We start from the raw sequence: 129,157 nt of genomic DNA on the forward strand, positions 1-129,157 counted from the left end.
ACCACCACCTTTACAACACCATCTTCATCACCACTTTGAGACCAACCCATGACTATCACCGAACCCCACATAGCAACCCTTATGTTCGATAAAAACCCATTGCTGTAACTATTTTTTTTCGGTTAAGCAAAGTAACTAAACTAAACTAGTGACATATGTTATTGTTTAATAGATTGTCAACTTAAATTTTAAAGAGTGTTACTTTACAGCACATTATTAAATGTGCATGTGGAGCAAATTGGAACATAATGTCCGACATGTACCAAACATTCAACTCCATTTGTTTATTATAAAAGAAATCGAACTGCTTTGTGAGTGTTCTCCTTATCACCATGTTTTTATCTTTTCAAGTGGACCGATTAGTTTGGGCTTCATATATTGTTTCTAATTGAGCCGTAATTTTCTAGATGGACTAGAGTAAGGAATGGGCCATATTACTCTTGTGGTGTTGGGCCAGTAACCAAATGATGAATTCTGTGAAATGAATTAAGGTGATGTTAATATACGCTTCTGTTTCCAATTCTATTCTATTTCTATTGACAATGATAAATGGAAATTATTGGATGATGATAAATATATAGATGTTAGACGATGGATAGATGGTGATGTTAATTAATGGTAAGGATGATTATGGATGTAAGGTTGAGAAGATGGTAAATAAGGATGATAGTTTCGATATTAAGGTAAACACGATTAGAATGATAATGACGATGATGGGGAGATAATGTTGATCGTGGTCATGGAACATGATATTAATAATGATGATCGAGAAATAAAATATTGATGATAATTAGTAAAGATGATGAGCGTAGATGATGATAATGGATTAAGTATGATGATCATGTCAAGATTTAGGTAGAGAGGAAGAAGAAGTAGAAGAGACAGAAAAATCAGGTGAAATAAATATAATCTGTGAGTTTAATCAGAAAGAACCAGATGGAGGAACGGTTAGGAGGGTGTTATCGGGTTAGCGGGACATCACGGGTTCAAACCCGGACTTGGGCATTTTTTTTAGGATTACTTCCTTGAGGTAGTTTACTTATTACTCATTATTATTATTACTATTACTATTATTATTATTATTATTATTATTATTATTATTATTATTATTATTATTATTATTTATTTTTATTTTTTTTTATTATTATTATTATTATTATTATTATTATTATTATTATTATTATTATTATTAATGTTATTAAAATGTTAAGGTTAGGTTTAAAAATAAAATTTAGGATTAAGTTTATGAATTAAAATAGGTTAATGATATAATTATGATTATTAAGAAAAAGTATGATTTAGTTTATGACAAATACCTATTATTATTTTTGAAAATTATTAATATTATTATTATTAAAACTATTATTATTATTATTATTAAGTATCATTATTATTATTATTAGAATTATCATTATTTTTATCATTATTATTTTACTATCCCTATTATTATTATTTTAACATTTATATTATTTTTACATTAATATTATTATTATTATCATTTTTATTATTATTACTAGCATCATTATTATTTTTATAAAAATCATATTATTATTATTATTATTATCAATATTACTACTAATATTATTATGATTACTACAATAAAAATTAATCATATAGAAATATATTTAACTAAACTATATTTACATTTTTATTTATTTAAAGTATATAAAATAAATACATTTAATTAAGTTATTAATGAAACACATAATTTATTAAAATAACAAGTATATCACTAATAATATAAATATTGTTCGATTACAAATATATGTTTTAATATATATATATATATGAATGATATAGGTTCGTGAATCCGATGCCAACCCTGCATTGTTCAGTATCGTCGTATGCATATTTTTACTACAAAATATCGTATTGTGAGTTCATTTGATTTCCTTTTACTCTTTATATTTTTGGGACTGAGAATACATGCGCTGCTTTATAACTGATTTACAACTGTTTTATTCAATGCTTTTACAATCTATATTTTTGGAATACATGAGATGCTTTTATAAATGTTTGACGAGATAGACACAAGCAAAACATTTCTCGAATGAATTATTATGCAGACAGAAGTTTTGTGGATTATTAGTGAAATCGTTGGACGTTATAATTGCCACTAATTGTTGTGAATATTTCCCCTGATTATTATTGCTTGGTAACCTAAGAATTAGAAACGGGTATGGCCCTAATTCACGCGAATCCTAAAGGTAGCTACCGGGTTTAACACCCCCACCCAGAATGTTCACTAGACGGAAGGGCTAGTGGGCGTGGTGTTTAGTACTTCGAAGTTTATATATTTATACAGACGAGATGTTCTGTTTTGGGGATATTATTGATGCGCATTATATGTTAAGGTCGGTTACCATGTTGAGCAATGAAATCAAATTGAATGCTATGTATCGAGAGAATGATTTTTATACACAGTTTATGTGTATTATTTTTGTGCACGAGATATGTGTACGGTTATTTAAAAATCGCGAGGCAACCTACGGGGGAGAAAAGGATACGAACCTACTCTGCCAAGCATTATGAAAAATGGTTTCGTACACGAGATAAGTGTACTGTATTTAAAATCTTGTGGTCTATAAAAATGATGAATTTTATTGTTTATGATAAAACTATGAACTCACCAACCTTTTGGTTGACACTTTTAAGCATGTTTATTCTCAAGTATGAAAGAAATCTTTCACTGTGCATTTGCTCATTTAGAGATATTACTTGGTGTCATTCATGGCATATTTCAAAAGATGTTACATTCGAGTCATTGAGTTCATCAAGATTATTATTAAGTCAATTATAGTTGGATGTATTATGAAATGGTATGCATGCCGTCAACTTTTGATGTAAAGAAAGTTTGTCTTTTAAAAACAAATGCAATGTTTGTAAAATGTATCATATAGAGGTCAAATACCTCGCAATGAAATCAACTATTGTGAATCGTTTATAATCGGTATGAACGGGTCTTTTCATAACAGTTCGTAATTGATCGATCAAATCTGAAGTTATACTCAAACGCAGAAATTTTACATTCTCACCTGACTTTTTACGACTTAACGCATCTGCTATGACATTTGCTTTACCCGGATGGTACTTGATTTCACAATCGTAGTGTTTAATCAGCTCTTACCACCGTGTCTGACGCATATTCAATTCTTTCTGAGAGAAAATATATTGTAAGCTCTTGTGATCTGTATATATTACACAATGTGTCCCATACAAATAATGTCTCCATAGCTTCAGAACAAACACTACAGCAACCATTTCTAAATCATGTACAGGATAACTTCTTTCATGAACTTTCAACTGTCTGGAGGCATACGCGATCACCTTATCTCTCTGCATCAATACACAACCCAACCAGGCGAAAGACACATCACAATAGACCATGAAGTCATCTAAACCTTCTGGTAATGCTAACACTGGATCCTGACACAATAATTGTTTCAAAGTCTGAAAAGCCTTCTCTTGATCATCACCCCATCAGAAGGCTATGTCTTTTCGAGTCAACTTAGTCAACGGACCCGCTATTTTCGAGAAATCTTTTGTGAACCTTCGGTAGTAACCAGCTAATCCCAAAAAACTCTTAATTTCTGTCAGATTTCTTGGCGATTTCCAATTCATAACCGCATCAATCTTTGATGGATCAACTTTTATACCCTCCGCGCAAATTACATGACCCAAAAACTGTACTTCTATCAACCAGAATTCACACTTAGAAAATTTTGAAAATAACTGTTCCTGTTTCAACACATTCAACACCTGTCTTAAATGTTCAACGTGCTCAACCTCTGTCTTTGAATACACTAATATGTCATCTATAAACACAATCACGAATTTATCTAGAAACGGACAACACACCCTATTCATCAGATCCATGGAGACTGCTGGCACGTTGGTTAACCCAAACGGAATGACCAAGAACTCATAATGACCGTACCTAGTTCTAAACGATGTCTTCGGGATGTCAGATTCTGCAACTCTAACCTAATGATACCCAGATCGTAAATCTATCTTGGAGAAGTATGAAGCACCCTGCAACTGATTGAATAAATCATCTATTCTAGACAGCGGGTACTTATTCTTTACTGTTCTCTTATTCAACTCCCGATAATCTATACACATACGCATGGTACCGTCTTTCTTTTTAACAAATAATATCGGGACACCCCAAGGAGAAGAACTCGGTCTAATAAACCCACGATCCAATAGCTCCTGAATTTGTGACATCATCTCATGAATTTCTGATGGCGCTAAACGATATGGGGCTTTGGTAACTGGAGTGGCTCCCGGCACCAATTCAATCTTATACTCTACTTCTCTTACCGGCGGTAACCCTGGTAACTCGTCTGGAAACACTTCTGGAAACTCTGAAACTACCGGAATATCGGCTATCGCTTTCTTTTCTTTCTTACCATCTACTATATAAGCTAGGAACGATTCACACCCTTTAAATAAGGATTTCTTGGCTTTCATCATTGATATCAACGGAAAATTATACTTACCCCGTTCCCCTCGGGCTATAACACGGGTTCCATCGACTAAACGAACGGAAATCATTTTCCTATCGCACTTAATACTAGCTCTAAGTGGGCTCAGCCAATCCATTCCTAACACTACATCAAAACTAGGAATGAGTAACACTAAACAAGTCATAGGAAATGACTTTCCTTCAATATCAATACTAACCCCAGTCACAAATGTTGTGACTGGTGTAATCTTTCCATCACCTACCTCTACTCTAACCGATTCAGGCATCACAGTAGCAGGTAAATTCAACTTAGCACAAAAGTCTAATGACATAAAATACTTATTCGCACCACAATCAAACAATACACGAGCAGGTATTGAGTTGATTAAAAACATACCGGTGATCACATCGTCAGTTTCAGTAGCCTTCTTAACTGACATCTGAAAAGCTCTGGCCTCTGCTGTAGGAGGGTTCTTCCTCTTCTACCCACTCGAGGCAGTAGACCCTCCAACTGATGCTGAACACGCACCTGACCCTACCCCGGAACTCACACTCTTGGACGGACAACTTATAGCACGATGCCCTGGTTGATGACAACTCCAACACACATTTCCTAGAAACGAACACCTTTGGGACTCATGTCCTACTGCACCACATCTCAGACATCTTCTGGTAGCCTCTGAGCATTGACCACTGTGTGTAGACTTACAAGTGTGGCACCAATTCCCTCTACCTGATCCAGACCCTGAACCACTCTGTCGACTCTTACTTTTCTGTCTATACCCAAATGATTTCTTTGACTTACCACTGGATTGACCACCCGTTTGACCACTCGGAGTCATCACACTCCCTGTCATCATTCCTCTTGCCGCTTTCAAATCACTTTCCACCATTCTAGCTATAACAAAGGCCTGAGACAAACTAATCGCCATCCTTACTGACATTCTGTATTCTGGCAAGATCACATTAACAAAATGTTGAATTCTTGATGCTTCATCTGGTACCCACTGAGAGACAAATCTCAACTTATCCATAAACTGACCAATCACTTCATCAATTGACATCTGAGGCGTCATTCTTATTTCTAAAAACTTAGTCTTCAATCGGTTAAGATCGAACGAAGAATAATACTGTTCACCAACCTTCCAATGAAATTGTTCCCAAGTAATCTGCTTAACATTCTCCTTTGGAATACTTGATGTCAACGCATTCCACCAAACCATAGCTCTACCCTTTAGCAATCTACAAGCATACGTAACCCGCAACTCTGGTTCACATTGACAGGCTTCCAAAGCCCTTTCAACCTCCATCAACCAATTCATAGTTTCTGTCGGGTCAAAACTTCCCGAATATTCTGGGGGTTTACAATCTAAGAACTGTTTGTAAGTACATTTCTTATGGTGTTGAACAAAGGGTTGTTGGAACATCTGCATTTGGTACGGGTTCATTAACATTGGATTTTGAAAAGGGAAAGTATTTTGTGGTGGCATGAAGTACTGTTGAGGTGGTTGATTTTGCAATGGGTATTGGAATTGAGTCTGGTTCATGTTGGGTACGGTTTGAGATTGTGCTGTCGGAAATCCAGGTGGCGCATCATCATTTCCCGCAGGATTTACCAACTCAAGCTCAATAATTTTATCCTGAGCTTCTTTCAGTTTACTTTCTAACTCATGAATATAACTCTGTTGATCATCATCATCAGACTCAACACCCTCGTCTGGTGATCTGTATGTTTCGGGGTTTGTCGGGCCGGTAGCGTTTGCATCTCTGTTAGCCATACATGTGCTACAAAACAACTCACACAAAAGCTTAGTGGATAACGGGTTAGCTCAATCACAACTAACGTACATGTATCCCTGCATTCACTTAACTCCACCCACAGACATGTTTTATTCCACTCAAGGTTTGAGAACAAAATACACGCATGTACTTGCTGTCAAACCTACGCTCTGATACCAACTTGTAACACCGGCCATTTTTTTATAACACATCGGAAGTCATATTTAATAAAATCACAATGTAATTACATTAGTACAAAAATTACTTAATTAAGTTTACTTTATCAAACGGTGTTACGTTATTACAGACACGGTTACAAAAGTCCGCATCAGAGTTGCAAGTCAAACATGTCTTCTACATCAATGCCCGATCCCATCAGCAGTAGCTAAACCTGCAGGGGGAGGAATGTGGGGGATTAGCGCACCGCTAAGTGAATGGAATCTATCTACAGATTAAACTTAAGCAATCCATCAGACAACAGTCAACTAACATGCTTACAACCATCAAGCATACAAACAACGACAATATGAGGATCGGCGGCTTGTACGGGCACACGAACCTAGTTGATCGGGCTAGGATCTACCGATAGTCCTTCCTACCAGTCTCTGCATAACTATCCAAACGCAACACATGCGTTCTTCTATGCTATACTAAACAGACTGTAGGACTTGGACTCAACCTCCCTTGGAATGGTTGAGCTCACATGGACTTCAACTGCCCTAGGAATGGTTGAAAGTCCCCAACCGCCCTTGGAATGGCTGGTGTCAACCACAGTACACATATACAACATATATAAATCACATAGCATGCAACTATCCACCTAGCATGACAATCACTACGCTACATAAGGTAATCAGAGTAATCCACAGTAGCATGATTTGCTACTTAAACTCTATCCGAAGATAGACCCACTCACCAATTAGTCAACTCAATTTCTCCTTCTAAATCCTCTGTATTGGACTTCATAGGTAACAGTGGCATTCTTTTATCATGTTTCTGAACCCCAATTCGCCCGACCCAAAATTGACACCAAATCAGTCCACTTTTATTGGCATTCTTTTGTATGCATGTAAATTTTGTGTCGACCATTGAACCTACATGTCCTGATGAAGCAATCAAAGATCCAAGCTGGGCAGGAGCTATGCAAGAAGAGATCTCCCAGTTTGATAGGAATAAGGTTTGGACATTAGTACCTAAACCTGATGATGAAACTAAGAAGATCATTGGTACCAAGTGGGTTTTCAAGAACAAGATGGATGAAGATGGAATTGTGATCAGAAACAAAGCTAGGTTGGTAGCTCAAGGGTTCAAACAGGAAGAAGGATTGGATTATGGAGAGACATATGCTCCAGTGGCTAGGATGGAAGCTATCAGATTGTTCTTGGCATATGCTGCTAAGATGAACTTTAGGGTATTCCAGATGAATGTTAAATCTGTATTTCTAAATGGGAAGCTGCAAGAAGAAGTCTATGTCAAACAGCCTCCTGGTTTTGTAAGCAGTAAATATCCAGACCATGTCTACAGGCTAGACAAAGCTCTTTATGGCCTCAAACAGGCTCCAATAGCATGGTATGAGACACTTCATGTGTATCTCACTGGTATAGGTTTTAAAGTTTTAACAATTGATACCACTCTGTTCTCAAAAGAGACAGATGGTGATCTCTTGCTGGTACAGATATATGTGGATAATATTATTTATGGATCTAAAAATGAGAAACATTATCAAGATTTATCAAAACTTATGTCAAAGACATATGAAATGAGCTTACAAAGAGATCTGCAATACATTTTGGGATTGCAGATTAAACAACTTGATGATGGAATTTTTATAAGTCAAGATAAATATATCAAAGATACGTTAAAGAAATTTGGTCTGACCTGTTTAAAAGATATAGGGACCCCAATGGCAGCATCTATTAAAATAGATGCTGATCCCAATGGTGAACCAGTCAATATCACTGAATATAGAGGTATGATTGGATCCCTACTTTATCTTACAGCCAGCAGACCAGATATTATGTTTGCCACATGCCTCTGTGCCAGATATCAAGCTGATCCTAAAGAGTCACACTTGCTAGCAGTAAAACAGATATTTTAGTATCTGAAAGCTACTGCTAAACGTGGTCTTTGGTATCCCAAAGACCAGGATTTTGAGCTAATTGGGTATTCAGATGTTGGCTTTGCAGGGTGTAAAATAGACAGGAAAAGTACTACTAGTGGTTGCCAGTTACTGGGTGGTAGGCTAGTCAGCTGGACGAGCAAAAAGCAAAATACTGTGTCCACATCTACTGCTGAGGCAGAATACGTTTCTGCTGGTAGTTGTACTGCTCAAGTACTATAGATGCAAATCCAGATGAAAGACTATGGTGTTCATGTTACAAAGACTCCAATCTACTGTGACAACATAAGTGCATTTGCTATCACCAACAATCCTGTGATGCATTCAAGAACAAAGCACATTGATGTTCGATATCATTTCATAAGGGATCATGTTCAAAAAGGGGATGTGGAGCTACATTTTATTTCAACAGACCAGCAGTTAGCAGATCTATTCACAAAGCCCTTAGATGAGAAACGTTTTAACTATCTCATCTCTGAGCTGAGTATGCTTGAACTTTAAATAAAAGATAATTTTTGTTGGTGTGCTGGCTATACAATATGTAGGGCAAACCAGTAAGTCATATTTGTTAACTTACTGCCTACATGTAAAGCACTCAGTACAACAAGGTCTTTTATTCTTTGGTTACTCAAAATGTTTTAAATGAAATAATAAATAGCTCACAAAATTAAATGATTCCTTAAATCTGAAACTCATTTACTCCCAATGATTTAAATTAAATTCATGACATATTAAATGTAACAAAGTATTTTGTATTTAATACAAAACTTATTTTGTGGTTTTTAAATCAATTTTTGAATTAAAACCTGCTGCATTTAATGCTGAATGGGAGGTATGAGTGTTCAAGCCGTATATACGTCATGTCAACAGTCTGTATCCCCTCGAAAGTGTGCCAGTCTATCACATCTGCCCACGCGCCTGCAGATGACAGTTGCCATTTTCTCTCTCCTGCACTTTTTCATCCAATCACAACGGTTAAAAGAGTATTTTATCTTCCATAATAACCTTCGGTTATTCATTATTCAAAATCACATACTCTTTTCTCTCCAAATCTTCAAATCTTCTAACTTTCACAAACTTCATCTTTTCATCTCTACATTTCATCAATGGCAGACCAACCTCAATCACCACATGTTAAACACCAGCCAGAGGAACAACAGCAGCAACAACAATCGGCACAACAACCTGATCAACAACCACAACCGGTACTGGAGGAACAGGTTGTTCAAGGACCACTGTTCAATCTTCATCCAGCTCTGGTTAGGGCTAATAATGCACTTGATCACACGACTATTCGCCTATCAAGAGGCAATGCTGCTCATTCACTCTCCATTCCCAAATCAAAGGTCAATATGGGTTATGAAACACTCATTGACTACATCCGGCAATCCCCTCTGGCTAGGGCTATCACCGGTGTACCTTCACGCCTTTATGCTTCCTGCTTGGCAAGATTTTGGTATATTGCTACCACTGCCACCACTCCCCAGAATGTTCCATGTATTCGTGGCATGGTAACCAAAACCCTAACTTGCTCCGTCACCGCTGAAGCCATCCGCTGTGCCCTTCAATTACCAGATGGACCATTTGTCGATTCACCAACCAGCGATGTATTCAAAAGGGAGGTGCTAGACATCATTGGGTTTACTCAACCAATTGCTCATACACCTTTGAGGAAGCATATGCCACCTCTTTGGTACTACTTCTTTGGGCTGCTGACCCAGCGCATCAGCCAGAAATCTGGAAGTTTTGACCAGTGCTCAGATTTTGAGCTTAAAATTGGTCATGGTTTGTTGTTCAACAGGAACATTGATTATGCCGGGGAAATTTATTTGAGGCTAAGGGAGATGGTGCAAGCACCTAAATGAACGCATTTAATCCCCTTTCTAAGGTTCTTAAGCATGGTTTTTGAAAGTGAGCTAGGTGAAGCTTACCAGCAGATTGCTGATCAATCATATGACCTGCCTCTAAAACAAGGGGGTACGCCAAAAGATGCACCTGGTGCTCCATATACTGGTTTAACACCAGGCATGCTCGAGTATCTTGCTGCTCGGGGTGGAGATAACCTATCGACTGCCTCTGGTTCTGTACCAGCTGAGGGGGAGGGTCCTCAGTGTAAGCCAGCTACACGTAGGAAGCAGCCAGCTACCTCAACTAGAACAGCCACCGTCTCACATACTGGTAAAGCAGTAGTTGTATTAGAATCTAGTGCTCTCTGATAATACAGAACAACCCTAGTCTTATATACTGACTACCCAATTCTAGTATTGGAATCCGTTGCTTATCTATTTCTTAGTAACAGGCAAATCCAAACGTGTAAAGGCTTGCTCCAATCAAACTACAGGGGAGATTGCACCAGTCTCAACTGGTGCTCCTGCAAAAGATGTGGCTATGGAACCTGGTGCGTTTCTAGACCATACAGCAGAATATTCTAACTTAATTGAAAACATTTTCACTGCTGACTTGAAAAATGCAAGTGGAGTTAAAGGTATAACCTTGGCTCCCAAGCTGACTGGTTTTAAAACTAGTGTTAAGAAGAGTAGCAACCCATACTCTTCTAGCCACACACTTCCACATTTTTCTAAATTGAACTTAATGCTATATCCTCTGCTGACAGTACAACCAGCAGAGCACATAACTGACCCCCGAAGCAAACTTGAGCTGGGTCCTCATCGTGTTAAATCAGCTCAGGGTTTTGAACAGCCAGTATGTTACTTGGATCATGATAAGAGTCTCACTCCTACATCATTACCAGCCAGAACTCTAACTGGGTCAACATGTGTTGCCAATGAGTCAGCAGAGTCACAGCTGCATTTACAGACACCTAACTCTGTCTCAATCAAAGGGCTGACTAAACCACCAGTCTGTCCCCAGAGACCAACAACAGATACAATTATTGAGTCAAATTTATTTGGTTCTACAGTTGTTAACATAAAATGTTCTTTTGTTTCAGTTCTTAGCAGGGTAGATGAACAGGCAGATGGGGAGCAAGAAAAGGATGTTAATGTTTCTACTGATGAGCTCTCTTCTTCTGCTACTGGTGTTGGTGCTACTGATTTGCCTACTGGTGGTGTTGACACTAGTACTGTTGCCTCTACTGCTGCTGGCTCTACTAGAGACACTGTGGTTGCTGGTTCTACTGATCTTACTGTTAATGAGGAGGTAGCCACTGCTGATATATTTGCTACTCCTCCTACTGTCTCTGGTATAGCTTCCTCAACCACTGATTCTTAAGTGGTTGGTGAAGTGAAAATGGAACCTCCTCCGGTACTTAAAAAGGTTATTGATAACATTGTTAAGGAGGTTCTTGATATTGATGATACTGCCACTACCACTGTTACTACAACTACTGTTACTACTGAAGTAGTTACTAGTGGTGGCTTGCATGCTGTTGATGATTCTTGGCCTTCTTTTCTTCAGGATATTGGCTATGCTTCCAAAGAGCCAAAGGTGGATACTGCTGCTACTAGTGTTATTCCGGATGTTTTTGATCTTCAATCGAGACAATTTATTATTGTGGATTCCACTAGTAATCTACAGGTTTCTGATTCAACACCGGATACTTTCTTTTAAGGTGCTGCAGATGCTGCTTCTTCACCTAATGCACAGTCACCTACTGCTGCTACTGGTTCTACGGAACCCGTTATGGATGCTGGTACCTCTGCTACTGCCACTACTGATTCATCTCAGGCTACTGCTTCTGCTGAGCAGCAGCCATATGTGTGTCAGGTACCAGATCCTGATGAAGTTGTACCTAACTTCATCTATAGGGGAGCATCCATCACTCCCAGAGTTGCCTTGCTGGTGGATCAGCTGACTATTGATCCCCAAAGTGCTCTGGTGTCAGCCAGTAAACTACCTAGGGAAGAGCTGACTGAAATGTTGTCTCAGCTTGATCGACCAGCAAGAGAAGAGGTATATGAGAGGCTGGCTACTTTAGAACAGGTCAACGAGCAGCAATACTATCACTATTTTAGAATGGCTCCAGCTGCTTCTCCATGGCCTGGTACATGGAGGCCTCTCAAGTTCATCAGAGATCCCACTACTGGTAAGTTCATCATGCAACAACTTCCTGATTCGCCAGTACCTTCTGATTCATCAGCTTCTTCCTCATCATCTTCTTCATCTGATGGTGATGCTAATAAAGGTACTGGTAAGGAAGAGCCAGTCATTCATGATAATGTGACTGGCTTCAAAGATAAATCAGTGGATCTCACTGATGATGTAGTGACCTGAAATTTTCTATGTTTATATATATATTAAATGAAATTGTTATTTACATGAGTAAGTGTTTCCAACATGTTAAGCAATCAAACTTGTTAAGACTTGATTAATTGAAATAGGTTTCATATAGACAATTGACCACCTAAGTTGACTGGTGATTCACGAACGTTAAAACTTGTAAAAACTATATGATGACATATTTATGGTTATATATATAGTTAACATGATATTATGATAAGTAAACATATCATTAAGTATATTAATAATGAACTACATATGTAAAAACAAGACTACTAACTTAATGATTTTGAAACGAGACATATATGTAACGATTATCGTTGTAACGACATTTAATGTATATATATCATATTAAGAGATATTCGTACATCATAATATCATGATAATATAATAATTTAAAATCTCATTTGATATTATAAACATTGGGTTAACAACATTTAACAAGATCGTTAACCTAAAGGTTTCAAAACAACACTTACATGTAACGACTAACGATGACTTAACGACTCAGTTAAAATGTATATACATGTAGAGTTTTAATATGTATTTATACACTTTTGAAAGACTTCAAGACACTTATCAAAATACTTCTACTTAACAAAAATGCTTACAATTACATCCTCGTTCAGTTTCATCAACAATTCTACTCGTATGCACCCGTATTCGTACTCGTACAATATATAGCTTTTAGATGTATGTACTATTGGTATATACACTCCAATGATCTGCTCTTAGCAGCCCATGTGAGTCACCTAACACATGTGGGAACCATAATTTGGCAACTAGCATGAAATATATCATAAAATTACAAAAATATGAGTAATCATTCATGACTTATTTACATGAAAATAAAATTACATATCCTTTATATCTAATCCATACACCAACGACCAAAAACACCTACAAACACTTTCATTCTTCAATTTTCTTTATCTAATTGATCTCTCTTCAAGTTCTAAGTGTTCTTCATAAATTCTACAAGTTCTAGTTTCATAAAATCAAGAATACTTCCAAGTTTGCTAGCTTACTTCCAATCTTGTAGAGTGATCATCCAACCTCAAGAAATCTTTCTCATTTACAGTAAGATATCTTTCTAATACAAGGTAATACTCATATTCAAACTTTGATTCAATTTCTATAACTATAACAATCTTATTTCGAGTGAAAATCATGCTTGAACTGTTTTCGTGTCATGATTCTGCTTCAAGAACTTTCAAGCCATCCAAGGATCCTTTGAAGCTAGATCCATTTTTCTCATTTCCAGTAGCTTTATCCAGAAAACTTGAGGTAGTAATGATGTTCATAACATCATTCGATTCATACATATAAAGCTATCTTATTCGAAGGTTTAAACTTGTAATCACTAGAACATAGTTTAGTTAATTCTAAACTTGTTCGCAAACAAAAGTTAATCCTTCTAACTTGACTTTTAAAATAAACTAAACACATGTTCTATATCTATATGATATGCTAACTTAATGATTTAAAACCTAGAAATACGAAAAATACCGTAAAACCGAATTTACGCCGTCGTAGTAACACCGCGGGCTGTTTTGGGTTAGTTAGTTAAAAACTATGATAAACTTTGATTTAAAAGTTGTTATTCTAGGAAAATGATTTTTATTTTGAACATGAAACTATATCCAAAAATCATGGTTAAACTCAAAGTGGAAGTATGTTTTTCAAAATGGTCATCAAGACGTCGTTCTTTCGACTGAAATGACTACCTCTTACAAAAATGACTTGTAACTTATATTTCCGACTATAAACCTATACTTTTTCTATTTAGATTCATAAATAAGAGTTCAATATGAAACCATAGCAATTTGATTCACTCAAAACGGATTTAAAACGAAGAAGTTATGGGTAAAACAAGATTGGATAATTTTTCTTGTTGTAACTACGTGAAAATTGGTAACAAATCTATATTAATCATATCCTAGCTAACTTATATTGTATTATACATGTATTCTAATATATTATGTAATCTTGGGATACCATAGACACGTATGCAAATGTTTTGAAATATCATATAGACCCATGTGTATATATTATTTGGAACAACCATAGACACTCTATATGCAGTAATGTGGGAGTTAGCTATACAGGGTTGAGGTTGATTCCAAAAATATATATACTTTGAGTTGTGATCTAGCCTGAGACATGTATAGACTAGGTCGTGGATTGATTCAAGATAATATATATCAAATTTTTTTTCTGTACATCTAACTTTGGACAACTAGTTGTAGGTTACTAACGAGGACAGCTGACTTAATGAACTTAAAACATCAAAATGTATTAAAAGTGTTGTAAATATATTTTGAACATACTTTGATATATATGTACATATTTGTTATAGGTTCGTGAATCGACCAGTGGCCAAGTCTTACTTCCCGACGAAGTAAAAATCTGTGAAAGTGAGTTATAGTCCCACTTTTAAAATCTAATATTTTTGGGATGAGAATACATGCAGGTTTTATAAATGATTTACAAAATAGACACAAGTACATGAAACTACATTCTATGGTTGGATTATCGAAATTGAATATGCCCCTTTTTATTAAGTCTGGTAATCTAAGAATTAGGGAACAGACACCCTAATTGACACGAATCCTAAAGATAGATCTATTGGGCCTAACAAACCCCATCCAAAGTACCGGATGCTTTAGTACTTTGAAATTTATATCATATCCGAAGGGTGTCCCGGAATGATGGGGATATTCTTATATATGCATCTTGTTAATGTCGGTTACCAGGTGTTCACCATATGAATGATTTTTATCTCTATGTATGGGATGTATATTGAAATATGAAATCTTGTGGTCTATTGTTACGATTTGATATATATAGGTTAAACCTATAACTCACCAACATTTTTGTTGACGTTTAAAGCATGTTTATTCTCAGGTGAATATTAAGTGCTTCCGCTGTTGCATACTAAAATAAGGACAAGATTTGGAGTCCATGTTTATATGATATTATGTAAAAAATGCATTCAAGAAACATATGTCGATGTAATATAGTTCTATTGTAAACCATTATGTAATGGTCGTGTATAAACAGTATATTTTAGATTATCATTATTTGATAATCTACGTAATGCTTTTGAAACCTTTATTGATAAAATAAAGGTTATGGTTGTTTTAAAAATGAATGCAGTCTTTAAAAAACGTCTCATATATAGGTCAAAACCTCGCAACGAAATCAATTAATATGGAACGTTTATAATCAATATGAACGGGACATTTCAGTTGGTATCCGAGCGTTGGTCTTAGAGAACTAGAAAATTTGCATTAGTGTGTCTTATCGAGTTTGTTAGGATGCATTAGTGAGTCTGAACTTCTACCGTGTTTTCTTTAAAAATGATTGCTTAACATTTTTGTTGAAAACTATATATTTTTAACATGTGAATATTATGTGATATATTAATCTCTTAACGTGTTTGATATTATGTGATAGATGTCTACCTCTAGAACAAGTCCCATTGACTCACCTAATAATAATAAAGAGTCAAATGTAAATTGGAATGATTCGTGAACTGATTTGGGGCCTATGCTGCTCTAAAAAGACTTAAAATGGAGCGTAGGTGAAATGTCCTGTTCTTATTGATTAAAAACGTTCCATATTAATTGATTTCGTTGCGAGGTTTTGACCTCTATATGAGACGTTTTTCAAAGACTGCATTCATTTTTAAAACAAACCATAACCTTTATTTCATAGATAAAGGTTTTAAAAAGCTTTACGTAGATTATCAAATAATGATAATCTAAAATATCCTGTTTACACACGACCATTACATAATGGTTTACAATACAAATATGTTACAACAAAATAAGTTTCTTGAATGCAGTTTTTACACAATATCATACAAGCATGGACTCCAAATCTCGTCCTTATTTAAGTATGCGACAGCGGAAGCTCTTAATAATCACCTGAGAATAAACATGCTTAAAACGTCAACAAAAATGTTGGTGAGTTATAGGTTTAACCTATATATATCAAATCATAATAATAGACCACAAGATTTCATATTTCAATACACATCCCATATATAGAGATAAAAATCATTCATTTGGTGAACACCTGGTAACCGACATTAACAAGATGCATATTTAAGAATATCCCCATCATTCCAGGACACCCTTCGGATATGATATAAATTTCGAAGTACTAAAGCATCTGGTACTTTGGATGGGGTTTGTTAGGCCCAATAGATCTATCTTAAGAATTCGCGTCAATTAGGGTGTCTGTTCCCTAATTCTTAGATTACCAGACTTAATAAAAAGGGCATATTCGATTTTGATAATTCAACCATAGAATGTAGTTTCACGTACTTGTGTCTATTTTGTAAATCATTTATAAAACCTGCATGTATTCTCATCCCAAAAATATTAGATTTTAAAAGTGGGACTATAACTCACTTTCACAGATTTTTACTTAGTTGGGAAGTAAGACTTGGCCACTGGTTAATTCACGAACCTATAACAATATATACATATATATCAAAGTATGTTCAAAATATATTTACAACACTTTTAATATATTTTGATGTTTTAAGTTTATTAAGTCAGCTGTCCTCGTTAGTAACCTACAACTAGTTGTCCACAGTTAGATGTACAGAAATAAATTGATAAATATTATCTTGAATCAATCCACGACCCAGTGTATACGTATCTCAGTATTGATCACAACTCAAACTATATATATTTTGGAATCAACCTCAACCCTGTATAGCTAACTCCAACATTCACATATAGAGTGTCTATGGTTGTTCCGAAATATATATAGATGTGTCGACATGATAGGTCGAAACATTGTATACGTGTCTATGGTATCTCAAGATTTACATAATATAAAATACAAGTTGATTAAGTTATGGTTGGAATAGATTTGTTACCAATTTTCACGTAGCTAAAATGAGAAAAATTATCCAATCTTGTTTTACCCATAACTTCTTCATTTTAAATCCGTTTTGAGTGAATAAAATTGCTATGGTTTCATATTGAACTATATTTTATGAATCTAAACAGAACAAGTATAGGTTTATAGTCGGAAAAATAAGTTACAAGTCATTTTTGTAAAGGTAGTCATTTCAGTCGAAAGAACGACGTCTAGATGACTATTTTAGAAAACATACTTCCACTTTGAGTTTAACCATAATTTTTTGATATAGTTTCATGTTCATAATAAAAATCATTTTCCCAGAATAACAACTTTTAAATCAAAGTTTATCATAGTTTTTAATTAACTAACCCAAAACAGCCCGCGGTGTTACTACGACGGCGTAAATCCGGTTTTACGGTGTTTTTCGTGTTTCCAGGTTTTAAATCATTAAGTTAGCATATCATATAGATATAGAACATGTGTTTAGTTGATTTTAAAAGTCAAATTAGAAGGATTAGCTTTTATTTGGGAACAAGTTTAGAATTAACTAAACTATGTTCTAGTGATTACAAGTTTAAACCTTCGAATAAGATAGCTTTATATGTATGAATCGAATGATGTTATGAACATCATTACTACCTCAAGTTCCTTGGATAAACCTACTGGAAATGAGAAAAATAGATCTAGCTTCAAAGGATCCTTGGATGGCTCGAAGTTCTTGAAGCAGAATCATGACACGAAAACAAGTTCAAGTAAGATCATCACTTGAAATAAGATTGTTATAGTTATAGAAATTGAACCAAAGTTTGAATATGATTATTAACTTGTATTAGAATGATAACCTACTATAAGAAACAAAGATTTCTTGAGGTTGGATGATCACCTTACAAGATTGGAAGTGAGCTAGCAAACTTGAAAGTATTCTTGATTTTATGTAACTAGAACTTGTAGAATTTATGAAGAACACTTAGAACTTGAAGATAGAACTTGAGAGAGATCAATTAGATGAAGAAAATTGAAGAATGAAAGTGTTTGTAGGTGTTTTTGGTCGTTGGTGTATGGATTAGATATAAAGGATATGTAATTTTGTTTTCATGTAAATAAGTCATGAATGATTACTCATATTTTTGTAATTTTATGAGATATTTCATGCTAGTTGCCAAATGATGGTTCCCACATGTGTTAGATGACTCACATGGGCTACTAAGAGCTGATCATTGGAGTGTATATACCAATAGTACATACATCTAAAAGCTGTGTATTGTACGAGTACGAATACGGGTGCATACGAGTAGAATTGTTGATGAAACTGAACGAGGATGTAATTGTAAGCATTTTTGTTAAGTAGAAGTATTTTGATAAGTGTATTGAAGTCTTTCAAAAGTGTATGAATACATATTAAAACACTACATGTATATACATTTTAACTGAGTCGTTAAGTCATCGTTAGTCGTTACATGTAAATGTTGTTTTGAAACCTTTAGGTTAACGATCTTGTTGAATGTTGTTAACCCATTGTTTATTATAACAAATGAGATGTTAAATTGTTATATTATCATGATATTATGATATATAATATATCTTAGTATGATATATATACAGTTAAATTCCATTACAACGATAATCGTTACATATATGTCTCGTTTCGAAATCATTAAGTTAGTAGTCTTATTTTTACATATGTATTTCATTGTTAATACACTTAATAATATATTTACTTATCATTTAACATAATTAACCAAGTGTATCAATATCTTAATATGATTCATATGTACCTAGTAAGACGTTGTTATAACGATAATCGTTATATATATCGTTTTCGAGTTTCTTAAATTAATAGTCTCATTTTTATGTATATAACTCATTGTTAAAATACCTAATGAGATACATACTTATAATAAAATCATGTTACCTATATATATAACCATATATATGTCATCGTATAGTTTTTACAAGTTTTAACATTCGTGAATCACCGGTCAACTTGGGTGGTCAATTGTCTATATGAAACCTATTTCAATTAATCAAGTCTTAACAAGTTTGATTGCTTAACATGTTGGAAACACTTAATCATGTAAATAACAATTTCATTTAATATATATATAAACATGGAAAAGTTCGGGTCACTACAGTAGGCGAACCCTCACTCCTGATAAGCGTGAAATTGATGATGATCTGATCAGCATTGAAGAATATAAAAGGGCTACACTGAAAAGAAATGCTAATTTCATGATCAAATATGATAAAAAGAAAGCCAAGCTGTATGCTGAGCGAACAGATAGAATAAAGAAGATGACTCCTGAAGAGATGAAAGATTACTTAGATTCTACTGGGTCTGGAGGAGTTAGAGCTGATGTATTTATGAAATGGTTGGATGCAATGTTAGAAACCAGCTCATCTCCTCGACCAGTATCATCTACTCAGCCAGCTACACAACAACAGCCAGCAGATGTTGATACTCAGGGGGAGCATCTTGCCATTATTCCCTATCTGCCACCACAAGAACCAGTATCAACACAAGAACCATCAGCTGAACCCATGCCAATTGACAAACAAAGGGTGAAATCTGCTCCTAGGGACAACCGGCCCCTAAGGAAAGGACCCCTATTTGAGGCAGCAGATGAAGATACTGAGGCAGTTATGCCAGCTAACACTAATCAGTCAGCTGGTACTGAAGACACAGCAAGGAGTGCTGTGAATGAAGACCCATCCAGTAGTGTGCTGCTGGGTGAAACAAGTGTTAAAGACCCAACAAAGGTGGATGTGCTGGGTGATAATCAAGATGATGATATGGTTAATCCTGCTGACTTTACTGTCTGGGGTAGTGGAGATCACTTATTTGTTCAATCACCTATCTCTCCCCGGACTCTCACTTATTTTAACAGAACACAGGATAATCGTGTTAATCAGTTTCCAGTGAGTTCATCTGGCATGGGTGAATCAATCATATATCCTCCATCTTCCCTAAAATGTCATGGTAAACACAGAACTTGGGAAGATGATTCAGTTGTCCATGGTGATCCAGACTTATTTAAAATGAATCCAGATGAAAGAGATGCTTACAGGCTGGAGATCACTGTTCCAGAATTGCTTGAGCAAAGACAAGCTGCTATTAATGAAAGGATACGCCAAGTTAGATTGATGCATCATCCTCTTGATCAGCCACTCTACATCACTGCCTTGACCTATGGCATTGAAATTGGTGTATACTTAAACAACAGTGGTCAAAGGCTCTCTACTGATGAGGAGAAAGCTCAATTTCAAGAGGCTCGCCAGCTGGGTATGGATCTAAGGGAGTATCGAGCTGCCTTTAGAACTGAAGAGGGTAGAAAGATGATTGAAACAACAAAGTCCCTGAAAATTACTGCCGATGATTATTTGTAGGGCTTACAAGCTGAAATTCAAAGAAGGGAGGCTGCTGATACTGAACTCGCTGAGAGGGTAAGGCTTCAGGAGATAGAAGACAAATTGGCTGCTGATAGAAAGCTAGAGGCTGAGTCCCTCAAATTAGCTAAAGCCATTGTCAAGAAACAGGATAAGGCTCTTGATGAACTAGAAGCTGCTGAGAAAGCACCTGCTATTGCTCCTATGGAAACTGCCCGAACCATAGAACTTTCTGATCATTATTATAGGAGCAAGTATGGTGATGTGATGAACAGAAGATCAAATCCCAGCAAGATTATCAAGGTGCACAAAAGCTTAAAAAGAGCTTTCAATATCAGCAGAGAGAATAAAGTTCAAGAAAGGATAAATTATGATGAGTTGCGATCTTTAGGATTCAGTGAATAGATGGAGATATTGGAGTATTTCATTGGTAAAGCTGAAAGTGGTATTAAAAAGTCATTGAAGCCAGAACTCCAAGATCTCTTCAACAAAGCTACAAAATTTGGGAATGCACCAGTGGTAAACGTAGAAGAAGTACTTTCTCAAAAATCTAAAGGGAAGAAATCTACTGGTGAAGGCCCACAAAGAAGAGATCGCATCATTCTACCTCCTCATATTCCTGTATTTGATCCTGCTGATATACCTATCCTATTTCCTGAATCCTGGAGAATCAAACAAGAGGAGCTATCTGAAGAAGAATTAGATAAAGATAAAGATAGATAGCCCTCTAGTGCTTAAATTGTATATTTTGTTTATTTTATTTTTCATTATGATGTTCCTGTAATTACTGTATATACTCTGTTGTAATGAAAGTGAAATGAGTTTATCTTCAAAATCATATCAAATTATAAGATATGGATAACTCAGCAAAAGATCCTAAAAACAAACTTAAAAAGGGACAAATTTACTGCCTATTTTTCATTAGGTCCCTCGGTGCTGGCTTTAGTGTTTTCTCTATATGTCATAGGTTTTGTCATCATCAAATAGGGGGAGATTGTTGAGTCCCCAAAATAATTAAGGATTTAATTATGACAAAACTGTAATTTATTGGCACTAAAATGTTATGTGCAGACAACACAAGTTTGTTTATGTATAGACAGCAGATATTGCTGTGTCGAGTATTTAAGTTTGCTGCTCAGTCTACCAGCACAAGGTAGACAGTGTTCTTCAATCAGCACAGGATGTGTACTCAGCAATTCAAGAATATCAAGTGACTCAACAATGAAGAACCAGCACAGCTGGAATGCATCTTACTACACAAGACAGCTATGCTCCATTATAAGCATATTAGTTTCCCGAGTGGTCTACATCAATGGTACTATTCAACAGAAGTCAAAGACAATGTTGAACAGAAAAAGACACGCGTCGGCGGCTGACAAGTGACCTTACAAGACCGCGTGGGAATGCAGAAGTTTAACGGATGTGCAGACATGGGTTGTACTTTGTCAACACCTAGGGAATACAACATTCTATTTGTTTAATCAAATAGTGGTGCCAAACCGAATTGGGGTGTTCATGCAAATAGCTACCAAAGAGGAAAGAGGAGAGCAAGCTCTCTGATTCAGTTGTCCCCACAAGTACAGACATCCTATATACCAGTGGACAATAGAACCATTACACAGTTAATATGACTACTATAAATTATTGTATCCACTATTGTAACAACTAGTGGTGTGGGTTTATTTTTCTAGAGTCAAAAACGTGTAATAGCTTTTAGTTCACCTCTTAGCTATAATCTAGGTAATTTGTATTAACCAACTATCATTCCACCAAGGATAGTTGTGATTCTTTGTGATTCAATCAATAAAGAATAATCGTTGAAAATTAATAGTTGTGATTCTTTGTGATTCAATCAATAAAGAATAATCGAGTTTAACTGTTAAGTTAATTGAAAGAAATTGTATTCACCCCCCTCTACAATACTCCTGTTGTTATTAAGGGACCAACACGGAGTACGATATAGCATTTCGTAAAAATTGTCGGCACAATCATACAAATCACCGATGGCTTAACTATTTGAAATACTATTTCCTTTTAGACTTATGATTGATATTGTGATTATAATTTGATACTGTATGTGTTACCTGGCATCTTTACACTTAATATAAATATATACATATACATTACAAAAGATATAGATATATATTCCCTCATCTTGTTCTATTCTCTCCTACAAATCACCATATTAACCATCTGCCAATTTTAGTTTCTATTTGAGTTCAAGAACCATCAATTTCCGAACGTCACCACCTTATACCACCTCGATCACCATGTAAACCACCACAGACCCATTAACCAACGCTTTTCTTTTATTGATCGATCTTCACCCATCGTCTACTAAACCACGAACAAATAACCCATTTAAATTGCCTGCTACTCGCTGTTATGATTTGAACAAAGTTACCAACCAAACCCACTTACGTTTTAAATTCCATTTCTTTCTTAAACAAGCACCACCTCTCGACAACAACCATCACCATCTTCATTGAAACCCATGGTTCTACTTTGAAAACCCTACAAACTGAGAACCAAGACCCACAACCACCTTCTTGTCTTCTTTTTCTGTTTGAAATCATCCCAATCAAACATTTTGCTACTACTACTATCTTATTTTACCGTGTCGGTCGATGTAGAACACACCCAAAATAGCCCTACCTGCTGCTGTAGCGTTTCTATCTCTGTTACTATTATGATCGAGCTCCACAACCATGATCAATCTCAATACTTTCACCACCTTCTAACACCCACTTCCACCACCACCTTTACAACACCATCTTCATCACCACTTTGAGACCAACCCATGACTATCACCGAACCCCACATAGCAACCCTTATGTTCGATAAAAACCCATTGCTGTAACTATTTTTTTTTCGGTTAAGCAAAGTAACTAAACTAAACTAGTGACATATGTTATTGTTTAATAGATTGTCAACTTAAATTTTAAAGAGTGTTACTTTACAGCACATTATTAAATGTGCATGTGGAGCAAATTGGAACATAATGTCCGACATGTACCAAACATTCAACTCCATTTGTTTATTATAAAAGAAATCGAACTGCTTTGTGAGTGTTCTCCTTATCACCATGTTTTTATCTTTTCAAGTGGACCGATTAGTTTGGGCTTCATATATTGTTTCTAATTGAGCCGTAATTTTCTAGATGGACTAGAGTAAGGAATGGGCCATATTACTCTTGTGGTGTTGGGCCAGCAACCAAATGATGAATTCTGTGAAATGAATTAAGGTGATGTTAATATATGCTTCTGTTTCCAATTCTATTCTATTTCTATTGACAATGATAAATGGAAATTATTGGATGATGATAAATATATAGATGTTAGACGATGGATAGATGGTGATGTTAATTAATAGTAAGGATGATTATGGATGTAAGGTTGAGAAGATGGTAAATAAGGATGATAGTTTCGATATTAAGGTAAACACGATTAGAATGATAATGACGATGATGGGGAGATAATGTTGATCGTGGTCATGGAACATGATATTAATAATGATGATCGAGAAATAAAATATTGATGATAATTAGTAAAGATGATGAGCGTAGATGATGATAATGGATTAAGTATGATGATCATGTCAAGATTTAGGTAGAGAGGAAGAAGAAGTAGAAGAGACAGAAAAATCAGGTGAAATAAATATAATCTGTGAGTTTAATCAGAAAGAACCAGATGGAGGAACGGTTAGGAGGGTGTTATCGGGTTAGCGGGACATCACGGGTTCAAACCCGGACTTGGGCATTTTTTTTAGGATTACTTCCTTGAGGTAGTTTACTTATTACTCATTATTATTATTACTATTACTATTATTATTATTATTATTATTATTATTATTATTATTATTATTATTTTTTTTTTTTTTTTTTATTATTATTATTATTATTATTATTATTATTATTATTATTATTATTATTATTATTAATGTTATTAAAATGTTAAGGTTAGGTTTAAAAATAAAATTTAGGATTAAGTTTATGAATTAAAATAGGTTAATGATATAATTATGATTATTAAGAAAAAGTATGATTTAGTTTATGACAAATACCTATTATTATTTTTGAAAATTATTAATATTATTATTATTAAAACTATTATTATTATTATTATTAAGTATCATTATTATTATTATTAGAATTATCATTATTTTTATCATTATTATTTTACTATCCCTATTATTATTATTTTAACATTTATATTATTTTTACATTAATATTATTATTATTATCATTTTTATTATTATTACTAGCATCATTATTATTTTTATAAAAATCATATTATTATTATTATTATTATCAATATTACTACTAATATTATTATGATTACTACAATAAAAATTAATCATATAGAAATATATTTAACTAAACTATATTTACATTTTTATTTATTTAAAGTATATAAAATAAATACATTTAATTAAGTTATTAATGAAACACATAATTTATTAAAATAACAAGTATATCACTAATAATATAAATATTGTTCGATTACAAATATATGTTTTAATATATATATGAATGATATAGGTTCGTGAATCCGATGCCAACCCTGCATTGTTCAGTATCGTCGTATGCATATTTTTACTACAAAATATCGTATTGTGAGTTCATTTGATTTCCTTTTACTCTTTATATTTTTGGGACTGAGAATACATGCGCTGCTTTATAACTGATTTACAACTGTTTTATTCAATGCTTTTACAATCTATATTTTTGGAATACATGAGATGCTTTTATAAATGTTTGACGAGATAGACACAAGCAAAACATTTCTCGAATGAATTATTATGCAGACAGAAGTTTTGTGGATTATTAGTGAAATCGTTGGACGTTATAATTGCCACTAATTGTTGTGAATATTTCCCCTGATTATTATTGCTTGGTAACCTAAGAATTAGAAACGGGTATGGCCCTAATTCACGCGAATCCTAAAGGTAGCTACCGGGTTTAACACCCCCACCCAGAATGTTCACTAGACGGAAGGGCTAGTGGGCGTGGTGTTTAGTACTTCGAAGTTTATATATTTATACAGACGAGATGTTCTGTTTTGGGGATATTATTGATGCGCATTATATGTTAAGGTCGGTTACCATGTTGAGCAATGAAATCAAATTGAATGCTATGTATCGAGAGAATGATTTTTATACACAGTTTATGTGTATTATTTTTGTGCACGAGATATGTGTACGGTTATTTAAAAATCGCGAGGCAACCTACGGGGGAGAAAAGGATACGAACCTACTCTGCCAAGCATTATGAAAAATGGTTTCGTACACGAGATAAGTGTACTGTATTTAAAATCTTGTGGTCTATAAAAATGATGAATTTTATTGTTTATGATAAAACTATGAACTCACCAACCTTTTGGTTGACACTTTTAAGCATGTTTATTCTCAAGTATGAAAGAAATCTTTCACTGTGCATTTGCTCATTTAGAGATATTACTTGGTGTCATTCATGGCATATTTCAAAAGATGTTACATTCGAGTCATTGAGTTCATCAAGATTATTATTAAGTCAATTATAGTTGGATGTATTATGAAATGGTATGCATGCCGTCAACTTTCGATGTAAAGAAAGTTTGTCTTTTAAAAACAAATGCAATGTTTGTAAAATGTATCATATAGAGGTCAAATACCTCGCAATGAAATCAACTATTGTGAATCGTTTATAATCGGTATGAACGGGTCTTTTCATAACAGTTCGTAATTGATCGATCAAATCTGAAGTTATACTCAAACGCAGAAATTTTACATTCTCACCTGACTTTTTACGACTTAACGCATCTGCTATGACATTTGCTTTACCCGGATGGTACTTGATTTCACAATCGTAGTGTTTAATCAGCTCTTACCACCGTGTCTGACGCATATTCAATTCTTTCTGAGAGAAAATATATTGTAAGCTCTTGTGATCTGTATATATTACACAATGTGTCCCATACAAATAATGTCTCCATAGCTTCAGAGCAAACACTACAGCAACCATTTCTAAATCATGTACAGGATAATTTCTTTCATGAACTTTCAACTGTCTGGAGGCATACGCGATCACCTTATCTCTCTGCATCAATACACAACCCAACCAGGCGAAAGACACATCACAATAGACCATGAAGTCATCTAAACCTTCTGGTAATGCTAACACTGGATCCTGACACAATAATTGTTTCAAAGTCTAAAAAGCCTTCTCTTGATCATCACCCCATCAGAAGGCTATGTCTTTTCGAGTCAACTTAGTCAACGGACCCGCTATTTTCGAGAAATCTTTTGTGAACCTTCGGTAGTAACCAGCTAATCCCAAAAAACTCTTAATTTCTGTCAGATTTCTTGGCGATTTCCAATTCATAACCGCATCAATCTTTGATGGATCAACTTTTATACCCTCCGCGCAAATTACATGACCCAAAAACTGTACTTCTATCAACCAGAATTCACACTTAGAAAATTTTGAAAATAACTGTTCCTGTTTCAACACATTCAACACATGTCTTAAATGTTCAACGTGCTCAACCTCTGTCTTTGAATACACTAATATGTCATCTATAAACACAATCACGAATTTATCTAGAAACGGACAACACACCCTATTCATCAGATCCATGGAGACTGCTGGCGCGTTGGTTAACCCAAACGGAATGACCAAGAACTCATAATGACCGTACCTAGTTCTAAACGATGTCTTCGGGATGTCAGATTCTGCAACTCTAACCTAATGATACCCAGATCGTAAATCTATCTTGGAGAAGTATGAAGCACCCTGCAACTGATTGAATAAATCATCTATTCTAGACAGCGGGTACTTATTCTTTACTGTTCTCTTATTCAACTCCCGATAATCTATACACATACGCATGGTACCGTCTTTCTTTTTAACAAATAATATCGGGACACCCCAAGGAGAAGAACTCGGTCTAATAAACCCACGATCCAATAGCTCCTGAATTTGTGACATCATCTCATGAATTTCTGATGGCGCTAAACGATATGGGGCTTTGGCAACTGGAGTGGCTCCCGGCACCAATTCAATCTTATACTCTACTTCTCTTACCGGCGGTAACCCTGGTAACTCGTCTGGAAACACTTCTGGAAACTCTGAAACTACCGGAATATCGGCTATCGCTTTCTTTTCTTTCTTACCATCTACTATATAAGCTAGGAACGATTCACACCCTTTGAATAAGGATTTCTTGGCTTTCATCATTGATATCAACGGAAAATTATACTTACCCCGTTCCCCTCGGGCTATAACACGGGTTCCATCGGCTAAACGAACGGAAATCATTTTCCTATCGCACTTAATACTAGCTCTAAGTGGGCTCAGCCAATCCATTCCTAACACTACATCAAAACTAGGAATGAGTAACACTAAACAAGTCATAGGAAATGACTTTCCTTCAATATCAATACTAACCCCAGTCACAAACGTTGTGACTGGTGTAATCTTTCCATCACCTACCTCTACTCTAACCGATTCAGGCATCACAGTAGCAGGTAAATTCAACTTAGCACAAAAGTCTAATGACATAAAATACTTATTCGCACCACAATCAAACAATACACGAGCAGGTATTGAGTTGATTAAAAACATACCGGTGATCACATCGTCAGTTTCAGTAGCCTTCTTAACTGACATCTGAAAAGCTCTGGCCTCTGCTGTAGGAGGGTTCTTCCTCTTCTACCCACTCGAGGCAGTAGACCCTCCAACTGATGCTGAACACGCACCTGACCCTACCCCGGAACTCACACTCTTGGACGGACAACTTATAGCACGATGCCCTGGTTGATGACAACTCCAACACACATTTCCTAGAAACGAACACCTTTGAGACTCATGTCCTACTGCACCACATCTCAGACATCTTCTGGTAGCCTCTGAGCATTGACCACTGTGTGTAGACTTACAAGTGTGGCACCAATTCCCTCTACCTGATCCAGACCCTGAACCACTCTGTCGACTCTTACTTTTCTTTCTATACCTAAATGATTTCTTTGACTTACCACTGGATTGACCACCCGTTTGACCACTCGGAGTCATCACACTCCCTGTCATCATTCCTCTTGCCGCTTTCAAATCACTTTCCACCATTCTAGCTATAACAAAGGCCTGAGACAAACTAATCGCCATCCTTACTGACATTCTGTATTCTGGCAAGATCACATTAACAAAATGTTGAATTCTTGATGCTTCATCTGGTACCCACTGAGAGACAAATCTCAACTTATCCATAAACTTACCAATCACTTCATCAATTGACATCTGAGGCGTCATTCTTATTTCTAAAAACTCAGTCTTCAATCAGTTAAGATCGAACGAAGAATAATACTGTTCACCAACCTTCCAATGAAATTGTTCCCAAGTAATCTGCTTAACATTCTCCTTTGGAATACTTGATGTCAACGCATTCCACCAAACCATAGCTCTACCCTTTAGCAATCTACAAGCATACGTAACCCGCAACTCTGGTTCACATTGACAGGCTTCCAAAGCCCTTTCAACCTCCATCAACCAATTCATAGTTTCTGTCGGGTCAAAACTTCCCGAATATTCTGGGGGTTTACAATCTAAGAACTGTTTGTAAGTACATTTCTTATGGTGTTGAACAAAGGGTTGTTGGAACATCTGCATTTGGTACGGGTTCATTAACATTGGATTTTGAAAAGGGAAAGTATTTTGTGGTGGCATGAAGTACTGTTGAGGTGGTTGATTTTGCAATGGGTATTGGAATTGAGTCTGGTTCATGTTGGGTACGGTTTGAGATTGTGCTGTCGGAAATCCAGGTGGCACATCATCATTTCCCGCAGGATTTACCAACTCAAGCTCAATAATTTTATCCTGAGCTTCTTTCAGTTTACTTTCTAACTCATGAATATAACTCTGTTGATCATCATCATCGGACTCAACACCCTCGTCTGGTGATCTGTATGTTTCGGGGTTTGTCGGGCCGGTAGCGTTTGCATCTCTGTTAGCCATACATGTGCTACAAAACAACTCACACAAAAGCTTAGTGGATAACGGGTTAGCTCAATCACAACTAACGTACATGTATCCCTGCATTCACTTAACTCCACCCACGGACATGTTTTATTCCACTCAAGGTTTGAGAACAAAATACACGCATGTACTTGCTGTCAAACCTACGCTCTGATACCAACTTGTAACACCGGCCATTTTTTTTATAACACATCGGAAGTCATATTTAATAAAATCACAATGTAATTACATTAGTACAAAAATTACTTAATTAAGTTTACTTTATCAAACGGTGTTACGTTATTACAGACACGGTTACAAAAGTCCGCATCAGAGTTGCAAGTCAAACATGTCTTCTACATCAATGCCCGATCCCATCAGCAGTAGCTAAACCTGCAGGGGGAGGAATGTGGGGGATTAGCGCACCGCTAAGTGAATGGAATCTATCTACAGATTAAACTTAAGCAATCCATCAGACAACAGTCAACTAACATGCTTACAACCATCAAGCATACAAACAACGACAATATGAGGATCGGCGGCTTGTACGGGCACACGAACCTAGTTGATCGGGCTAGGATCTACCGATAGTCCTTCCTACCAGTCTCTGCATAACTATCCAAACGCAACACATGCGTTCTTCTATGCTATACTAAACAGACTGTAGGACTTGGACTCAACCTCCCTTGGAATGGTTGAGCTCACATGGACTTCAACTGCCCTAGGAATGGTTGAAAGTCCCCAACCGCCCTTGGAATGGCTGGTGTCAACCACAGTACACATATACAACATATATAAATCACATAGCATACAACTATCCACCTAGCATGACAATCACTACGCTACATAAGGTAATCAGAGTAATCCACAGTAGCATGATTTGCTACTTAAACTCTATCCGAAGATAGACCCACTCACCAATTACCAGCAACTGAAGATTCTCAGAGGTCTAATCTTTCTGAGTCTTATCTTTCTCTTTTCCACCTGAGAATAGACATAACACAGTCAGTAATTATGTCTTGATATTAAATTAATAACAAGACAACAACGCTATAGATCAACACTTAAACACTTAAAACTACTGCCAACCGTACGAATAACACCCACACTCGCACATTTGAGAACACTCAACCGTGCGGTTGATAACTCACTCGTACGTTTGGTCTATGACTAAACATCCATCCATGAATCACCTGATCCATACGGTTCGCCACACGAGTGACCAGTGACTCGCACGAGTCACATCTCAACCGTACGTATCATCTTAACCAAAATAATAGCTCTCCTTAACCACTCACTCGCATGGTTCATAACACGGTTGACCACCCCAACCGTACGAGTGAAGGCTCACTCGTGCGAGTGATGAAGAACACTAGCAGCAATTGTATAGACAGGTTTCAACCCCAAAATGCACACATAAAACATCAATAAATACTGTAATTTAACACATACAATCATGCATTCACTATATGATAAGTCTACATCACAAATTTAATCAATACCGACACTCACATGTGTGCAAAACAAAGCATACACCCTAAAAACCCTTTTTTGACCAAAATAAAGTTTTATCTAGCTTCTTAAAACCTTATCATTGGAAAGTACACCTCAAGACGATTCCAACGATAGTTTATTCGTCGAAAACGGAGTTACAATTTGAAAGTTACGCCCTTTTCAAATTTATCAAAAGCTGACCAGTGCTCAACCGCGTGGCGGAGACCTCAAACGTGTGGTTGAGCCCTCAACCACGTGGTTGAGCCCTCAAATGCATGCTCAACCACGTGGTTGAGCCCTCAAACGTGTGGGAGCTGATGAACAGCTCCAGCTCGCTGTTTTTCGCGTTTTTGACTCCAAATCTTGATTTTTGCAAGTTCTAACACCAAAACCACTTGAAAAACATTATATAAACTATATAGCAACTATTTCTAACATCAATTAATCATAACAAACACAAAACATGAAGATTCAAGCTCATATTCATCAAAAACCCATTTTACACCCAAAACCCAATTTCTATGAATTAACATACGAATTTAAGCAAACAAATCTGGATTAATGATCTTAAAGATGATATGAATCAATCCTTAAAGCCTCACAATTCAATTTCTAGCTTGGATTAGATTAGGGTTTGAGATGGTGTAAGTTTAGGTACGTACAAGTTTTGAGAAATATCTAGAAATGGGAAGAAAATAAGCAGATTACACTCTTAAGTGGGTATTAAAACCCATACTCCACAACACACGAGTATTTACCAGTTATCTAATATCTTTCGTACCTCGTTAGGAGGCCATAACGGAGTCCAAATTAAACAAACGAACCTGTTCTGTGACTCTTGTCACAAACTGGTCTTAACCACATATTCAATTAACAATACACATATTATTAAAATAAAAGCATATTTTAAACACAGATATAAATCTAAGGGCAATTAAGTAATCTTACTTCTAACTCCGGTTTCAGTCTGTTACAAGTTTGACCTCGAAACCGACTGAACCCCCATTTCATAAGAGTAATATCACTTACGTCATCAACATTGTATTTACCTCGAAAGCTCGAAATCGACTGAAACTGATGGATTCACCATTGGCACGTAACCCTTTGCTTCGTGAACTGGTGAGTCGTTGATAACCCTTTTATTTATTGATAACCAGGGTTGGGAAGTTCGCTGGAGAAGATGACCTGGCACCGCCACCATTAGTGAACTGATGAATCGTTAGACCTGATTTGATTTAAGGTTGCCAGAGAAGCCATGAAGTCACGACCACCACTACCACCATTGACGAAACCCTTAAGAGTTGCAGGTTTCATTTTCCAGTAACAATTTGCTATTGACGTCGTTAAATTAAATTAGGGTTTACTTCGATAGCGAATTGCAGGGTTCACTCACACTCTCCCTCTTTTCATTACGATTGAATTTTACACTTGGATACGACTTAACACTTGAATGGAAGTGTTGGTTTAAGCGTTAAATTAGGATTATTTGCACTTGAATGAAAGTGCAGTTTATTTGGAGGTATTTTAATTCGGATTTAATTTTGGCATGAATGAAGTACAAAGTGGGTTTGATTTTTGATATTAATTTTTATTTGAGAATGTAGATGGAAAGAAGATGTGTGATAGACTAATAGTGACAACGAAGACATGTGTAAATGACGATGTGCTAGGCATGTGAGAGTAACGAAAACATTAAACGGTGGTCAGTTGGAGAGACAAGCATTGAAACAAATAGAAACCTTGAGGATTCGAAATGCAATAAAAAATTTAAAGGATTCGGAGTGAATTTTCATACAAACCACATGGACAAGCCATGTAATTTTGTCGGGAGTTATTGATACTTTAATCTTTAATTAGTATCACAAGGAAATAATAGATTTTTAATATAAAATAATTAATCTTCCCGCTATACAATTTCCAAAATTTTGAAAAGATGCATCGGGCGGCCCAAGTCACATGTGGGCCCTTTCAATTATTGCTGTCAATTAGCTGTCTCCACTCACATGAAACACCCCCTTCAATTCAAATTACCCTAAACACCCCTCACGTAACTGCCCAAATTCGTTTTGAAATTTGAAAACCTAAGGGTATTATAGTCCATACATATTTAAACGGCTAAAAGGCGGGTAACATCCGGTCCCTAAATCCCGTATTCTTCTTCGTGTTCGGAGCCCTTTTTCACCCGTTTCTAATTGTCTTCATACACTACACACCACTATAATAAAACACGCACAGAGATATAGAATTGATCTTATCATTTGGTGATTACCTGCTCTTGTTTCGATTCAATTTCAGTTTTTGTAAAAGGTTAGTCGTAATTCTCTATTTAATTTCCTTTAATTCACGTTTTAGTAAAAAATAATACTTAGTATTGATTGATAATAGCCAATCTTTGGTGCTTCTGTTTATTGCTATTAAATTGATAATTATGCTTGCAATTTGTCTGATATAAATGATTGAATTGATCTGATCTGTTGAATTCACTTTGGTTAGCGTTTTTTTATTAAGTGCTTACAGCTTAAAATTCACTTTGCTAATAAATTTTTGATTATGATTGCAAATTGTCTGATATATATTATTGAATTGATCTGATCCGTTATGTTCACTTAGGTTAGCTGTTTTTTAATAAGTGCTTACAGCGTAAAATTCACTTTGATGTTAAATTTTTGATAATGATATGTTTGCAAATTGCCTGATATAAATGATTGAATGGATCTGATCCGCTATATTCACTTTGGTTAGTGAGTTTTTTTAACGTGCTTACTTGTTGAGTTATTAGAGATCCGAAATTATTGTACAGAGCGTTTGAAATTGCATGTTTAGTTAAGTGCTTACAGCTTAATTAATGATAAATTAGATCGCCGGTTCTCACATTTATTGTGAGTGAAATACAAAATAATTGATAAAAGTTGTTGATCTACAGAAACTATATATTTTGATAATGGAAAATAAGTTTATTGAAATACTTTATTACTGGATGTTGTCTTGTTATTGCTCTAAGCTAGTAATCGTATACTGTTAGTGTATAAAGTTTACTTTATCTTATGTTATGCTATTCTTATATTGCAGGGGAGCTAGTCATTCGAAATGGAACGTTTGGAGACAAAATCGCTGTTGCTGAAGGATGATAATCAGATTAATTCTGCTATTTCTGTATGTGTTGCAGAAAATGTTGAAGGTGAGATCCATATTACAAATACACATATTGAAATAAATTTGTTGTTTGGTAACTTAAAATCAAGATAATCATTTTTGAATGTTTCCATTGCTAAACAAATTACTTCAATTTTTCAAATTCAGATAATAAGATCTCCACACTAATTGCGTACGTAATGGTAATTTCATGGAAACTAGGGTTTCAGAAGTGTATCAAAGAAATCTTTATGCTGATAGAACAAGGTGGAAATTTATCTGAAGTTAATGATGACATGAAGACTAAATTGATGCCACGTGTCGCTGAATTATCGCGTATGCACAGTGTGTTAGCAGATCAACATGTTAATTTAATTGAAAAAGTCAATGGGAATGGTCAATCTTTGATTAAAAACCAGCATCTTGATTGTTATGATTCGAGTTCTCCTCAAGTTACTCAGATGTTTATGCCTGATCAAATGAGTAACACACAAAAATTCAGAACACCTATCGGTTTTGATGTAATGAGTGGGGGTTCTTATGTTTCTAAAATTGAAGGTTCGGAATCTTCATTTTCTGTATCATCAGATTCTGATTCAGAATCTTTCATGTCTATTAACAAGCTGTTAATTTCACCAGTCAATGATGATGTGTTGAAGGTAAAAGAAACTAAAGTTCCTGATGAGTTATTTAAAAAGATTTCAAATTTGGAAGAAGAGATTGTTAGTTTGAACAAAAAGGTTCAGACTTTAGAAGATGAAAATACTAAGTTAAAGAACAAGATTCAAGAACATGAATTAGGTTTTGAAACTGAGAAAGCGAAGGTGTTTGAGCTTCAAACTGAGGTGGCTGACCTTGATCTTATGATTTCTGATGCTAATCTTAAAGCTGAAATAATGGAAAAAGAGTTGTTGGGGTCCAATGAGAAACTAATAGAAGCAGAAGATGAAATTGTGATGTTGAAGCATGAACTGTCAAGCAAAATTTGTGAAGAAACTTATTTGTTGCAAGGTCAACTTGGGTCAACTCAGCAAGAACTAGCTTTGTTACAGAAAAAACTTGATTCTGAGAAAGATAAGAATCTGGGGTTGCAAGAGGAAGTATATTCATGTGTAGCTGATATATCAATACGCAATGATCAAATCACAGAATTACATACAAAGATTGATCATTTCATGTCTGAAATTTCATTACTGAAGGCAAAAGAAGATACCTGGAATGCTGATTTTGGAAGGTTGAAAATGGAGGTCACGGAAAAAAGTTTTTCAGTTAACGATTTGAACAAAAAATTGGACGCGTTGATGTTAGAGAAAGATGGACTTAAAGCTCAATTTGACACATTACAAGCTGAGAAGATTTCTCAGGGTCATTTAGTACAAGAACTGGAGACCCGTTTGAAGTCACTACAAACTGAACACGTGAGGGTACTTTCGTCATTTGACACTGCACAAGAAAGTACAAATGAGTTGAGATTGAAAGTGTTGGAATTGGAAAAAGAGGTTGAGAAGCAAAGGGAAGTTATTTTAGTTAGAGCAGAGGAGAAAAGGGAAGCGATACGACAACTGTCGTTTTCTTTGGAACATTACATGTCGGGATACAAAGAACTTCGTCAAGCATTCGTTGGTAACAAAAGGCATGTTGTTTTGACATCTTAGATTCACGAGATCTGCATTTTGTGACAACATGGTTGGTAAGTTCGTTTGTTTTGTTACAAGAGGCTATTCGTGTTACATATGTTATTCACATCTCTTGGTGATACTTCTATAATATAGGTGATTTTTTGTTTCCTTCATGGATTTTAAAGATACATGGTTTGAATATGTTTTTATCGAACTATATGTATGTCGAATTTAATGCTATTATTTCTTTCTTACTAGTATAATATGCATTTCGGTAAATTGGTTGTGTGAATTTGTCTCGGTAATTTGGTTGTCTTTCATAATACGATGGATGGATGGATTCAGAGGCAGAAATTGCAATTACTATCTTTTGAAGGCCTTAATCAGATCAACTCTCAATTCTCCCCATGAAACAATCACATTTTTCGCTCTTTTTGACACCATTAAATGTGATAAATTTGAACTTCATTGTATAATTTGATTTAATTGATTGTTTGTTTTTGACACCCATGAAACAATACAATTTCAGAGAGCAAAAAATGGGAATAACTTGTTAGTAACTTCAATTCCTCAAAATTTTCCAAACGGGCCAGAATATGTGCTTTTACTTTTAATTAGGTCAAAATAAGTTCATTAACCAAAATACCCCCTAAACTAAATTTTAAAACACCAAAATTTACCAACACACTTAATACAACAAAGTGGGCGTGTCCAAATAAACCATTAATCAATTTGACACCAGAATGATTAAACGGGTCAAAAGGGTCCATATGGGTACAAAATGACTTTTAACTTTAAAACACCTAAAGAACCATCATTTCCTTACAAAACTATCAGTTAGACATATTTTGTAGTTGACCGCATAGTTATTAACCAAAAGTAATCAACTCGATGGCCCATATAGAGTTCAATACAAAATGACATATTTAACTTTTGACACGAAGGGGCGTGTGAATCAAAGAGTATTAGTCGGGAAAAATAATCATGCTTTACAATCATGATACGGATTTGATAATCGGCAATAACAATCATGATTTACTAAGTTTATGAAGTTTTTAAATAAATTTATTTATAAAGTTATAGGCTCCCCTGCCTAATTTAAACGTAGAGCCATTTGAGGCAAATTAGTATAGATAAATAGTTTAGCTATATCAATTGTAACAAGTATTAATTCAAGCAAAGACAATTCACTAATAATACTGTAATAAACTATCAATACATACAAAAAGTCTTTTTATTATCAATTTTAACACTCCCAATTCGTATCTTGTTGTGGGTTGTAGTTCTGTATTTGTGAGGTGGCTGATATAGTGTTACAAATATCACAACATTTGGCACGACAAATCAATCAATATTTCCAACTCCTTTGAGAATCATCCCCAAAAGCCTCCTTTATCCTTGTTGGATTTATACCCACATTCATTTTGTTTGAATTTCATAAATGCCACATTCGCATTTTTTTTGAACTTAAAAGGAATAAACACAACTAATTCAAAACACAACTAGTTCGCTGTCTAGACCATGTGACCTTGCAACCCGCTGTTTTTTTCGCCCAGTGCGTAAACTACGCATAGCAACTTGAAATTCCACGGGCATGACACAAAAATCACGAGTCTTATTGTCGCAGGACAACCTTTTGGCAATAACTTTTTTTAAGGCGAATTGTTATAACTAGTTGGTAAAATGAGCTTTTTGGTCAATAGCCCATTTTTGTAAGTCTTTCATTTGCCAACGACCAAGTTTTGTATGGGCCTAACTGTAATCTGAAATGTAGTTGGACCGATCAAGGCTATATGCCGATCAAGATGTCTCGTTTCCGATCAAGGCTATATGCCCATATAAAACAATTATTGTTTTATATGCCCATATAAAACAATTTTAAACATAAATGTAGTTGGTGCCGGATTTTGCTTATAAGATCCGGATAATGACCTCGACTTTGGCGAAGCAGTACAAACACTTTTTCATGAATATCATATCGCTGTTGATGCCGTTGGTTGTACAATTGTACCTCTTTGAATCCTCTAGGAAGTGATGGTTGTGGTCCCTCCACGGGTAGATTTGCGGGTTTTTATTGAAAAGGAAATGAAAGGTTTCATTGTTTCAATAATTGTCGCGTTGAAGGAAAGCTCATTAACTCCGCATCCGTTCCTAACCGAGAACGAGTAAATTTAAGGGCAGAAAGGTTCGCATTGCCTAGTTAGCTAAATTTAATGTCGATGGCCTATAAGTTCATGTTTGTAGGTCCCGTTTTATGTTTGTTTGTGTTTGTTTATCGGTGTTAGTTCTGTTTAGTCCGGCCATTTTTGAACCTGTCTGTCTCATCCCATTCAATGACCAACTTAATGTCGATGGCCTATAAGTTCATGTTTGTAGGTACCGTTATATGTTTGTTTGTGTTCGCTTATCGGTATTAGTTCTGTTTAATCCGACCATTCTTGAACCTGTCTGTCTCATCCCATCCAATGACCAACTACCTAATACTACGCAGGCTTATCAAATAGCGCTTTTTGTCTTTCTTCAGGATTTGACCCGAACTGGTGGTAGATGGTTTGGAATCGTTGCCCGGTGGCTTAGATTTCTCGCACTCTGTTTCGTGTTTATTTTGGGGTTTTGTTTTTGGGTTATCTGGTTGTTTTGCCAAAAACAAAGTTCCGGACAGAAACATTTTTGGTTTCTAAATGTCAGAAATAAAAGTTTGGATGAATGCTCTGCAAGAGGAAGTATATTCATGTAATAACATTTAAATTTAAATATGTAGGAAAGTCGTAATGTTCATTAGTTGTTTAGCTCGAGTATAACGTAGAGCTTTTAAAAATAGTATGATGTTTGTTTACCAAATTAAGTTAGGGAGGGCATTTTTTGTCTCATTCAAGACTGGGATTCAGATCACATCCCATAGAAGACTGAAACTGCAAGTCACAATCAAAAACCCCATCACAATGTCAATAACAAGATGGTGTTATACGTGTATTTAGATCTGGCCGCAAGACACCGGTGAAAACTACTGACTTATTGACTAATAAGTATACTGTTAAAATAAAAGGGAAATAAAATGCTTTAATAATTAAAGCCCAAGATAGTCCAGCCCATTTACAGTCCCAGCTAAAAGATACGATCTGCAACGAATGAGCTACGTTTTTTGAACATTTATATGCAAGTCTGATGCAAAAAAAATTTACTCCGTAAGTAAACAATAATTAAAAGTTTCCTGCAGATCAAGTAAAATTTTTTGCTTGATTTTGGAAACAATAAAAATATTCCGTAAAGGTGATTTATATATTATATAGTTTTCTTTTGTGATTATCTAAACCTTCAATTCTTATATGTGTTGATCTTAACGGACTTACGAGATCACAACATAAAACTAAAAAAAAAAAAAAAAAAAAAAGATCAGAGTAAAGTAACGAGACAATAATCATTCATTAATTAATGGCTACTCATTCTTTATCTTTCTCTTCGTTGTCTGCTGAGAAAGTTGTTTCCTGCGATGATCTTCTGACTGAAATCCTATTACGATTACCGGTAAGATCGTTGTTACTGTTTAAGTCTATATCCAAACACTGGTACTCTCTAATTACAAACCCTACATTCAAACATCTCAAACGCCCTGACTCCCCTTCAACGTGAATATTTATTTGTACCATTCAACGTGGATAATCCTGTAAAAGCCCAGATTAAGACCCTCGATTTTGATCCGAGTTCCAAAGAAATTTTTATTGAACACTCTTGTAACGGTTTAATGTTGTGTAGTGGTTTACCGGAATATATTGAAGGGAAATTAGCATCTAACGGAAAAAATTACGTGTACAATCCTACCATCAACCAAATAACTAAGATTGATGGCCCTGGACTTGATGATGATGACTTTGTTCATATAGGTTTGAACATAGCTTTTGATCCTTCAAAATCACCTCATTATAGAATTATATTTGTTGATATTCACTTGGAATCAGATGAGTATCGGATAAATATGTATTTCTCAGAAACTCGTATTTGCAAGCTTTCGTATAAAGGTTATATCTCTAGAAACTCAATAATCGAGTTTGAGAGTGGTGTATACTGGAACAACGCCATTCATTGGATTGATAATTGTGGATTTATTGTGTATTTTAATTTGGATCAAGAGATGCTTTATGAAAAGCAAACTCCTACTGGCGTTCATTATGATGACACAAGTTATATATTTGATTCACAAGATCACTTTCTTCTAATTGCAACAGAATGTAATATCTTTTCCAAGTACAAAATTTATGAATTGAAAAGAGATTATTCAGAATGGTTCGTGAAATACCATGTTGATCTTGCGGAATTTGGTGGACCAGTGAGTCAATGGGTCAACACTCCATATGGCCTTGAATTTGAGATTGATGTATTATCTGTTGTGTTGGGAGAAAAAGCAGACGACTCGTTCTTGGTGGTTAAAATACCTGGAAAATTCTTAAGATTAAATTTTTTATCAAAAAGTTACCAAGAGCTCCATGATTTTACTTCGTCGCACTCTCACACTTCGACACACGGTCACTTTTCGGCGCCATGTCATGCTTCGCCACGCTGTCCTGAGTTCCAACAATGGCCCTTTGTCTATCCATATCATGAGTCTATCTACAACTTTTGATGCTCATTATTGTTGCATGCATATTGCTCTCATTGTTTATTACTGTATTATTATTTCCTCGTTAGTTGACAAAGAACATCAGGCTATGTTTGTTTTGAATTCTTATGGTTTAATGTCATTAATTTGTTATTTTCCACATTGTTAGATATTTTTTTCTATCATGTGCTTAGTCAACTCAATTTCTCCTTCTAAATCCTCTGTATTGGACTTCATAGGTAACAGTGGCATTCTTTTATCATGTTTCTGAACCCCAATTCGCCCGACCCAAAATTGACACCAAATCAGTCCACTTTTATTGGCCCAGTAGCACAGATGAAACTCATTGGTTGCAAGGTCAACTTGGGTCAACTCAGCAAGAAATAGCTTTGTTACAGAAAAACTTGATTCTGAGAAAGATAAGAATCTGGGGTTGCAAGAGGAAGTATATTCATGTGTAGCTAATATATCAATACTAATGATCAAATCACAGAATTACATACAAAGATTGATCATTTCATCTCTGAAATTTGACTACTGAAAAACACACATGAGGCGATTTTATACAAGAACTGGAGTCCCGTTTGAAGTCACTACAAAGTGAACACGTGAGGGTACTTTCGTCATTTGACACTGCACAAGATATTTCAAACGGGTACAAAATGATCAAACAGGTCAAAAGAGTCCAAATGGGTACAAAACGACTTTTAACTTTAAAAAACCTAAACAACCATCATTTCCTTCCAAAACTATCGGTTTGACTTTTACCCCAATAAAAATCTGCAAACACAACGTTACAACAATTTCTACTTCACCCAAACAAGTTTACAATACCATTCACAAAAGAGACTGCAATGTTGTGCACTAATATATAGTTTCACTAATCCAACTTAGCATTTTCATACAAGCTAAAGTAGAAAATGTGCATTCTATTATCAAGTATCATAGTCCAAAGATACAAATAACAAAAGACATATTGCACCCAAACATCATACTACGTTACTGAAAGAAAGGAAAAAAACAAGTGTTGCTCTAACAAAAGCGTTCAAGTGATTCAAAGCTTTCTACATACACACCCTCAACTAAGAAATCTTGAGAACACCTTTTAACTTTTACACTTGTGTATCTGCTTTCATCCATATTGTATATACAGATTTCATCCGAATCACTATTGCCCACCAAAATATCCCGATTGCTGATACTAGCAAAGAATTCATCATCGAGATCAATGTCATTTTCAATGTCACAAAGTTTCTTCCAAGAGTTGGGAACCCCGTACTCCTCCATCACCCACAATTCATAATCAGCTATACGATCGTGGCACCGAACACAGATAACCGCAGCTAGTTTCTCACCAAGAGTTAATAGCTCCGAACACGTTTTATCATCATGTTTAACAATTTTGGGAAATTCAATTACATGAAATTCTTCATCAGCTAAACAAAACGCAGCAATAGAAATTTCCAAGTCACGTCCTACTATAAAGTGAAGATTATTGTTTGAGTACCCCAAATGAACTACAATCATCATGTACTTGGTTAGGTGGGTTATAAATATTTCTCCATGATTTGTTACGTAAACTATACACACCCACGAATTTGTTGTCAGGATTAAAATCTGGATTGGGCATTATTCCAAAATCTGGAATTAACAGTATTTTATAATCATCTTTAGAAGAATCATAGCCAAATCCATATGTAGCCCACTGTTTTCCAACTAGAACTTTCAAGGTCTTTTTTGTAGTTGGATTGACTAGATAGAGGTTATAAGATGCATCACATGCTAGAACAAGCCCGTTGCAAGACCCTAGCAAACGTAAACGTGGTTTCGGTAAATGTAAATCAAGGGGTTTAGCAGTTACGGTTGTGGGTGTGGTTTGAGTGCTGAGTTGCTTTATATCAAGCGAATAGAGAGAATCATCATCAACAACATAGGAACGTAAAATGAGGTGGGTGGGGTCAGGATTGGGATTGTTTTTGTTCAACTTTTGAATATGGGTTTTGATAAAATCGGGACTGGAAATCAAAGAGTACCATCGTTTTGAAACCGATTTGAAACGGGCTAAGGATTTAGGTGGTAGAAAATGAAGAATTGATTCGATTAGGTCCAGTGAAAGTTGACTTAGGGGAGACAGATCTTTATTAATAATGTCGATCATTGTAAGCAACAACTTAGTGGGGTCGGGACATTGATCATGGGCAAGTGCAGCATGAGCCAAGAAAGGAAGTTTCCTTAAAGATCTTCCACTCAGTCCCTGGATAAAAAAGTATTTTTTATTTATTTATAATACTCTTTAGATCGACACTGCTACTATTATAGTAGAGGTGGGAAATTTTGACCAATGCTTGCATTTACTTATGGCCTTATGAGTGGTTGATCAGGGTGGGTTACAATTTATCTATAATCGGACAAGCACGTAAAATGCTAATTAGAAGAAATAGGTAAAATGATGCAGCAAAACTCAAAAGTGGCCCAAAGTGTATTTTTACACCTTTTAAATGATTTCATGAAATGAAAGAGTTAAATATATATAAATAAATGGATTAGCTTCTGAGATCATTAGCCATACGAATAATGAATAATAAAATGAAATATAAAATATGGACAAAATGGTTTTTGTGTCAACCAATTTAACCCGTAACGTAGACAAGTAGCATGGAAGATCTGCCCATATTGCAACCTTAGGGCTAGAGCATGTTAGTTTGGTCTTATAATATATGGGAGATGGATTTAAGTACAAACAATTAAGTAGTAGAATAAGTAAAGGAATTGTGCATTCAATGTGTACAAAAATACAAAAAATGGTGCAAGTTTTAGATATTAATAAAGACTTGTAAACCTACCGCTAGCAGCTGTTATGTTAGATGTGGTCAGAAGAATAATCACATTTGGTGAGGACTTCAATTTATCCATCTGGGCCATTAAAGCATTAACCACCTGATAATCAAATATCCACGTGGTTAGATCAGTCATCTATCTAATAAAGATTAAACACAGATTCGATAGTACATCTAAAAAATGGTTATTGGCTAGGAACTGTTAACTAAGAACAATAAATACTTCCTGATATGTAATTTTTAATATTTTTTTATTTTATTTTAAAATTTATATATTTTTTTTCTTTTGTTTATTGAAATGGGTTTTAACAGGTATAGATGGACCCTCTAATATATTAATGGACTAAAATGGGTCCATATTGGACCCATTCCTTTTGTTTTCTCAAGACCCAATGGACCCAAATTTTGGAGAATGGGTCTTAATTGCCAAGTGTAGTTAATACCCGTATAGAATCTGAATGTTCTGATCCAGATAAAGCAGCTAAGCTTTCAACTTCTTCTGCAGATTGCGAGCTATTAGTATTTTTTGTCAATAATATAATATTTCAACTTACTGAAAAAACCAATTTGAAACTAATACGAATTTCTCACCAATCAAAACAAATACAAGATCGTTTTTATCCACCATTTCCTGAATTTTCTGAAAAATCTTGCCAACCTGAACCTAAAACCAATATGCAAATTAGATTTGATGGTTACAAGCTGAACCTAATTAACCACAAATAAATAAATAACAAAGGTGTAACAGTTACCAATTTTCCACTTTCAGATAACCATTTACTGAACAACAAACGTGCATTAACTTGGACCAGTTGAGAATGTGGGTATCTGTTTTTTTTAACTAAACATGAATACTCAAATACAAACCTAGAGTTAAAACGTATGGACAACTTTTGTGCCAATGCTTTGCATAAACATGTCTTGCCTGTTCCAGGAGGACCATACAGTAAAATGATACTGCAAATGAAACAAGCATAGACAATCAAATTTTGTGATGATAAGTTTCACAATTTGTCAAGTGTTATATTTATTTTCTAAGCATAAAACACGAATAACACCAATCAAATTCACATTATCAGAACTAAGAATCAAATTTCAGCTAAATGATCAATGAAACTTATAGAACCAAGTAATAACTATACATGAATCCACCAAACACACACACGCGCGCACACACACACACACACACACAAAGAGAGAGAACTTACCGGTTCCATGCTACAAGTAAAGGGTCAACGCCCTTTTCAGTAAATAGCAAAGCACTAGCAGCATATTTCAATAACCGTTGCTTGAGATCAGATTCGTAAATTAAGCTGCAGAATTCATTTTTCAGTTTTAAATCACTATTATATAATGATATAATAATATAAATATAATGATATAGTATAGCTGTGTTGTGTTTTAACCTTTCCCACATGCCATCAAATTTCTTTGCAGGAAGAATCCATTTACTAAAGCTAAAAATTTGGTTATCCCCATCCAAATCTTCGCACGGTCCATCTTCACTAAGCTATAAAGTAACAATTACATCCACATCATCATAGGTGAAACATAAGGGATAGGAACACATTCCAAATTATATGTCACAAATGATAACATACAGTATTAGATTACCTGATAGACGTGCACAAGAGGTTTGACTTGCCAAAACAACATAATATCATGGTTTGCAACCCATTCCTCTGCGAAAAAAGACATTGATGATATCAAGACATTTACAAATCAAAAAATAAAATTAGAGCGAAATCGCATATTGTGTATTGTTTTGCAATAAAAATAAACCAGCCGAGCTCCTTTTAATTCCTTCGCCAACTATGGTAGGTCCAATACATAGTAGAAAGGTATACTTGTGTCACATATACATATTCTTTGCACATTGTCTACAAGAAAGGTTTCATCAGAAGGAACGTCAACTGGACCATAAACATAGCTTAACTTCCTCTTTTCCAGCATTCTGGACATAATTAAAAAAAAAAAAAAAAAAAAAAAAAAAAAAAAAAACTTATAAATTACTAATGCAGGCATGATAGTTCACCACATATAGAAGACTTACCTATTGATTTAATTAAAGTGCCTCATCTAATAAATCTAATCAACATATTTATCATAATCTTAATTACCTTTCAACAGCTAATTTTACGTCCTCCATTTGAGCTGTGCTAGAAGGCTTCAAGCAAGCTTCAACTACAACAATTATCACAAAATTCAACTTCTTCAAATTCCAAAAATAGGTCTACAACGGAGCTATAATCAGTTGTTACATGGTTATACACGTATAGCTAAGGTTTAGTTAACCTGAAACGAAGAACTTGTCTTCAGCCACTGCCGGCGCCGGAGAAGAAGTTACTGCGAGCTCCGGGATGATGTCCGTCCGGTAGTTGATGTTGTCTCCGTTGGTGAGAGTTTGAACGGTGATTTCCATTGGAGCACTGGTTTCCATAATGAGCAGTTGCAATTGGAAATTGTGAGCAGCTAGATTTTAGGGTTTGTGATTTCCCCAAATGTCAAAAATAAAAGTTTCTTTCTTATGCAAAACGATGAATTATTTCGTAGTAATAACATTGCAATTGAAATTTAAATATGTAATAAACTGAAGATTATTCATCAGTCGTTAGCTTGGGTTTGTTTACCAAACTAAGCTGGAGAGGGCATTTTTTCGTCCCATCGCCCCCGGGCATCAAAAATATTAAGTTAACCATAAGTCATTAAAACGTCTAGCAAGTCATAATCAAAAACCCCCCAAATCGAGTTCGCGATTCCGGATGAAGAAGAGCTTGGAGTTTCCGACAACAACGTTTCTGGGTTATTAGTAGTTGATCGGAACCTTGGCTTTTTTGAAAGTCTGGAGAAGGAAGGTTCGCTTCCTACTCCCGTGCCGGGTATTATGATTGGTAACGCTTCGACAAAGGTCTCTTCATATGCGATTGAAAATCGGGGAGGCAAGAAATTAAATCGGTTGAAGGTTGACGGTGTAGTTGTTAAGCCGATCATAAAAACTCGGAAAGGTAAAGGTAAAGCGGTTGCCGGGTAATTGTTTGAGCCTTTTGGTTCGTTTTTGTATTTATAGTGTTTGATTAGATCTGGATTTTGTATTGGTTCTTGTTTCTGATTGTGATCCGTGTTCGTTTTAGTGTTACGGTTGCTCGAGGATCCGGTTTAATTAGCTTAGGCTCTTTGTTTAGTATTTGAAAACTGCTTCCGAGCCTTGGTCTGTGTTTGGTTCGATTATATCTTTGTTCGTCTTCTTCATCGATTGATGAAAAGACTTGATTTATGTTATCGTTATTTTAGCCCAAAAAGAAAAAGAAAAAAACCCCAAACCCATATTCATTTGAACGTCACGGTCACAATAACAGATGGCATGATACGTGTAGTTTGATCTAGCCGCACACGATCGATTTTTTTAAGTATAATTATATGTTAAAGCCGGGTGTTTTAAGGTGATCGAAAATAAATTCTTGATTCGCCTGCTTCATTAATACTTAAAGCCCATGCCGGATAAGGTGATTTATTATATAGTTTTTGTTTGTGATAATCTTAATCTTCAATTTTTATGTGTCAATCCTAACCCATCAAAAACCTCTAGCAAGTCATAATCAAAAACCCCTAAAACAACAATAACGTTTGGTCTGATACGTGTATTTTGATCTAGCCACACACGATGTGACTAATAGAATTGTATAGCTCAACAACATGACTGATAGAATTGTATAGCCCAACAAAATGTCCTACAATATAAGCTCAAGAGTCCCTCTATTCTCTAACCCAACTAGTAGTAGAGAGAGTTCCCTTAGACTTATATTCATACATTTGTTTTGTCTCATGACCAATGTAGGACTTTGATTTGCACCCAACAATAGGAAGAACAAAACACAGAAGATGGGCATAACCAACTAATTACATTTTTGCCTTCCTAAAGCATGTTAAAAAAACATAACTAAAAAAGAGAGAATATTATACACATCTAGATTTCTATACCTATACAATCACTGGATTCTATAAAACAAATTACATACAGTACCGTAACCATGAACAAGCGCAATTTTTTGACCCATTAGTTTGTAATTATGGAGAGTTAATCTGTTTATGGCCTTGCAAAAGATAGGAATCATCTCAATGAGCTTGTAAGTTGCCTAGTGATTGCAATTTCTCATCTGAATCCTCCATATTGGACTTCAGATAGTATGGATAAGTAAGACACAGTGACATTATAATTGTATCTTTTTTGTGATGTATGACGCTTCTACTCATATGTCATGGTGATACTGTTACAATTTGCAATGTCACTGAGTTAAATACAAAAGACCATGCTGCACATGATCAAGTTAGATTCAGAAAAATGAGCGATCTTATGGAACCTTGTGTATCAGGCTATCAGAAGATGCCGAAATACTCACATGAAGATTTGATGTTGAAGATATAAGTAAAAACAGACACAATAGTAAAGTTAGAAGTGATTCATGTTAAAAATACTACCATGTTCCCCCATTTACCCTATTCCTCCATTCACGGATCGTCAGAGGTAGATTTGTTATAGGATTTCCGATTGCTTGTGATAAATGTGATGTGTATATTGTGAGTGTGGCAATCAGGATACCACAATAAAAGTTTTCGGAAAAGCCATGTGATTGATAGCATCGTGGTGACAAGTTTCAATTGGATCTTCGCTAGACATCGTAAGAGAACTTGTAATTGGAATTTATGGTTGCAATCTCCTTTACTTTCCTTGTAATTATTTATAATTGTTGTAATTTTTAGCTTTTTGAGAGCTTTAATAAAATTTCAGCCGTTCGGAAAGAAAAAAAAGGATACCGCAGTAAATGGTCATCAAATGAAGTCATCAGTTGACTTGTAAAGTTCAAGACATGCACATTTTTGGTTTCTAAATGTCAAAAATAAGTTTCTTTCTCATACAAAATGATGAATGTTGATGCACTGAACTTGCGGACATAGCCCAACGGTTCTCCCCGTGTACTTTGTGTCATGTGATAGGAAGAGGTCATGGGTTCGATCATTAGGGATGACATGATTTTCTTTAAACCAATTGAACACCAATAATGGTGGTATATATTGACCCTATAGGGAGGTTTTACCGGATTCGTTCACGGACCCCTACCCGGAACCACTGCCCGAATGGATGTGTTCCCGGGTACCGTCGACCGGGTTCGGGTTTCTGCCCGAACGTGTGTCTTACGTGCAAATGACGAGGGTCGTTGAAAGAAATGATCTACTGATGCCAAAAAAATCGCCGTTCAAAAAAAAAAATGTTGATGCTCTGATGGAGTCTTGAATTCTTCAAGAGGAAGTATTCATGTAATAACATTAAAATTTAAATACAGTACGTAATAAAGTCAAAATGTTCATTTCGAAGAATACTTGCTCCCTCGTCTTACCGAGGCTGCTGGCACGGAATTAGCCGGAGCTTCTTCCTCGAGTCGAGTCTTGTCATGATTGCGCACTCGACGAAAGAGCTTTACAAGCGGCATCGTCCTTCTTCACTCACGCGATATTGCTGGATCGGGCTTTCGCCCATTGTCTGAGATTCCCCACTCTTGGTCTACCGCCACTCGCGGGATTCCGGACTGTGTCTCAGTCCCAGTGTGTCTGATCATCCGAAAATATCAGCTAAGCATGGGGATCACAAAATTTTAGGACTTGCCTTGGCCACAACCCATCAGAAACTGAAACTTGCAAGTCACGGTCAAAAACTCCCCAAAGACCCCATATTCGTCTTAACATCACGGTCACAACAATGGATGGTCATGTATTTAGATTTAGCCGCAAGACACGGGCGAAAAGTATTGACTAATAAGTAAAATAAAATGCTTTAATACTCAAAGCCCAAGATAGTCCAGCCCATTTACAATCCCAACTAAAAAGACACGATCTGCAACATATGAGCTACGTTTTTGAACATTTAGATGCAAATCAGATGCAAAAAAATAAAAATAAATAAATAAAAATAAATAAATAAATAAATAATACGGAGAAATTAAAAGATTCTTGTCGATCAAGTAAAATCTTTTATTTGATTTTGGAAACATTTAAATATTACTATTTTAATGTGATTTTTTTTAACAGCTAAGGTGACTTATTACTTCGTATATAGTTTTCTTTTGTGATTATCTCAACCTTCAATTGTTATATATGTGTTAATTACGAGACAACATAAAACTAAAAAAAAAAAAAAAGAGATCAGAGTAAAGTCACGAGAGAATAATCATTCATTCATGGCTGCTCATTCTTCATCTTTCTCTTCGTTATCTGCTGAGAAAGTTGCTTCCTGCGACGATCTTCTGACTGAAATCTTATTACGATTACCGGTAAGATATTTGTTACTGTTTAAGTCTATATCCAAACACTGGTACTATTTAATTACAAACCCTACATTCAAACGTCTCAAACACCCTGACCCCCCTTCCGGTTTGTTTCTCCTGAGGCAGAAACAAGAATATTTATTTGTACCATTCAACGTTGATAATCCGGTAAAAGCCCATTTTGTGACCCTCGATTTTGATCCGAGTGCCATCAATATTACTATTATGCAATCTTGTAACGGTTTAATGTTGTGTCGTGGTTTCCCGAAACATTACGTGTACAATCCTACCATCAACCAAATAACTAAGATTGATGGCCCTGGACTTGATGATGATGATGATGACTTTATTCATGAAGGTATGAACATGGCTTTTGATCCTTCAAAATCACCTCATTATAGAATTATATTTGTTGATTCTCATAAGGAATCATTAGAGTACTGGATTCATATGTATTCCTCAGAAACTCACATTTGCAAGCTTTCATATAAAGGTTATACCTCTAGAAACTCACAAATCGACTTTAATAGTGGTGTTTATTGGAACAACGCCATTCATTGGATTGATGATTGGGGATTTATTGTGTATTTTAATTTGGATCAAGAGATGCTTTATGAAAAGCAAACCCCTTCTCCTCCTATACGGTTTGGTGGAATCGACCAAGATTGTATTTTTGAGTCCCGCGATCACTTTCTTCTAGTTGAAACCAGAGGTTATGTCTCTAAGTTTAACATTTATGAATTGAAAAGAGATTATTCAGAATGGTTTGTGAAATACCGTATTGATCTTGCGGAATTTGGTGGACCATTGAGTCAAATGCTCAACCGTGAATATAAACTTGAGTTTGATGTATTATCTCTTGTGTTGGAAGAAAAAGAAGAGGACTCATTCTTGGTGGTAATAATACCTGGAAAATTCGTAAGGTTAAATTTATTATCAAAAAGTTACCATGAGCTCCATGATTTTACTTCGCCACACTGTCGAACTTCGCCATGCTCTCGCACTTCAAAACGTGCTTATCCGTATTTTTCACCACGCTGTCATGCTTCACCACGCTGTCCCATATTCTTCCGATGGCCCCATGCTTATCCGTATTATGAGTCTATCTGCACATTTTGATGTTTAGGTACCTTTTTAACATGTAGACATCAGTTCATTATTATTGCATGCATATTGCTTACATTGTTTAATTAATATTCTTTTCTCATTAGTAGACAAGAACATCAGGTTATGCGTGTTTCAAATTATATGGTTGGTTTAATGCAATTAATTTGTTATACGGAGTAATTCTTATGAGCTTGTAATTAAGGTGCTTAGTGAACTCAATTTCTGCTTCTGAATCCTCCGTAATATTGGGCTTCATAGGTGACAGTGGGCATTCTTTTAGCATGTTTATGAAGTGCTGCAAATATTCTAGATAGTTGTCTATTTTGTATTTACAATTGGTCAGTGTGCCTCAGTATAGGTTCCATTTTCTGGTTACCGTGGTTCCGTTTTTAGTTGACCTTGATTGGTTTTGTTTTGTTTGTTTTCTGTTATTTACATATATAAAGGGTCAAGCCCATTGTAATGTACTGAAGTTGCCTCTGTGTCATTAAATATTAAAGTATGAGCTAGTAAATCATTATTATTTGTTTTTTATATATATAAATTGTGAATTTATGATACTGTTACTAATAAAAGTAATTATGAGCAAAATTAAATGTAACTTTATAAGAAACTGGACTGAATCCTACATTACATGTTTAAATGGGCGAAAAATTAGGAGTAAATTTGTTCCCTAAGGTGAAGCTCGCAATTGGGTCTGAGCTCGCAAATCGTGAGGCTTGGTCGGTTCAGCTTACGATTTAATTTTCTTATTTTAGTTCCTCTATGTATTGTGAGTTTGTAATTAACCCTGATTTATTGTAACCTTAGGCATGAAATTAATAAATTAATACTCTCTAGTTAGTCGTGGACTAAACCAATCACCTTGATTGGATAACTACGTAAATTCTTGTTTCGTTTACTTTGCGTAAGTTTGTTACTTCCATTTGGTGTTTGTGGAATCACAATCTAAGGATTGGTGATTATTATTTGGTACAATAATTCCTAACAAATAATTGAGTTGTTGAATCAAATCCGTTTGAATTGACGCCTCTTTTTGTCATAAGGTATATTAATTATTATGCAGTCTCTCTTTTAAGTTTGGTTTCAATTATTTAGTTGTGAATTAAACCAAGTCTCATGCTGCCTTGTTCGTTCCAATGATGAATCTTCAAGAGGTCTGATGTGTCCAAAAATTGTTTTTTAAGAAAACCTAACTCCCTGACTTGGTAGGTGATGTCAAGGTGTTAGATGAAAAAATGTTTTTTTTTCATCCAATATCATGATCGGGGAATGTTCAATACAGAAACAAAAAACTACATAATTAAATAATGTGCACGGATTTACACTTGTGCATAATGATGCACATTAAAAAAGTTTTGTATTTGTGCACAAAAATACTTTTCTTTATATTAGTCCTCTACATGTAATTCCAAACCTCCTTTTCAACAATTCGATGTGCGCTTTTTTAAGCTTCCAACCGTCGCCTCCACTCATTCACCAATGATTCAATCGTGACGAACCAAATGTCGTAACAAATCCCCTTTGCCGTTTTTTCCATTTTCGATCAATCAAGTCCAGCAACTTATTGGGCCAATATGTTTGGTTTCTTTTGTTTTTCTTTTCAAGTACAACCCATTAAAAATCTATTCCATTAGCTAGCATATGATTCAACAAAACAGGCCCAATACTCCATGACTACAAAATGTGATATTCTTTTAGACTCATTTATTTCTTTTTCTTTTTTCCTTCAAAAAAAAAAAAAAAAAAAAAAAACACCACTTGTTATAGAATATCTAGATTGTGTTATAAAATATCTAGATTGGATGTTAATTTTATTATTATTATATTTCTTGCATAGTAATATTTTATACTATAAATAGACATGTATGGTAACCATTTAAGGTGCACCATTTCTCTTGAAATATCAATATCAATATTTCTTCTCTCCTTCTTCTCTCTTTTTCTCTCTTTGTTCTTATAACCATTAAAGGTAGTTATAAGCCTACTGAATTATAACACGTTATCAGCACGAAAAGCTTAGTGTAATTAAAAGATATCCCAAACGATCACGAATCACTAATCAAGGTATGAAATTATTAATAATTTTCAGACTCGAATATATCAAATTTTGGACTACTAACATTTATATTTATGTTATTTAAGTTATATATGGTCGGTTATACCACCTGAATTATATTTCTGTAATCTAACTTTTACTAACTTCACTAACATTTATATTTATGTTATTTAAGTTATACATGGTCGGTTATACCACCTGAATTATATTTCTGTAATCTAACTTTTACTAACTTCACTAACATTTATATTTATGTTATTTAAGTTATATATGGTCGGTTATACCACCTGAATTATATTTTCTGTAATCTAACTCTTATTAACTTCACTAACATTTATATTTATGTTAATAAGACCTCATGATTGTACGCAACACGTCATTTGACAACACGGTACTTTATGTACGCAACACGTCATTTGACAACACGGTACCATGGGTCGAGATTAATTCCGATCAATACGAATACGACGGGGTCTTTATATGTTATCTAACATTTATGATTACTTATGCAATTAATCATTATTTATTTCATGCATACTAATGTTTATTCTTAAATTTATAATTTTAAAAGTTAAAATAAAAAAATAGTTTGTATTTTTATTAAAAGTAAATCTTAAAAGTTAAAATAAGAAAAAGTAGTTTGTACTTTTATTAAAAGTAAATCTTAAAAGTTAAAATACAAAAAGTAGTTTGTATTTTTATTAAAAGTAAATCTTAAAAGTTAAAATAAGAAAAAATAGTTTGTATTTTTATTAAAAGTATATCTTAAAAGTTAAAGTAAGAAAAAAAAGGGGATGGTAAAATGGAATAGTTTTTTGTCAAAAATGAAGTATTGAAAATGAAGTGGTCTCCTTCTATAACTAAAAAAAAAATATATACTTTTATCAAATGAATTTTTTTGTAGCCGACAATTTCAAACACGAGTCCGTGTTTAGTTTATCAAGAATATCTCTTGCTTTGGTGAAAGGTCACGATCACGATATCAGGTGTTGTGAAAGAATTAAAAAATTGGTCAAGTGGCCTTTTAAAAACTAGAAAAAAAAATTAAACAAAAAGTTTTTTTTATATATTTATAATTTACGGGTAACGTAAAAAAAAAGAAGTTTTTTTTTTAAAAAAAAAACAAAGAAAGTGTTTAAATGAGTTTTACAGAAAGGGGGAAAGCAAAGTAAAAAAAAAAACTTTTTTCCAAACAAAGGTAAATGAAAGTAGGACTTAATACAAGAAAAAAGTAAACATCTCCTAGACGTGATAAAATCTATCAATGATAAGTATTAGACTTGATGAGCTAAATGTGACAAAAATGTTTCAACATGTCTTATGTTAATTTTCTAAAATAAGTTATTATTATTCCGAGTTTAACACATATACATATGTTAATTAAAAACAACCTTTTTGTTCTTATGTAGTGTTGGGTTGCAATTTTGGTTGTATGCCATAATTCCATCCAGTAGAGTGACAATAGAAAACTTTTGATGATAATCAATAAAAAACTTTTTTCCAAACATGTCAAATGTTTTGTTAAAAACGTGACCGTTGAAAAAAGGAGGTTGAATAATAAAACTTAAAACACAAATTATTTTTTTAAGAGTGTGCATCAAAATGGCCCGTTTAATAATGGGGAGTAAAAATATAGTCAAATTGTTTCAACGAACAAGGGTTCAATTGGATGTCTCTTAAAAAAAATCTGCGGGTACGGGTGATGGATCCAATGGATCCGCATCCACGACCCGCGGGTGCTATCCCTAATTGTGACAAGTACAAATCAACTAAAAGTCTAAAAAATAAATGCTCTTATAGGGACCAAATGTTCACAATAATTGCCTAAGCTAGATATGAAACAAATAGTTCATAAAAAAAAAAAAGGTCGTTGTGCGTTTTCGGGATGATAGCCGAAATACACTTACAAAAGTAGGTCAGCCGTCAATTCTTTATGGCCATATCAATGTAGATCAATAAAATCATTTATGGTTTTGATAAAAGATTAATTAAAAATTAATTGTTTTTTGGTCTTGGATTCTCGGTAACAAAAGCAAAGGTTGTTTTTGGTTGCCACAACAAACAAGACAGAGGTTGTTGACTTTTGTTGTTAAACATGGCACAAGTGAACAATAACAATAGATTATTGTTTTTGAAAAGAATAATGATGCGTTAATTTTATTGTATAAAATAAAATTAAAGAAAATGGTTTTCATTGATGACTATGAACAAACGCAAACAAAGTGTTTGTGGTATTTGGTGATTAAAAAAAAAAGTGCATCTAAAGCTTCTACTGAAAATAATATGCATCTAAAGCTTCTACTGAAAATTAATGTGCAAGGTACAACGTATAACTATATGGTCAAATTCATTTGAGCCTTCGGAGTCACAAGTATATGATGTATATATATATTACTCAATTAACAAAATAGTAAATCTAAATTAATTCATATGAATAGTAAAACGAAATTAATTAATTTACTATTCACATAAAAAAGCGCATATGATAAAAAGCGCATCGCATATGATAAGCGCATATGATAAAAAGAGAATATGATGAAAAGCACAACGCATATGATGAAAATCGCATATGATTAAAAGCGCATATGGTGAAAAACACAGCGCATATGATTAAAAGCGTATATGGTGAAAAGGATATATGATAAAAAAAAAAACACATATGGTGATTTATAAAATAAAAAAAAACACATATGGTGATTAATGGAAAGCACATATGGTGATTAATGAAAAGTATATTGTGAAAAAGAATCACAAATGTTTCTTGAAAGAATTCAAGGTAAGATATATGAACCAATTCATCCATCATGTGAACCATTTTGATATTTCATGGTTCTAATAGACGCATCTAGCGGATGGTCTCATATTTGTATGTTATCAAGCCGTAATATGGCATTTGCAAAGTTTCTTGCACAAATTATTAAATTGAGAACACATTATTCTGATTACACCATTAAAAGGATGAGACTTGATAATGCTGATGAGTTAATATCTCAAGCATTTAATGATTATTATATGTCTACAGGGATTGTTGTTGAACATCCAGTTGCTCATGTGCATACACAAAATTGGTTTAGCTGAATCAATAGATAAACGCTTGCAGCTAATAACTAGACAATTGATAATGAGTACAAAACTCTCGATATTTATATGTGGACATGTAAATTTACATGCTGCGACATTAATTCGCATTATACCATGTGGAAGTCATAAATATTTTCACTTACTACTTGATTTTGGCCAAGAGCCAAATATTTTCACCTTAGAACATTGGTTGTGCAGTGTATGTTCCAATTGTATCACCACAACACAATAAAATGGTTTTTCAAAGAAAGATGGTAATATATTTTGGATATAAAACATCTTCAATCATAAGATATACTGAACCCATGATGGGTGATGTTTTTACAGCACGTTTTGCTGATTGTCATTTTAATAAAACATTGTTCCCTAGATTAGGGGGTGAAGTAAACAAAATAAATAAATAAAATGATGCTTCATGATGTGAACATCAATTAAGGTATATTGAACTCGCACAAAAGAATGTGAAACGAAAGTTCAAAAATAATGCATATGCAAGAACTTGCAAATTAATTACTTTATGCATTTACAGATATAAAAAAAAATGACTAAATCATATATACCAGCGATAAATGCTCCAGCTCGAACTGAAATTCCAAAAGCTGGCAATAATGTCACTGTTGAGTCTTTACCACGCATCAAACGTGGAAGATCAATTGGTTCCGAAGATAAAAATCCTCGAAAAAGAAAATCAGCTGATAATGAGGTAAAAGAAAGTGTTCAAGAAGAACCACAAATCAATATTCCTTCTGCAGAGGATATTGATAAATGTAAATACATAAATTGCGATAAATTATGCAATATTATGGAACCGAAATAAAATGAAAAATCTTGATGAGATATTTTCATATAATGTTACAATGACATCATGAATAAAGATGATGATCTGGAACGAAAATCTGTCATTGAATATACAAAATGGACATGATTGAGCTCAATGGAAAGGAGCAATAAGAGCTGAATTAGAATCGCTCGATAAAAGAAAAGTTTTCGGATCAATCGTTATCACTTTTAAAGATGTGAAACGTATGGGATACAAATGAATTTTTATCTGAAAAGAAATGTGCAAATGAAGTTACAAGGCAAAACTAGACTTGTAACTCAATATTTCCCACAAAGACCAGAAATGAATTAGGAGGAAAAATTATCCTCCTGTAATGGATACAATTACTTATTAGATACTTAATCAACCTGGTAGTTATTTAAATGCATCTCATACATGTTGTTACTACTTACTTATCTGTATGGATCACTTAATAGTGATATATATGAATATACCTAAAGGGTTAAGGTATCATAAGCATCTAATGTAAAACCCAAGGGAATATATTCCATTAAATCACAAAGATTTCTAAGTGGGTTTATACAAACGGGACGTATGTGGTATAACCGATTAAATGACTACTTGATAAAAAAAAAAGGGTATAAATATAAACTTATTTTGCACGTATGTTTTATAAAAACAATGTTCGGATATGAGATCATAGTTGTTTATGTCAATGTTCTTAACATCATATGAACAAATAAAGAGATCTATGAAATCATTCAACTTCTAAAGAATTATTTTGAAATGAAAGATCTTGAAAAAACCAAGTATTACCTTGGATTGCAAATTGAGCATATGCCTAATGGTTTACTTGTACATCAAACAACTTATACCGAAAAGATTTTAAAACATTTTTTTTAAAGACAAACTCATTGTTGTTAGATCACTCAATATTAACACTGATCTATTTCATCCCTGCGAAGATCATGAAAATTTTAACAGATTGGAAGTTCTATATTTTAGTGCAATTGAGGTTCTTATGTATCTTATAGATTATACAAGATCTGACATTTCTTTTGCAGTTAATTTGTTGACAAGGTTCAGCTCAGCCCCTACCAAAAGACATTGGAATGGGATCAAACAAATAGTTTGATACCTTCGGGGAACTACTGATTTATAATTATTTTATTCTAACAACTCGAAACAAGATTTGTTTGGTTATACAGATGCAGATTATTTATCCGATCTACATAAAGCTAAATCTCAAACTGGATATGTATTCCTAAATGGAGGCACCGAAATATCATGACGTTCTCAAAACAAACACTTGTTGCAACATCATCAAATCATGCCGAAGTGATTGCATTACATGAAGCTACTCGGGAATGATTTTAGTTAAGATCAATGATACAAATCATTATTGATTCTTGTGGACTAGAACGCTATAAAAGCGTAACAACTATCTATGAAGATAATACAGCTTACATAATACAAATGAAAGAAGAGTATCAAAAATGACAGAACAAAACATAAATGCTGACGAGGCGCTAAAGCTATAAACGGTCTTAACGGTCATAAGTTTGATGGAAAAGAATGGTATGTTGGTAAGGCTCAGAAAAGACTACAAGGGAATATGAATTGAAACAAGGGTTTGAGCAAACCATGAAGGAGATTGTAGACAAATCACAGGGGCTAAACTTCTACATAAAAGATTTAGATGATACAGTTTCAGATGAAAACCTCAGATTCTTCTCATATACTCAAGATCTCGTAAAAGACAACCAGATTAAAATGAGATACGTTCAATCAACAACTCTGCCGATCTTTATACCAAAGCACTGCTAACTGCTATTTTCAGAACACACGTTCATAATATTGGCATGAGGCATGTTCAGAAGATGTAACAACTCAGGCGTTGCCTACTTGAGGGGGAGTCAACTCTATGCTGCACTCTTTTTCCCTTAGCTAAAGTTTTATCCCAATGGGTTTTCTTTAACAAGGTTTTTAACGAGGCAGTACTAGTTATTCTCTAATAAAATTGTCATCCAAGGGGGAGTGTTATAAAATATCTAGATTGTGTTATAAAATATCTAGATTGGATGTTAATTTTATTATTATTATATTTCTTGCATAGTGTAATATTTTATACTATAAATAGACATGTATGGTAACCATTTAAGGTGCACCATTTCTCTTGAAATATCAATATCAATATTTCTTCTCTCCTTCTTCTCTCTTTTTCTCTCTTTGTTCTTATAACCATTAAAGGTAGTTATAAGCCTACTGAATTATAACACCACTCAAAATTTCCTTCAAAAATCTCAAAATTTAAACACACCAAAATAACACCACTCAATAGGGTACTGAAACACACACCTTATCAACCTGTTAAGAGATCACTACTACCATCTCCCCCTTATAACTTCAGATGTGTTAAAACTTGTGCTAAGCTTCAACACACGGTACATAGCTCTTGTGTCTCCACATATAAACCTACTTTTTGTTACATAAACCTTCCCAACATACTCAATACTCAATGCAAATTTTTGACAAGTTTAGGTGATTTTTTATTCCAAATTTCAAATCAATTATTACATTTCATCTATTAAATGAAGAACATATTCTGTATTCGGTTCCTTCTTTTTCCAGTAATACCTTATACCTAATAATATAAGCTAATGCAACCTTAGAAACTTATAGTTAGTGAATGTGACGTTGGACAGGGACTTCCTAAGTCTATATATCTCTCACTAAGCTGACTTAATTTTTTAATTTGAAAAGGTTGTTGACTTTTTCTTGGTCTTACATATGAAGTCAAAGTATTAATTGAAATAGTCATCATAGACCAAGTCCTTGATCTTGCTTGCTTACTATACGGTGCATGTCATTTGTTTCCTCGTTATTCTTGTTGGTTTTCAAGAACAGAGATTATATAATAAGGTTTTTGATCACGTTATTAAGTTTTAATAAATTTCATTATTTCTCTCATCCTAGCAATGCGAGTTAAATAAATTAAACTTTTTTTTTTTTTGGAAATCTGGAACTATGCTTTATTGCAATAGTTGTGTGTCGATCACTTGGTCAATATCCGAATAAGTTTTCTAGTAAATTCAATCCAAAGCAAAATTATGCAATGATCTTGACCATGTGACCCTCAAGAATTATAGCAGCCCTTCAATAAAAATAAGCCACATAAATTCATTGATATATCAAGAGGTATCTAACTGTCACAAAAAGTCCTGGTCTTTTTAGCCAACTTGTTACTTGATAGAAAAAAAAAAAAAAATCACTTCTGGTTTAACAAGACACATTAACATTAAGTCGTATGATACGACTGACCCTGAAATCCCTATGAAATTTTAAAATTCATGCATGATTACATGTATAAATCATCTTTGGTCGTATAGTATTTGCTTATCTGGTATCGAAGAGCCTACTTGCTTGTATAAATCATCTTTGGTCATATAAATCAAAGGACCATTGGCTTAACGGTATCAATGAGCTCCTCCAATTAATAGGTCGTGGGTTCAAGTTCGGGGATAAATGTAAATATTCAAGAAAAAATTCGTGTAGGTGTAAGTTTACCTTTATATAAAAATAGTAGTATTTGCTGACTTTAAAAGGGGGCTTTGTAGACATGTTTTTTTTTATGTTATTATTTTTTTTTTTCGCCTATATATAATCTATACATATAGAAGATAGTTAGAATTAAACTTTGACTTTGAAATTAAAAAGAAACTTCTTATGATGTGTTATAACGACCCAAATCTTAACATTTAAGTTATGAAGATAACATTTCTTTTGTGATCACTCAGAAATTTCATGGGAAATTTTACGACACGCTAACATTTTTAAGTGTATATTATTTATTTTATTTATTATTATTATTATGAAAAGATAATGATATTATGCCTCACATTGTTCATAACTTCTTAAAAAATTTTCTTTAATATATACATAAAAAATAATAGTAGATTAAACATGATCTGATCTTATATATACAAATTTATGTAGTAGTAGAATTTAAGCATACCTTGTTTCGTTATTCTATGCCTTATTAGTTATTAAACCAATAATCAAGTGTGCCACCAAGTTGTAACGACAAGATAAATGAGAAATATCAAACTTACAAAATGACACTAACCAATTTTAATTTCTCTTTTTTACTTAACTTCCTTTAATAATTGGCTCACCTCATTTCATATATTTTTTTTAAGTTTTATTAAACTTTTAGTTCTATAATATAAGTTATATATAAAATAAATATGCTTATATATTATTTATGTAGAATTTCATCACATCTTCAAGACTTTATTGAATAAATATTACTAAATTAATTAAAAATAATTTAGTAACAATAATAAAAAATTAATTAAAAAACAACAATAATAAAAAATTAAAATAAAATAGTAATTATAAGTCAAGGAAACATAAAGGATTGGGTTTGCTAAATAAATAAATATTATATATATTTCTCAATACAATACAATATAACAATAATACTTCATCCTTCCCAAAATAATTGTCATGTTTTGATTTTTTGAGTTTTTTTCTTCAACTTTGACTTTAAATATCTTTCTTTGTTTATCGAATGAACGTTATACTAAATGAAAACACATTCAAAAATCAATCTATTCATATAAATTTCATCAAATATTCTATGGCAAATACCAACAAATATTGAAAGTCAAAATTTAATAAATCTATTTTGAAAAGTCTAACAGAACAATTATTTTGGGACGGAGGAGTAATATAATATAATATTCCTAGCGATATTATATAATATAATTATCTATTACGAGTATAACAACCTTTTCATATAAATATTCCTAAATCGCGTCATTTGTTGACTATCAGAGTCAAAACAACATTCTGTAAACAACTAATTCATGCTGATAAATACATGCTTCCATTATTATAAAATCAATGGTTTATCAATTTGGATAATAATAAACCCAAATTAAGTATATAATCATTAGCTAGCCTCATGGATCGAACATGATGTATATTTGATGTATCGCCTTATTTAATGCATTACCTTTTTCGTTAAAAGGCTAAATTAATATAACGTGGTCGATAATGAAATAATTCTAAGATATATAATTGAATAACATTCACAAATGATACGCATGGCCGTTCGAAAAAAAAAAAAACAAATGATACGCATGTATATTAAATAATTCGTGGTGTAATTAATTTGTTTATGTTTTTTATTTTTTTTAATAATAATAATAATAATCTATATCTATATACTTACTATATATAATAACAAAAACAAAAATAGGTCATTTTAAGGAGTCTAAACTAATCTTAATCATCCATTTAATTAACCATCTTTGATCTTAGCCCTTAATTTCTTCCTAATCTTCCTAATGACATCATAATCCTAGATTGATTTGTTTGATTACAAAAATATCCTTCACATTATTTAAACTGATTGACCGGAACATAAAGCTACACAAACCCTAAATCCTCTCAATTCCACACACAACGACCATCAATATCGAATATCAATTCATCCTTTATTGGCTTCGCTTATGTTAATGTTTTGAAATCGATCAATTCCTCTTGACGTTCATCGATGATCTCGAGTATCATCTTCGTCCATCAATCCTTAATTGATTATTCCCTAAAAACCGACCAATTTCATCGTTAATGACACAGGTATGTGATTTACTCACTTAATTTAACTAATTGCTTGAACGTAGGGTTTATTATTAGCAATTTAACAAAAATCTTAAACTTAGGATTTTGTTTCTATTGATTTTGTTTAATTTTTGTTTGTTTTTTTATACTAATTTCTGTATAAAAGTGTAGAGACTCAATTGCCTTGAATTTTATGGTGAATCCTTTTTGGGTCCTACTCAGCATATCACAATCTAATTTTATCATATACTAGATGAGGAGCATCTCTTAGAGTTATGATTAGTTATAGCATCAATTTACATATGTAGTGGCTTCCATTTGTAGTTATAGCAATCTGTTAAGAATTTAGAAATGACATTTGTATTAATGAAGGGTACACTAGAGTATGAGTCGGACTACTCGCCCTTCCCGGGTAACCCGAACGGAGAAATTTTTTTTATAAAATCTGTTTTGAAGTAGCATTTGAATGTTGCCTTGAGAGTAAACATATTACGGTATATTTTTAACATATTGCGTGTATGCAGGTTTGGAACAAACATCTTGGATCTTCTAATAGAATAATTTTTAAGAATTGTAAGTGTGTGTTGATTTTAATATTGAATAGTTTATTGCTTAGTGTAGTTTCAGAAAGGTGTGGGAATGAAATTTGTGGTACGATTATGTAAACTAAAATGTTGTTGGTGAGATTACTTAGACTAGATTGTTTGTTAATACTCTCTTAGAAAAATATGTGTATGTATGGAATTTGTGGTGTGCGTATGGGTTCATTTGTGAAAGTTAATTCTAATTTAGGGTTTTATTTGAGTCGGGTTGATCCGAAATGGTTCTACTCTAATTTAGGGTTTATTCACTAACTTAGATTAATGATGCATAAGATAGTGGTTATTTGCATGTTTGTAATTTGACAAAAAGCTGCTTGAAATATGAAATTTGGGTGTCAAATCGGGTGTAGCAGCAGCTATCGTTGTTACTGTTTCTGTTTGCTGCACCACAGCTGCCACGCGGCTACTGCTGCTGCCGGTGGTGGCTGCTGCTGCTGCTGGCGCGCGATGGCTGTTAGCGGCTCGCAGTGGTTGCTGCTGGCTGTTGTTGCTGTTGTTTGTGTTGCTGCAGCTGCTACTTACTGTTTCTGTTTTGCAGGTGCGCGCAGCCACCTGCTGCTGTTTATTGTTTCTGTTTTCCGGCAGCTGCTGCTGCCGGTCAGTGGTGGTTGCCGCCGGTTGGCGGTGGTTGCCGGTTTGCGGTGCGTGTGTCGGTTTATTTGTTTGTTTGGACCACGACCCATTTGTGTAAGTTTATTGGTTTGTATCGCCCATTTGAACTTTGACCCGTTTGAATGACATATATATATGTGTGTGTGTGTGTGTGTGTGTGTGTGTGTGTATATATATATATATATATATATACACACATATATGTATATATATATATATATATATATATATATATATATATATATATATATATATATATATAGGTATGCATATATATTTTGTTTACCCATTTAACTCGCTACCCGTTCGTATTAATTATGTTTGATTAGGTTTTATCATTTTTAGACCATGATCCGTTCGTATTAATTATGTTTAATTATTTATTTAGTACAACTATAAACATTTTTTATACGTGTTTAGATATTGAAAATAAATGACACTTCTTAACATTTTTTTGTTCTTGCAAAGTCAAAATAATTATGGTTTGTTGGCAACAAAAAACTAAGTACAGTGTTACTATCCAACTTCTTGCATTCTGATGGTTGCAAGTTTTGGTGCTAATTGCTGATGATTTAATCTTGCAGGCTTGTGATCATGTGAATTTAATTAAAGATTTGATTTGTTTGTGCAAACACAAAAGTATATCAACAAAACCGTCCAAAAGTATAAGAGTGGGGTTGAAAGTGGAATTGGAGGTTAACCCACATCTATATATATGCAGCTTACAATGCAAGGAATAGGAAAGCATGTGGTCTTATCAGCTAATTAAATTCAAGTACATTTTAGAACGATGCGAGTGGATTATATGCAATGTGGCTGGTAATGATATGAAGGAACAATATGTTTATTGTAAGTTCATCATATCACTTGTCGTTATAAATTATTACATCTATAAAAGCTTGATTTATACTTAACTGATTTTTCTTAGGTTCAGTAGCTTGCAAATTTTAATGTTTGTGTTGTCTGAAATTTATTTGGGTATAAGTTGACACCTGTGATCACTGACCCAAATCATTGTTTGGGTATTAAATGGATTGGAACCTAAAGATGGCTATTTCAACTGAGTTAAATGTAATGTTATAAACTTTGAAGCTATTTATATCAATTGAGATTTTCGAACATTGTGTTAGATGCAATTTAGTTGTATACGGTATAATCATCAGTTGAATAGACGCATCGTTGCTCCATTTGATGTTCAGAGTTATGGAATTATACATATTTCTTATGAGGATCTCATTGAAATGAAATATGCCAAAAATGATCCAATTGGTAGAAGTTAATCTTTTCAAAGGAGCAATAATAATATTTACAACTTTATTTTTAAATTGTCTATTTATGTACTATGCAGATGGTATTGGAATGCTTACAACAACAAGAGGTTTAGAAGTGTTTAGGCAGGTAACGGCCTAACGGGTCACAACAGGGTTGGGTCGAAACAGGAAACTATATTAACCCGGGTCAAAACATCAACTTCCTTTTTAGGACATGTTTGTTACTAATCTCTGCGTAAGTATTACACTATTTATTATTGGTTACATTTTTTTGTGTTGGTTATTTTAGATATGAATTATATGTTCCAACAGCGTATCTGATGTTGTTATTACTAATCTTTGCATAAGTATTACATTATTATTCATAAATATTGAAGATATTAAAGAACCATCTAGAGAATCTTACAACACATGCAACACCTCATACAGGGTAAAAAGTCTCTTACATCGGTCTCTGCCTATTGTAGTAAAAGGTACAAGGTTGCTAAAGAAGCTTCTGTTTAGACGTTGTAAGAACATGAACATGAAAAAAATGTTATGTTTCATCATTGTAAGTGTATAATACAAGTAATAAGTACCAGTATTAACGCATGCGGATACTACATTTTTATTTCTTCATTGAGTATTGTGGTCTACGATTAAAGCTTCCGATTGGATTTTAAGTGTATGCATTTTAACTTTTATTAGGGTACATATCAAAAATGTGATTTTAATTATACTTACCTTAGACTTTAGTCAATTTGATACTATTTTTATGGGTGCAAGTTGTTTTGGTGTACAATGGGTGGGTCTACTAATAGGTGATTTGTGATACAGGCTGAAACAAATAGGATTGTCTCACTTGAATCTGAAAGAGTATTTTTCAGCCGTTGAATCAAACTTGATACATATCGCTTTCTATACCAATACCCACTGAATCAGGTAATTTTATATATACTTGCCTCATAGGTAGGTCACTCTGATACGGAGTACTATTTAAAAATATGTTGGTTGTTTAAGGGGTTTGCCAACTTACATTTTGTGGTAAGGGTTGGATAGACTCACTATCGATGCATTTTGTTATTTTTTAGGTGAACCCCAAGTGAGCAACCAGTTTTTTGGATGCAGTCTTTTACATTAACGAACACGTACATTGATGATCAAGTTCTTTGATTTTGAAATTCGGATCGCACCTTTCGTTTACTAATATTGAATCATCCATTATTACACCATTAATTCTAATATTTGTTTTGATTTTGTCAACAACTATACAACCTCATTATATGATTTCGCCCGTTAACTCGCAACCAAACAAATACTATAATATTAGTTTATGGAGTTTCAAATTTAATCTAGATTAGTCTCATAAATAAGCCCCGCGAATTCGCGGGCATTAATCTAGTAGTAATAATAATAATAATAATAATAATAATAATAATAATAATAATAATAATAATAATAATAATAATAATAATAATAATAATAATAATAATAATAATAATAATAGTTATTATTATTATTATTATTATTATTATTATTATTATATTATAATAATTATAATAATATATTTATATATTATATTTATATATTTATATTAATTATTATATTATACCTACACACTAAAATACACTCCGGATTTTCGTCGTTTCAGTTATGTCGGATTGTCGTTTTGAGTTTGTGTTCACACTCCAATCGGCCCCTCAACTTCGGCTCAATTTACACAACGGTCCCTCAAGTTTACACTTTTTCAGTGGTAGAAAGTGTAAATATATAATTTTATTAAAATAAAAGAAACTAATTTTACCCGAATTTTTAACGGGTCCTATCTTCTCGCTCGGTGTGAGTTAAATTTTTCCGAGACCACCGTTCAACTCGAAAAATCTAACGAACCCAACGAGACTAACTATACGCGAAACGGACACTTCTCAAAAAATGCTAAACACCTCGAGCTATCTTCAATACATATACATACACTTATAATAAATAACTCAAACTACCTACATCATATCGATGGTGATGTTTTCATTTTTTACACAATCTTCCTGACGTTAAAAATGCATATGCCATTAGGTATACTAGGTACTACGGCGTGTATCCAAAAACACTCGTAGCAAAGCGTTTCTATTTCCGTAAATACATAATGCTACGTTAACTATGTTTATGTATCCGAAAGGCACCGCGGCATCGCGCGGGCCAATTTTCTAGTACTTATCTATAGTTTCGCACACATAAGTGTACGCTTAACAACATACAAACTTTTAATAAAGAAAACAAGTTAATCAATTAAATGATCAATCAATACCATTACAATACAGAATTTATGAAAACAATTCAATTCAATAACCATCTGGGGAAAAAAAGCAAACGAAGCCTTTTGACTTTTTGCTTCGGGTATCATGTGTTCTAGAAGCATTGGATGCGGTCAGCATGACAAAAGAAATTGTCATGGATATGTTCCACGTGGCATGATGTCAGTGGCCTACTTACTTTCTATTATCGCGGTGACGGATGAGAACTTGCATTAACTCCGGGCTGGCTTTCGATTTAATTGAACCGGGACCCAAGTGGTTCGGCCGCTAGTACAACTGGTTGGCTTATACGGAGTAATAATTGTCTACACCCATTTAAACTTCAATAAATTTTTGTCACAGAAATTATTGAAATAATGTAATTAGGTTGTTGTGACATTTTTAAGAAGGTATAACAAAATAACTAATTGATTACTTTAAAAGGTTAATTACACTGATAATTAGTAAAAGTTTTTGAGAAATTTAGTGAAAGATTTCTCATCAACTTTAAACACATTAATTTTTATGTGATATGTATTTTTATCGGTATAAGTATACGTGTAATTCCCTCAACCCGATTCACAGCCTACGTGAGCTTTACGCCAGTCAATCCGAAGAACACTTGCCCCCGGTCTTACCGCGGCTGCTGGGCATCCCGGTCGGTGTAGAGTAAACCGGATTTCCAGTTCTGTTTGGGTGAACCAGGACGAGATCGCTTCACAACTTCGCGGTGCTTACACCTCTCGCCTATTGAAGTTCTGGTCAAAAACCTCGTCCGCAAACTTGTATAGAGAAGGATTTTCCGTGGCGTAGCAGTTCTTTCATACCAACTTAGCTGCCCGAGAGCTTCTTAACAAGAAAAAAGATGTTCGAATCAGAATTGATGTAAATGAGAGATCAATTTTCAATATAAGGCCTTTGATGTATGATTTGGTGAGTTTGAGTTTTGTCCCAAATAAAAGATATAAAATTGTAGATAGAGTTTTATTTCATTCAAGAATGACTCACAAAAACTCGCCATTTTTATAAAAGGAGCGAGATGCAAGTATTTTCCGATGAAATCTTAGTCACTGCTAGTCAAGCATGACATTACAAGTTGTTTCGTCCATTGCTGAGAAACAAATAAAGTTATTTCAAAAGAATTGTGTAAAATAAAGATCCTATTTTATTTTAGATAAATTTGCTTACACATTGTTATAGCTATACTGGTGCTATTACTTAATTTTTCTTTTTCTTTCTTTAAGTATGTACTTTTATTCTTCTTGTTATTGTTATTTTTCACGCATATAGTTTGTCATAGTAATAAACTTAAACTATAAATTATAAATTCATATACAATACTTTTATAGAAATATCTCCATTATCATAGTAACATTGTGTTATTGTGTTGTAGCTCACGTGCTAGTGATTTTTCTCTTTTAACGAGAGGTCAGGAGTTCGACTCCGGTGAGGTGCAATATTGTACACAAAGTTGCTCCTTTACCTTTGAATTCCACTCAAGTGTGCCTTCTGCACATCGCGTTGCGGGGGCAGTGGGGGAAGGGGGTTTTACCGCCCATGACCTCAGATTGTCGTGTTCCCTCCTGGGCAGCAGTTGGGGGCGGGTTATTCAGCTGCAGAAAGATGAATGCGTGGGTGGTTAAGTCCTCATTGGATGATCTCGTACTGCTGTTCAGAAAAAAAGTAACATGTAAAATAATTACTATAATTAATTTGTGCATTATAAAGAACTTAGTGACTTAAACCGCATGTAAATGCTCAAATGATGATATTTAAGATCCATATATGAAGCTATTTGCACGAATGTTAATAAAGACGGAGTAATACTCAATACATTGAATTTAATAAACTATTTCACTATTATGGAAAAATATAGAGTTAGTTACATCGATGGTCTCTGTGATCTTGGTCAAATTACGTCGTTGGTCCCTAACTCTTAAAAATTATATGCTTCGTCCCTGTGGTTTTATGTCCAAACGGCGGTGGTCTCTGTGGTCGCGGTTAAATTATGTCGCCAGTCCCTAATTTTAGAAATTATATGATGCGTCCCTGTGTACGTAGATGTATGAAAAGTGTCTCGAAATATTTAGCGTTATTTAAAAATAGCCGGTTTTACGCATAGGTAGTTGCATTGTGTCTGTAAAATTATTTCGAGTTGAACGGTGAAGCCAAAAAAATATAACTCGCGCCGAGCGGGAAGATACGACCCGTTGAAAATTTGGGTGGAGTTTGGGAAAGTTTTTTGAATAAAATAATGAGTTTACATTTATGGTCCCTGAAAGTTTTGCACATTTAACATAGGTTGGGGGTGTTTTTTGGAAAGTGGGTGTTTGTTGTAGTTCTGGCTTTGATAAAAAAAAATTTTGGCAAAAAACAAAAACTTTAAAATGAATCATTCTCTCGGAAAGAGAGAAGAAAAACAAAGATACAACGAGAGACACGGACGAGGCTCGACAACACTAAACTAGACCCTCCAACAGAATCGACCTAAAGCTAACAAAGACCAAACCTCGCCATGAACTAATAGTCTACAAAACAAACAAATACAAGATATGGCGGCATTTGATAATACGATCAAAATTATGGTGGCATTTAGTACATCTGGATCCGAACAACCACCATCGCACCATCTCTTCACTACAATCTGTTTTCCAAACTGGATCTGGTACTCATTTTATGATGTAAAACGGCTCTCTCCCATGACGCTCTCTCCTTCATGTCTGTTCATCTTCTTCTTGGTTAGAAACCCTAATCTAAACATTCTGCTTTCGATTTTTTGATTCTAATTTCTGTTTTTGTTTTCTTCTTCTACGTGCTATTCTATTTGAAATACTCTTTTATCATGTCAAACATACCGACATCCCCTTTTACACCAAAAGCATCGAACAACCAATCCCAGTCGAAACAATCTTTCTTTGCTGATAACAAGCATATCCGATATCAGCCTATCAATCAGGGTATTTGGGTTAAAATTGATCATAATAAGCAAAACTCACCTTCAAAAAACCCTAACCCTAATTACAATAACCAGCAGAATCCAACCCACCTTGTCCGATCCAAATCTGGTCTCAATCATCACTCGACAAGGTTAAACTCATCCTACAATCAATTATACAACAACTTCAAAATACGGGAATCAGCCACCAACCTTATCAATCGTTATGGCAAGCCTTTTCCAGATGCGAATAATTCTAAAACAAATCAATTGCCAAAACCGATCGACAAGTCTAGAATTACTTCATACCTCTTCCACAACTTTCCCGAACACTGGTGTTCAACGGACTTATGGGATGTTTTCAAAAAATATGGCAATATCCACGAGGTTTACATCCCCAGGAAGACCTTAAAAAACGGAAGGAAGTTTGGTTTTGTTAGATTCTTAGACGTTCCAGATTACCACAAAGATTCTCTTGCGAGGAGACTAAGTCTCATTGTTGCGGGTGACAATTTACTCAAAGTATACAAGGCCCGTGATCCCGAAGGAAAGAAACAAGCTCCACAGCCTAACAATGCAAAATCGGGTTCTAGGAACAATGTTAAGGTTGCATTTAACTCACCTGTAGACGAAAGGAATTTCAAAGAAGTGGTCCTAAACAAGCAGGCTACAAACTACGGCATCCCCTCGATTAAGGTAAATTCTAATGATGATCTTATCCAAATACTTGGTCAAGCGGTTATTGCCAAAGTTAAAGATCTTGAATTCCTTGAATATTTTAATGAAATATGTGAAAGTGAAAACCTTGGTGGGTTTACTATCAAATACCTGGGCGGGCATGATCTAATGCTTATATTTGAGGAACCCAACCCGGCCCTAGACTTGATTAACAATTCGGAACACCCATTATGGAAATGGCTTGAAGATATAAACCCATGGGATCCCGAAATTTACAAAACCTCTGGTAGACTTGTTTATGTTAACATATTCGGGGTACCTATTACTTGTTGGTTAGAATCCACATTCATTGACATAGCAAAAAATTGGGGCGAGGTAATTGAAACGTTTAATTGCTCTATAACCAATGAGAACAACCAAGATTTATCGCATGGCTCGGTAATTATCAAAACAAACAATTTCTCACCGATAAACGGCCAAGTTATTATCAACCCCGGTGACGTCAATCAATCTAAGGCTTACATCATTGAAGTTCAAAACTTTTCTATGTTTAACACTTATGGTGATATCGATAATTCGTCGAATTGGGATGATGAAATTCTTTCGGACGATCACATTTCTGACGAAGAGTCCCACTTGGATTGTGAAAATCGAGTTGAAGGAAACGCTGAAAAGACCACCCGTAACAACAACCACGATCCCACGCCTCCTCACCAAACCTCCTCTAATTCCTCTAAACGAATGGATACTCGTCCCTTTAATAATAATGCCGATAACCAATCTCTCCAATCTCCTAGCATATCGAAACCCATCAACCACTTTGACACCACAAACCCTCACACCCATAATCCTTCCAAGCCCGAAACTGTTTTAAATAATACTAGCTCTACAAAAGAAACTAGCCCATCGAATGAAACTGATCCAATTGAACCACCTCCTATTCCTGATTTTAATACTGCAAGGCCATATAATACCACCTCATATCAACCAAAACCAAAAACCATCCCTTTGGAGTCCACTGTAATCACGCAGCCCATTACCACCAATACCCCCCCAAGCCCACCAAGAGAGGATACCCTTGCAATCCCGCAGCCCAACACTGTTATTAACGGCCCATCGAATCATGTAAATGATACCCCTGTTACACCTAGCCACATCTCGGGTAAATCTAATATGGACAGCTCACCTCAACACATTCTAACAAATGATTTATGCTCACCAATAGTGACACAAGAACATGCAGATTCTGTTCCCGAAACCCTCCCTCACCATACCACAAACGACACCCCCTGTACTACCCCTTTAAACCCTCAATCCAACTCTCCATTAAATTTTATGCCTGCCCCTAACGCTACACAACAAACAAATTCCGATCCTTTCAACCTCGAACCTTTACTTTATACGGGTAAAGAAATTTCTAAAAAGAGAAAAATTTCTAGCACCATCGCCAAACCTATCATTAAGTCAAAAAACACCTCTCAAAACCCAGATTTTAAAAGACCTAGATCCAATATGCTTTACATCAAACATCTAGCTAGAAGTGGCCAAAAGCTTAGAATCTCTCAACTGGCTAAACGTTGTAAGTCCTCGTCTAACGGTGGTGGTAGCACATCCTACTTCTCGAAGGGATCTCATATGGACATGGTACATAACAAAAAGACTAAAAAGACAGGTTCTACCTCTAGCAAAAGCTTGGATACGTTCGAATTCGGGAAAAGCATCGGGATTCGTCGCAACAACCCATGAATCCACCTCCGTCACATCGATTCTGTAAGTTTTTTCTCATGTGTACGATTTCTCTTAATATTCGGGGTATTGGACAAACGGGTAAAATAAGCTGGCTTAAACGTATTTGCTATAAAGAAAAACCATCAATTCTAGGCCTCCAGGAAACCAAATGCGGCCAAACACGTGACAACACCATTGAATCTTTCTGGGGTAATTCTGATTTTAAATTCGTCCAAAAGGATTCGGATGGTGCTTCCGGAGGTATCCTAACTATTTGGGATACTAATATCTTTTCGTTCAACTATGCTATTGAGGGTGAATTCTTTCTTGCAATTTGTGGCACGTGGGCGGGTCATGACTCTGAAATTGCCTTCATTAATGTTTATGGCCCCCATTCCCATTCAAAAAAACTTAGACTTTAGAGCGAACTCTCATCCCTTACTAACTCCCTTAATATCCCACACATTGTTTTTGGTGACTTCAACGAAGTAAGAAACAAAACAGAACGCATGAACACAGAGTATAATCAAAATTGGGCAGATAATTTTAATAACTTTATAAATAACTCTGGATTAATTGATCTTCCTTTAGGCGGTAAAAGGTTCACAAGGATTTGTGAAAAAACAATGAAGTTTAGTAAACTTGACCGATTCCTCATTTCCGATGGCATCTTCACTATCTGGCCCAACACATCCTCCAAAACTCTTGATCGGGACCTTTCTGACCACTGTCCCATTATCCTAAGAAATAACCTCCTCGATTCTGGCCCTAAGCCAATACGTGTCTTTGACACATGGCTAGATTTAAAAGATGCCGACACCATCATAGAAAAGGCTTGGTTGATCCCAATTAGTGGGAATAGGCCTGACTGCATTTTTCGTAACAAACTAAAAAACGTTAAATTAGAACTTAAAAAACATAGTAATCAACTTGATAACTTAGACTCCCAAATACGTGATCATCTTACTGAATGTAATAATTGGGAACAAACCGCCGAAACTAGACCTTTATCCGAAACTGAAAAACAAAAATGGATCGATGAAAAAATGCATCACATCGTCAAAGAAAAAAAGAAAACAAACATGCTTAAACAAAAATCTAGAATCAAATGGGCGCTTGAGGGTGATGAAAATTCGAAATACTTTCATAACTATATCAAAAGAAGAACAAGTAAAAACAACATCCACGGGCTTTCAATTAATGGTACATGGACTGAAGATCCTAATCTAATAAAACAAGAAACATATTCCTATTTTAACAACATCTTCCGATCCAAACACTTACGTGACGAATGCCCTTTCGATCATGTTTCACATCTTGAATACATTTCTTCCTTGGACAATCAACTCCTAGAAGCTAAATTTAACGAAAAAGAAATATGGGAAGCCATATGTAATTGCGATAGCTCTAAAGCTCCTGGGCCGGACGGTTTCAACATGAGATTCTTTAAAAAACATTGGGAACTGATTAAAACCGACCTCATTAAATCTCTAGATTGGTTCTGGGAAAACTCAGAAATCTCCAAAGGATGTAATGCATCTTTCTTCACATTAGTCCCGAAAAAACCCAACCCAATCGGATTAAATGAATATCGCCCAATCTGTCTAATAGGTAGCTACTATAAAATTCTCACCAAAATACTCTCCAATCGCCTTGCCATGGTCATTCATAAAATCATTGGTAATGAACAAACAGCTTTCCTCAAAGGTCGAAATATCCTAGATAGTGTCCTAATTGCAAACGAAATAATTGATGAATTAAAACGTAAAAAACAAAAAGGTTTAATCTTTAAAGTTGACTTCGAAAAGGCATTTGACTGCATTGAGTGGGACTTTCTATTTAAAACCATGCACTTCATGGGTTTTGGTCCAAAATGGATTGGTTTCATTCGGGCATGCCTTTGGTCATCATCTATTTCTGTACTAATCAATGGCTCTCCCACCAAAGAATTTTCCCCTGAAAGGGGAATTCGACAAGGTGACCCCATTTCGCCATTCCTGTTCATCATTGTTGCTGAAGGTCTTAACATACTTGTCAAAAGAGCATTAGCCAATGGTCATTTGCAAGGATTAAAGATCGGACATGACAATCTCAATATTACACACCTCCAATATGCTGATGATACAATCTTCTTCGGCGAATGGAATAAAAGAAACGCCAAATATATCTCCAAACTACTAAAATGTTTTGAAAATATTTCAGGCCTCAAAGTTAACTTCCGTAAAAGCAAACTTTACGGTATAGGTACATCTACGACCGAAACCGAACAAATGGCTTGCTACATGAACTGCTCTGCGGGTCATACCCCGTTCTCCTATCTTGGACTTCCTATTGGTGTACCCACATCTCACGCCTCCTCGTGGCAGCCGATCGTTGAGAAATTCGACAAAAGGCTTTCAGATTGGGCTGCTAAGTCTATTTCTTTCGGAGGTCGACTTACGACCATCAAATCAATTCTTAGTAGTATCCCATTATACTACTTCTCCTTATTTCATGCACCATCCGCTATCCTTAAGGTACTTGAATCTAAAAGACGGAAATTCTTCTGGGGAGGATCTTCAAACGATAATAAAATTAATTGGATCAAATGGGACCAAATAATTTTGCCATACGATTGTGGGGGTTTAAACGTGGGGTCCCTCTTTGCTAAAAACATATCACTACTTTGTAAATGGTGGTGGCGTTTTAAAAACGAAGATAATGCATTATGGGTAAAAATAATCAAAAGCATTTATGGGCCGGGGGGAGGGTTGGATACTAACTTTTTATGCAGGAACATTTCAGGTCGCACCATTTGGAAAGAGATTATTAAAGCTGGAAAAGTTGCTGACAATATAGGCACAACCTTCACATCCTCGATTTCAAAGCGCATAGGAAATGGCACATCAATAAGCTTCTGGCATGATATATGGATCGGATCTGAGTGCTTAAAAGATACATTTCATAGACTATTCATGTTGGAATCCCGCAAAGAAGCAACTGTTGCTGATAGAATAATGAACGTTAACTCTACCTCGATCGGTAATTGGGATTGGTCCCGCCCTCCTAGTGGTCGTGCAAAGGATTATCTCACGGAGCTCAACAACCTAATAACATCTGTTATTATTTCAGATCGCCCCGACTCATGGAAATGTTCCCTTGACACATCCGGCATCTACACTTCAGCAGCACTGTCAAATCTGATCAATAAGCTTAAATACGGCACAAACTCTAGAAACCTTTCACTACCTCAAAACAAATTCGTTCCACAAAAGATATTCATTTTCTCATGGAGGGCCGTTCAACAAAAAATCCCGGTTAGAAGCGAACTCGATAAAAAAGGAATTGACCTTCACACCATCTTATGTCCCTTATGTGAGCACCAAATTGAAACCATTGATCACGCGTTGTTAAATTGTCAAAAAGTATCTTCAATATGGATACAATTTCTCGATTGGTGGAATCAAAACAACATAAGTATCTCTAACATCAATGATGCCATCATCTCGGATCAAGGCATATCACATAATTCCATTGGTTCTTCAATATGGCAAGCTGCTAAATGGATTGCGTGCTACATTATTTGGAAACATAGGAACTTAAAGATTTTTTCCGGAAAAATATGGAACCCCGCTGTGATAATCTCCGAGATCCAATCTCAAAGCTTTAGCTGGATCTCAAATCGTTCACGGAAGAAAACACCTATCGATTGGCATCAATGGCTACTCAACCCGTCATTTTACGTGTCACCTCCTTCAAACCGCATAGGCGTCGGTTAACATAACTTAATTCAAATCGGGATGGTTTCGTTATTCTATATAGCCTATGTGGGTTAGATTAAATGGGTTGGTTGTGTGTCAACTTTGTAGTCGCTTGATCGGCACGGTTGTCCCCTCCTTCCCTGCTTGTTGTTCTTTTACGCAAGTTCGTCCCTCGTAGTGTTATCTAGTCTACGTCTCCCCCGATCATAAGTTCAGATAATTATTCCATATTTTCTCAGCTGATCCGTTTCGTTTATAGCATTGTATAAAAGCATATAGGGACTTGTATTGTAATATTCCATATAATAATAATAATACTTTTGCTTTTCAAAAAAAAAAAAAAATGGTGGCATTTAGTATATTAGAGTAATTATGCTATTAGTAATCGCTTATGATACGTTTTTTCTTCTCTAGTGCACACTACTTTTAATAAAATATAAGCAATATGCATCTAAACTAACATTAATATGATCAGAACGTATAGGTATGGTACATTTTATTTTTAAATACACAATAATAGTTGTATATAACAACAACTATACTCAATTCCATGAATATAATGTATGAAGTAGGTGAAATGTAAATATTCATTCTTGGTAACTCTTTGTTGGTTATAGTTTTGGTAGAAGGGTGAAGTTGGAGGTAAGCTCCTTGGCTATAAAAGGAGGCCATGGGATTATTTTCAAATTGCACCAATCAATAGAGTGTAGTTGGCTTAGGAGAGTCGTCTATATCATTGTAACAATTTGTGATATAGTGTATTTCTCTCTTTGGGGGCCGGTGATTTTTCTCTTGTTTTGGAGTTTTCACGTTAAATCTTGTGTTGTGTATTGTTCTTATTTCTTTACTGTTTATTGTTGGGCTGGGTGGTGGGAATTAGTGAGGCCGTAATTCCCCAACAACTGGTATCAGAGCGTCAGGTTTGACGGGGGTCTCGGTTATAGGAGTCGGAGTATGCTCTGTGGTTGCCACGGGAGTGGATCGTCCACATCAGAAACGAGTTCTATTGATCGTATAGGGTATCTGGTTAGACAATATTTTTTCTGATTCGTAGTAATAGTTGGATTTGTTAGTGGCGAGTTGTGGATTTCCGATTTAAAGGGTCCTGGCTACCTGCTACATCTTTTGTCTATTCGAAACGTGAGCAAAATCAGAGAAAGTGTTGTTTATAGGATACGGATACGATGTCGAAGTCCAGTCCAATGAGGTTTGATATAGAGAAATTTGATGGGAGGATCACTTTTGGCTTATGGCAGCTTCAAGTCAAGGATGTGTTGATTCAGTCCGGTTTACACAAGGCTTTGAAGGGTAAACCCACCCTTGTTCCTGGCAGTGACTCTAGCAGTAAGTTCGATGAAGAAGAATGGGATGATATGGATTTGAGGGCAGCAAGTTCGATTTGTTTGTGTCTTGCAAAGATCGTGCTTGCAAATGTGCACGGGTTATCAACGGCAAATGAGCTTTGGGTTAAACTAGAGCAGTTGTACCAGGGCAAGGGCATCTCAAATCGATTGTGTCTTAAAGAACAATTTCATACTCTGTGTATGTGTGACGATCGCTCCAAATCCATATGGACGAACACGTCATTCATTGATTTCATTGCGAGGTATTTGACCTCTATGTGATACATTTTGTAACATTGTATTCGTTTGAAAAGGTATTTCATAAATGAATATATAAATTCTAGGTTTTTAACATCTGATGATTTCTACGTATAGACAATCACCATTTAATGGTTTACAATAATACATCTGTTGACAATACAGTCAAAATAAGATACATGGTAATGGTTTGGTGAATGCAAGTTTCTTGTATATAGCATGTATGACTCCAAGCACATATCTTGTATCACGTATAAGCAAACAGCGGAAGACTTCTAGAATCCTGAGAATAAACATGCTTCAAGTGTCAACACAAAGGTTGGTGAGTTCATAGTTTTAATATTACACATAATCCGTATATCAATGTGGATTACAAAAGTTCAGTTGTTTTATTTAAAACGTTATCAATAGGTTTTACATAAAAGGTGGATCACAAGATTTCAGTTGTTTCATCCGAAACGTTTATCAATATGTTTTAAATAAAAGGTGGACCACAAGATTTCAGTTGTTTCATTCGAAACGTTTATCAATCGGTTCTACAAAATTGAGCACCCTGGTAACTAAGCCTTAACGTTTATATAATTTGTACCCTTTGTATAATCATCTTAATAATACACGCAAACCAACGTGTACGCTTCTCAAATAGCATACGTCCGTTAAAAGGCTAGTGCTCTAGCTCGGACGGGGATATCAAGCCCTATGGATCCATATACTACTACTCGCGCCCACCAGTTCTTATAACCGGCAGTTACTAGTTACCAAAGCTAAGGGATTTTCGGTTCAAACTCGGTGTAGAATTTAGTATGTACTTGTGTCCATTGCATTTAAAATAAAGTGCATGTATTCTCAGCCCAAAAATATAGATTGCAAAAGCAATTAAAAAGGGAGCAAATGAAACTCACACATATAAATATTGTATATCGGTTAATAAAGCATTTGCATGTATTCTCGGCCCAAAAATGTAGAGAGTAAAAGGGATCTTATGAAACTCACACATATAAATATTGTATATCGGTTAATAAAACATTTGCATGTATTCTCAGCCCAAAAATGTAGAGAGTAAAAGGGATCTTATGAAACTCACACATATAAATATTGTATATCGGTTAATAAAACATTTGCATGTATTCTCAGCCCAAAAATGTAGAGAGTAAAAGGGATCTTATGAAACTCACTGTTTAATATTGATATACAATATTGTAGGAAAACATGTAGACGCATCGGAGATAATAAACACGAGGTTTGATTCACAAAAATACCCCCGAACATTACCCATAACCTCCTTGGCAATAACCCATATTTTCCTTAGCTCTAGCTCGCTCGGAAACTCGTTTTGAAAATTACTTGGACAGTACTCCGTCGTAATATTTTATGTACATTATTATTTTTGTATCGCAAAAATAATAATACTAATAATAAGATTAATAAGATTAATAATAATCTTAATAATAATAATAATAATAATAATAATAATAATAATAATAATAATAATAATAATAATAATAATAATAATAATAATAATAATAATAATAAATAATAAATAATATTACGGAGTATATATATATTTGTGTATGTGTGTGATTTAAATCGAGCGAAAACACTGAAATTTATAGATGTGGCCTGGAATCTGGAGTCATGCGACTCGCATGGAAATGGCCTTCTGGCCATGCGACTCGCATGAGGACCAGGGACAGCTCACATTGTTTTGGCTCCTAGCTTGTCGACATAATATAAAATAAATATAAATATATAAATAATTAATATAATTATTTATATATTATATTTTATTCTTGTGCATAGTAGACTAGATATTTTTGGTCCGTTGCGTCGGGCGTTTCTTCTTGACTCGGGTCCCGGTTCCGGATTTTCAGACGTCCTTGCGTACTATTTTATATCGTGTACTTTGCGTTCCGCAACTTGTACTCTTGTCATTTTTTAGACGTTCTTCATCAATAATTTGAACCTTTTTAATTGTATCTTGTACATTTGAGCATTTTGGACCTTTCCGTTTTCAATTCTTCGTTTTCGCCTTTTGTCTTCGCACTTATTAAATATAAACGAATATTACTTGAATATGGAACAATTACAACTAAAATCCTGTCTTTCTTGGGGGATAATGCTATGAAATATATGTTCCTTTTTAGCCTTATCAATAGCCTTAAATTATCCCTTAATTATATCACTCAAAGTGTATCTTAAACTTTCGAGTGTTTTGGTCATTTACTTCTATAAATCATCGTCTCGCTATTTGTTAAATACATTTTTATAATAGCGTTTTACTGTAGCAAATAGTGATTTTCGAAAACACTGTAGCATTTTGAGTAATGTGGCAATTTGAAAACACTGTAACAAATTAGTGTTTAACTGGTTCATCTTAAACGCTTTAGTTAACTTATCTAAATATCAATTGAATCAATAAACAAATGTTACTATCGTTTATTATATATATGTATATATCTTTTTAATATACATAAATCAGTTTTTAAATACACATTGGAAGTTATTTATAAATAAATTTTAATAATAAATATTTCAACTTATCATATACATTCAAATAGATATTTAAACCAATAAGTTTAATGTACGGTTTCAAACAATTAATACATTGTTACCTTTTCATGTTATAGTATATATGTATCTATTTACATATAATTGTTCTCGAATCGTCGAAAATAACCGAAGGGTATTTAAATATATAAAAGTAGTTCAAAAATTTTGAGATTCAGTTTTACAGACTTTGCTTATCGTGTCGAAAATGTTAATCATACAAAGATTAAGTTTAAATTTGGTCAGAAATTTCCGGGTCATCACAGTATGGATGGGGGTTCAAAGATTTCAGATCATCTAAGTATTCTTAACGGTATTGTTTCGGAACTGGAGGCTATTGGAGTTAAAACGGATGATGAAGATAAAGCTTTGAGGTTGATATTATCTTTATCATCGTCCTATGAGCACATGAAACCTATTCTAATGTACGGGAAAGAAACGTTGAAGTTTGAAGATGTTACTAGCAAGCTCCTATCCGAGGAGAAAAGATTGGAAGGTAACGGAGTCTCGTCATCAGAAGCTACGGTACTTGTGATGCCCCGTACAAAACCATCGTGTACGAATCATCAACAACAGGATCATTACAAGGTTAAGTACTATATGCTGTAATTAAAGAAGTTGCATTCACGATAAAAAGGTGATGTCATAACCGACATCAAATGTTTTACATTTCAAAAGCATGCTTCACTAAGTAGAAGCAAATAATAAGTGTATGTGACCACAATGGTCGTTACAAGTCATAGTTCAAAAGTAATAAAGTTTGAATGCAAGGTAAAGTAGTTCATGCGACGACAACTCTAAGCAGCGGGTGTCTACAGCACGACTAGTACACAGCGGAAGCTAACCTCAAGCACCTGAGAAAACATGCTTTAAAACGTCAACACAAAAGTTGGTGAGCTATAGTTTAAGTATAACAGTATGTAAGGTAGGCCACGAGATTTCAGTGCTACAAAGAGCGTTTCAAAACAGTATGATAAAGTATATGTTAACCGTGGGCACTTGGTAACTAACTTAACGTTTATACCCCCTGAAAGTACACTTGGCAAGTGCGTATGTCTACGAAGTATTAAACACTCGTTAAATGCTAGCGCTACTAGCCCGAGTGGGGATGTCAAACCCTATGGATCCATATCTAAGATTCGCGTTCACCGGTTCAAAAACCAATGACTAAACGTTACCGAGCTAAAGGGAATGTTTCTGCCGTTGTATAACCCACACATATATAAGTTTAAGTACTCGTGCCTAGTATGTAAAACATAAAATCCGCATGTATTCTCAGTTCCCAAAATAAGTTAAAGTAAAAAGGGAATGCTATAACTCACAATGATAATGTAGTCGTAAAGTCGGTTCGGAAAAGGTGTGCAAGTAATCGTTCCGAAGGTCCTCAACCTAAGGCAAATAGTACTAAGTCAGTAAATCATCTTAATAGGTTTAAAAGTATGTATTTAAGGTCATAAAGGTCATCATCATTCATCATTAAACAAAAGGCGTAAAGTAGGTTTCGTTTATGAAAGTAGTTTAAAATAAAGTCTGACTTCAGTCAGTCACCACGGCCTCTACCCTTACTGAATTAAGGTGAGACCAGTGGCCATGGCTCCGTCTATGAGTCCCTTAAGTGTGGTAAAATTTATAGAAGCAAAATCGTCTTGGTTTGACCGTGGCGACGGTCTAAGTGCGAGTAGGTCAGAAATTTCTGCACAACGTTAAAGGACATAGTAACGATCGGAGGGCCATAAATCCTAAACCGTAACTCGGATTAAGACGAGTCCTATATGAAAAGTTATCTACTCGAAAAGTTCTATCTAAAAATCAAGGTTATAACAGACCAGGTCTACTGGTCTGTTACAGAAACATCAGATCAGTAGCTTTTGGACAGAAACAGTGAGTTTAAAAGGGTTCCGGTGGTCTTGGTGCTTGATGTTCATCATGGTTCTCATCCTTGATGCATATAGCTTCAAGTGTACAACTCATTGATGTATCTACATCATCTTAACCAAGTCTTGACCATCATAACCCTAGTGCAAGTCTAAGACATGAAGCACAACTCACTTAAGAGTTGCATGAAGTTTGATGAACCAAAGTTACATCAAAGTCTTAGGTTTGACACTTACATGAACTATAAACTTGAAAGTTAACTAACTAATCAAGATCATAAGTAGTAGAACATAGTTCTTAGTTTGATCTTGAAGATCCAAGACTCAAAAGTCTAGATCCAAAGTTATATTTAAAAAAACTTATTTGTGTGTTCTTGAACTTTCAAAGTTAACTTAATTTGTTCAAGAGATATGAGATCAAGACTAACTTGTAGTACTTGACCATATAAACTAACTACATGAAATTAAAGTGCATAAATTGAAGAAGTAAACTTAAATAAACAAGAAAAGGTTCATGGTTGTTCATACTTTAAAGATTCAAACCAAAGTTTGATCTTTAGAAAGTAAACTTTAGAGTTTACTTCATGAGCTTCAAGTATGTCTTTAATCAACACATGGAACTTGCAACTTTTGAAACAATTGAAGTAGAATCATAAACTAGTGAGTTTATGTTCTTGTGTTCTTGAACTTACAAGATAATAGAAGAACCAAAACTAGAAAGTTAGGTTCTTGAAAGCTAGTAAGTAACTACAACAACAAGATGAAACAAGTAACAACAACAAATAAGAAATCAAACAAGCAAGTAATAAAAGATGATGATGATATGCATGTAAGTAATTTGGTTTTAAGACAAAAGAAAGAAGAAGAAAAACTTGAACAAGCTACTTACAAGTTGAGAGAAAAAGAGAGAAAATGTTATGCAAGTAAAAGTGTGTTTTTGGAATGAGAGAAAATGGAGTGAGTAAGTAATGAAAATTTGAAACAAAACCCTCCTATGTGAATACCAAAACCGACGGTTTGTCAAGCCAAAAGGGAGAGGGAGTTGTTCACTAGATTCATGTATGTAAAGCCTTCAAAAGTTGGATAATAAGGTGTTAGTTCATGGGGAAGATGTATAACTAGATTCCATGCAAGTTAACCAACTAGTTTCCATTTAACTTGATACTTACAAGTTCTTGGTGGGCTAACTAAGTCCATTAAGAAGTAGGGTGGGCTTACATAAGTCCATTAACACTAACAAGGCCCAAGTTCAAGTATTTACCAAGTTAATCCAAATAAAACCCAAGTAATTAACTAAAAACCTTTGTTAATTAAAATGATTAATAAAACTAATCATGAATGTAAATAATATCCTAAAAATATTATTCGTGCAAGTTCCGGGTGTCACAAAGACGTTTCGGGCACCTAAAAGTCAAGTACGGGCAATCATGGTAACATGTAAATGTAATAACATACATTCATTTTATCACACGTATTAATAATAACAATTATTAATAAATAAACGTTGGAAAATCCAGGGTCGTTACATTACCCACCTGTTAAAGAAAAATTTCGTCCCAAAATTTTAAGCTGAAGGTGATGGAGGAGTCGGGAAAAGGTGAGGATACTTCCGCATCATTTGGTCCTCTCGCTCCCAAGTAAACTCAGGTCCTCGTTTGGCATTCCATCGTACTCGTACAATCGGAACCTTGTTGCGTTTCAAAGTTTTGATCTCACGATCCATAATTTCAACAGGCTCTTCCACGAAGTAGAGTTTGTCATCAATTGTAAGTTCTTCCAGTGGTATCATAAGTTCAGGTGCAGCAAGACACTTCTTCAAGTTTGACACGTGGAAGGTAGGATGAACTGAGCTCAATTGTGCTGGTAGATCCAAACGGTATGAAACGGGTCCAACACGTTCCAAGATTTCAAAAGGACCAATGTATCATGGGTTTAACTTTCCACGTTTTCCAAAACGGATCACACCTTTCCAAGGTGCAACCTTCAACATTACACGATCACCAACGTTGAATTCAAAGTCTTTACGTTTAAGATCGGCATAACTCTTCTGACGATCGCGGGCAGTCTTAAGTCTCGCTTGAATCTGAGCAATCTTCTCCGTGGTTTCGTGGACTACCTCGGGTCCGGTGATTTGATTTTCGCCTACTTCGGCCCAACAAATAGGAGATCGACACTTGCAGTCATACAATGCTTCAAAAGGTGCAGCATTAATGCTCGAGTGATAACTGTTGTTGTAAGAAAATTCGGCGAGTGGCAAATGCCTTTCCCAGGCCTTTCCGAAATCGATAACACATGCACGCAACATGTCCTCCAACGTCTGAATCGTTCGTTCACTTTGCCCGTCAGTCTGTGGATGATACACAGTACTCATGTCAAGACGAGTTCCCATGGCTTCTTGCAAAGAATGCCAAAATCTAGAAGCAAAACGGGGATCGCGATCCGAGATGATCGATAAAGGTACACCGTGACGAGATACGACCTCCTTGATGTATAATTGAGCAAGTCTTTCCATTGTATCAGTTTCCTTCATCGCTAGAAAGTGTGCAGATTTGGTAAGGCGGTCAACAATAACCCAAATAGTATCGTATCCGCCCACCGTCTTCGGCAGCTTAGTAATGAAATCCATTGTGATCCTTTCCCACTTTCATTGTGGGATCTCCGGTTTCTGAAGTAACCCAGAAGGTCTCTGATGCTCGGCTTTAACCTTCGAGCAAGTCAAACACTTACCAACATAAGTCGCAACGTCCTTCTTAAGATTCGGCCACCAATACTGTTCTTTAAGGTCGTGGTACATCTTGCCTGCTCCAAGATGAATCGAATATCTCGATTTGTGTGCTTCATCAAGTATAAGGTTCCTTAGATCTCCATAAAGAGGTACCCAAATTCTTCCGGCATAACATCGGAGTCCAGACTCCCTAACCTCAAATCGAGAGACAAGTATGTTCAAATGTTCATGAGATATATTCTCCTCCTTGAGAGCCTCATCTTGGGCTACTCTGATCTGGTTGTTGAGGTTCGAATGGATGGTGATGTTCAGAGCCCTAACACGAAGAGGTGCCGTCCTCTCCTTTCAGCTTAGTGCGTCAGCTACAACATTGGCTTTGCCAGGGTGATAACGGAGTTCACAATCGTAGTCGTTGAGCGTCTCGATCCATCGACGCTGTCTCATATTCAGTTGCTTCTGATCGAAGATGTGCTGGAGACTCTTGTGATCGGTGAAGATAGTGCTCTTAGTTCCATACAAATAGTGTCTCCACAATTTAAGCGCAAAGACCACGGCTCCAAGTTCAAGATCATGAGTAGTGTAGTTCCGCTCGTGAATCTTAAATTGGCGGGAGGCATAGGCAATAACCTTTGATCGCTGGATCAGTACACAACCAAAACCACTTTTCGACGCATCGCAATAAACAACAAAGTCGTCACTGCCCTCGGGAAGTGATAGGATAGGTGCGGTGGTTAACTTCTTCTTCAAAGTTTGGAATGCTGATTCGTGTGCGGGTTCCCAAATGAACTTCTTGCCCTTGTGGGTCAGTGCGGTCAAAGGACGCGCAATCAGAGAAAATCCTTCAATGAACCTTCGGTAGTAACCGGCGAGACCTAGGAATTGGGGAATATGAGTCGGAGTAGTGGGGGTCTCTGTAGTGACCCGAACTTTTCCATGTTTATATATATTAATTGATATTGATATTTACATGATTAAATGTTTCCAACATGTTAAGCAATCAAACTTGTTAAGACTTGATTAATTAAAATATGTTTCATATAGACAATTGACCACCCAAGTTGACCGGTGATTCACGAACGTTAAAACTTGTAAAAACTATATGATGACATATATATGGATATATATATAGTTAACATGATACTATGATAAGTAAACATATCATTAAGTATATTAACAATGAACTACATATGTAAAAACAAGACTACTAACTTAATGATTTTTAAACGAGACATATATGTAACGATTATCGTTGTAAAGACATTTAATGTATATATATCATATTAAGAGATATTCATACATGATAATATCATGATAATATAATAATTTAAAATCTCATTTGATATTATAAACATTGGGTTAACAACATTTAACAAGATCGTTAACCTAAAGGTTTCAAAACAACACTTACATGTAACGACTAACGATGACTTAACGACTCAGTTAAAATGTATATACATGTAGTGTTTTAATATGTATTTATACACTTTTGAAAGACTTCAATACACTTATCAAAATACTTCTACTTAACAAAATTCTTACAATTACATCCTCGTTCAGTTTCATCAACAATTCTACTCGTATGCACACGTATTCGTACTCGTACAATACACAGCTTTTAGATGTATGTACTATTGGTATATACACTCCAATTATCAGCTATTAGAAGCCCATGTGAGTCACCTAATACATGTGGGAACCATCATTTGGCAACTAGCATGAAATATCTCATAAAATTACAAAAATATGAGTAATCATTCATGACTTATTTACATGAAAACAAAATTACATATCCTTTATATCTAATCCATACACCAACGACTAAAAACACCTACAAACACTTTAATTCTTCAATTTTCTTCATCTAATTGATCTCTCTCAAGTTCTATCTTCAAGTTCTAAGTGTTCTTCATATATTCTACAAGTTCTAGTTACATAAAATCAAGAATACTTTCAAGTTTGCTAGCTCACTTCCAATCTTGTAAGGTGATCATCCAACCTCAAGAAATCTTTGTTTCTTACAGTAGGTTATCATTCTAATACAAGGTAATAATCATATTCAAACTTTGGTTCAATTTCTATAACTATAACAATCTTATTTCAAGTGATGATCTTACTTGAACTTGTTTTCGTGTCATGATTCTGCTTCAAGAACTTCGAGCCATCCAAGGATCCGTTGAAGCTAGATCCATTTTTCTCTTTTCCAGTAGGTTTATCCAAGGAACTTAAGGTAGTAATGATTTTCATAACATCATTCGATTCATACATATAAAGCTATCTTATTCGAAGGTTTAAACTTGTAATCACTAGAACATAGTTTAGTTAATTCTAAACTTGTTCGCAAACAAAAGTTAATCCTTCTAACTTGACTTTTAAAATCAACTAAACACATGTTCTATATCTATATGATATGCTAACTTAATGATTTAAAACCTGGAGACACGAAAAACACCGTAAAACCGGATTTACGCCGTCGTAGTAACACCGCGGGCTGTTTTGGGTTAGTTAATTAAAAACTATGATAAACTTTGATTTAAAAGTTGTTATTCTGAGAAAATGATTTTTATTATGAACATGAAACTATATCCAAAAATTATGGTTAAACTCAAAGTGGAAGTATGTTTTCTAAAATGGTCATCTAGACGTCGTTCTTTCGACTGAAATGACTACCTTTACAAAAACGACTTGTAACTTATTTTTCCGACTATAAACCTATACTTTTTCTATTTATATTCATAAAATAGAGTTCAATATGAAACCATAGCAATTTGATTCACTCAAAACGGATTTAAAATGAAGAAGTTATGGGTAAAACAAGATTGGATAATTTTTCTCATTTTAGCTACGTGAAAATTGGTAACAAATCTATTCTAACCATAACTTAATCAACTTGTATTGTATATTATGTAATCTTGAGATACCATAGACACGTATACAATGTTTTGACCTATCATGTCGACACATCTATATATATTTCGGAACAACCATAGACACTCTATATGTGAATGTTGGAGTTAGCTATACAGGGTTGAGGTTGATTCCAAAATATATATAGTTTGAGTTGTGATCAATACTGAGATACGTATACACTGGGTTGTGGATTGATTCAAGATAATATTTATCGATTTATTTCTATACATCTAACTGTGGACAACTAGTTGTAGGTTACTAACGAGGACAGCTGACTTAATAAACTTAAAACATCAAAATATATTAAAAGTGTTGTAAATATATTTTGAACATACTTTGATATATATGTATATATTGTTATAGGTTCGTGAATCAACCAGTGGCCAAGTCTTACTTCCCGACGAAGTAAAAATCTGTGAAAGTGAGTTATAGTCCCACTTTTAAAATCTAATATTTTTGGGATGAGAATACATGCAAGTTTTATAAATGATTTACAAAATAGACACAAGTACGTAAAACTACATTCTATGGTTGAATTATCGAAATCGAATATGCCCCTTTTTATTAAGTCTGGTAATCTAAGAATTAGGGAACAGACACCCTAATTGACGCGAATCCTAAAGATAGATCTATTGGGCCTAACAAACCCCATCCAAAGTACCGGATGCTTTAGTACTTCGAAATTTATATCATATCCGAAGGGTGTCCCGGAATGATGGGGATATTCTTATATATGCATCTTGTTAATGTCGGTTACCAGGTGTTCACCATATGAATGATTTTTATCTCTATGTATGGGATGTGTATTGAAATATGAAATCTTGTGGTCTATTATTATGATTTGATATATATAGGTTAAACCTATAACTCACCAACATTTTTGTTGACGTTTTAAGCATGTTTATTCTCAGGTGATTATTAAGAGCTTCCGCTGTCGCATACTTAAATAAGGACGAGATTTGGAGTCCATGCTTGTATGATATTGTGTAAAAACTGCATTCAAGAAACTTATTTTGTTGTAACATATTTGTATTGTAAACCATTATGTAATGGTCGTGTGTAAACAGGATATTTTAGATTATCATTATTTGATAATCTACGTAAAGCTTTTTGAACCTTTATTGATGAAATAAAGGTTATGGTTTGTTTTAAAATGAATGCAGTCTTTGAAAAACGTCTCATATAGAGGTCAAAACCTCGCAACGAAATCAATTAATATGGAACGTTTTTAATCAATAAGAACGGGACATTTCAGTTGGTATCCGAGCGTTGGTCTTAGAGAACCAGAATTTTGCATTAGTGTGTCTTATCGAGTTTGTTAGGATGCATTAGTGAGTCTGGACTTCGACCGTGTTTACTTGAAAAATGATTGCTGTGATGACCCGTCCTAATCCACCTGGACGAATACATCAACATCTGGTCCCATTGCGAGGTTTTGACCTCTATGTGATACGTTTTGTAACAGTGCATTCATTTGAGAAGGTATTTCATAAATGAATATATAAATTCCAGGTTTTTAACATCTGATGATTCCTACGTATAGACAATCACCATTTAAATGGTTTACAATAATACATCTGTTGACAATACAGTCAAAATAAGGTACATGGTAATGGTTTGGTGAATGCAAGTTTCTTGTATATAGCATGTATGACTCCAAGCACATATCTTGTATCACGTATAAGCAAACAGCGGAAGACTTCTAGAAACCTGAGAATAAACATGCTTCAAGTGTCAACACAAAGGTTGGTGAGTTCATAGTTTTAATATTACACATAATCCGTATATCAATGTGGATTACAAAAGTTCAGTTGTTTCATTCAAAACGTTTATCAATATGTTTTAACATTTCAAATCATCTGTATGTAAAGGTTGATCATAAGATCTCAGTTGTTTTATTCAAAACGTTTATCAATAGGTTTTACATAAAAGGTGGACCACAAGATTTCAGTTGTTTCATCCGAAACGTTTATCAATCGGTTCTACAAAATTGAGCACCCTGGTAACCAAGCCTTAACGTTTATAATAAGTACCCCTCGTTTAACATGCAACCAACATGTACAATACACGCAAATCCAACGTGTACTAACTTCAAATAGCATACGTCTGTTTTATAGTTCAGGCTAGAGTTTCTTTCTATACCTGGAACAGACGGGGATGTCAAGCCCTATGGATCCATATACCACTATTCGCGCCCACCAGTTCTTATAACCGGCAGTTACTAGTTACCAAAGCTAAGGGATTTTCGGTTCAAACTCGGTGTAGAATTTAGTATGTACTTGTATCCATTGCGTTTAAAATAAAGTGTATGTATTCTCAGCCCAAAAATATATATTGCAAAAGCAATTAAAAAGGGAGCAAATGAAACTCACAGTTTAATATTGATATACAATATTGCAGGAAAGCACGTAGACGCATCGGAGATGATAAACACGAGGTTTGATTCACAAAAATACCCCCGAACATTACCCATAATTTCCTTGGTAATAACCCATATTTTCCTTAGCTCTAGCTCGCTCGGAAATTCGTTTTGAAAATTACTTGGACAGCACTCCGTCGTAATATTTTATGTACATTATTATTTTTGTATCGCAAAAATAATAACACTAATAATAAAAATAATAAGATTAATAATAATCTTATTAATAATAATAATAATAATAATAATATAAATAATTTAAATAATACGGAGTAAAATTAAATTAAATCAGAAGTAGAAATGGTCGAGCTTTTATAGTGTGGCCTGATTTCTCCTTCCATGCGGTCGCATGGTTTCATGGGCATATGGCCATGCGATCGCATGGCTAACTGTCACCAGCCTGGTTCGTTTGTTTTTATCTTTGTCAACATAATATAAATATTAATATATAATATATATAATTTATATAATTAATTATATATTATATTAAATTCACGTGCATAGTTGACTTGTAATTTTTGTTCCGATATGTCGTACGTCGTCACTCGACTTATGTCCTGGTTCCGGTTTCTCGAACGCATTTTCGTACGCTTAGAAAACTTGCATTTTACATTTCGTGACTCGTTCCTTTGTCAAAATATAGCCTTAAATTATCCCTAAACTATACCACTCAAAGTATATCTTAAACTTTCGAGTATTTTGGTCATTTACTTCTATAAATCATCGTCTCGTTATTTGTTAAAATACATTTTAAAATAGTGTTTTACTGTAGCAAAGTTACTGTATCAAAGTCAATTTTTACTGTAGCAAATAGTGATTTTCGAAAACAATGTAGCATTTTGGGTACTGTAGCAATTTGAAAATACTGTAGCAATTTAGTGTTTTTCTTGTTCATCTTAAACGTTTTAGTTAACTTATCTAAATATCAATCGAATCAATAATCGAATGTTACTATCGTTTACTAAATAACTTGAAATCATATATATTCAAATAGATATATAAACCAATAAGTTTAATGTACGGTATCATGCAATTAAAACTTTGTTACGTTTTCAAGTTATAGTATATATATGTATCTATTTACATATAATGGTTCGCGAATCGTTGAGAACAACCGAAGGGTATTTGAATAGTTCAAGATTTTGAGATTCAACTTCATAGGCTTTGCTTATCGTGTTGGAAATGTTAAAGATTAAGTTTAAATTTGGTCAGAAATTTCCGGGTCATCACAGTACCTACCCGTTAAATAAATTTCGTCCCGAAATTTGAGTGAGGTCGTCATGGCTAACAATAAAAATGTTTTCATGACGAATATGAGTTGATAAATAGAATTTTTTTTATCACCTTTGAATAATATGGATAAAACAATCCAATTACTCGAAGCGTATAAGAGAAGTTATCGTAATAGAGTGAAATGAAGAATAGAGATGCGTCTTATCTTTTGACGTAGTAACGATTGATTTCTGGAATTTAAGGAATAGAAAATCTTCATAATCTAAATAAGATTTGATTCTTCAGAATTTAAGGAAATTAGGATTTCCTTTGATTAAATGCGTAATCTGCCTCTATTACTATGTCTGATATTTCGCTATAAATTGACCTCTTCCGTTTAATTTTTTTCACCACTCCTATAATCTTCTTTCTTCCCCAATTAATACATTCAAAATATTGTGAAAATGCTCAATCCAGTTCTGGTTCTTGACCTAATATTGACGTTTGCCACAATCATCCTTCTTTTCCAGCTCCCACCAGAAGAATCTGTTTATTTCTATTATGCTCTAGGGATTGTTGTATTTATCATTCTCCCGTGTCTTTATATTGCTATACGCATTGATATACATGGTTTATAATATATGTGTTGTTGTCAGGCTTTATATTTTCCCTTATATTTAGGAGCTCCATGCTTTCGTTTTTCCTTCCCGACTTCAAGTCAAGCGAATAATGGTCCAGAATTCGTAGCTATGGAGTTTTGGATGAACATAGTTAGTGTTCCGAGAAGGTAATTGTAATGGCACGATCTTGATTTGTCAAATTACCAGAATATCTGGAAAAGACCGAATCATCAAGAAAAGTATTTTCTTGATATATTTAGAGATTAAATAGAATGAAAGAGTTATGTAACATGTTTCATGATGAGGGTGTTATATGTGAACCTTTATCAAGTTCTATTAGAAACTAAGCATGACTTACTGTAATATAATCACGTTGATCAAGTGTCATTATATTATATTAACTCATGCTTCAGTTCCCAACACTACTTCAAAAACATCCATTTTTCAAAATTCTCAGAAATTAGAAACTAAAATAGTTTCTTTTATGATGTAACACAGATAGTGCGAAGAGATGAATGATTTCCGATAAGAATAGGTATGAAGATATCTTCAGAAATATCGAGGATATTTATAATAAAAGATACCATGATATCTTAGAATTTCTAATATCAGAGGATGATGAAGAATAGTGTCCGCAAGGGTTTAGATTCGGAAGCAAGGTATTCGTTAATGGCTTCGGCAAATACTTAATCATTTAGATTCTTTGAAGGCAGGTTCAGTCTTTGTGATTTATCCACAGCCTCCTTCATACTTTGCTCAATCCGTTTTCCAGTTTCAAACCTTCTATTTTTATCAGCTTTACCACCATTCTATTCTTTATCATCAAACTTTTGACTGTTAACATTGTCTTCAGTTTTCGCTGATTCATCAGCTTTCTCAAACTCGAAAAACTAATTGGTAGGTTAGGGTGCTTTTCAGAAGTTCAGAATTAAGCTCATAAGTCCAGAAGATAGATGTTATATATATATATATATATATATATATATATATATATATATATATATATATATATATATATATATATATATATATATATACATACATAATTGTTGACGTAGAATCGCTACGAAAATCGAGACGTAATGATTGATGATTCCCGGTGTGTGGTATAACAATTATCGTTACAATGCGATAATGAGTACATGATCAGATTTCAAGGTATATATAGTGATTTCCGGAGAGATTCAAATTGCAGAGTGACGGAGTCGCTGGTACATTTACTGCTAATATGGTGAGATATAAAAGGTTCCCCGGTAACAATAATATAAAGGGTAATCGTATATGTCAAGGTTTAATTAAGGCTTATCCAGATGAAGTTGACTTGCTGAAGTTGTGACAAAACTGGATACTTGAAAAGGAATTGTAAGGTTATTTTCAGTAATAATAATGCCGAAGGATTTATCACAGATACGTGTTAAAGTTTTACTTGGGTTTCGAGAGTTTTCCAGATGTATGATTATAAGTACAAATCTTTCTTCTTGTAGATATCGTGTAGTTGGTTTGTCTTCTTGTTTGTTCATTAGTTGAAGTGTTTTCAAGAATTTCGATGGGTTTGAACGCAAAATGTAATCATATGATGTTCTAGTACAGTCCTGAATTCAAAGCATGGTTTTCGAAGCATGGTTTTGAAAGATGTAGGAATCTAAGAGTGATGTTTTCCGTTTAATCTTGACTTGGATTCTGATTTATCGAAATCAGAATATGAAATTGAATGAAAATGGTTATTCTGTGATGAACAGATACGTATATCTGTAGGTTTGAGCAGTATAGTTAATGATTGCTGAATCAGAATTGAAGAATGTATAGTGTAATGATAATGCTAAAAACGAACATATATTTCATAGCATTATTCCTCAAGAAAGACAAGCTTTTAGTTGCAATTGTTCTATTTACAAGTGATATTCGTTTAAATAATAAAAGGTGAAGACAAAAGACAGATTCGACGAATTGAAGACGCAAACGACCAAAAAGCTCAAAAGAACAAAAGACAATCAAAGAGGTTCCAATTATTGATAAGAAACGTCTCGAAATTACAAGAGTACAAGATTCAAAACGCAAAGTACAAAATATAAAATTGTACGCAAGGACGTGCGAAAATCCGGAACCGGGACCAGAGTCAACTCTTAACGCTCGACGCAACGGACTAAAAATTACAAGTTAACTATGTATATAAATATAATATAATATATAATTAATTATATTAATTATATATATATATTATATATATATTATAAACCGTCGGTAAACAAAGAGCCAAACTCCTCTGAGCTGTAAAAGTAACCTCCGCAACTCGCGGAGTTTGAAGAGGTTTTCACCGCGAGTCGCGGAGCCCCAAAATTCGACTTTTCCTATAAAAGCAACCGAATTCTGATCGCAATTCATAATCTTTTTCTTCTTCTTATCATACGTAAATTATATATATATATTTATAATTTATATTTTAATTTTAATTATAATTCTAATAATAAGGGTATGTTAGCGAATATTGTAAGGGTGTAAGTCGAAATTCTGTCCGTGTAACGCTACGCTATTTTTAATCATTGTAAGTTATGTTCAACCTTTTTACATTAATGTCTCGTAGCTAAGTTATTATTATGCTTATTTAAAACGAAGTAATCATGATGTTGGGCTAATTACTAAAATTGGGTAATTGGGCTTTGTACCATAATTGGGGTTTGGACAAAAGAACGACACTTGTGGAAATTAGACTATGAGCTATTAATGGGCTTTATATTTGTTTAACTAAATGATAGTTTGTTAATGTTAATATAAAGATTTACAATTGGGCGTCCTTATAAATTACCATATACACTCGATCGGACACGATGGGCGGGGTATTTATATCTACGAATAATCGTTCATTTAACCGGACACGGGAATGGATTAATAGCCACTAGAATAATTAAAACAGGGGTGAAATTACATTCAAGGGTAATTGGTGTAATTGTTAACAAAGTAGTAAAACCTTGGTTTACACGCAGTCGATAACCTGGTGTATTCATTAAACAAAGTATTAAAACCTTGTTACAATTCGAATCCCCAATTAGTTGGAATATTTAACTTCGGGTATAATAATAATTTGACGAGGACACTCGCACTTTATATTTATGACTGATGGACTGTTATGGACAAAAACCAGACGGACATATTAAATAATCCAGGACAAAGGACAATTAACCCATGGGCATAAAACTAAAATCAACACGTCAAACATCATGATTACGGAAGTTTAAATAAGCATAATTCTTTTATTTCATATTTAATTTCCTTTATTTTATATTTAATTGCACTTCTAATTATCGCATTTTTATTGTTATTTAATTGCACTTTTAATTATCGTACTCTTTAATTATCGCAAGTTTATTTTATCGCACTTTTATTATTCGCAATTTCATTATTGTTATTTACTTTACGCTTTAATTTAAGTCTTGTATTTATTTTTAATATTTTACATTTGGTTTTAACTGCGACTAAAGTTTTAAAATCGACAAACCGGTCATTAAACGGTAAAAACCCCCCTTTATAATAATAATATTACTTATATATATATGTTTGTATTTTTATATAGCGTTGAGCTTTGTTTAAAAAAGATTCCCTGTGGAACGAACCGGACTTACTAAAAACTACACTACTTTATGATTAGGTACACTGCCTATAAGTGTTGTAGCAAGGTTTAAGTATATCCATTCTATAAATAAATAAATATCTTGTGTAAAATTGTATCGTATTTAATAGTTTTTCCTAGTAAAATATAAACTATTTCGTATACCTTAGCTTTGACATCATGTAACATATTAATGTGGAATTTATATATTTCTAGGGTATTACCTACCCGTTAAAATATTCTCATCATTAACAGTTTGTACAAAAGGATTTTCAATTACAATCTTTATGAAAATATATGTATGTATATTTCCTTCAGATGTAATATAGATTTAATAAGTTATTAAACTCATTTGGTTTTCGGTTGGAACTAGAAACGAATAATCTCTTCTATATTAAAGATTACATAATCGTCGCAGGATATTTCTCCAATGAAGTTATGAATCAATACTTCATCGTTTATGGTTATTAGTATTCTTCGGTGCCTACGGTGCGTATGAGGTTGATACTCGTGGGACAGATTGTGAGGTTAAGGTTTGCGGTGCGGATGTTGTTATTGGTGGTCTTGGTACTGTTGTTGGTTGTGCTGCTGGTACTGGTGGTGCCGGTGATGCCTGTGATGCCTGCAAATTGCGCATCATATTCTTCAAAGCCACAACTCGAGCGCGAAGCTCGTTAACTTCTTCTATTATTCCGGGATGATCGGTGGTTCGGACGATCGGATAAATAAGATTTAGAATATGGGATAGTATATAATCGTGATGAGATACTCTAGAGATGAGAGAGAAAATGGTATTACGAACAGGTTCGCCGGTAAGTGCTTCAGGTTCTTCGCCAAGAGGTGAATTTGGTTGGTGGAAAGGATCGCCTTCCTCTTGTCTCCATTGATTAAGTTGATTACGAACCCATCCCCAATTCATCCAGAATTGGTGATGACTGATTGGTTGATTTATTCCGGTTACACTGCTTTCGGAACTCAGGTGGAAATCCATATCGGAATCCGAAGAACTCGAATTACTTGCAGAATTCATCTTACACGGTTAGATAAAGAATTTTCAATGTGAAATGATTTTCGGATATCAGATGATATTCTAATTACATAGAATACCTATATATAGTACAAAGGTTCCGCAAATTACGGAGAAACTTTCGGAAACTGTCAAGTAAAGGTAACAGTAACAGATACGTTAAGATATTCATTTTGTCTATACACTAGTCATGCAATCCATGCAATAAGGTGTGTCTAGACTACAATTGATAAACAGGTAGTTTTTCACACAAGGAATGATAAGCAGGTAATTTTCCACACAAGGAATGATAAGCAGGTAATTTCTAACAAGAAATTATAAGCAACAACTTTTATCATGCAAACATGGTCGAAGTCCAGACTCACTAATGTATCCTAACAATAACGTTAGACACACTAATGCAAATTCTGGTTCGTGAAGACCAACGCTCTGATACCAACTGTGATGACCCGTCCTAATCCACCTGGACGAATACATCAACATCTGGTCCCATTGCGAGGTTTTGACCTCTATGTGATACGTTTTGTAACATTGCATTCGTTTGAGAAGGTATTTCATAAATGAATATATAAATTCCAGGTTTTTAACATCTGATGATTCCTACGTATAGACAATCACCATTTAAATGGTTTACAATAATACATCTGTTGACAATACAGTCAAAATAAGGTACATGGTGATGGTTTGGTGAATGCAAGTTTCTTGTATATAGCATGTATGACTCCAAGCACATATCTTGTATCACGTATAAGCAAATAGCGGAAGACTTCTAGAAACCTGAGAATAAACATGCTTCAAGTGTCAACACAAAGGTTGGTGAGTTCATAGTTTTAATATTACACATAATCCGTATATCAATGTGGATTACAAAAGTTCAGTTGTTTCATTCAAAACGTTTATCAATATGTTTTAACATTTCAAATCATCTGTATGTAAAGGTTGATCATAAGATCTCAGTTGTTTTATTCAAAACGTTTATCAATAGGTTTTACATAAAAGGTGGACCACAAGATTTCAGTTGTTTCATCCGAAATGTTTATCAATCGGTTCTACAAAATTGAGCACCCTGGTAACCAAGCCTTAACGTTTATAATAAGTACCCCTCGTTTAACATGCAACCAACATGTACAATACACGCAATCCAACGTGTACTAACTTCAAATAGCATACGTCTGTTTTATAGTTCAGGCTAGAGTTTCTTTCTATACCTGGAACAGACGGGGATGTCAAGCCCTATGGATCCATATACCACTATTCGCGCCCACCAGTTCTTATAACCGGCAGTTACTAGTTATCAAATCTAAGGGATTTTCGGTTCAAACTCGGTGTAGAATTTAGTATGTACTTGTATCCATTGCGTTTAAAATAAAGTGTATGTATTCTCAGCCCAAAAATATATATTGCAAAAGCAATTAAAAAGGGAGCAAATGAAACTCACAGTTTAATATTGATATACAATATTGCAGGAAAGCACGTAGACGCATCGGAGATGATAAACACGAGGTTTGATTCACAAAAATACCCCCGAACATTACCCATAATTTCCTTGGTAATAACCCATATTTTCCTTAGCTCTAGCTCGCTCGGAAATTCGTTTTGAAAATTACTTGGACAGCACTCCGTCGTAATATTTTATGTACATTATTATTTTTGTATCGCAAAAATAATAACACTAATAATAAAAATAATAAGATTAATAATAATCTTAATAATAATAATAATAATAATAATAATAATAATAATAATAATAATAATAATAATAATATAAATAATTTAAATAATACGGAGTAAAATTAAATTAAATCAGAAGTAGAAATGGTCGAGCTTTTATAGTGTGGCCTGATTTCTCCTTCCATGCGGTCGCATGGTTTCATGGGCATATGGCCATGCGATCGCATGGCCAACTGTCACCAGCCTGGTTCGTTTGTTTTTATCTTTGTCAACATAATATAAATATTAATATATAATATATATAATTTATGTAATTAATTATATATTATATTAAATTCACGTGCATAGTTGACTTGTAATTTTTGTTCCGATATGTCGTACGTCGTCACTCGACTTATGTCCTGGTTCCGGTTTCTCGAACGCATTTTCGTACGCTTAGAAAACTTGCATTTTACATTTCGTGACTCGTTCCTTTGTCAAAATATAGCCTTAAATTATCCCTAAACTATACCACTCAAAGTATATCTTAAACTTTCGAGTATTTTGGTCATTTACTTCTATAAATCATCGTCTTGTTATTTGTTAAAATACATTTTAAAATAGTGTTTTACTGTAGCAAAGTTACTGTAGCAAAGTCAATTTTTACTGTAGTAAATAGTGATTTTCGAAAACAATGTAGCATTTTGGGTACTGTAGCAATTTGAAAATACTGTAGCAATTTAGTGTTTTTCTTGTTCATCTTAAACGTTTTAGTTAACTTATCTAAATATCAATCGAATCAATAATCGAATGTTACTATCGTTTACTAAATAACTTGAAATCATATATATTCAAATAGATATATAAACCAATAAGTTTAATGTACGGTATCATGCAATTAAAACTTTGTTACGTTTTCAAGTTATAGTATATATATGTATCTATTTACATATAATGGTTCGCGAATCGTTGAGAACAACCGAAGGGTATTTGAATAGTTCAAGATTTTGAGATTCAACTTCATAGGCTTTGCTTATCGTGTCAGAAATGTTAAAGATTAAGTTTAAATTTGGTCAGAAATTTCCGGGTCATCACAATTGCTTAACAAATTTTGTTGGAAACTATATATTTTTAACATGTGAATATTATGTGATATATTAATCTCTTAACGCGTTTGATATTATGTGATAGATGTCTACCTCTAGAACAAGTCCCATTGACTCACCTAATAATAATGAAGAGTCAAATGTAAATTGGAATGATTCGTGGACTGATTCACAAGTTCCCGAACAGGAACCGGAAGAAGAGTCGGAACCGGAAGAAGAATCGGAACCGGAAGAAGAGTCGGATCCGGAAGAAGAATCGGAACCGGAAGAAGAAATAGAACCGGTGGGGGAAATAATAAAACAGTTAAGTAAAAGAAAATCCTCAACCAACCGACCAAGGTTAATTATGGTCAATGGTGTTTCCGCCAAGGAAGCAAAATATTGGGAGGATTACCAATTCTCCGATGAATCGGATTCCGACGTGAATTCCGATGATGTTATAGAAATTACCCCAACTGAATTTAAAAAGGCAAAAGAAAATAATAAGGGAAAGGGCATAAAAATAGAGAAATCTAATTCCAACCCCGATGAACTTTATATGTATCGTCAACCCCCGAAGTCCTTAAGTTGTAACAACGACCCGGGAACCTCTAAACCACCAGGTTTTTCTAAACCAATGTGGAAAACGACGGCTTGTATTAGGGGAACATCATATATCCCTAGAAACTTGGCAAAACGAACCAAAACCAAAGAAGAAGAAACAAGCGAGTCGGAATAAGATAGTTGTATTCGTGTGGTGTAATATATGTAATATAGTGTGCTTATGCTTTATGATATATGTAAAAATTGCTTGTATTAATAAGTATTTTTTTTTATGAATCTAACTCTTGTCTATTTTACAGTATAAAACACAAAATGGATAGACAACCCAATATTTTAAGAGACCTACCCGGAGACATGATTGATGAAATCTTGTCTAGAGTCGGTCAGAATTCTTCGGCACAACTATTTAAGGCGAGATCAGTTTGTAAGACATTCGAAGAACGTTCCAAGAATGCCTTGGTTTATAAAAGGCTTTCGTTCGAAAGATGGGGGATATCACATTGGGAAATCCATAAGTTACGATGTGTTTACTTTGACGCATATATTGCGGGGAACCCAAATGCTATTTTACGCAATGGGTTAAGAAATTATTTTGACTCAATATATCCGAATATTGGACTTCGTGATTTAGAAAAAGCGGCTAACATGCAACATAAAGAAGCATGTTATGCTTACGGATTAGTAATGTTCGCTTCTCACCAAAGTGAGAACAAGAACATCGGGCTACAACTATTAAACAAAACGTTCCCACAAGTGACGGAGTCAGTAATTGGGGTAAGAAATGAGGTTTTTAGATTGTTACGGGACTGTTGGACATTACGTAACCCTCGTCCCTTTGACGACGTTACAACACGCTATCTTAACAACGGCCATAACGGTTATGTTCCACAAGACCAAGGATGGGAAGTAATCCTAGTAAAACCAGAATGCATGACTTGTTTCTGGACGTATGAATTACGTGTCTTTATTGCCTTTGCTGAACGACTTGTGTACTAGCTAGAATTATCTTCACAACCATCTTGTATCAAATTTATTGTGTGCTATATTTCATGCTATATGTAAAATAAGCGGTATTGTAAGTTTGTAAAATATTGTGTAAAAGTTTGAACGCGAAATATTATTATAATCAGTTTTTCATATAGAATTGTAGTAGTTGAATTGTATATTAGCTACTAAGTATGAACTTAACGGGTAGGTACTACCCGAATTTAAACTTATAAAATGCTAATATGAAGAAAAAGCTTTTATAAATGAGTTCATATTATGCTATGAAATACTATTAACTACTCTTAATATTCTGTATGATTAACTTGTTCCATTTGACTATTTTGAAGGAAATGGCACCGACTACTCGACACACCGTGAATATGAATGAAGAGGAATTCCGTACTTTTCTAGCTTCAAACATAGCCGCAGTACAGGCTGCGCTACATACCAACAATAACCTTGGATCTAGCAGTACAGGAAATCGTGTAGGATGCACCTACAGAGAATTCACTGCCTGCAAACCTTTGGAATTTGATGGAACCGAAGGACCGATCGGATTGAAACGGTGGACCGAGAAGGTCGAATCGGTGTTTGCCATAAGTAAGTGTACTGAAGAGGACAAAGTGAAGTACGCTACGCATACCTTCACAGGTTCTGCGTTAACATGGTGGAATACCTATCTAGAGCAAGTGGGACAAGACGATGCGTACGCACTACCGTGGTCAGCATTCAAGCACTTGATGAACGAGAAGTACCGTCCCAGAACCGAGGTCAATAAGCTCAAGACAGAACTTAGAGGGTTACGAACCCAAGGATTTGATATTACCACGTACGAAAGACAATTCACAGAATTGTGCCTATTGTGTCCGGGAGCATTCGAAGATGAGGAAGAGAAGATCGACGCGTTTGTGAAAGGATTACCGGAAAGAATCCAAGAAGATATAAGTTCACACGAGCCCGCCTCCATACAACAGGCATGTAGAATGGCTCACAAACTAGTGAACCAGATTGAAGAAAGAATTAAAGAACAGACTGCTGAAGAGGCCAATGTGAAGCAAGTCAAAAGAAAGTGGGAGGAAAACGGTGATAAGAATCACCAATACAACAACAATAGCAATTACAACAATAATCGAAACAATTATCCCAACAATCGCAACATCAATTGCAACTACAACAAACGGCCCAACAACAACAACAACAACAACAACAACAACAACAACAACAACAACAACAACAACAATAACATCAACAGCAACTACAACAATCATCCCAACAACAATAATAACCGCAACAACAACAACAATCAGAAGCAGCTATGCCAAAGGTGTGAAAAGTATCACTCGGGGTTCTGCACCAAATTTTGCAACAAGTGTAAAAGAAATTTTCATAGCGCGGCGAAGTGTGAGGTCTACGGACCAGGGGTTAATAGAACGAAAGGAACAAATGGTGTCGGAATGAGTAATGGCGGAGCAAGTAGTGTCGGAGCAAGTTATGCCAATGTAGTTTGTTATAAATGTGGAAAACCGGGCCACATTATTAGAAATTACCCGAACCAGGAGAACACGAATGGACAAGGCCGCGAAAGAGTTTTCAATATTAATGCGGCAGAGGCACAGGAAGACCCGGAGCTTGTTACGGGTACGTTTCTTATTGACAATAAATCTGCTTACGTTTTATTTGATTCGGGTGCGGATAGAAGCTATATGAGTAGAGATTTTTGTGCTAAATTAAGTTGTCCATTGACGCCTTTGGATAGTAAATTTTTACTCGAATTAGCAAATGGTAAATTAATTTCAGCAGATAATATATGTCGGAATCGAGAAATTAAACTGGTTAGCGAAACATTTAAGATTGATTTGATACCAGTAGAGTTAGGGAGTTTTGATGTGATAATCGGTATGGACTGGTTGAAAGAAGTGAAAGCAGAGATCGTTTGTTACAAAAATGCAATTCGCATTATACGAGAAAAAGGAAAACCCTTAATGGTGTACGGAGAAAAGGGCAACACGAAGCTACATCTTATTAGTAATTTGAAGGCACAAAAACTAATAAGAAAAGGTTGCTATGCTGTTCTAGCACACGTCGAGAAAGTACAAACTGAAGAAAAGAGCATCAATGATGTTCCCATTGCAAAAGAATTTCCCGATGTATTTCCGAAAGAATTACCGGGATTACCCCCACATCGATCCGTTGAATTTCAAATAGATCTTGTACCAGGAGCTGCACCAATAGCTCGTGCTCCTTACAGACTCGCACCCAGCGAGATGAAAGAACTGCAAAGCCAATTACAAGAACTTTTAGAGCGTGGTTTCATTCGACCAAGCACATCACCGTGGGGAGCTCCTGTTTTGTTTGTCAAGAAGAAAGATGGTACATTCAGGTTGTGTATCGACTACCTAGAGTTGAACAAACTTACCATCAAGAACCGCTACCCACTACCGAGAATCGACGACTTATTTGATCAACTACAAGGCTCGTCTGTTTATTCAAAGATTGACTTACGTTCCGGGTATCATCAAATGCGGGTGAAAGAAGATGATATTCCAAAGACTGCTTTCAGAACACGTTACGGTCATTACGAGTTTATGGTCATGCCGTTTGGTTTAACTAATGCACCAGCTGTGTTCATGGACCTTATGAACCGAGTGTGTGGACTATACCTTGACAAGTTTGTCATTGTTTTCATTGATGACATACTTATTTACTCAAAGAATGACCAAGAGCACGGTGAACATTTGAGAAAGGTGTTAGAAGTATTGAGGAAGGAAGAATTGTACGCTAAGTTTTCAAAGTGTGCATTTTGGTTGGAAGAAGTTCAATTCCTCGGTCACATAGTGAACAAAGAAGGTATTAAGGTGGATCCGGCAAAGATAAAAACTGTTGAAAAGTGGGAAACCCCGAAAACTCCGAAACACATACGCCAGTTTTTAGGACTAGCTGGTTACTACAGAAGGTTCATCCAAGACTTTTCCAGAATAGCAAAACCCTTGACTGCATTAACGCATAAAGGGAAGAAATTTGAATGGAATGATGAATAAGAGAAAGCGTTTCAGTTATTGAAGAAAAAGCTAACTACGGCACCTATATTGTCATTGCCTGAAGGGAATGATGATTTTGTGATTTATTGTGACGCATCAAAGCAAGGTCTCGGTTGTGTATTAATGCAACGAACGAAGGTGATTGCTTATGCGTCTAGACAATTGAAGATTCACGAACAAAATTATACGACGCATGATTTGGAATTAGGCGCGGTTGTTTTTGCATTAAAGACTTGGAGGCACTACTTATATGGGGTCAAAAGTATTATATATACCGACCACAAAAGTCTTCAACACATATTTAATCCGAAACAACTGAATATGAGGCAGCGTAGGTGGATTGAATTATTGAATGATTACGACTTTGAGATTCGTTACCACCCGGGGAAGGCAAATGTGGTAGCCGATGCCTTGAGCAGGAAGGACAGAGAACCCATTCGAGTAAAATCTATGAATATAATGATTCATAATAACCTTACTACTCAAATAAAGGAGGCGCAACAAGGAGTTTTAAAAGAGGGAAATTTAAAGGATGAAATACCCAAAGGATCGGAGAAGCATCTTAATATTCGGGAAGACGGAACCCGGTATAGGGCTGAAAGGATTTGGGTACCAAAATTTGGAGATATGAGAGAAATGGTACTTAGAGAAGCTCATAAAACCAGATACTCAATACATCCTGGAACGGGGAAGATGTACAAGGATCTCAAGAAACATTTTTGGTGGCCGAGTATGAAATCCGATGTTGCTAAATACGTAGGAGAATATTTGACGTGTTCTAAGGTCAAAGCTGAGCATCAGAAACCATCAGGTCTACTTCAACAACCCGAAATCCCGGAATGGAAATGGGAAAACATTACCATAGATTTCATCACTAAATTGCCAAGGACTGCAAGTGGTTTTGATACTATTTGGGTAATAGTTGATCGTCTCACCAAATCAGCACACTTCCTGCCAATAAGAGAAGATGACAAGATGGAGAAGTTAGCACGACTGTATTTGAAGGAAGTCGTCTCCAGACATGGAATACCAATCTCTATTATCTCTGATAGGGATGGCAGATTTATTTCAAGATTCTGGCAGACATTACAGCAAGCATTAGGAACTCGTCTAGACATGAGTACTGCCTATCATCCACAAACTGATGGGCAGAGCGAAAGGAAAATACAAGCGCTTGAAGACATGCTACGAGCATGTGTTATTGATTTCGGAAACAGTTGGGATCGACATCTACCGTTAGCAGAATTTTCCTACAACAACAGCTACCATTTAAGCATTGAGATGGCGCCGTTTAAAGCACTTTATGGTAGAAAGTGCAGGTCTCCGATTTGTTGGAGTGAAGTGGGGGATAGACAGATTACGGGTCCGGAGATTATACAAGAAACTACCGAGAAGATCATCCAAATTCAACAACGGTTGAAAACCGCCCAAAGTCGACAAAAGAGCTACGCTGACATTAAAAGAAAAGATATAGAATTTGAAATTGGAGAGATGGTCATGCTTAAAGTTGCACCTTGAAAAGGCGTTGTTCGATTTGGTAAACGAGGGAAATTAAATCCAAGGTATATTGGACTATTCAAGATTATTGATCGTGTCGGACCAGTAGCTTACCGACTTGAGTTACCTCAACAACTCGCGGCTGTACATAACACTTTCCACGTCTCGAATTTGAAGAAATGTTTTGCTAAAGAAGATCTCACTATTCCGTTAGATGAAATCCAAATTAACGAAAAACTTCAATTCATCGAAGAACCCGTCGAAATAATGGATTGTGAGGTTAAAAGACTTAAGCAAAACAAGATACCAATTGTTAAGGTTCGATGGAATGCTCGTAGAGGACCCGAGTTCACCTGGGAGTGTGAAGATCAGATGAAGAAGAAATACCCGCATCTATTTCCAGAAGATTCGTCAACACCTTCAACAGCTTAAAATTTCGGGACGAAATTTATTTAACGGGTAGGTACTGTAGTGACCCGAACTTTTCCATGTTTATATATATTAATTGAGATTGATATTTACATGATTAAATGTTTCCATCATGTTAAGCAATCAAACTTGTTAAGACTTGATTAATTGAAATATGTTTCATATAGACAATTGACCACCCAAGTTGACCGGTGATTCACGAACGTTAAAACTTGTAAAAACTATATGATGACATATATATGGATATATATATAGTTAACATGATACTATGATAAGTAAACATATCATTAAGTATATTAACAATGAACTACATATGTAAAAACAAGACTACTAACTTAATGATTTTTAAACGAGACATATATGTAACGATTATCGTTGTAAAGACATTTAATGTATATATATCATATTAAGAGATATTCATACATGATAATATCATGATAATATAATAATTTAAAATCTCATTTGATATTATAAACATTGGGTTAACAACATTTAACAAGATCGTTAACCTAAAGGTTTCAAAACAACACTTACATGTAACGACTAACGATGACTTAACGACTCAGTTAAAATGTATATACATGTAGTGTTTTAATATGTATTTATACACTTTTGAAAGACTTCAATACACTTATCAAAATACTTCTACTTAACAAAAATGCTTACAATTACATCCTCGTTCAGTTTCATCAACAATTCTACTCGTATGCACCCGTATTCGTACTCGTACAATACACAGCTTTTAGATGTATGTACTATTGGTATATACACTCCAATGATCAGCTCTTAGCAGCCCATGTGAGTCACCTAATACATGTGGGAACCATCATTTGGCAACTAGCATGAAATATCTCATAAAATTACAAAAATATGAGTAATCATTCATGACTTATTTACATGAAAACAAAATTACATATCCTTTATATCTAATCCATACACCAACGACCAAAAACACCTACAAACACTTTCATTCTTCAATTTTCTTCATCTAATTGATCTCTCTCAAGTTCTATCTTCAAGTTCTAAGTGTTCTTCATATATTCTACAAGTTCTAGTTACATAAAATCAAGAATACTTTCAAGTTTGCTAGCTCACTTCCAATCTTGTAAGGTGATCATCCAACCTCAAGAAATATTTATTTCTTACAGTAGGTTATCATTCTAATATAAGGTAATAATCATATTTAAACTTTGGTTCAATTTCTATAACTATAACAATCTTATTTCAAGTGATGATCTTACTTGAACTTGTTTTCGTGTCATGATTCTGCTTCAAGAGCTTCGAGCCATCCAAGGATCCGTTGAAGTTAGATCCATTTTTCTCTTTTCCAGTAGGTTTATCCAAGGAACTTAAGGTAGTACTGATGTTCATAACATCATTCGATTCATACATATAAAGCTATCTTATTCAAAGGTTTAAACTTGTAATCACTAGAACATAGTTTAGTTAATTCTAAACTTGTTCGCAAACAAAAGTTAATCCTTCTAACTTGACTTTTAAAATCAACTAAAAACATGTTCTATATCTATATGATATGCTAACTTAATTATTTAAAACCTGGAGACACGAAAAACACCGTAAAACCGGATTTACGCCGTCGTAGTAACACCGCGGGCTGTTTTGGGTTAGTTAATTAAAAACTATGATAAACTTTGATTTAAAAGTTGTTATTCTGAGAAAATGATTTTTATTATGAACATGAAACTATATCCAAAAATTATGATTAAACTCAAAGTGGAAGTATGTTTTCTAAAATGGTCATCTAGACGTCGTTCTTTCGACTGAAATGACTACCTTTACAAAAACGACTTATAACTTATTTTTCCAACTATAAACCTATACTTTTTCTGTTTATATTCATAAAATAGAGTTCAATATGAAACCATAGCAATTTGATTCACTCAAAACGGATTTAAAATGAAGAAGTTATGGGTAAAACAAGATTGGATAATTTTTCTCATTTTAGCTACGTGAAAATTGGTAACAAATCTATTCCAACCATAACTTAATCAACTTGTATTGTATATTATGTAATCTTGAGATACCATAGACACGTATACAATGTTTCGACCTATCATGTCGACACATCTATATATATTTCGGAACAACCATAGACACTCTATATGTGAATGTTGGAGTTAGCTATACAGGGTTGAGGTTAATTCCAAAATATATATAGTTTGAGTTGTGATCAATACTGAGATACGTATACACTGGGTCGTGGATTGATTCAAGATAATATTTATCAATTTATTTCTGTACATCTAACTGTGGACAACTAGTTGTAGGTTACTAACGAGGACAGCTGACTTAATAAACTTAAAACATCAAAATATATTAAAAGTGTTGTAAATATATTTTGAACATACTTTGATATATATGTATATATTGTTATAGGTTCGTGAATCAACCAGTGGCCAAGTCTTACTTCCCGACGAAGTAAAAATCTGTGAAAGTGAGTTATAGTCCCATTTTTAAAATCTAATATTTTTGGGATGAGAATACATGCAGGTTTTATAAATGATTTACAAAATAGACACAAGTACGTGAAACTACATTCTATGGTTGAATTATCGAAATCGAATATGCCCCTTTTTATTAAGTCTGGTAATCTAAGAATTAGGGAACAGACACCTTAATTGACGCGAATCCTAAAGATAGATCTATTGGGCCTAACAAACCCCATCCAAAGTACCGGATGCTTTAGTACTTCGAAATTTATATCATATCCGAAGGGTGTCCCGGAATGATGGGGATATTCTTATATATGCATCTTGTTAATGTCGGTTACCAGGTGTTCACCATATGAATGATTTTTATCTCTATGTATGGGATGTGTATTGAAATATGAAATCTTGTGGTCTATTATTATGATTTGATATATATAGGTTAAACCTATAACTCACCAACATTTTTGTTGACGTTTTAAGCATGTTTATTCTCAGGTGATTATTAAGAGCTTCCGCTGTCGCATACTTAAATAAGGACGAGATTTAGAGTCCATGCTTGTATGATATTGTGTAAAAACTGCATTCAAGAAACTTATTTTGTTGTAACATATTTGTATTGTAAACCATTATGTAATGGTCGTGTGTGAACATGATATTTTAGATTATCATTATTTGATAATCTACGTAAAGCTTTTTGAACCTTTATTGATGAAATAAAGGTTATGGTTTGTTTTAAAATGAATGCAGTGTTTGAAAAACGTCTCATATAGAGGTCAAAACCTCGCAACGAAATCAATTAATATGGAACGTTTTTTATCAATAAGAACGGGACATTTCAGTCTCCCACTTGCTGATGGCTTCAATCTTGGCGGGATCAACTTTGATACCCTGGTCGCTCACAACATGACCCAGAAACTGTACTTCCTTCAACCAAAATTCGCACTTGGAGAATTTGGCGTAAAGTTGCTCTTGTCTCAAGAGTTCAAGCACTAGTCGAAGGTGTTGCTCATGTTCTTCTTCGCTCTTAGAGTTGATGAGGATATCATCTATGAAGACGATAACAAACTTATCCAAGTACGGCTTGCAGACACGATTCATGAGATCCATGAACACGGCAGGTGCATTGGTTAATCCGAATGGCATCACGAGAAACTCATAATGACCATAACGAGTTCTAAATGCAGTTTTCATCGTGTCACTTTCCTTCACCCTCAACTGGTGATAACCGGATCGCAAATCGATCTTTGAGTAAACGCTCGATCCTTGTAGTTGATCAAAAAGATCGTCAATTCGTGGAAGAGGATACCGATTCTTGATTGTCAATTTGTTGAGTTCACGGTAGTCGATACACATACGGAAGGACCCATCCTTCTTCTTCACAAACAGAACAGGTACGCCCCAAGGCTAGAAACTTGGTTGGATAAACCCTCGATCAAGTAGCTCTTGTAGTTGACTCTGTAATTCTTGCATCTCGGAAGGTGTGAATCTATAAGGTGCGCGAGCTACAGGTGCAGCTCCTGGCACTAAATCAATCTGAAACTCTACGGCTCTCTGCGGCGGCAATCCAGGCAATTCCTCTGGGAAGACATCGGAAAATTCGTTCACAATTCGAACGTCGTTCACGCTCTTCACCTCAGTTTCTACCGCTTTCACATGTGCTAGGACAGCAAAACGTCCCTTCTTCATAATCTTTTGCGCTTTCACGCAACTAATGAGATTCAACTTCGAGGTACATCTCTCTCCATAGATAACCAGTGGTTCGCCATCTCCTTATGGTATGCGAAGTGCTTTATCTCCACAAATAATATCGGCCCTTAACTTGCTCAACCAATCCATACCGACGATCACGTCAAAACTTCCCAGTTTGATAGGTATCAAGTCAATTTCGAAATTTGCTCCAGCTATGTTGATAATAGCTCCACGACTAATATGGTCAACCTTTTCAAGTTTTCCATTGGCGACCTCGACAAGCATACTCTCTTTTAACGGGACTAATGACAAATTAATCTTATCGCAAAAATGTCTACATACATAACTTCTATCCGCACCAGTATCAAACAAGACAGAAGCTAAAAGATTGTTGATTTTGAATATACCTGTCACCAAGTCGGGGTTATCGCGTGCATCCCTTGCATTAACATTAAAAGCTCTACCACGGGGTGGCCCGCCATCTTTTCGCTTATTTGGACACGCATTTCTGAAATGGCCCGTCTGCCCGCATTCGTAACACTTCTTCGGCCCTGTGGGGTTCGGCTTCCCATTCAAAGTGGTGACCTTGCAGTCTTTCCCGATATGCCCAGCCCGTTGGCATTTCTCACAAACAACATTGCAATACCCAGTGTGGTGTTTGTAGCACCGTTTGCATTGTGGTAAGGTTCCTTTGTAGTTCGGGTTGGTGTTGGTGTTGTTGTTGGGATTAGGGTTTCCACCATTGTTGTGCCTCTTGGCGGGGGTTTGATCGTAGTTTCTCCCCCTGTTGTTGTTGTTGTTGTTGTTGTTGTTGTGGTTGTTGTTGTTGTTGTTATTATCCCACTTTCGCTTTTCTCTACTACCAGCTTCAAACTTAGCCTTCTCTGGCTCATCGATGAGAATCTGATTCATGAGGGTATGCACCATGCGCATTGCTTCGGGAACATTCAGTGGTTTGGACGATGTGACGTTTCCTTTGATGGACTTAGGGAGTCCCCAGAAGTATCTCTCCATACGCTTGAATTCCGGGGTGACCATTGTAGGACACATAAGAGCTAGTTCCAAAAATCTCCTGTTGTAACCATCAAGGTCGTTCCCAATGGCCTTTAACTGCATAAATTCGATTTCCATCTTCTGGATTTCGGTTCTTGGACAATACTCATCAATCATTGCCGCTTTGAATTCCTCCCATGGCGTAGCATACGCCTCATCAATGCCTTTCGCTTGAGCTAACGTGTTCCACCACGTTAGCGCGCCGTCAGATAGCGTGCATGAAGCAAACTTGGTCTTGTTATCCTCCGAACAGTTGCTAACTCGGAATACTGATTCAAGTTTCTCGAACCATCTGGTGAGACCAACCGGTCCCTCGATTCCACTGAAGTTATGCGGTTTGCAGCTCTGAAATTCCTTGTAAGTACACCCATTTCGAATGGGTGGGATAACTGGTGGTGGTGGTGGTGGAGCTTGGAGGTTTCTTTCTGCTAGGGCTGCGGCTACACGTTCTTGGATCATCTCTTCAATTTGAGCAGCAGTAGGTGTGGATCGACCGTTAGCCATGATGTTCTAAACAAAAATTTTGACTCAAGTCAAAATCCAGTATGCAAGTAGTAATAATACAGTATATAGTAACCAACATGGAACCAAAACATCACATGTTATTAAAGAACGTATCTAGGTATAAATACCACAGAATTATCGTACAGTAATGTAAATAGAACATCGTGCAAAAATTAAATAACGCAAAGTTCCATTCATTAATAATAATAAGTTTCATACATTCACATAAGTTCTTACAATACATAAATAATACAAGAAGCTACTACTAGATTACATCATGAAATCTAATACAAAAGTCCTACGGTGAAGGTGGGTGAACTGCTCCTCGAGCTAACTGCTCCTCAAGCTCAGTGACTCGAGCTCGAAGAGTCTCAATCTCCCTCATCAGTTCCTCATTAGAGGGAGCTGGTGGGGCAGGCGGTTCAGGTGGGGCGGGTGGTGCGGGTGGTGCCGGTGGTGCTGATGTAGATGGTCCGGCTCTGGATGTAGATGGTACGTCCCTAGATGTAAGTGGCCCGTATCTAAATCTAGGTGGTACGGTTCCAGGAATAGTCAATACGTAACGGGGAACCTTACGTATCTGTGGGTCAGCAGGGTATGGCACAACTCGTTTACGAGCAGTAACCCTACGACGATGGCCAAATGTGTCAGTAAAAGCACGACCTCCATTCACCCCTGGAATGACGGTGCCGTCGAAACGGTACCGCTTCTTCGGCGGGGTGGAGGGTGCCTGAATAGGTCTATCAGCAGGATCCTCATCATCGCTGGAGTCGTCTGATGATGAAGAATCGACGGATGATGAGTCATTCGAATCGTGTGGTGGTGACACTGGTGGCTGAGCTGGTAATCCGAGGCATCCGAAGGCGGCCAACATCTGTCTGTGTCTGCCTGGCGGAATCACGACTAAAGGTCCATCGGGAGTGCGTCGGCAAGGCGTGCGCATGTGGTTACGAAACGGCCCTTCCACGAACTCCGCGGAGATCTCAATACTACCAATGCGGGGCTGTGACCTCGAGGGTCCGGGAGCAGACACTGGGGCAGGTGCACTAGTACCAGCTCCGGAAGTGGAAGCGCCGGGATCACTAGTGGGTGTCAGGGCCGGTGTATCGGTAGTAGCAGCAGCAGGTGTAGCAGTAGGTAGGGCGACGGGGTCTGAGTCTGTACTGCCCGAAATGCCAGCAGGTGGAACATCCGACATCTGAACAAGGAAAAATAAATTTTCCATGTCAGTATGTCATAAAGCAAGCAAATAATAGGCCAACAGTTTAAATCATGTATAACAGTAACTAGCATGGCAATAACAGCAATTCGTATGAAAGTAGCATGCAGTCAAAAGCAAGTAGCATCATGCAGTAGTGCTATCATGTAGTAGCATACGGCATATAGCAGAAAAAGTAAGCATTAGCATGTAGTAAGCTCAGCGGAAACAAGTAAACTAGCAAGTTGTAGATTAGTCCTATTAGTGAATCCTACTCGGGTCGGTCTTAGACTCACTAATGCAACCTAATTCCCTACAACCAATGCTCTGATATCAATTGTGTTGCCCCGTACAAAACCATCGTGTACGAATCATCAACAACAGGATCATTACAAGGTTAAGTACTATATGCTGTAATTAAAGAAGTTGCATTCACGATAAAAAGGTGATGTCATAACCGACATCAAATGTTTTACATTTCAAAAGCATGCTTCACTAAGTAGAAGCAAATAATAAGTGGATGTGACCACAATGGTCGTTACAAGTCATAGTTCAAAAGTACTAAAGTTTGAATGTAAGGTAAAGTAGTTCATGCGACGACAACTCTAAGCAGCGGGTGTCTACAGCACGACTAGTACACAGCGGAAGCTAACCTCAAGCACCTGAGAAAACATGCTTTAAAACGTCACCACAAAGGGTTGTGAGCTATAGTTTAAGTATAACAGTATGTAAGGTAGGCCACAAGATTTCAGTGCTACAAAGAGCGTTTCAAAACAGTATGATAAAGTATATGTTAACCGTGGGCACTTGGTAACTAACTTAACGTTTATACCCCCTGAAAGTACACTTGGCAAGTGCGTATGTCTACGAAGTATTAAACACTCGTTAAATGCTAGCGCTACTAGCCCGAGTGGGGATGTCAAACCCTATGGATCCATATCTAAGATTCGCGTTCACCGGTTCAAAAACCAATGACTAAACGTTACCGAGCTAAAGGGAATGTTTCTGCCGTTGTATAACCCACACATATATAAGTTTAAGTACTCGTGCCTAGTATGTAAAACATAAAATCCGCATGTATTCTCAGTTCCCAAAATAAGTTAAAGTAAAAAGGGAATGCTATAACTCACAATGATAATGTAGTCGTAAAGTCGGTTCGGAAAAGGTGTGCAAGTAATCGTTCCGAAGGTCCTCAACCTAAGGCAAATAATACTAAGTCAGTAAATCGTCTTAATAGGTTTAAAAGTATGTAAATAAGGTCTTAAGGGTCATCATCATTCATCATTAAACAAAAGGCGTAAAGTAGGTTTCGTTTATGAAAGTAGTTTAAAACAAAGTCTGACTTCAGTCAGTCACCACGGCCTCTACCCTTACTGAATTAAGGTGAGACCAGTGGCCATGGCTCCGTCTATGAGTCCCTTAAGTGTGGTAAAATTTACAGAAGCAAACTCGTCTTGGTTTGACCGTGGCGACGGTCTAAGTGCGAGTAGGTCAGAAATTTCTGCACAACGTTAAAGGACATAGTAACGATCGGAGGGCCATAAATCCTAAACCGTAACTCGGATTAAGACGAGTCCTATATGAAAAGTTATCTACTCGAAAAGTTCTATCTAAAAATCAAGGTTAGAGCAGCTCAGGTCTAGTGGTCTGTTACAGAAACATCAGATCAGTAGCTTTTGGACAGAAACAGTGAGTTTAAAAGGGTTCCGGTGGTCTTGGTGCTTGATGTTCATCATGGTTCTCATCCTTGATGCATATAGCTTCAAGTGTACAACTCATTGATGTATCTACATCATCTTAACCAAGTCTTGACCATCATAACCCTAGTGCAAGTCTAAGACATGAAGCACAACTCACTTAAGAGTTGCATGAAGTTTGATGAACCAAAGTTACATCAAAGTCTTAGGTTTGACACTTACATGAACTATAAACTTGAAAGTTAACTAACTAATCAAGATCATAAGTAGTAGAACATAGTTCTTAGTTTGATCTTGAAGATCCAAGACTCAAAAGTCTAGATCCAAAGTTATATTTAAAGAAAACTTATTTGTGTGTTCTTGAACTTTCAAAGTTAACTTAATTTGTTCAAGAGATATGAGATCAAGACTAACTTGTAGTACTTGACCATATAAACTAACTACATGAAATTAAAGTGCATAAATTGAAGAAGTAAACTTAAATAAACGAGAAAAAGTTCATGGTTGTTCATACTTTAAAGATTCAAACCAAAGTTTGATCTTTAGAAAGTAAACTTTAGAGTTTACTTCATGAGCTTCAAGTATGTCTTTAATCAACACATGGAACTTGCAACTTTTGAAACAATTGAAGTAGAATCATAAACTAGTGAGTTTATGTTCTTGTGTTCTTGAACTTACAAGATAATAGAAGAACTAAAACTAGAAAGTTAGGTTCTTGAAAGCTAGTAAGCAACTACAACAACAAGATGAAACAAGTAACAACAACAAACAAGAAATCAAACAAGCAAGTAACAAAAGATGATGATGATATGCATGTAAGTAATTTGGTTTTAAGACAAAAGAAAGAAGAAGAAAAACTTGAACAAGCTACTTACAAGTTGAGAGAAAAAGAGAGAAAATGTTATGCAAGTAAAAGTTTGTTTTTGGAATGAGAGAAAATGGAGTGAGTAAGTAATGAAAATTTGAAACAAAACCCTCCTATGTGAATACCAAAACCGACGGTTTGTCAAGCCAAAAGGGAGAGGGAGTTGTTCACTAGATTCATGTATGTAAAGCCTTCAAAAGTTGGATAATAAGGTGTTAGTTCATGGGGAAGATGTATAACTAGATTCCATGCAAGTTAACCAACTAGTTTCCATTTAACTTGATACTTACAAGTTCTTGGTGGGCTAACTAAGTCCATTAAGAAGTAGGGTGGGCTTACATAAGTCCATTAACACTAACAAGGCCCAAGTTCAAGTATTTACCAAGTTAATCCAAATAAAACCCAAGTAATTAACTAAAAACCTTAGTTAATTAAAATGATTAATAAAACTAATCATGAATGTAAATAATATCCTAAAAATATTATTCGTGCAAGTTTCGGGTGTCACAAAGACGTTTCGGGCACCTAAAAGTCAAGTACGGGCAATCATAGTAACATGTAAATGTAATAACATACATTCATTTTATCACACGTATTAATAATAACAATTATTAATAAATAAACGTTGGAAAATCCAGGGTCGTTACAGTACTGTTGTGTTCGGATAGGCAGAAGAGAAACTCTAGAAAGAATCTGACATGCTGAAAGTGCGGGAAGACTGGGCATGTAAGGGTTAATTGTTCAGGTGGAGCTAATCCGGCAAATGGCTCCAAAGATGCTAACATTGTCTCCGTCGTTACGGAGAGTGACGAATTCTTCTGAAGTCACATCATCCTCATGGTGTGTCCGCGCCACCATGGAAAGGGATGTTCGTTAGCGGTTCCACAAATTATACATGGGCATTGGTTTGGCGTTGATGCAAGGTGTGTGGTGGAAACTGATGTTGTAGCTGATGAAACTTCCAGGGAAAGCCAAACAGGAAGTTGCACCATAACTCTTCAGCTGGTTATACAACATGTGTCGAGGTGAAATGCTTGGAATGCGATATTCTAAGTGCTATACTCTTTATGGTGGAGTATGATAATTCTGTTAATAGTTATGATTGTCTGTTATGACAATGATTGTCGGGTCTTGACAATATTTGATGAAGATGCAAATTTTATTTCTTGGGTTAGAGATAATGTCAGCGGCATGAAGATGAGGATCTTGAAGTTGTCGTCAAGGAAGCATCTACGTCGGTTATCCTTGCAATGTGGAAGCATGGTTATCTTCTTCTATCCAAAAGGTGGAGATTTGTTGGTTATAGTTTTGGTTAGAAGATGAATATGGTTGCTAGCTATATTGGTAAAATGGATGTTATCCCACATAGGTGGGAGGAAGAACTTGGAAGGGGGTGACTTAGTTATAAAAGAAGTGTTAAGCCTCACTTTCAAATTACACCAATCAATACACTTTAAGTATTTGATTATTTCTTTCTTTCTTACCCTTGTTTGAGACTTGTATTAGTTAAATATTTTGGAGAGTGTAGTTGGCTTAGGAGAGTCGTCTATATCATTGTTACAATTTGTGATATAGTGTATTTCTCTATTTGGGGGCCGGTGGTTTTTCTCCTGTTTTGGAGTTTCCACGTTAAATCTTGTGTTGTGTATTATTCTTATTTCTTTACTGTTTTTCATTGGGCGTTTGTTGGGAATTAGTGAGGTCGTAATTTCCCAACACTCTTTACCCTAAAAATTAAAAGAAAGTTACTTCTTCAGTAGAATAACTCAAGTGTACATAAAGTCCCGTTCCTTTTATCTTAGAGTAGTCCAAAAATAATTGATAATTTCAACTACCCAAAAAATTTCAACTTAAAAAGTTATGGTGGGTTTGTTCACTTTTAAATTCAATGGTTCACCGTTAAAATACTGATTTACTCAACATTCAGCACGTGTGGTTCTATTATTACTTATCGAGTTCCACTCGATACAAGCTTTAGGGTTCAATTCGGTTAGGGTTTATTCAATTCAACGATCGTTAAGGGTTTGGACTTAAAACCACAAGGACGAAGCATATAATTTTTAAGAGTTGGAGACTATCGACGTAATTTAACCAAGACCACAGGGACCACCGCCGTTTGAACTTAAAACCACAGGGACGAAGCATATAATTTTTAAGAGTTAGGAACTAGCGACGTAATTTAATGAATACCACAGGGACCACCTTAGACTTAAAACCACAGGGACGAAACATATAGTTTTTAAGAGTTACGGTCTAGCGACGTAATTTAACCATGACCACAGGGACCATTAGTGTAATTAACTCAAAAATATAAATAAAAAGTTGGATGTATATCTGGTGGACATTACAAAATGACTAGTGTACGTGAGTGTGTGACAATATTCTGCAATTGATTAATCATAATTATGTGATCGTTCTTCTCAATTTATTAGTTATGAGTTAACTTTTTTTTGTTAATTTTGTAAAAGAAAATTATGTTATATAATACTAATAAAATTTATATGAATGACTTAACTTTGATTTTACATGACTTTTTTTTTTTAACATCAGTTTGGGATCACCCAGGGGGACTTAACCACCAACGCGTTCATCTACCGTAGTTGCATATCCCGCCCCCAACTACTGCCCTGGAGGAAATCCGGACCAATCCGAGGGCATGGTCGGTAAAACCCCCTCCCCGCTGCCCCCGCACGAAGCGAAAGGCGACCTGGTGGATACTTTAGGTCAAGAGATAACATCGAGTGCAATATTGCACCACAGCGGAGTCGAACTCCCGACCTCTCGCAGTAGTAATATAAGACCATTTTTAATGGTGACGGGGTGATGGGGCATGATATATTCTTTTTGTGGGGTATAGTGCTGATTTGGCAAAGGTGATGGCGCGATGACGTGATGGAGTTTGTAGTGGTATGAGGTGATGATTGTGTGATGGCGTTATTTTATTATTTTTATTGATTTATTAAAAATGTAAATGCATTTATCTAAATTCTGATTGGTCATCACCCCCTTCACGCCATTTTTCTGTCATGTGATGCTCCCATCACGCCCACCATTGTTTCATCCCATCACGCCTCATAGTGACGTGATAGGGGCCTGATGGTGTAGATTTTGAGCCTATCACGCTGCATAGTGGATGGTCTAAGTAACAGTCATATTATTATATAAATTTATATATATCATCACCCACTAAATTCTTACGAAACAAACAAAAATGGAATACTACTGATTCTCACGCTGCCGGTAGAAGTTTTACGAGATCCACAACAAAGGTTTTTGCAAGTGTTAGACCACACCCTATGGTTCATTACCCGTTCGTTACCCACACTTTACCCGTAGCCACCCGTAACTAACCATAGGCACCAATTATTTACCCGCTTTAGTTATCCGCTTTCACCATAGATTTAACGGAAGAGTTATAGGGATTGTGGGTCCCAGTGACTTTTTATTGTTGGACTTGATGTTTTATTGTCTGTACGTTGTATATTAAGAGGAGTATTGTTTTAGCCATGATAGGGAGTGTTTAGTTATGAATTAGTTATAGGATATTGGTGTTGATGTGGCGTTAATGTGAAATGTTAAGAGGATGAATAGTTTAGTTACGGTAGGGAGTGGCCTTAGATTTCTTTTTTTTAATGTGGATATTAGCATACAACACGTGGCACAAAACTATTTGTTGTAATTTGCCGTGGTCATAAAGACAGTACCCCACCTAGTCACACGTCAACGGGGTTGACTTTGATTTTCATTCCCATAATAGATATTTAATTTAACATTCTAAATTAAACAATACTAGTACAAATTAATATATACTCCGTTATATTTTTATAAAACTTTAATGGTATACGGTGAAACTCGTTCATCCATATTGGTATGTTTTATATTCACTTCAATCACCACTTACATAATATCGACGCATAAAAAATTAAATTGATAAAAGTTATTGAATTATGCTCCTATATCCCCTATAATAGTACAAGCTACAGAAGCAAATTCTACACAAATTGAACCAAATGATTATTCACATGTACATACTCAATTTACTCGTATAATTATACCTTCAATAACATCAATCGTATATGTAACAATATAACACGATATATGTTAATTAAAAAGGGTTGTCATATTCTCTATAATTATTATTGATGAATGTGATGTATCATTTTTCTTACAAATTTATGATGGGTAAATAAGATGATAATGGGTCAGAATAATTTTGCCACGAATAACATATGATATCTAGTTCGTGCTTGAATGTCGAACATATAATTTCACTATTTCATTAGTACTTTAAAAAAGAATGGTGATAGAGTAACTCATGTGATACATACTTTATTTTCTTTATGCAACATAATTTTACACCCAAACAACATGTGCATTATATAAATTTCTTTTGAAACTTAACTACTCCGAATAATATATAATAATGTAATGTAATGGTATAGCTAGTATATAATTAGATTAGGCTATATATATCTGTAGCGATATTAAAGTAACTTATCAAGTTTGAAGTTGTGAGTTCGAATCCTTTGATTAGTTGCTTATAAATGAATGTGTTTTTTCACTTAAAAAAGCATTATATATGGAAATATATAGATATAGTAAGTATATAATTAATCCGTTTCAATTCTACCGTCTCAATAAAAATTAATTCACACTATTTAAAAAATACTATTATCACAGTAAACTTTTTATTTATTTTTCAATCTTACCTCTTACTTTTATTTTATCTTTTTATCTTACATGTATATATATTCAGAGTAATAAAGAACTTTAATTTTGTATTTTCATCTTTTCTTGTAAGTTAACAATTAATTTGCGAAAACTAAAAATGAAATATTGGATTGTAGATTTGAGAGGGGAGGTACTATATGAGAGCATTGTTGTAAAAAAAAACTCTAATTACTCTCGATTAATCCTTGGCTACTCTTTTTGTAAGACCCAAATATTTATTGTAGATAATGTATTTATGGTGTACTATGCATGTATGAAGTGTACGAAGCATGTACGTGTTGCTTGCTCGAACGTTGGAGGAAACTGGACATTGTCTGAAGTGACGAGGAGTGTACGTATCTTTTCAACCCCAAATAAAGTTGGTGTTAATGTTTCAAAGCCTTACCATTGGAAAGAAAATCTTATTACGTTTCCAACGATATTTGATTCATCGAAAACGGAGCTACGGTCAAAAAGTTATGGCCAAAACAAGTTTCTGAAATCTGACCTGCAGAGTGGAGCGGCGCTCCACAATGTGGCGCGGCGCGCCGAATGGGTCAGAAGCAATTTTCAGCCTTTTTAAAGGCTTTAAATGAAGGGTACTTTGGTCTTTTCACTTGGGGTCGGTTTAGGGTCATCAAAACTGATCCTTTGATCAGTTTGGATCATATTTCACTCATCAAACACTCTCATCTTCAAACCCTAGAGTGAGAGTAAGAGTTTAGAGAGAGATTGGAGGTTTTGGTGAGGAAGGAGCTCAAATCGTTCAAAGTCTCGGTTTTTAAAGTTGTTCCACTCGTCAACGGCATCATTTTGGCGGTATTGGTAAGTTCTAACTCCGAATTTCATTGTTGATTTTGCTATTCAAAGTTAGGGTTTGAACTTGATTTGTTGATAAACCCATTTAGACTCATGAAGTGACTTTAGTGATGCTAGTAATCGGGTTTATTGTTATTGTTGGTGGATTTCGGTTTGGTGAACAAATTGGTTATGTTTAGAACTTGAAATTGGGTTTAATCACTAGGTTTAGTGATTGTGGAAGTATTGAAACCTATTTAGGGTTATTTGGTTGACTAACTTTGACTTTGGGTCAAATTAGGGTTTGGTGGTGATTATGACCCAATTGGCGATTTAACAAAGTTTATAAACTTAAAATGGATTAAGTTGAAGTGTTAAACCGAGTTAAATATGTTTTGGTGTCAAAACTTGCTAATAGCGTGATATTGACTTCTTATGGGTCAAACTAGGGTTTAAGTGTCATTTTGGGCAAGATAGGTGTTTAACACCTATGATCGGGTTTAATTGGCGTATTAAGACCATTCTCACTTGTGTTAGTGATTATTGGTTAATTTTGGGCGCGTTTTGTACTTGGAAGTGCATTTGGGTCAAATTTGCACTAAGTGTCAATTTGGGTTGATTTGTGAATCCATTCTAAGTGTATTGTTGTAATTATGATAATGGAATAGGTATTTTCCATTGGCGAGTTGCAGATTATTTGGAAGCTTTCATCAAGACTTCAAGGTGAGTGTTAATATCCTATATGCATATGTATGTGTAGGATGGGTGCGGGTCGGGTGAAGTGATTCTCGGCTATAGAGCTCACTTCACATATAGGTGGATTTGATGGACTTGTGCATAGGTCCAATTGGCACGGTTGTGCGTTTTGGTTGACTACCTTTAGCAAAGTACACATTTTGGGTGTACGTTATCACACGTGGTTGTGAGTGGAATAATTATGCGTATGTGTATATAATGTATTTATTTGTGTCGTATGAATGTGGCATTGTCGCGTTGCTTAAGACACCACATTGTAAAGAAGTGGATGTCGCGTTGTTTAAGACACCACATGGTAAAGAAGTGGATGTCGCGTTGTTTAAGACACCACAATGTAATGGAGGGGATGTCGCGTTGTTTAAGACACCATCCATCGTATTGAATGGCATGTGGAATCGTCGCGTTGTTTAAGACGCCACATTGTAAAGGGTGAGTGAGTCGCGTTGTTTAAGACATCACCCGGGGGATTAGTGACTACGCGTTGATTAAGTAGCACTAACGGATGTTATGAACTCCAACGGTCTTGTATGTACCGTTTCCCTTGTTCGAATTGGTGAACCATGGTTGTATGAATTATGTATTGGCATATTTAATTATGAACTATATGCTATTGGTATTGCTAGCTAATGTGGATTTGCGGTTATTGGTATATGCACGATATGTTGCATGATTGTCGAATTGCTAATTCGTGATTAATGTTGTGTTGTCGTGATGTAGTTAACCCTCAGGGGGTAGTTATTGGCGTTGTTCACATTGACGTTGGTGAACTTACCTTATTGATGGTATTATTAGCTTGTTGCTTAGTGATCGTACGGTATACTTAGATTAGCTTGCCTTTAGGCTTGGACGCTCCGGTATGCGGTATTTGTTTATTTATGTGGCGTGTCCATTTTATGCATATATATGTATGTAGTATATTATCATTCACTAAGCGTTAGCTTACCCTCTCGTTGTTGACTCTTTTTATAGATCGCATGTGGATTGGTGGCTCGGGTAAGCGCGAGGACTAGAAGACGTGCATAGTTGCTTTAGTGACTTACTTTTGGATCATTTAGGATTGGGTAGCGTATTCCCAATCGCCATGCTCGGCTTTGTTGTATTAAAAGTCTTTTGGTCAAATATTGTATTTCGGTACTTAAGGTGGTAAAATGGGTCGTTGTGGGACCCGCTTCGTAAACTCAATTTTATTAATTAAACGTGCTAGTTTTATATATATGAATTTATGGTTAAAAGCGTTTTGGCTAAAAATGTCGGGAACTAGTCAAACATTTTCGTTAAATTGACTTCCGGGGACAGCGGGCTGTCCAGGTGGTTTGGCGCGCCGCGCACCCACCTGGCGCGCCGCGCAGATGAACTGCACCAGAAAATTTTTTTTTGTTGTGAAATTTAACGGGAATTGTCGTGGTTTGGTTTGGGTTGTTACAAGTGGTATCAGAGCATGGTCTAAGGGATTTAGGTGACTTGAGATAGGTGCCTAGACTTAGACTTTTGTGTGTGCTTAAATTGTTGCGGGACTTGTAGGATTTCGGGTCGGAATGGGTTTAGTTAGTGCCTTGTTTATAGGTCGACTAACGTATATATTAGTAATGCGGATATTATTAATATGCTTTTGTGTTGTGGTAATAATTCTCGCGTGTGTTTGTATCGCGTAGAATTTTGGTTGTGTTTGTTCTTATCATCGAGCGAGGCGGTCGTTGTACTAACGAGTCGATGCGGCGTGTGTGCGTAATAAGAACTTGCAAACCTTATTACGGGTACAAATCGTGTCTAACAAGTGATGTACGACGAGTGTTTAGCAAGATGGGACGGAGTTGTGCGTGCGATTTTATACGTTCGTGATCTAATCGTTTTGCATTTTGAGATTGACGACGCGAAACGAGATCGAGGCGAATAACGTGGAGTTTAACGCTAGAGTTGCGGCCGCCGTTGCGGAGCAAATGAGAGCGTTTCGAGAAGAAATGGATAGGAAGTATTCCAAACTTCAAAGTAGTGGCGAAATGAAGCGTTATCTTAAGAGCTTCATGAGGACTAAACCACCGATGTACAACGGGAAACCGGATCCATTGGTAAGCACAACTTGGATTTCAGATGTCGAAGGGCGTTTTCGCACGATTGATTGCCCTCCCGAGAAGAAGACGAGGCTCGCAACTAGTTTGTTGCGGGGTAGGGCAAGGGATTGGTTGGATGGTAAGATTGATCTTGTTGGTGGTGAAACGTTTATGGTCTTATCGTGGGACGAGTTTAAGGAGGAATTCTTCGAGGAGTTCCGGACTTCGGCCGATTTGCGGGAATTGCGTAATGAGTTGCGAAACTTGCGACAAGGATCTATGGATTTGAGTACTCTCAAGACGACCTTTATGGCGAAGGCTCGTTTTTGTCCGGAGTATTTGGGAAGTGATCGTTTGTTAATGGGGGATTTCTATTGGACTTTGAATGACGACTTGAAAAGTAAAATTAGTCGTGGTCAAGCGAAATCGTTTTCGGAATTATTCGACTTGGCTAGGGGTTTCGAGTCGCATACACGATCGAAGAAGGGTGAACCTTCAAGGGAGATAAGGGTTGTTTCTTATGGTGCTCCGAGTAAGAGGACTAAGGGTCCGAGCGTGAGCACGGGTGGTACACGGACGAGTATATCGAATTCTAGCGCGTCTAGATGTTACAATGGTGGCATGAGGAGTCACAAGTCTTGGGAATGTTCGATGCCGCTTGAGTTTGAGTTGTTAATGCCTTGTGTTGTGCATATTGTTGTTATGGGTGACGTTCCTAATGGAAGTACCCTATGGTGACGTTTGATTGTCGGGCGAAGGGCGTAAGACTTGGTGCAACCAAGCATTCCTTGATATTTGAGAAATGTTTCTACTAAGCCACGGAAATGGTTTTGGTGTTCGATTGTTAAGCGCGTGTTCGCTTTTATGTTGAAGTGATGAACCATGAGGTTCGTCGGGTGGTTGGAACCCTTGAGATCGAGTGTTTTTAATCTCGATGTGTGTTGGTAATGGAGTCTACATGATGCAACATTAGGTGCCTCTTTTATACCTACTAGCGTGGTGTTCGACTCCGATTGTGTTGCGGTACGCTTTCGTTCAAAGTGTATAAGGATTGGTTAAAATCCTTCGTGTGCTCAAGGTTTGGAGCAAGGTATGGTAACGGGTCGTGTGAACCCAATTGTTTGTAAAGTCTACCTTTGGTAGCATTGTACGGTTGTACGAGTTGTGGATATGGAACGTAGTTCCAAGTGAGGGAGTGGCACTCCCGCACGAGGAGGTTTTAGTGTGAGATTTCGGATGATGCTTTTGTTAGATCCGGAAATTTGGTCGAGACCTAGTTTTGGTCAATTGGTGGTAGAGTACAATTTTTGGCTCATTGGTACTTATGATATTGGATTTGTAAATTACCACCGAGGTGGTAAGTTTGGTGAATCTCTTCGAGAGATAATGGACGTGTTTTGGCGAGCAAGGTGAAATCCCTCGGTTAAGGGATGTGCGTATCGGATTCTCTTCTAGAGAAATATTGTTTTGTGCCTATGTTTGATATAGGTGGTTCTTGCTCGATAGTGTAGACGGTTAGCGGTATCCGTTAGGGTTCACTATAGTGTAGCGGAGCGCGATGTTGCACTACTCGTTGTGTGAGGTATTGTTATAGTGGTGAAGCATGACTTTCGGGGTCCGCTGACTTCATCATGAGGTATTGTTATATCGGTGAAGCATGACTTTCGGGTCCGCTGACTTCATCCGGTGTTGAGTGATCTATCAGTTGTTTTATACTCCTATGGTGGGATCGTGAGGACCATGTTGTGTGATTAGGGATGCGATAGCCGTGTTTCGCTCACATGTTGTTACGGGTGTGACAATAGTCGATTTTGTACACCTTAGGTTTAGCGTTGCCATAGTCGTTTTGGGCGCTTTTGGTTTTAGCCGTTGGATTTTGATGCTATGGTAGTTGCGTATAGGTCGTATTGCGCACTACAAGGGATGTTAGTGATTAATGTTATCCGTAAGGATTTGTTTGGTTCGGTCTTCATCGTTTCGGATTGTTGACTATAAGTTGAGACTTGGTTGCTTTTAGCGTTGTCCTTGGTAAAGGTACGCTAAGGAATTGATATCTCGGTACGAGATGGGTCGAGTTTTTCCCGATATGGGAAATTGAGCAGGTTTCAGTGCTCGGATTGTGGTTTTGATAAATCACGGTTGACGACTTTAGTTGTTGAAAGTGATCCATTGGGAAGAATGGTCTAGGAAAGTTCGTATTGGGACTTGAGTGAGGATCGTTAAGCAGGTCCGGATTGTTTAAGTGGAGAAGATCACGAGGACGTGATCGAGTTTAAGTGGGGGAGAGTTGTAAGACCCAAATATTTATTGTAGATAATGTATTTATGGTGTACTATGCATGTATGAAGTGTACGAAGCATGTACGTGTTGCTTGCTCGAACGTTGGAGGAAACTGGACATTGTCTGAAGTGACGAGGAGTGTACGTATCTTTTCAACCCCAAATAAAGTTGGTGTTAATGTTTCAAAGCCTTACCATTGGAAAGAAAATCTTATTACGTTTCCAACGATATTTGATTCATCGAAAACGGAGCTACGGTCAAAAAGTTATGGCCAAAACAAGTTTCTGAAATCTGACCTGCAGAGTGGAGCGGCGCTCCACAATGTGGCGCGGCGCGCCGAATGGGTCAGAAGCAATTTTCAGCCTTTTTAAAGGCTTTAAATGAAGGGTACTTTGGTCTTTTCACTTGGGGTCGGTTTAGGGTCATCAAAACTGATCCTTTGATCAGTTTGGATCATATTTCACTCATCAAACACTCTCATCTTCAAACCCTAGAGTGAGAGTAAGAGTTTAGAGAGAGATTGGAGGTTTTGGTGAGGAAGGAGCTCAAATCGTTCAAAGTCTCGGTTTTTAAAGTTGTTCCACTCGTCAACGGCATCATTTTGGCGGTATTGGTAAGTTCTAACTCCGAATTTCATTGTTGATTTTGCTATTCAAAGTTAGGGTTTGAACTTGATTTGTTGATAAACCCATTTAGACTCATGAAGTGACTTTAGTGATGCTAGTAATCGGGTTTATTGTTATTGTTGGTGGATTTCGGTTTGGTGAACAAATTGGTTATGTTTAGAACTTGAAATTGGGTTTAATCACTAGGTTTAGTGATTGTGGAAGTATTGAAACCTATTTAGGGTTATTTGGTTGACTAACTTTGACTTTGGGTCAAATTAGGGTTTGGTGGTGATTATGACCCAATTGGCGATTTAACAAAGTTTATAAACTTAAAATGGATTAAGTTGAAGTGTTAAACCGAGTTAAATATGTTTTGGTGTCAAAACTTGCTAATAGCGTGATATTGACTTCTTATGGGTCAAACTAGGGTTTAAGTGTCATTTTGGGCAAGATAGGTGTTTAACACCTATGATCGGGTTTAATTGGCGTATTAAGACCATTCTCACTTGTGTTAGTGATTATTGGTTAATTTTGGGCGCGTTTTGTACTTGGAAGTGCATTTGGGTCAAATTTGCACTAAGTGTCAATTTGGGTTGATTTGTGAATCCATTCTAAGTGTATTGTTGTAATTATGATAATGGAATAGGTATTTTCCATTGGCGAGTTGCAGATTATTTGGAAGCTTTCATCAAGACTTCAAGGTGAGTGTTAATATCCTATATGCATATGTATGTGTAGGATGGGTGCGGGTCGGGTGAAGTGATTCTCGGCTATAGAGCTCACTTCACATATAGGTGGATTTGATGGACTTGTGCATAGGTCCAATTGGCACGGTTGTGCGTTTTGGTTGACTACCTTTAGCAAAGTACACATTTTGGGTGTACGTTATCACACGTGGTTGTGAGTGGAATAATTATGCGTATGTGTATATAATGTATTTATTTGTGTCGTATGAATGTGGCATTGTCGCGTTACTTAAGACACCACATTGTAAAGAAGTGGATGTCGCGTTGTTTAAGACACCACATGGTAAAGAAGTGGATGTCGCGTTGTTTAAGACACCACAATGTAATGGAGGGGATGTCGCGTTGTTTAAGACACCATCCATCGTATTGAATGGCATGTGGAATCGTCGCGTTGTTTAAGACGCCACATTGTAAAGGGTGAGTGAGTCGCGTTGTTTAAGACATCACCCGGGGGATTAGTGACTACGCGTTGATTAAGTAGCACTAACGGATGTTATGAACTCCAACGGTCTTGTATGTACCGTTTCCCTTGTTCGAATTGGTGAACCATGGTTGTATGAATTATGTATTGGCATATTTAATTATGAACTATATGCTATTGGTATTGCTAGCTAATGTGGATTTGCGGTTATTGGTATATGCACGATATGTTGCATGATTGTCGAATTGCTAATTCGTGATTAATGTTGTGTTGTCGTGATGTAGTTAACCCTCCGGGGGTAGTTATTGGCGTTGTTCACATTGACGTTGGTGAACTTACCTTATTGATGGTATTATTAGCTTGTTGCTTAGTGATCGTACGGTATACTTAGATTAGCTTGCCTTTAGGCTTGGACGCTCCGGTATGCGGTATTTGTTTATTTATGTGGCGTGTCCATTTTATGCATATATATGTATGTAGTATATTATCATTCACTAAGCGTTAGCTTACCCTCTCGTTGTTGACTCTTTTTATAGATCGCATGTGGATTGGTGGCTCGGGTAAGCGCGAGGACTAGAAGACGTGCATAGTTGCTTTAGTGACTTACTTTTGGATCATTTAGGATTGGGTAGCGTATTCCCAATCGCCATGCTCGGCTTTGTTGTATTAAAAGTCTTTTGGTCAAATATTGTATTTCGGTACTTAAGGTGGTAAAATGGGTCGTTGTGGGACCCGCTTCGTAAACTCAATTTTATTAATTAAACGTGCTAGTTTTATATATATGAATTTATGGTTAAAAGCGTTTTGGCTAAAAATGTCGGGAACTAGTCAAACATTTTCGTTAAATTGACTTCCGGGGACAGCGGGCTGTCCAGGTGGTTTGGCGCGCCGCGCACCCACCTGGCGCGCCGCGCAGATGAACTGCACCAGAAAATTTTTTTTTGTTGTGAAATTTAACGGGAATTGTCGTGGTTTGGTTTGGGTTGTTACACTTTTTAAAGAGCAGTTTGTCATGATTTTTAATAATCCATTTAAATATCGGTCAACGGTATTTAATGGATCAAAATTGAATTTGTTGATGAAAGATGGTTAAAGTCAAGATTGATTTTTTGAACTAGAATTTTAGGGATTATGAATGAAAATAATTATGGAGTGTTCAGGGGCGGACCTATATTGTGTCCAGTGGTGGCACAGGACACCACTGAAA

At 35.4% G+C, this 129,157-nt stretch overlaps 5 protein-coding genes across 7 annotated transcripts; 3 read left to right on the forward strand and 2 right to left on the reverse strand.

The window, feature by feature from the left end:
• Positions 1–33,572: 33,572 nt before the first annotated feature.
• On the forward strand, positions 33,573–36,312 carry LOC139863084 (uncharacterized). The gene is made up of 3 exons (XM_071851728.1): positions 33,573–33,660; positions 34,423–34,531; positions 34,708–36,312. The coding sequence occupies exons 2-3, from the start codon at positions 34,441–34,443 to the stop codon at positions 36,138–36,140; spliced, it is 1,524 nt and encodes a 507-aa protein (XP_071707829.1). The 5' UTR covers positions 33,573–33,660; positions 34,423–34,440; the 3' UTR covers positions 36,141–36,312.
• Positions 36,313–41,555: 5,243 nt separating this feature from the next.
• LOC139864868 (pachytene checkpoint protein 2 homolog) lies at positions 41,556–46,297 on the reverse strand. 2 transcript variants are annotated; one of them, XM_071853431.1, is made up of 12 exons: positions 45,831–46,297; positions 45,656–45,719; positions 45,383–45,489; positions 45,150–45,217; positions 44,942–45,045; positions 44,744–44,848; positions 44,403–44,492; positions 44,288–44,363; positions 44,127–44,199; positions 43,979–44,034; positions 43,542–43,635; positions 41,556–42,952 (listed from the first exon to the last, which is right to left on the reverse strand). In XM_071853431.1, exons 1-12 carry the CDS (start codon positions 45,973–45,975, stop codon positions 42,891–42,893), a joined length of 1,044 nt encoding a protein of 347 aa, XP_071709532.1. In that variant the 5' UTR covers positions 45,976–46,297; the 3' UTR covers positions 41,556–42,890. The 2 variants fall into 2 exon arrangements, with proteins under 2 accessions (XP_071709532.1, XP_071709531.1); XM_071853430.1 differs by having other exon boundaries at positions 44,288–44,492.
• LOC139863189 (F-box protein CPR1-like) lies at positions 41,731–42,856 on the reverse strand. The gene is made up of 2 exons (XM_071851837.1): positions 42,289–42,856; positions 41,731–42,215 (listed from the first exon to the last, which is right to left on the reverse strand). Exons 1-2 carry the CDS (start codon positions 42,854–42,856, stop codon positions 41,731–41,733), a joined length of 1,053 nt encoding a protein of 350 aa, XP_071707938.1.
• A 23,631-nt stretch (positions 46,298–69,928) lies between the features above and the next one.
• On the forward strand, positions 69,929–75,502 carry LOC139862714 (uncharacterized). Of its 2 annotated transcripts, none has more exons than XM_071851339.1 (2): positions 69,929–72,643; positions 75,386–75,502. In XM_071851339.1, exon 1 carries the CDS (start codon positions 70,103–70,105, stop codon positions 72,617–72,619), a length of 2,517 nt encoding a protein of 838 aa, XP_071707440.1. In that variant the 5' UTR covers positions 69,929–70,102; the 3' UTR covers positions 72,620–72,643; positions 75,386–75,502. The 2 variants fall into 2 exon arrangements, with proteins under 2 accessions (XP_071707440.1, XP_071707439.1); XM_071851338.1 differs by having other exon boundaries at positions 69,930–72,643; positions 75,375–75,501.
• Positions 73,111–76,359, forward strand: LOC139863190 (uncharacterized). Its single transcript, XM_071851838.1, has one exon. The coding sequence runs from the start codon at positions 73,111–73,113 to the stop codon at positions 76,357–76,359; it is 3,249 nt and encodes a 1,082-aa protein (XP_071707939.1).
• Positions 76,360–129,157: the final 52,798 nt, after the last annotated feature.

This window comes from Rutidosis leptorrhynchoides, chromosome 8 (assembly GCF_046630445.1).
Source record: "Rutidosis leptorrhynchoides isolate AG116_Rl617_1_P2 chromosome 8, CSIRO_AGI_Rlap_v1, whole genome shotgun sequence".
Lineage (NCBI taxonomy): Eukaryota > Viridiplantae > Streptophyta > Magnoliopsida > Asterales > Asteraceae > Rutidosis > Rutidosis leptorrhynchoides.

Coding starts and splice junctions, on each gene's coding strand:
- LOC139862714 (XM_071851339.1), top strand. CDS start 70,103: ATGTCAAACATACCGACATCCCCTTTTACACCAAAAGCATCGAACAAC.
- LOC139863190 (XM_071851838.1), top strand. CDS start 73,111: ATGAACACAGAGTATAATCAAAATTGGGCAGATAATTTTAATAACTTT.
- LOC139863084 (XM_071851728.1), top strand. CDS start 34,441: ATGGAACGTTTGGAGACAAAATCGCTGTTGCTGAAGGATGATAATCAG. Junction 34,532..34,707: donor TGTTGCAGAAAATGTTGAAG/GTGAGATCCATA, acceptor CATGGAAACTAG/GGTTTCAGAAGTGTATCAAA.
- LOC139864868 (XM_071853430.1), bottom strand. CDS start 45,975: ATGGAAACCAGTGCTCCAATGGAAATCACCGTTCAAACTCTCACCAAC. Junction 44,849..44,941: donor TTTGATGGCATGTGGGAAAG/GTTAAAACACAA, acceptor TGAATTCTGCAG/CTTAATTTACGAATCTGATC. Junction 44,200..44,287: donor TATCTGAAAGTGGAAAATTG/GTAACTGTTACA, acceptor TATTGGTTTTAG/GTTCAGGTTGGCAAGATTTT.
- LOC139863189 (XM_071851837.1), bottom strand. CDS start 42,856: ATGATCGACATTATTAATAAAGATCTGTCTCCCCTAAGTCAACTTTCA. Junction 42,216..42,288: donor TCCTGACAACAAATTCGTGG/GTGTGTATAGTT, acceptor TGATGATTGTAG/TTCATTTGGGGTACTCAAAC.